This window comes from Ruditapes philippinarum, unplaced genomic scaffold (genome assembly GCF_026571515.1).
Source record: "Ruditapes philippinarum isolate M1 unplaced genomic scaffold, ASM2657151v2 ctg1030_1_1_1_1, whole genome shotgun sequence".
NCBI classification, from domain to species: Eukaryota; Metazoa; Mollusca; class Bivalvia; order Venerida; family Veneridae; genus Ruditapes; species Ruditapes philippinarum.
The window spans coordinates 142,762-280,972 of record NW_026864618.1 but is presented as its reverse complement, the minus strand read 5'-3'; the positions used below and the strand labels follow the sequence as shown (position 1 = coordinate 280,972).

At 32.6% G+C, this 138,211-nt stretch overlaps 6 protein-coding genes across 17 annotated transcripts; 4 read left to right on the top strand and 2 right to left on the bottom strand.

Moving 5' to 3' along the window:
• The first annotated feature begins 14,291 nt into the window (after positions 1-14,291).
• Positions 14,292-25,653, top strand: LOC132726279 (organic cation transporter protein-like). The gene is made up of 8 exons (XM_060711586.1): positions 14,292-14,650; positions 15,488-15,909; positions 19,005-19,238; positions 21,430-21,564; positions 22,117-22,202; positions 22,378-22,495; positions 23,762-23,834; positions 24,994-25,653. The coding sequence occupies exons 1-8, from the start codon at positions 14,360-14,362 to the stop codon at positions 25,192-25,194; spliced, it is 1,560 nt and encodes a 519-aa protein (XP_060567569.1). The 5' UTR covers positions 14,292-14,359; the 3' UTR covers positions 25,195-25,653.
• A 573-nt stretch (positions 25,654-26,226) lies between these two features.
• LOC132726274 (dual oxidase maturation factor 1-like) lies at positions 26,227-54,795 on the bottom strand. 4 transcript variants are annotated; one of them, XM_060711571.1, is made up of 13 exons: positions 54,636-54,795; positions 52,301-52,497; positions 45,293-45,350; positions 44,222-44,356; positions 42,396-42,488; positions 41,987-42,140; positions 41,436-41,647; positions 39,410-39,529; positions 37,242-37,253; positions 35,663-35,850; positions 34,102-34,238; positions 33,286-33,336; positions 26,227-27,164 (listed from the first exon to the last, which is right to left on the bottom strand). In XM_060711571.1, the coding sequence occupies exons 2-13, from the start codon at positions 52,457-52,459 to the stop codon at positions 27,119-27,121; spliced, it is 1,365 nt and encodes a 454-aa protein (XP_060567554.1). In that variant the 5' UTR covers positions 52,460-52,497; positions 54,636-54,795; the 3' UTR covers positions 26,227-27,118. The 4 variants fall into 4 exon arrangements, with proteins under 4 accessions (XP_060567554.1, XP_060567556.1, XP_060567555.1 ...); XM_060711573.1 differs by lacking the exon at positions 33,286-33,336; XM_060711572.1 differs by lacking the exon at positions 37,242-37,253.
• A 1,662-nt stretch (positions 54,796-56,457) lies between these two features.
• On the top strand, positions 56,458-65,684 carry LOC132726278 (UPF0193 protein EVG1 homolog). The gene is made up of 7 exons (XM_060711585.1): positions 56,458-56,604; positions 58,124-58,186; positions 58,586-58,682; positions 59,268-59,356; positions 59,925-60,071; positions 61,079-61,179; positions 61,549-65,684. The coding sequence occupies exons 1-7, from the start codon at positions 56,499-56,501 to the stop codon at positions 61,639-61,641; spliced, it is 696 nt and encodes a 231-aa protein (XP_060567568.1). The 5' UTR covers positions 56,458-56,498; the 3' UTR covers positions 61,642-65,684.
• Positions 65,685-72,266: 6,582 nt separating this feature from the next.
• LOC132726276 (MICAL-like protein 2) lies at positions 72,267-109,786 on the bottom strand. Of its 9 annotated transcripts, none has more exons than XM_060711577.1 (14): positions 109,651-109,786; positions 101,662-101,960; positions 93,551-93,599; positions 92,730-92,871; positions 92,228-92,328; positions 89,295-91,580; positions 88,146-88,263; positions 83,597-83,635; positions 80,069-80,165; positions 79,277-79,350; positions 78,831-78,939; positions 77,423-77,469; positions 76,653-76,697; positions 72,267-73,530 (listed from the first exon to the last, which is right to left on the bottom strand). In XM_060711577.1, the coding sequence occupies exons 2-14, from the start codon at positions 101,808-101,810 to the stop codon at positions 73,466-73,468; spliced, it is 3,321 nt and encodes a 1,106-aa protein (XP_060567560.1). In that variant the 5' UTR covers positions 101,811-101,960; positions 109,651-109,786; the 3' UTR covers positions 72,267-73,465. The 9 variants fall into 9 exon arrangements, 8 of the variants coding, with proteins under 8 accessions (XP_060567560.1, XP_060567564.1, XP_060567563.1 ...); XM_060711581.1 differs by lacking the exon at positions 109,651-109,786 and adding an exon at positions 103,589-103,874 and having other exon boundaries at positions 76,616-76,697; XM_060711580.1 differs by lacking the exons at positions 83,597-83,635; positions 109,651-109,786 and adding exons at positions 86,104-86,136; positions 103,589-103,873.
• Positions 109,787-114,764: 4,978 nt separating this feature from the next.
• LOC132726275 (transmembrane 9 superfamily member 3-like) lies at positions 114,765-137,436 on the top strand. Its single transcript, XM_060711575.1, has 15 exons — positions 114,765-114,979; positions 118,472-118,667; positions 119,445-119,567; positions 120,484-120,644; positions 121,200-121,277; positions 122,443-122,574; positions 125,945-126,111; positions 127,532-127,626; positions 127,939-128,069; positions 130,383-130,522; positions 130,944-131,012; positions 131,596-131,742; positions 133,305-133,388; positions 134,036-134,112; positions 134,653-137,436. Exons 1-15 carry the CDS (start codon positions 114,905-114,907, stop codon positions 134,718-134,720), a joined length of 1,743 nt encoding a protein of 580 aa, XP_060567558.1. The 5' UTR covers positions 114,765-114,904; the 3' UTR covers positions 134,721-137,436.
• On the top strand, positions 122,824-125,572 carry LOC132726271 (BTB/POZ domain-containing protein 2-like). The gene is made up of 2 exons (XM_060711562.1): positions 122,824-123,339; positions 125,540-125,572. The coding sequence occupies exons 1-2, from the start codon at positions 122,824-122,826 to the stop codon at positions 125,570-125,572; spliced, it is 549 nt and encodes a 182-aa protein (XP_060567545.1).
• Positions 137,437-138,211: the final 775 nt, after the last annotated feature.

Here is a 138,211-nt window from a genome sequence, read left to right as displayed (position 1 = left end):
TTTTAATACCTAAAGATATATCCACCTTTATAAATTTAGATAAACGTAATGCAAATTACTTCCTATTTTGCTACATATGATACCATTTACATATGTTTTGTTTCGGCAGACCAATAGCATAGTTACATAATGTTTTCTAAAACTGCCAGGAATAATATATTAATGAAGAATTCATGATTGAGTATTAAATTCAAAGCGTATTTTTATCCTGCAAGTCAATGCTCTACATCAAGTATACAGCCCAATACAAAAACCAATAAAAAACCCAAACAAACAAACACAAGAAACGGAGGTAAGAAAAGTATGAAATGAAATGAAATACACTCTAAATCAACATTAAATAACCAAATGTTTGTACCAATGATAAGGTACTATGCTTCATAATATAATGATTTACACACTCATTGACTAATAACATACGCTTAAACGTGTCGTAATTAAGCCAAGAAACCCACTTGCAGTAAAAGAGTTATCAAAAGAAATCCGGAACATATTTTGAGTATCACTCCGTGACATTTGAAAAATCGGGTATAAATTTATTAACCTGGGCTTTATGTTTGCAACTCTTCATTATAATTAGATAATTAGGTCTAGTGACGAAGAAGATCACAAATGAAAAGGTCAATATGTACAAATGAGCAAATAACTTGGAAATTTTACTCAAAACTACCAGACTATTTTTAAAAAGGCGTTGAAAAATAGACTAAAATGTTTTTCTGAAACATAATCCAATATGTAGGGACAGCTGAATTATAAAAGTTTAATTTCGCACTTCAAATTCCCAAAATAAAGGTAAAACTTACCATTTTTCATGTGTTTCCAAGTCTATAGAAAAGTTTTCCACAGAAATCCGTAACGTTTTCGTCCAGGAACTCCGAGACAGTAATCATAAGAACTCCAAACAAGTTATCACAAGAACTCCATCCTTCGTGTAACACTTCCTCCCATGTGAATTTAAAAACAGTGCGATTTTGTTAAGACACAAAATCAAGTCTAAAATTTTCCTCATTGCTATATGGACAAATGCATATCTACCAGACGCCGCGTGCTGGCGGCATCTAATTAAGGCTTTAAAGTCTAAAACCCAGAGAGCAATTCCTCTTTGTTAATGATAGCCCGTTCCTTGCCTTACTAAAATGTACTTCGCACCGTCAACTCATGGTGATGATTAAAATAGCTTCGAATCCACTGCCTTCAAATAGAGAAAATAAGAATCCCTAATGAAAGCCCAACACGGCAAAATTGAAAATGTTGCAGGCTCGCTTTGATTGAGCCTCATGGACGATACTGTCAAGTGCAAACTACCGTCCACGTTCCCTCCAAAGCTTTTTTTCAACACAGCATATTTGCCTACCATCGGCGTAAAGGATTCTTTTTGAAAGTTCTGTAAGATATTAATTCGTTCTATCGTATCCCATACGACTGCTTGACCCATTCTGCAAACATTGATTATGGTTTAAAGCAAATAAATTATTTATAATTACTTGATTATATTGGCCTGTCACTTATATCACTTAATACACCATAGCACTCATTTAAATATTCTATCCCACTTTGTTTCTGTCCGTGTCATTTACAAAAGTTAATGTGGAATATGTAAGTTATGTTTTGAAAAGTCACGATTGCTTTTACTAAAAGGCGTTGTCACATCCGGTGTAGCATAGTACATAGGACATTTTCCTACTTTGACAGAGGTCTGTAGTTCGGGCCATATTGTTAGTAGTCTGTTTTCTTTTTTTGTGGCATACATGTATTATGTCGTAAAATCGAAATAGAATTTGGAAGGAACAGAAAATTAGAAGACTATTGAAAACTCCACAATTGTCTAAGAGAAGAGATTATAAACCTCTATGTGACTTTGACATAACTTCAATCAGGAACAAGGTCTATGGGTTTTATACCGTGCGTCGACAGCTGCCAAAAAATTGAAATCTCCACATAGTACTGAAAACCGACATTTCCGACGTTTCCTGGAAGAATATCAACTCAACTTTGAGGAAGGAAGTAAGACGGATGTTCTTCCGCTGGAAGAGAACATCAAACAACAGGAAAATACTTGCAGTGGAACTGAGGTTTACAGTAAACTCCGCTTATAACGATATTCAAGGGACATACAAAACTATATCGATATATCCGAATATCGTTACAACCGAATTTCTGTACGGTGTGTAGCTTACTGACGATGCACTGCATCGTTCAACATGTATAAGCGGCAGCATTATATACTAGACATGTGACAATCATGTACTTACGACAAAACTTTATTCTTTTTATGCATATCAATGTTGAATGCATAAAAAATCAGTTGCACATCAAAATAAACACAAAACTGACATAAACCGAAAGTAATATGCACACAGGTACTGGTAACCTTACATTGGCTTAAATTTATACACTGGAAAAAAAAAGACGAATCGGAAACATGCCCCTGCGGGGTCGCATTAATTTCATGCTGTGCTTGATTCATAAATCCAGCCTTTCTAAAACAATTCTGGATACACGTCGGTGTTACATCTTTCCATGCCGCATAAAACCATTGTATGGCTTTTAGAATGTTAATCTGTTTATCGATATGTTTGTCTAGACATGAAATAATATGGTCAAGGACACGTGACCTGTAATGCCTTTTGAATGAAAAGATAATCCCTTGATCACAGGGCTGTAACTTAGATGTAGTGTTAGGTGGGAAAAACAACAGTTTTACAGCTTTTAATCCCTCGATTTTCGGACGGGCAATTATCAACAAACAATAGAATAGATCTTTTCTCACGTGTCATACGTTTGTCAAGTTTTTTCACCCAACTGATAAATATTTCTGAGTTTATCCAAGCACGACGATTAGCTTCGTAATCTACCGGCAAACTTTTAATATTTTTAAAACATCTAGGATTTTTGAATTTTCCGATTATCAAAAGTTTAAGTTTATCAGAACCGTCCATATTTTCGCCGATAAGCACTGTGATTCTGTCCTTGCTTTGTCCTGTTTTTTACGTTTACCAAGATTAATCTCTTGAATTAATTTATATTTAGTTTCAATATCCAAAATTTTTCTTTTTCGTTTTTCTGACATGTTCACTGTTTTAGCTACATGTACATGTATAACTTATTTACAACGAAAATTGTTATTGAAAGGAATCAATAAAAGGACAAAACCATGCTTTTATTTTTTGAGATGAATTCACCTGTATTGAGAACAAAACGGTAGTTACGTACGCACAGAACATGTTCCGCGTCATTGTATTTAATCGAGCAGATATTTATGCATTAAAACAAGCGGACCGAGACCGCTCTTCCACAACAAACTTGTGCAGCAAATTATCGTTTTAAGAGGTAATATATGTGCGTTGGGGTTGAAAATCCACATCGATATATCCGAAATATCGATACATGCGATATCGATATATGCGAGGATGCTTCCGTTAGGTTATAATGGAAGTTGGCAGGGACCAAGACAAACGTATCGATATAACCGATGTATCATTACAAGCGATATCGATACAGTTGGAGTTTACTGTACATACTATATGAAGAAGAAAGAACTAGAAGATCTGGGCTTTAAACTAATGTATGTGGATAACACGTGAGTTGACTGCATATTGTGCAAAAGTACACATACAGGGGCAAAACGAAGAAGAAGTATATATGTCGTGTAATAAATTACAGAGATTGATAGTTGTGCATGCAGGATCGACAGATGGATTTGTTCCATGGGCTCAGCTTATTAATAAAGCGCCGTGTAGCACAGGCGCTTACCATCGAGAAATGAACAGTGAAAAATTTAAACAAAAATGGATGGAACCCCAGTTAATACCAAACCTTGTTGCCTGTGTGCCATAGGGATAGATAATGCCAGTTAACACTCCGTCCAGACAGAGAAAAGCCCCACATCGAACACTCGGACAGAGGATATAAAGGTTGTCCCATATACGTTGGTGAAAATTGGTTGAAAGTGAACAAAGATCTGGGACTTCAAATAAAGCCGGGTTATAGGTCCGCCGGTGAACCTTTCTATATTGTCTTTATTTATAGTATTATATGAATGAAATTATAAGAACAACTTTTTTCTCGGGCGAGCATATAGTGGCCGGGTTGTCTGTCCGTACTTTACGTCCCGAATTCGTGTCCGGCCCACACTTTGTTATTTGAAATTGGATTTTACAACTATTTCACATAAATGATCACCATATTAAGACGACGTGTCGCTTGCAAATTTGGGTCGCTACCATGAAGGTCAAGGTCACAGCATGACCTTGCAGCAAAATCGTGTGCGGCCCATAACTTCGTTATTTGAAGTTGGATTTTACAACTATTTCACAGAAATGATCACCATATTGAGAAATGTCGCGCGCAACATTTGGGTTGCTTCCTTGAAGATCAAGGTAACAGCATGACATCTCTCTCATGTACAGACTCAGTCAAACCGAGTCTGCAATTCTTCTGTTTTTTGTGATTAATGCTTCCGAGGGATCACTTTGTTTCCAGAATTTTGTACTTCACAACAGCAATTTCAAGTACCGTGTCACGGGGGGGAATCACGTGACTTTGCATAGTAATACCCACGAGAAAATGGCGACTGCTGAGCCCCGGTAAGTACCTTATTATGTTAAATTAAGGTGACAAACGTTTCTTAAATCAAAACAAAACCTAGGGTATCATATGCGCGTTCATTTTCTTCAAATGACAATACAAAGTGCATTATCCTACGTTTTGTGGTTTTTGAGAACATTGTTTGAATTGTGTGAAAATTGCACATTCAGCGATAGTAATTCGCACGAAGCGATATAATTTGGTACCAAAATAAATGAAAATAAACTTACTTTCTGCACTTAAGACACAAAATCAATCATTTTATTGACATCTGTTATCGTAGAAGTTCATATAAAATATATTTTCGAAGGTCTGTATCCTACAAATGTTCTTTGCAAATGTATAGTAAGTAAAACGAACAATTTCTGGATAGTAAGTTACACGAAAACAAAATAGTAAGTTTCACGCACAGTTTCCATTAGCATACATATACATTAAAAGAAAGTTAAAGTTCATATGTTAAGAGATAGAAAATACTTATTTCAATTATTCAAGATCAAATATTTCACTTTTTTTCAAGTTTTTTTGTCTACAGGACGAATGCTGAATTGGTTGTTATTATAATATATCAAATGAACTTTTGATGGGATTTGATATTACACGGCTCAGTGTTATTTTTCTGTGGCGATAGTAGTTCTTTGACCTCTGCAGTTTCAGGTGTGTCTTAGTCCTCATTTTACTGTAATGAACAAATATAATTGCTTGTTAATTGGTATGGTGATATTTATTAACTGAATACTGATCGATCTTTTTATATGGCGCTATTTGTCACTATGTTACTTAATTTATGAAAATATATTGAAGAATTCGCAAGAACAAAATAACTTCTTACAAAAAAAACAACAACAAAAAACAACAACAACAAACAACAATGATACGGTGATACAAGTTATGATTAAAGGCACATTGTTCCTCATAAATCCATTGTTTTAATTCTTTAGAAATGTCAAACATGTGTTTGATAATGTTTAAATAATGGATAAAACGTATGATAGTATTTTCTTACAACTGAAAAAGGTAGCACTGAACATTATATTAAGTGATGTGTCGCTAAGGTAGCAAAATGTAAACAAAGTAGTATTTTGACTTCCATATATACGAAATACTTATTCACTAAAGGTATACCATTTTCCAACAGAACCAAAGATGTAAAAGATAGTTTGAGTATCTAGCAAATGAGTATGTTTTCGGAAACTGTAACAAGATATACCAAAAATAAACAGTATTTTTTCAAATAAAAATGATAGCATTTAAGAGGCATAATGGACCTTCAAAGAAAAACGAATATTTGAAATCAAACGGTCAAAGATATGAAGGCAAGTGGTGAAAAAAAATATTTACATAAAACAATCTTAGATGCTGGGTTTCAAATCACACCGTCAATGTCGGGACACCTGAGTTAAAGCACCGACGTTTTGTTAGCTAGTTTGATGAAAGAATTCAAGGACTCTGGTCGGACTAGAATTCCATAGCGGTGAGAAGCATGTGTATAAAAATCAGGGACTTTAAACACTCGGCCATGGACGCACTGAATATCTTATTTACTTACTCTATCACAAACAAAAAGTAAGAGTTTACGACGCAACACATTTGCACATGGTAAGAAAATAAACGTATAGTAATACATAACATTTTAACAAAACTTTTTGGTTTTATTTATAAAATCTGCCAGTGTATAAAAGAATAAATTTAATAAAAACTTTGTATACCAGTTCTATGATGGCATTAAATATTAATGTGAAATGGCGAATGTCTTCTCCTTTGCGTTTTTGGTCCAAATTGCAGATACTGAAAAATAAATGATGGTGTTGTAATATTTCCTTCTGCACAGTTATTTCTTTATAAATCTAGTTCTAAAGATAACGGATGTGGGTCCAGTCTAACGTGAAAAAGGGTCAAGTGTAACGTACATTGTTGAGTATCAATATCAATGTCTCATTTAGTTATTTTAAGTTAAGTAATCTTTTATGAAATTATATGAATATGAATACATGTATTATGAAATAATATGAATTATTATTAAAATACTCTCTCGATATTTGTTTCTCTGTCACCGTAGACGGAACACACTTGCAAATTTGAAACCAAAAGAATTATAAAATAGTTTCGTCACATTTAAGTAAGCTATTGGAAACTGTGCGTGAAACTTACTATTTTGTTTTCGTGTAACTTACTATCCAGATATTGTTCGTTTTACTTACTAAACACTTACAAAGAACATTTGTAGGCTACAGACCTTCGAACAAAATTTTATATGGAATTCTACAAGAACAGATGTCAATAAAATGATTGATTTGGTGTCTTAAGTGCAAAAAGAAGGCTTATTTTCATTTATTTTGGTACCAAGTTATATCGCTTCGTGCAAATTACTATGGCTGAATGTGCAATTTTCACACAATTCAAACAATGTTCTCAAAAACCACAAAACGTAGGATAATGCACTTTGTATTGTCATTTAAAGAAAATTAACGCGCATATGATACGCTAGGTTTTGTTTTGATTTAAGAAACGTTTGTCACCTTAATTTAACATAATAAGGTACTTACCGGGGCTCAGTAGTCGCCATTTTCTCGTGGGTATTACTATACAAAGTCACGTGATTCCCCCCCGTGCGTGTGGCAGCTGTAAAAAGTTGCCCCGTACTTCACTTCAGTGTTGTTATATTTTCTGGTCCTTCGGGATCATTGATGCCAGCACTATTAAGTATTGAGAATTGAATACTATATAATCATTCTTAGGATATGTTGCCTGCTTTTTAAATGTGTCTTTTGACGTCTAATCTGTAATATGCAGGCTTCATAACTTCAGATCCCCTCTCAAAATTCCATTTTATTTACTTCCGCCCATTGTTTTCTCGTTAAGGGCACACACATTCTTTTACTTTGGGACCATACGCCGCTTATCATGGAATGGCACTACTGTGTCACATTGAAGATTCCATGATAACCGCCGTATGAACACATCTGCGGATGTTTCTAAATTTTTGTTCAAAATTTCACCATTTTCGTGTTTAAATGTTGAATTCTGCTTAAGCCGGTCGGCTAGGGGCTTGGGCAGTAACTTGCACTTTACAGTACCGTCTATGAAGCATCTCAACAAACCGAGCCTGCAACATTTTCATTTTTGTTGTTTTGAGCTTTCTTTAGGGATTCTGCATCTCTCTTTTCCATCTCTCTATTCCATTGTAAAAGTGAATGTTATTTCAGAAACTTGCGTATAAAACAATACATGATTAACAGAGTCATATGAATTAAACTTAGATATGGTGATGTTAAGAAAATTTTGAAGGGATTGGTGTGGACTGATGGCGGACTGAAGTGCTCTTCATTTTTAGTGTATACAGACACTTAATATACACATTCCTGGTAAATGGTTGAGCTACCTCTTTCGGGGGTAGACGGTAAATTGCTCTATCTTTACATCCGAGCTAGTGCATGTCGATAAAATTTGGTGACATCAAAGGTAAAGGGTTGTCATCTTTTATATGTTTTGTAAACTCTACACAAAATATCAAAATTCAGAGATTGCCACGTAGATTTGATTAACATTTTAAGAAAACTTTAAAGTTGTTATGATTGTGTTTGAAATGTATTTGTGGCGGCGTTTCCCAGTTACCGAATTGAGCAATGAAATGGTCCGTTTCATCATGAAACAGATTATTTTCCTCTAATTTTAATCTATACAGCGAGTGTATCTGTAAGCTGCAAGAAACGTATAAGAAGCATCTGCGCGTACTGTTCGGCACATTTTATAAATATTCGGGAGGCGGATTAGTTCATCCATATTCTCCTGGCTCGAGAAAACTCCTCAAAATTTAATGATATGAGCCGCGTCACGACACAACCAACATAATGGGTTTGCGACCAGCATTGATCCAGACCAGCCTGCGCATCCGCGCAGTCTGATCAGGATTCATGCTGTTCGCTTACAAACCCTATAGCAAGTAGAGAAACTGATAGCGAACAGCATAAACCCTGATCAGACTTCGCGGATGCGCAAGCTGGTCTGGTTCCATGCAAGTCGCAAACCCATTATGTTGGTTTTGTCGTGACACGGCTCAATTATGGAAACAGCTCATATTGAAATGTCTTCTATACATGTTTAAATGCAGTTATTTCTTAACATTACAGCTGGGAGTTAGTCTGAAGATCATGAGACCTTGTTTTGTTTTTCAAAGACATTTATGAAATGATTTCAGCATACTGTAATATATGCATTGCTTCAACATTTTTTCAGCTTAAACGACACATGAAGCGTAGCAGGGTTAAACAGTTTGATGTATGGAAAGAGTGTAGAATCCTGGTAGAGATAACTTGTAAACAAGGTTGCACTGGCGGATTTCATTTTTCAATGATCTTATTGATTTCAATGTTTGGATTTAACAAATCGTGTATACATGGAATGTTTAAGATATTGTTTATGGATTTGATCCAAGAAGAACTGATATAATTTATTTTGTACCTGAATATATGGTGGGCATAACTGTGGTCATCGTGTTGATCAAGATGACATACAGATATGCCAGAACTTTATGGATCACTTAAAGGGCATCATTGAAACCGAGAAACTTGTTCGAGTGTTGTCGTCGAATAACGGAAAGTTTTTGATAGCCATTAAACGAACCTTGATTTTTTACAGATGATTGTGGAACATTTTGACAATGACTTACAATGAACATGCTATTGGGTTTTGTGTTGGCATTCATAATTATATATATAAATTATGATATTTATTAATTATTTTATAGAGGATATGTGTTTGTTTGTGTGTAAGATGAAATTTTATTTCATCAAGTGGGCTTTAAAAACAGTATTCTCACAAGTGTTGACAGATGTGAAAACATTAAAAAAGCAGCTAGGAAAATGGAAAACTTGGAAGCTGGCTCAGGAACGCTGGGTAATTTACTTGTTCTATGAGCTGATGGCTGTCATTGCTTTTCAATTTTTCATAAAGCATACGGCAGTTATGGCTCGTAGGATACTTTAATATGCCCAATGTCAACAAGAGCAGTTTTGCATGTGAAAGGAATGTATTTTTCAGACTGTAAAAATGAAACAAAAAAATTAGAGACGAAATTTATTGATTGGAATGAATAGAAGCAAGTTTTCTTCTTTTTATTATTTTTGACATTTAAGTTATTTATCATTTTCAGCTTTGCCTTTTCTTTAAACAGCCTGACATTGTCAGAATTGTTAGCAAAAATAAAATTGAGGTACCACATGGGGAAAATCTTAAAAGAAGTTTCGTTATTGAAAAGTGTGAAATAATATTTTGATAATTTTTACTGTGAAATTATCAAATATAATTGTCACAGATAAATCAGTAATCCACTGAAAAAGCACAAAATAAATTAATTATAATGTTAGTTATATATTGCAATTTTAACATATGATTTATGTGATTTCAGACCTTTCAACCTGTGTGTCCTAATAATATCCTTTGTGCTAAATGGTGCCAGGAATGTTGTTGAGAAACCTATTGAACTGTTTCAACTGTTTATGGGGAACGTCTGGTGTAGTCAAAGCTTCTATAAATTGTTTACTTTCTACTAGGTCAAGATAACTTTTGACTTAATTTTAACGAAGTGCACTTCTGTATTAATATTTGATGAAATTATCAGCGGTTGATACTGATTTGGGTTATCATGATATATAAGTATATCAAATGACAAGGATTTGTCTTATTTAAAATTCAAAAAAAAAAATTCCGTTTGCTACAATTCCCTAAGGTGACAAAGGGGCATAATTCTATCTTAGAACTTAGATATTAGAACTTAGACATTAGAACTTAGTTCTTAATACTAAGGCATTAAAACTAAGACATTAGAACTTCAGAATTAGAACTTAGTTATTAGAACTTAGACATTTGAACTAAGTTACGTGTATTAGAACTTCGGTTTTGAAATGCCTAAAAGAAGGAAAGATAACTCCGTTCTCAAACACAAAACTTTATTCAAGTTACAGTTAATTGTAAAACATGATACAAGACACTTATCTAACTCAAAATGGCCTGAATGGGCTTCCGTACAAATGCAATTTTGTTTTTATTTTCAATTTCATAGTTTATTAAGTATGGATATCGAACATATATTAAGTCTTCACAAACAATTATACAGTCATAATGAAAATAATTTTATTCAGTAAAACTGTCTTTCAAAGAAAATTATTACTATAAATGTTTAAAGCGTAGTATTATATATTAATTAATATAAAATGTATTGAATCAACAGATATCTGTATAATTATAAAATGTCTTAAATCATCAGTATTAATTAACTTAATTAAATTTGATACCTTAATTTTTTCCTTTATAAAAATAGCTACACACATTAGAACTCCCATACCTCAATCATAATTCATTCTTTTCAGAATATTTTTTTCTTTTCAATTTCTTACATAAATTGTGTTTCTTGTAGACAGAGTATATCTTTCCTTGTTGAATTCATCAAGGACCTATAAAAAGCTGACCGGTTTATTCTAGTTTGAACAGATTGCAATTAAGATTGTCACTATAAGCTATTTTAGGTCATCATCCAAACTCTTGCAGGTCAATGATCTTTTCTATTTTTTATAACTCGTGCATTTTTGTAAATAAGCAATTAAAAAAGTTCAATTCGAACATACATAGATGCATGTAGGTAAAATAAAAATAAGATATAGAAAGAATAAAAGTACCTGCACACTTTCCATTGAAAATCATAAAAAAAATTTAAATGCTTAGAAAATTCATTTTATCGCACCGGAATTTTTAAAGAATGACGTTTGTATGTTGCCATAATTTGTATTTATTGATTATTAATAAAATCTATGAAATGATAAGATCCATAGAATCTATGCATACATCATTTTGTTTAAAGACAATCACAAACTATTGCGATTTATAAATGGAGTAAGTGTAGGTACAGTAAATTTATACTATTTTGGAAGTTTAAATTATAGTTTTTCACACAAAATAACATATTATACGACAACGTTTATAAGATAAAAATGCTTCATTTGAAATTTAGATTCGTTTATTTTGGACATTTAATAGAATATTTGTCATATGTTTACAATGTAAATTTTGGATAGTGAGCCATTAAAAGATATGCAACATTGCTTCGGCAGTTAATGGATACTTTATCATTAATTATTAGTACGGCTGGGTGCTTGGGTTTGTATCATGTATGCTGCACTGAGAGAAATAAAGAATTTGAGTTTGAATTTGGCTTACTAGTGATTTCTATAGTTTACCAATAGAAAAAAAGGAAGTGAAGGATTAAAGTTGACATCTCGACACGTATGTTTAATTTACCACATTACTTGGTTTATTAAGTTATTTTAACCAAAGTTAACAAAATTGATTAGAAATATGTATATCCGAAGAATATAATATCAAACTATAAAGCCGAGTAATTGATAAAGAATGCCTAAAGAAGACCAGCTAATGTCGGTTTTAAAAGTTCGTTTCTAAATGAAACTATTTTATACAAATATCTTTATACGTATAAATTGATGTAGAAAATGTAATACCAAACAGTACCATCATTTCGTCTCTGTTTCTTATAACAATATAAGCTTAGATTTCTTACACATTTTTATATGCAGAATTACTTAAATGTTTAGAGTTATCGGTTCATTTATTTTGTTTAAAAATAAACAAACAAACGCCACGAAATAATATGAAAGAGATATATATTTTAAAAACACTAATCATATTTAAGGCCCGTTATGCCTCAGAAATGTTTCAATTTAAATTTCTCTAATTAAAAAGCATTTTTAATTTTCAATGCCCTATTATAGTTCGAAACAGATGATCATCGGTCGACAATAAGTACGAATAAAAAGATTTGATACTCTGTAGTGAAGTCAATTAAAATTTTCTAACTTTGATGACTATAAATTTATATTTAGTTCTACTTTCTACAGGTGAAAACATGAAACATGTACTACAACTACTACTTAAAGCTTTAAAAACTCGTGTTTTGTGCGGAAGCGTCCTGGTGCCAATTTAACATGTTCTATAAAAAAGATAACTCCTACGTAGGACTTTGTAACTCCTACGTAGGACTTTGTTACTCCTACGTAGGAGATAAAAAGCCTAATAAGGAGTTTATAACTCCTACGTAGGACTTTGTCAGTCCTACATATGACTTTATTAGTCCTACATAGGACTTTATAACTCCTACGTAGGAGATTAAAAACCTAATAAGGAGTTTTAAAGTCATACGTAGGTCTTACAAACTCCTACGTAGGACTTTATAACTCCTACGTAGGAGTAAAAAAGGCTAATTAGGAGTTAATAACTCCTACTTAGGACTTGATAAGTCCTACGTAGGACTTTATAACTCCCACTTAGGACTTTATAAATCCTACGTAGGACTGTATAACTCCTACGTAGGAAATAAATAAAACCTAATTAGGAGTTTTAAGTCGTACGTACGAGTTAAAAGTCCTACGTAGGAGTTATAAAGTCCTACGTAGGAGTTACTAAGTCCTACATAGGAGTTACAAAGTCCTACGTAGGACTTAAAAAGTCCTACGTAGGAGTTATAAACTCCTAATTAAGCTTTTTTATCTCCTACGTATGAGTTACTAGTATCTTTTTTAAAGAACATGTTTAATTGGCACCAGGACGCTTCCGTAGTTTTGCCTTCTTTCTAAAGATAAGAAAATGTTTCTGGGGCATAATTACGGAAGCGTCCTGGTGCCAATTTTACATGTTCTATAAAAAAAAAGGATAAATCCTACGTAGGACTTTGCATCTCCTACGTAGTACTTTATAATTCCTACGTAGGAGATAAAAAGCCTTATTAGAAGTTTATAACTCCTATTAGGAGTTTATAACTCCTACGTAGGAGTTAATAAGGAGATATAAAAGCCTAATTACGATTTTATATGTCCTATGTAGATGTTATAAAGTCCTACGTAGGAGTTATAAAGTCCTACGTAGGAGTTACTAAGTCCTACATAGGAGTTACAAAGTCCTACGTAGAAGTTTAAAAGTCCTACGTAGGACTTAAAAAGTCCTACGTAGGACTTATAAACTCCTAATGAGGCTTTTTTACCTCCTACGTAGCAGTTACTAGTATCTTTTTTATAGAACATGTTAAATTGGCACCAGGACGCATCCGTAGTTTTGCCTTCTTTCTAAAGATAAAAAAAAATGTTTCTGGGGCATAATTACGGAAGCGTCCTGGTGCCAATTTTACATGTTCTATAAAAAAAAAGGATAAATCCTACGTAGGACTTTGCATCTCCTACGTAGTACTTTATAATTCCTACGTAGGAGATAAAAGCCTTATTAGAAGTTTATAACTCCTTTTAGGAGTTTATAACTCCTACGTAGGAGTTAATAAGGAGATATAAAAGCCTAATTACGATTTTATATGTCCTATGTAGGACTTTATAAGTCCTACGTAGGACTTTATAATTCCTACGTAGAGGAACACTTATAAAGTCCTACGTAGGAGTTATAAACTCCTACGTAGGACTTTTAAACTCCCACGCAGGACTTTAAAACTACTAATTAGGGTTTTTTTGTCTCCTATGTAGGATCTATAAAGTCCTACATAGGAGTTATAAAATTTTCAGATTTTTTTTCTTTAATATTTATTTTATATTCGTCATACATTACTTACTCAGATGCCCGTTTTGGGCTTTAAATAATGCATGTAAGGGCACCTGAGGTATTCCGCCACAACGTCGCCATATGACCTATACTGTGTTGGTGTGATGTAAACCCCAATCAAACTAATCAAATACTATTTTCTTTTCTTCAGTTGCTGCTAACTATGAAAGTGCTACAACTGGAGGATCTAATTGAGCAGACAGGTGGTTGCGGTCGGTACCAAATTCTGCTTTGTTTGACGGTGCATTCGATGAAATGTATCGTCTGTTTCAGTTTACTGTTTATGGCTTTCGGTGCTGCTAGACCAAACTGGTGGTGTGTCGATGACCTTGACATTTCAAATGTGACCTTGACGACAGACATGCCACAGTACAAATCTTGTACTGCATTCAATAGTACATCTAAATGTTCGAAATTTGTTTTTGACAAGTCAATGGAAACTGTTGCTACACAGGTGATTATTCAATAATATTTTATACATACATTTCTTTTTTCTTCTGAATGATATGCTGAGAAATATAATAAAACATTGACACAACTTATCGTCGTAATAACACTTTGTGGTGAAAAAGATTGCTACAGGCGCAGTTTTGTCCCATAATTAAAATTTAAAATGACACAGATCAATGTAATTTTATCATAAATTTAAAACCAATTACAAAATATATTCTTAAAAAAAATTACTATGTTATAGACTAGACATTTACAAGATAATTGTAAGATTAAATAATAAAACAAGTCCTAAATAGGCATATCTGATCCTGGTGAATTAATAAATGTCCATGTCTTTTTATATTACCTCACAAATATCCAAGTAAACATTGCATAATGACTATATTCTTTACAAAGTATAAGAAAATATAATTCCAAGATTTCTGATAATAATATTTCAAATTAAATTCGATAGAATTGCGTACAAAATACATTCACTCGAAAATTTTAACTAAAATTACACTTTCAAGAAATGCTAAAATGTGTATATATGGAGTAGTTTCTAGAACATTTTATAAAAGGCTAGTAGTTAGAATGGACTTGAATCATTTTGTTTCTTCTCAACTATAAAAAACTGTTCATAAAGTTCCATGATATAAACAATGAATCATAAACATACAGATGAATCTTGGTTATAATTAAAATAAATTGATTAATTCCTTAAAAGTATTGAATGGTTAACATATTAATTCACAAACATTATATAATGATTACACATGTACATAACAATATGCATCCACTTTTTACTTATATGATAATTATATACATTACAGTCATATTGAAATGTCCCTTCTTTCAGTGGGATCTTATATGTGACAAAGAGTGGGTTACAACGACTATTACATCGATTCAAATGGCAGGAACCTTTATTGGTAACTTGGCTTGTGGTCAGATTGCTGACTTAATTGGCCGGAAAGCACCTTTATTCTCGTCTGTTTTTGTTCTTGTTATCTTGAACGTAGCTACGGCGTTCTCGACATCTTGGCAAATGTTCGCCGTTTTTCGATTTTTTATTGGACTTGCTATCGGATTTGAACTAACAGTTCAGTACAACATAATGGCAGAGTTTACAACGGCTAGATGGAGGACCTGGGTTGTAGCAGTTCCATCTTGGGCTATAGAAACAATTATATTTTCGTTTGCTGCTTGGTTGTTAAAAGACTGGAGATACATTCATTTCACCGGGGCCGCTACCGGCCTACCTCTTCTTGCTACATACTGGTAAGTAAAATAATTAGTATGACATTAACTGCGACTTCCTTCAACTATTTAATTGAAGCATATATATGGAAACCTGAACCAAACGCATTATCAATCATAATTGTGGTTCATTTTGCTGTATACAACCATTAATTCACAATGATTGAAGAAATAACAAAAAATCTAAATGTTAGTTAATATATGATAAACAAGGATATGCCAATGTTCTGACAATTATGTCAGGCACACTTCGCCTTAAACTGTTTAATTAATTATTCTCTTATTCTTAGTTGTTTATCAAAGAGCTTACCGCAACATGATTTTTACTGGAGAGGAATTAATATAAGTTTTGTTTTACTTGTTTTCCAATCCAGTCTGAATTACATTTTTGTGAAATTATTTTATGTATACTTTATTGAATAAAAGAAGTTTAAACCAAATTGGTTGTTTATATGACAACCATCAGCGGCCACACAAATGTTTTTCTTTGTTGATATAAAGCACGGGAATTTTCAGCAAAGATACAAATGAGCCGTGTCATGACAAATCCAACATAATGGGTTTGCGACCAGCATGGGTCCAGACCAGCCTGCGCATCCGCGCAGTCTGATCAGGAACCATGCTGTTCGCTTACAAACCCTATAACAAGTAGAGAAACTGATAGCGAACAGCATGGATCCTGATCAGACTGCGCAGATGTGCAGGCTGGTCTAGATCCATGCTGGTTGTAAACGCATTATGTTGGTTTTGTCATGACGTGGCTCAAATGATGATATCATGACAGTAACCTGTATTTGACTGAATTAGTCCTAAAGCTATGGCCTCTACCGGTCTATACCCACATGATTCTCACTTGTTCATGAAAATCAAAGTTTTTGTATGCCAATGGCATGTTTTAACATTACACTAAAAAAAACACAACCCTATGCGTTTGCTAAAAAAAATCTCAGCATTGCTATTAGATGCCCCAAAGTTAGTTTCGATTTCAGTAAATCTAAGACTAATTACACAAGTAAAATACAGTAAACTCCAACTGTATCGATATCGCTTGTAATGATATATCGGTTATATCGATACGTTTGTCTTGGTCCCTGCCAACTTCCATTATAACCTAACGGAAGCATCCTCGCATATATCGATATCGCATGTATCGATATTTCGGATATATCGATGTGGATTTTCAACCCCAACGCACATATATTACCTCTTAAAACGATAATTTGCTGCACAAGTTTGTTGTGTAAGAGCGGTCTCGGTCCGCTTGTTTTAATGCATAAATATCTGCTCGATTAAATACAATGAGGCGGAACATGTTCTGTGCGTACGTAACTACCGTTTCGTTCTCAATACAGGTGAATTCATCTCAAAAAATAAAAGCATGGTTTTGTCCTTTTATTGTTTCCTTTCAATAACAATTTTCGTTGTAAATAAGTTATACATGTACATGTAGCTAAAACAGTGAACATGTCAGAAAAACGAAAAAAGAAAAATGTTGGATATTGAAACTAAATATAAATTAATTCAAGAGATTAATCTTGGTAAACGTAAAAAACAGGACATTGCAAACGATTTTGGAATTAAACAAAACACATTAAGTTCAATCTGGAAAAATAAAGATTCTGTCATCAATGCATACGAGACTACGTCGTTCAGCCCAGCCCGTAAACGAATGCGTCATGCCAGTAATAGAGACATTGAAATGGCGCTGTTTGAGTGTTTAAGACTGTTCGATCCCAAAATGTGCCTATTGATGGACCTATGCTTACACGAAAGGCTAATTCTCTGGCATGTGAGCTGGGCATGGAAAATTTTCAGGCAACAAACGGATTTATTGAAAGATTCAAAAATCGTCATGGCATAGCGAGCAAAACATTATCCGGTGAAGCTGCTTCCGTCGATAATTCACAAACTAAAAATTGGATGCAGGCAAAACTTCCAAGTTTGATCAAGGACTATGAACCAAAAAATGTCTATAATATCGATGAAACTGGCGTTTTTTATAAAATGACCCCAAATAAAACACTAGAGGTAAAAGGAACAAAATGTTTTGGAGGCAAACAAAGCAAGGACAGAATCACAGTGCTTATCGGCGCAAATATGGACGGTTCTGATAAACTTAAACTTTTGATAATCGGAAAATTCAAAAGTCCTAGATGTTTTAAAAATGTTAAAAGTTTGCCGGTAGATTACGAAGCTAATCGTCGTGCTTGGATGAACCCAGAAATATTTATCAGTTGGGTGAAAAAACTTGACAAACGTATGACACGTGAGAAAAGATCTATTCTATTGTTTGTTGATAATTGCCCGGCCCATCCGAAAATCGAGGGATTAAAAGCTGTAAAACTGTTGTTTTTTCCACCTAGCACTACATCTAAGTTACAGCCCTGTGATCAAGGGATTATCTTTTCATTCAAAAGGCATTACAGGTCACGTGTCCTTGACCATATTATTTCATGTCTAGACAAACATATCGATAAACAGATTAACATTCTAAAAGCCATACAATGGACATGAACTTGAGACAATTTCAGTTGAAATAGGGAAAGCCAAAAAGCAGACAAAATTAACTGATTTTTTCCGACAGTGAATATCTTTGTACATGAACAAAACTTAAACAAGATTTACCCATGAGTGTAAATAGTTAAAAAAGCAATTTAATTTTGACGTTTTTTTTCCAGTGTATAAATTTAAGCCAATGTAAGGTTACCAGTACCTGTGTACATATTACTTTCGGTTTATGTCAGTTTTGTGTTTATTTTGATGTGCAACTGATTTTTTATGCATTCAACATTGATATGCATGAAAAGAATAAAGTTTTGTCGTAAGTACATGATTGTCACATGTCTAGTATATAATGATACTGCTTATACATGTTGAACGATGCAGTGCATCGTCAGTAAGCTACACACCGTACAGAAATTCGGTTGTAACGATATTCGGATATATCGATATAGTTTTGTATGTCCCCTGAATATCGTTATAAGCGGAGTTTACTGTATTACTAGAGACTAAATTGTTAACTAGTTATAAGGTATTTGAACTCAATTGCATTATTCTGTTTTTGTTTCAATATTTTAGAAAAACAATCTGTATTAATATACACAGTATCATTGCAGGTTTGTACCCGAAAGCTTCAGGTTTTATGTCGGACATGACCGTTTTGGAGATGCTGAGAATATTATCAAAACAATAGCAAGGTTTAATAAGAGACCGGTACCGGACATGTCTGGGCTGCATGCACTGAAAACATCAAAAGAGGAACAAAAACTTCTAGACAAGAAATATTCCTTTATTGATATCATAAGAAACAAAGAGCTTTTAAAGTGTACCTTACTTTTAGCAGTAGTATGGTGAGATTGTTTATTTATTTATTTATTTATTTATTTTTTCCGTGTGTTAGAGTGTCCATCGTCAACTTTTTTCAAACGACATCACCTCTGATTATTTATGTATTTATTCTGAAAATATTGGAATAATATAATTATTTATAAAAGATATATTAGTAAGTTAAGACATTATTTATTTAAGCTCAATTTTGCAACTAATGAATAACTTTTGAGTCCGCTTCCCCGAACTTACCAGAACTTGCTCAAAGGTTTTAAAACCTTTTCCTTGAGATTAAGCTCAAATCTCTGGATTTCATTGGTCCATTCACATTCTGTACCTGTTTATGACCAATCAAGTACCTGAGATCTGAGTTTTAGATTTGAATATTTCTTTATAACCTCGACCCCAGGTGTCATATGAGAAATATTTTCATTGTTAAATAAGTATTTTAGAATTGACCATAATTTCGGTGATAGTTACTCCATAGTGTGTCTCCTTGCTAAACTGAACCGACGCCTCAGAGATTAACAAAACGGATCACAGAACTTAATTATTTCTTACCATTCGGTATTTGATCAAGAAGCTGTTTCTGTAAACTTATGTCTCAAATATCAGACTAAGTTTTTATAAATCCTTGTATTTGTTTTCTTTCTATGTAAAAAATAATATGTTATTTTGTATTAAAACGACCATCTCAATAAATGCTTCGGTATGACACGATGAAAATAAATGATAACAAAAATTCAATGTTTTATTATATATGAATAAAGGTGAAACTGTATTTTTTCAAGCTATCGAAATATTTCATTGGCAGAGATATCTTAAAATACATCAAAACTTATTAATAACCCGATAATATCATTTTAAGTTATACTTGGTGATTTTAATGTCTACTTTCAGTATTTTTATGACCAAATAGTTTGATACCAATGATAATAGTGGAAAGATAAGATATATATTAAAACACAGTAATTCAAAATTATAAAATCACGGCCCGTTTATGCTTTTATAGAATAATTATTATGAAGAAATGGTCATATGAATTTATTATATATTGTATTACCAGTATTTATAGCGGGTGCCGGTAGGAAACAAGGGAATGTATAAAATATGCATGTGGCCTGAGGTATTCATATACCAGGAGGCTATATAATTAAAGTAATACATCGTACTAGCTATTAAAAATATGAAAAACAAGATCATCAAGGAAGGGCGGCGTTCAATGAACGCAATCCCCAACACGACCCGGCAACACAGGATCACCGGCAAGGAGCCCAGCAGGACACCAAACAATAGTAAAACTGCTGATAGCTATAGGTTTAATGTACGCTGGGCCAGAATGGCCAAAATATGTTAAACAGTCATATATGCCCGCCATGCTTTCAATCATATTTTGAATGAAACTATTTAAGTGAAATTTCAGTGAATGAAAATATCTTTCTTGTAAATTAATTGAATCATGTACATGTTTATGATAAAATAAAATATAATATAATGATATACGTCGAAATATTGATAAAAACTATAAGAATTTTATTCTATGACGTAGGACATGAATTGACAAATGGTTTTTAGGGATAAATTATTTAATGATATATGCCGATGAAAATCCGAGAACATTATTAAGTACAGGGTTATGATTAAAACATTTCTATTCAAGGTACTACTAGATTGTATAAGTTAGTGAAAAAAATTGTACATTTAATAAAACATGTTATATTTTCGATCCATTGAGATCGTTCAGCACGACATTAATACTATGTGTGCATGTTTGTGGTGTTTTTGGTTTCTTCTATTTTATTCTGTTTCTGGATTAGTGCGTCCATTATCCCTACAATCACTCTTAGGATATGGTGCCTGCATTTTAAATTTCTCTTTTGACGTCTTATATGTCATATGCAGGCTTTATAACCTCTGGTCTTCTTTCAAAATTCCCTTTTTTTCTATTAGGGCACATGCATTCTTTTACTTGGGGACAATAGGCTTTTCATGGAATGGCACAAAAAGTGCCACATTGAAGATTCCTTGCTAAGCGCCGTATGAACATATATTTGGGTGTTTCTTAAGTAAAAATTCCACCATGTACATAGTTAAATGTTGAATTCTGCTCATGTTTGCCGTTTTGTTTTAGACGTTCTTTAGGGATTCTGTATTACTCTGTTTTATAAACATAACACTTTTGTTCCACTAATTCAAATAATTTTTGGTTCGCAGGATCACGATTGGATTCAACACATACGGTATACAGTTTGGCGTACCAAAGCTCTCCGGAAACCTTTTCGTTAACCTCTTTATACCAAGTTTGATTGGAAGCCCAATTCAGTTTATTATCATATACTTAGAAAACAGGTAAGGAAAAGATATATTTATGTTATGGCAAATGTCGTATAACGCTTATAAGATTTTCATAAATCATTTTGTCACAAACTATTTATATTTTATATCTATATTAAAGTCTGGACAAGAAATGTCTATGACTCACAGCTGTTTGAGGGAGCTCTGTGATACTTTTCATTTCGATTCGCTCCAAACAAATATAATGATAAAAACTGATATTATTGAGTTTTCTTATTCATAATATTCTAGATCTCTAGAAAAATTTATATCTTTAGAATGTGTTTCTGTATTTTAAATGTAGCACCCACATACGTAGACTGGAAAATCATCTTCGATTTCTAAACAAACTTCAATTTGAATGCCACGTTGGTTAAATACCAACCTTATGCGGAGTTGAAACCTAGAACATAAAACATTTTCAGATGGCAAGCCTTACCAGATTTAAACATAAAAAATAACACGTGATGCAGAAATTGTCAGTCCAAAACATATTTTGCAACAAGAAAAACTTATCATTCACTCGGTTGTTTTTGTTGAATCGAAAACTTGTCTTTATATTTGTAGATTTGGCCGAAAATCAACAAGCATCTTAATGTACTTAATATGTGCTGTTTCAGCGCTCATGGTTGCTATTGCAAACCGTTTCGAAGGTTGTGGTTTATTTATTATTTTATATATCATTGTTTAAATATTCTTTCTGTATGTCACTCCGAAATATATAGATCATGAATGCAATGTATTTATTGAAAAGAATCATAATTTGTTCAGGAAGATAATTTTAAAAAATGCTAGTTTATTAATTTAGGATCCTATTTGTATTTGTAGAAACATCCAGTAGGAACACATTAATTAACGTCACTGCACTTCTTGCGCTGACTGCAATAAACTGCTCGTGGTCTCCTGTTCAAACACTTACCATTGAAAATTATCCTACTGTAGTAAGGTAAATTCCTAATTTTTACAATGATACTTCAATTAAAATACATATTCTAATTTAAATTGTTAATTTGTTCATGATTCATTATTATGCCCCCACTTCAAAGAAGAGGGGGTATATTGCTCTGCACTTGTCGGTCCGTCGGTCCGTCGGTCCGTAGACCAAATGGTTTCCGAGTGATAAATAAAGAACCCTTAGGCCTAGGAACTTCAAACTTGGTATGGTGATTGGTCATGACCAGTAGATGACCCCTATTGATTTTGGGGTCAAGGGGTCAAAGGTCAAGGTCACATTTACTTGAAGTTAAAAATGGTGTCCACTCTATACCTAAAGGACGCTTAGGCCTAGGAACTTCAAACTTGGTATGATGATTGCTCATGACCAATAGATGACCCCTATTGATTTTGGGATCAAGGGGTCAAATGTCAAGGTCACATTGACCTTGTAGGTAAAAACGGTTTCCGATCAATAACTAAAGAACGCTTAAGCCTAGGATCTTCCAACTTAGTATGGTGATTGGTCATGACCAGTAGATGACCCCTATTGATTTTGGGGTCAAAGGTCAAGGTCACATTGACCTGATAGGTAAAAACAGTATCCGATCAAAAACTTAAGAATGCTTAGGCCTAGGAACTTCAAACTTTATATGATGATTTGTCATGACCAGTAGATGACCCCTATTGATTTTGGGGTCAAGGGGTCAGTGTCAAATTGACCTTGTACCTTAAGATGGTTTCTGACCAATAACTCAACAAGTCAAGTTGCCTTGGTTGATATTTTTATATTAAACTAAAATACTTTTGGTATACACATTTGAAGGTCTTATGTAATATAACAACTTGGCTGTCATTAATGAGGCCTACATGATTCATAAATTTTATGCATATTTTTTTTTTTGATAAGATTTGTAATAAATTAAATTGCTGCACACAACCTATGGGGTCACAATAATTATTACCTTGTGACTAGTCATGACCAGTAGATAACCCTTATTAATTTTTTGTTCTCTGGGTCAAAAGTCATGCATAATAACTTGATCACATTACTAATTTGCTGCTCATAGGGGGCATACATGTTTTACAAACATATCTTGTTTTTTTTTAAATTCAGGTGCTAAAACGTTTTCCAAATTGGCTTAAAGATTTTAGTAATTAATATAAGTCTCTGACAATTTTCAATAAAAGTATTGAACATTTGCAAATATTTTGATACACCTTGTCAAAATGTTTTGTCAATCTTGGGAGTCTAATTTATTTGTCATTTGTTTTGTAGAAATCTTGGATTTGGTTTGCATAACACAATATCAAGGATAGGCGCTATCATTGGGCCGCAACTTGTGTTTCTGGTAAACAAATGTTTTGAATTTTGTTGTTCATACAGTCTAGCATTTAAACAAAAATTGTTTTTTGCATTACGTAATCATATTGTCTTTCCTTAAATTTTATATCGTACTTTGAAAGATAAGAAGAAAGATAAAGAAATTCTGTAATTGGAATTAATGCGGATGCCTTTCTTTGTTTATACAATAATTTGTCCCGATGCTATTGAAGAAGATGATAAGAGTAACTTCGCGAATTGCTTCAACGCTCATGACTGGCTGCCCCTGTAGTATTATATGTACATAGTCACCTGATGCCTCCTAATGCTGTCCTGTGCGACAGAATATTGTTTTTCACTCCCATGTTTTACGCCAAAAACATTAATATATGACAAGCAGAATTATCATTAAAATCGGACAGAACTGAAAAAAATTACTTCAGAATTAAATACAATTGACTTTGTTTCCGTCAAACTTATGTCATAAAAAAGTCCATTTAAATCAACAATACAAAAAAAGAACTGAAAATGTCTCAGGATCGAATTTTCTCTTTTGGTAACGTCATGTTAAACATTTTCATGTACGCCTGTGAAGTCATCTCGTTGTCGTACAATATATCTGTTGTTCACCAGTGTCCAGGTAATAATATATATATATCACATCCCACTAAGGGAGACAGAGCTAAATGTTTACCCTTGATAAGTAATGTAACACTAGACAACAGCTGTGGTATACATTGTCTTGTCAATGGTAAACATTTTGTTTTATCACCTGCAGTGGGATATGATATATCGTTTATTATACAAAACACATCAATATTCAGAATAGAGATCTCAACCTCAATGTCTAATAACTAAAACATTGAGCTGGTAGAGGCTTGGAGGTTTTTAAAGTAATGTCAGCAGGTCGAAATTAGATCTCACGACGTGGCATTCTGCATTTTTACCGTCTGGCGTCCCATAAGACCTTTAAAGAAAAAGACGAACAGCTGTATGTAGGATAATGATGCAAGTGTTCGAAAACTCTGCTACAATGAAATACCTCAATAAGTAATGTGAATTAAAATAATACAATTATAATACGATTATTATCATCATGCTATTTTGTCTCTTCAAAGTACAATTGCTCGTTTGTTTGTTTTTTAGGGTTTTTTTAACATAATTTATATTGTGTCTACAATTTGCAGGATACAAAGGTGTCAGGGATAATGTATTGGATTTGTAGCGCGGCTGCCTTGATCTCCATCGTATGTATTCTTCCAATGCGAGAAACTAATGGTATTGATCTCGAGGACAAAATACATGAACGGAGTAACGGTGTCGACTCTAATGAGGAATCGGTGAAGAAGATCTTTGAAGAAGAGGAAGAAATGCTGAATGCAATGTAGGATAGCGATACAAGTGTTCGGAAAAAAATCTGCTGCAAAGAAGTGTATGGTTATCTATGACTACAAAATTTTAATGTTTCTTGTGAATCATTTTCTGTGTATGGATTATAACTGTTTTGATGTTGACAGAAGGCTGATAAATATGTGAATAGAAATCAGAATAGACTAACCCCAGAATTGAGAATATTCGGGGTTTTCATAGCTAAACCGTAGGTACAAACATATTTTTACGGTTACCCCTTCGAAAACAGGTTGACTAATCTATTGTGACGGGAAGTGCATTGTCTGTACATTATCTGGGGAAAAAACACTCCTACAGCCGTGAAATAATTGGAAACGATCGAATGAAATGCATTGAATATATTCAGTCTGTGCTGTTATATAATGGTATTAATGGGCAGATATGACAGAACAGTTTAAACAGTTGTTTTATTGTTTGTTTAATTGCGGTTTTACGTCACACCGTACGTCACACCGACATATTATAGGACATATGGCGACGTCATAATTTCAGGCACGAACGGGCACCTGAGTAGAACCACCGACGTTCCATAAGCTAGCTGGATAACTTCCTTACATGAAAGATTCCAAAGTCCCTGTCGGTTAAACGGTTTAAAGCTAGCATAATGCAACTTACCGTGTTGTAACTATACACACTGTAAAACACGTTATATTAAGTTCTTTATAACTTATTTATAATGTTGCAAAAATGCTTTTGTAATTATGATAAAAAAAATACTCACACATGTACATTTGCTATAATCGTATATAAATAAATGAATTCAGAAAATATAAGCGTCACTATTGACCAGTGAAAATGTATGTTACAAAAAAAATTGTTTTTACTATGTGTTCTATATATAGCTTTAACAATAGAAATGGACAAAGTGTTATATAATATATGCTCAAATGTGTAACCACAAGTTGTTTTGTGAGTTTCATGTAGCCTTGTATATGGACAGCTAGGTCCTCGCGTTATATTTCTTGTACGAATAGAGAACATATCGAATAAGATAAAAGAAACATTGAATATGTATTTAATTTTTTATCTTTATGGTCTATTCATATTACATCCAATATAAATATATAATACAGCAAGTTGTGAAGATGAAAAATTTACAACTTTAATAACATTTTAATATACTCTTGTACATTGAATTTGTTCACAATTTTCATATATTGATAACACATGTATTTATACTAGTATGTAAGATGTAGGAGAAACATATACTTTATAGTGTTATAAAATATACATATGCTTATATATTGATATATATGCAACAATGGCTTTCCGGTTTTCTAGCATATATTTAAGTGTCTTATGTTATAGTCTTATTGAAATTTTCAACATGATATAAATATATTGTGTAATTAAACTGTTGTATTCTTCTCAAAATGTTAATCTAACTAGTTTTTTTTAAAACCATGTTCTAAAAATAAATGTTTAATTATTTTGATTAAAACCATTAATATAGAAAGCTTTATATGTATATCATGATTACTAAATAACTAATGTATCTATAAACTGACTTTATTTTACAATCCAACCTGAATTTAAAACAAAATAAACACATTTTTCATGAAATTAAATTAAAATAGTTTTTAAATATCAAGTACAATAAAAGTGTGGTAATGTCGCGTTTTTTCCCAATCATTTTCACCCTTATCACTTTGTCTGCTTCGTTTTCAGTACAAATAATTCATATATCATTGTGTCTTAAGCTGTAATAATACATAGCATTAAATGCACGACTCGTCCCTCTTTTAAACTAAAAACATCATAATTATCTCCCTTAAATTTTGGTATAAATATTTTTGCTGCAAAAGTATTGCCCTTTAATAAATGACGTAAATGTTAATCATTTAAACACATTCATGTCTATATTTCATATCTTTCATGCAATGGTCGAATTTTCACACTTATTTAGTTCATCCGGATAGAAACGTCATCTGGAGTGGCACCATTGAAACTGAAATGACATAAAATAAATATTTAATACCGTCAATGTATCTTTTAATTGTTTGCATTTTTCACAATGTAATATTATCTAACAAGAAATAAGAATACAGCAAGTATGAAGGTTATGGTCATCTGTTGTTTTTCTTCAGCTGTGTTTTTTTCTTGCCATCGAAAAGGTTATTTCTTTTGCTAATTTAATTGCAACATTTCCATTTGCATCGAAACAAGTATTTCCATTGCTGTGAAGTTTAGTCGCATTAACAGGGAAAGTGTAATTACATGTTGCTTTAAACGCAGCAAATTTGTTTTGTACAGGTAACAACTTACTTGCTCTTAATGTTTATTGGGGCTCTTTTTCGTTTCATCTGTTTAACCAGTTGCTTTTGTTTTGCTCTAATGTTTTTTCGCTTTTCATTAACTTTATTTTCCTTTACATAGAATATTCTTACTAAATAATTTTCAAATGGCTCGTATTTAACTATTTGTTACTCTCCTGCGGTCGAATGTTCCGCGATCGCTCACTTTCTTAGTAACGTGAGTGTATTCAGTGAGCTGCGAAGGGAGCGTAACTATTTGTGTGCTTGAACCTTTTTTTAACGTCAATTGGTACTTTCTTTTTCCATATAAATGATATGTTCTTTTATCTATAACTTGTATGTGCCTTACAAGTTACAAGTTTTGTTGCATTTTGATTTATCTGAATTTATATTTATACAGCTTTACTCGTAACAATCCCGTGCCTGACACACAATCCTTTTGCTTTACCTGTTTTTTTTGTTTTGTTTTTTTTGTTGTTGTTTTTTTTTTTTGGGGGGGGGGGTGAATGGGGGGCGGTGGGTTGGGGGGGGCGGTGGGTTGAGGGATGTGTACGTCACACCAACACAGTATAGCTCATGGCGACTTTTAAGCTTAACTGGTGGAGGAAGACTTCAGGTGCCCTTCCATGCATTATTTCAGGCATGAACAGCACCTGAATAGATTCCCCGGCGTTCCGTACACCTGGACATTTTCTTGATTATACTAATTAAGGAAAACGAAATATGTTCAGGTAATCACAATTACTTAAGTATAAGAAAAAACGGTACTGTAAAGGAAGACTTAACAAGTAATGTTGGCAACTGTTTTGGGGAAAACTATTGAAAACAGGAAACAATCCTCTGGACTATGTACTGGGAAAAGTTAAATATACAGGTTTTTCCGATATAGTATACATAATTTCACCATAAGCATTGTATCAAAATATTCTTATAATCTTATATTTTAAATGTTTATTTATAATATGATAAAGTGACAAATAAAACAATTTCGACATTCCAAATCTAGCCTTCATTTTACAGACACAAAGATTTCATTAGAATGTCGTTATTGCTATATTACATCTGTCAAAAATACTATATGGTCTTAATAGTATAGAGAACTGTAATAATACATTTAATTGAACTGTAATAAAAAGATATAATTTTAATAGATAAATACTTTATACGATATACAAGATATACATTCTGTATCAGAAACATAAATGTCAATTCTAAAAAAAAAAATTATTTCAAATTATTAGTCCCCTACCGGTTTACCGGAGGGGACTTTAGGTTTACCCTCCGTCCGTCTGTCTGTCCGTCCGTCAGTCCGTCCGTCCGTCCGTCTGTCCGTCCGTCCGTCAGTCCGTCCGTCCACAAAACTGGATCCCGCGATAACGCAAAAAGTACTGAAAATATTTTAATGAAACTAGATATATGGATAGATGGCAGTATGGAGATTATGCACGTCTTTTTCTTTTCTTCCTATGTTGAAAATTCTGGTTGCTATGGCAACAAATAGACTGAAAATATGGCAAATTTTACACATAACCTGGATCCCGCGATAACGCAAAAAGTACTAAAAATATTTTTATGAAACTTGATATATGGATAGATGGCAGTATGGAGATTATGCACATCTTTTTCTTTTCTTCCTATGTTGAAAATTCTGGTTGCTATGGCAACAAATAGACTGAAAATATGGCAAATTTTACACATAACCTGGATCCCGCGATAACGCAAAAAGTACTGAAATTATTTTTATGAAACTTGATATATGGATAGATGGCAGTATGGAGATTATGCACGTCTTTTTCTTTTCTTCCTATGTTGAAAATTCTGGTTGCTATGGCAACAAATAGACTGAAAATATGGCAAATTTTACACATAACCTGGATCCAGTGATAACACAAAAAGTACTGAAAATATGTTTATGAAACTTGACATATGGGTAGATGGCAGTATGGAAATTATGCACATCCTTTTTTATCTTCCTATGTTGAAAATTCTGGTTGCTATGGCAACAAATAGACTGAATTTCAAGATTTCTGATTCTAGTTTTTAAGTTTTTTCACTATAAGTTCTTTATTTCATAAGGTATTTTCTTCAAACTTTAAATATAAGCTGCTTGTCATCAACCACATCATATGTGACAAGGTTTACAACTCTAGCACAAAATTTATCAGAATTACCTCCCTTGAACTTAAAATTTTCATGAAAAAAACATTGTTTTTTTTAGTAACTTCTTTTTCTGAATGTATCTACTTCAAACTTCATATAAATGTTTCTTATTGTCACTCAACATTTGTGAGTGTTCAATACTCTAGCAAGACTATTTCCAGAATTATGCCCCTTTTGAACTTAGACTTTTTTTTAAGAAATTGGTAATTTTTACTCCAACTTCTTCAATCATGATAGGATTTTAAAAATGTTATATTTTGATAACAGGGATGTTTAAAAAATAACTTTAGAGTGTCCTTCAGTCCGTCTGTCTGTACATAAAAACTTTTTCCTGTGATCACTTTTAAAGAACTTTTTCAACAAATTTACTTAAAATAGGAACCTAAGTGAATGGCCAATGGCCCTTCAGAATGTTGCTTGGGCTTTTACCGGTAGGGGACTTATGGATTGCTTGCAATACTATGATAATTGCTTGTTCTTTCTAATTTTCCGTTTTAAATGCTTATTTCAACATTTCTCAACATTTACTGCAGGTACATGTATATGTACATGTCATTAAGACAAAATTTGGTGTAAAATAACCTTTGATATCGAATAATATAATGTGCGTTTCAATGTGTTTCATAGTATAATTAGTTAAAAATTATATTTTTGATGTTTCGAAATGTCACCACATTTTTATAATCATGTCCCTTCGAATAATGATGTTAATTTGCGCATTTCTAACTTTACAACAAGAGTTTGGCGATATACTGTGCTCCTCTTAGTTCACGGTACTTAACACTTTAAAACAGTAAAGAACACAAACAATAAACTTACATAACAAAAACTGTTATAAACTGTATCATTTAGTCATTTTTCTGTTATATGACACAATGAAACAACAATATATTCAATCAAAATTAGTTTTAATTTGTCAGATGTAAAACGTGTGTCGGCCATTTTGAAAACAGTATGTCATCATTTACCTCGCGGTAATGGTGTTTTATTTCAGTTTTTCTTGTTTCAGTTAAAATTTCTTAAAGTTATTTTGCATAATTTTAAATATTAAAAGTATCTTTACATTGTAACTCAAAATTTATTTTTTCAACAAACAAGAACATTTAGAAAATGATGATTGTTTCAGACATATGCACAAATTTAATGGACTATTGTTGTTTTTTGCAGAAGTTTGTAAAATGTTGTTCAGTTTTACGTAAAAATCTATAGATTTAAATTATTTTGCACAAAAACTTTGTTGTTAAGGTGGTTGAATAAAAAATGTCAATTCTGACCAATTATAACAATGGTCACATGAAAATATGCCATTACCGTGAGATAAGTGATGACGCGGAATTAGTGATGTTGAGTATACTAAATAAGGCACAATGATAAAGACACTACATATACAACTACATATACATGATATATACAACGTATTAAAATAATGGTACAAGCGTCAACGAATTTGTAATATTCTTTACCCTTAAAGGGACTCCACTGAGGGTTTTTTTTATACAAGACGGGACTGGAAATTATTATTTTTCGAGGTAATTGTTCTATTTGATTTAGATCTAGACCAATAACTTGGATGCAAACATTCAAATCCTTCGCTCACTCCGTTGTTTGTTTGTTTATTTGTTGTTGTTGTTTTATTTTTTTTTGTTTTTTTTTTTTTGTTCATTTCTGAGTATATTTCTTAATCAACTTTTGAATATCTTTTTGTTCTTAGTGCCCTATCATATCTATGTAAGAAATTCAAATGGTATGATTTAGGCTTTTGTACCGCAGTGGTTCATTTAACCTGCCGAAACTATTATATAGCCTTGTCCAGCTTCAATATAAAGATTAAAATTAAAAGTTGTTCAGCCAACAGTATTTAGATAGGTCAGACTGCAATGGTGTCTATGCTGATCTGGCTTTAAAATGATGATAAATGCTAATCACTTCCGGTCCCAGCAGACTAAGGGTTAATGAAATTTTAGTAGATTTACACAATATTTAGTAAATTTGAGCAAAGAAGCCATGTAAAGCTGTTTTAGTAAAAACATCGTTGTTCATGAAAGTTTTTAGTAAAATCTTGATATAGCAAGAACAACTATCAATGCAAAGAAAGTTATATCGCCTACTCATGAGCTTATGTAAATCGAGATGCATTATTTCGAACCAAAGGAAAATATTCCAAGTGAAATAGTTTGACTTGAATGAACGCTCACTTTAGGAAAGCATTCGAACAAATATGATGAAATGTATTATATGGAAACTGTATTTAAAAAATACTTAAAGAAGATTAAATGTGTATAGACATACAGTTCTTTAACAATGTTCTGTACTGTAGAGAATAAATTTAGACTCACCGGCTCATCCAATATGATTTTATTAGATACTCGTTTTATTTCCATATTGTACAGAGAACGGCTTTATTTGCCTTTTATTAAACGGCACACATAATTTTCAAAATGTATAATTCGTTTGCTTGCTTTGATTAAGCGAACTATGCACTTGATATAACGAAAATAAGAAATTAAGATCATCACTATGTACAATATATACCAGATCATCGCAAATGGTCTGTTTTAAATACTGAACGAGTTTTTCCACGGCGTGTTTTGTAATTATCTACGTAATATATACATAACAATAAGAAATAAAAAAAAGATATAGATATCTAAATAGTTGCTATAAAAAGTATAATTTACTGAAAAGGAATTTTATTATTAAATATATCCATGACCTCATGAAAAAAATATACGTAGCATTTCAACAATGTTCTTAATAAAAGTCAGGTGTTATTGTTGAGATATCTACGACATTTAGAGAAAGGCTTTGGTATTAGTTGCATTTTACAGAAAGGAATCAGTCGAAATTGGAAACGATAGAAATATATTTTGCAATCATTGATATACTGGGCATATAACAACAAACGTATTGGCAACGGATTCTGACTGAAAACGTGAAAGACCATATAATATATAGTATACATGTTGTGTCTAACAAGAGATAAACTTTTATGAAATGAGCCGTGTCACGACAAAACCAACATAATGGGTTTGCGATCAGCATGGATCCAGACCAGCCTGCGCATTCGCGCAGTCTGATCAGGATCCATGCTGTTCGCTTACCAACTCTATTACAAGTAGAGAAACTGATAGCGAACAGCATGGATCCTGATCAGACTGCGCGGATGCGCAGGCTGGTCTGGATCCATGCTGGTCGCAAACCCATTATGTTGGTTTTGTCGTGACGCGGCTCAAATGTGTTCAGGAAAATGTTATTGAATGAGCAACCTTTATAACCTTTTACCTGAACGAATTTTTTTTCACATCACACCTTATAAAATTTAACCAATGAACTTCTAGTATTTGCATCATGTGATCTCCCAAAAAAAATATAATTGGATCCAATCTAATTTAATTAGCCTCGTTTTCGTTTTGAAATTAGAAACAGTCGATATCAAATTACTATTGTACTCCGTCTAGCCTCGTTTTCATTTCCCCATTTATTATAAGGTGTGAAATGAAAAACAAAATGCATACTGTTCACATTACATAGAAAACAAGGTAAGTCACGTGATTTAGATATGCAAGAATATGGATGGCTGACACATTGCTTCACAAGGAAAACAGACAGATAAAAGGTAGCAATAGCATAAAGCTCTTCCACAAATTCCGTTACCTGGAAACTGCGGTATAATCACAGTTTTTGTCTCCCCTGTAGGATTTTCTCCTATAAAATATTTAGGCCCTACATGGTTTATATATGTATGTTTGCTCTGTCAAAAATGGGTGTTTCACTTAACTAAAATGAAATTATTTAACCCACGTGTTTCGGTTTCTTTGTTTGACCTGTTCTCGAAATATTCATTCATATGTATAATTATGTAAGTGGAAAATGTCACACATGCCCTGTTCTCATATATGTAACTACGATAGAATCCCTTCTTAAGTATGTAAGCAATGATAAGAATATCCACAATTAAGAAAACCCAGCAATTAAAACCACTTTGGTCCAGTACCGATGGTGGTCTTAACTGAAGAGTTTTACTGTACATTTTAAAACTTGATGGCGGATATTAACAATCGTGAGAATCAATTTAGGTCAAACCATCAGTGTGTCCGTATTTGAACAGAAGCAAACACTAAAAGTTATCTTGTCACAACACATATTTCCATAAACCATAATCCAATAACCAGAACATATTATATTTGTAAGTGTTTATGAGAACTCTTTTTCAATTTTACATGTTTATAGCAACTCTAGTTTTAGGAAACGACAAACTAACCTCTTACGCTTACATATATAACATTGAAAAACAAACAGTTAGGGTTTAACATACATGCATATAAGTATTTATGTATATATCTAATAGTTATGTCCAAAGCCATTGGCGCATTTTCATTGAAAGCTGCGGGAAATTTATATGCCATTTATTCATTTTCGTAAAAAACGACAAAAGAATATGTTTAGTCAACTAAATGATCGTATACGTACCCGGTATTGACGTACATTTCGTCAGGTTCGTCTTGCGGTGTGGGAGGTGGTGCCCGGCGACGGCGAGATTTCTGGAAGATTGTGAGTCCACGAGACTTCCGTTTCACGTACTTGTTCTGGATCGGTGGTGATGGGGCCTGTAATATGTATTTCTATAGATATAAATTTACATCAGTGCTAATATTTGTGTTGTTTTTGCTGTTAGTTCTTAGTTCCTTCAATTTTGCCGAATTCAAAAAAAAACGAATGTGTAACTTAAGGCTGAATATCACTCAACACAAAGTATTGAAATGATGTACATGTATAGCCAGTTATCTACTTTAACCTATAACCTTTTTGATATTTTTTTCTTGCCATTTATTAACAAAAAAAAACTTAACCCGTCACTGAATAACGTCAATGTGGAGTATGTGCTAAAGAATAAAAATGAAGCGTTGGTATTTTTTCATAGTGAAAAAGTACATGTATAATCTTAATGACTGTGTAGCTTAGTAATTTTAAGATGTATTACTATGTAAAAAAATTTCGAGGTGTTAAACCATAACAAGAGGTCATTAATGGCCCTACACCGGTCATCTTAAATCCATTGCAAACTAAATAGAAGTTAACAATGCTACTTTTCAAATACATAAACTTCTTTGGGAAAAGAAAACTTTTGAAGGTATCTCTTTTTAAAGTCTATGTAAGACCTAGTGAACTCTATGGCAAGGTCACTTTTGAGCACAATGTCATCATTTAAAAATGATCAGTGTAGTCCACTGTACACTTTAACACAAGAAAATGTCTAAGCTCTAGGGCTTGCAGTTTTGGAATTGACGGACTTAAAATGTTTTTTTTCTTTATAATACTACTTAAAACCAAGTGACGCCAGTGCTGAGTTCAATGTTGAACCAAAGGTTATGCTCTGAAGACAATTGGTAAAAGTCTATTGGAAATAATACATACGAAATATTTTAGGTCCATGAATTGGCTTTAAGGTAGGACAAATGTTGACTACATGACTCTAAATAAAATAAAGGGGTCACCAGTTTTGACCCCAGGGTGTTGATTTGAAAATGCTTATATTAGTAATGGTCAAAAGTCTTAAAAAAACAATGCTACACATGAAATATTTGAACAGTATACATCAGCGTGATTTGAAAGTTCTCTTAAATAAGATTTATGTATAATCAAATGGCAAGATTTTACCCCAGGATCACTAATTGAAAACATTTAGTTGTGGTCCACTACACAATGCTTCACACTAAATGTCTAACCTCTAAGCATTGACGTTACAGAGTAGATTTTAAAGGCTTTTCCTCTAACGCTCTATATAGAAAACAGTGACTCCAGGGCAAGGTGATTTTTCCCCAGGTTCATAATTTAAATAAACTTAATAGTGATCCACTATAAAATATCAAATTTATCAGATCTAGAATAACAGTTATAGAAGAGACTCCTATTAAAACAGGCGGACGGCGAACAGTAACGATACTCAAAGATTATCATGAACTGTGTTTACGTGAGCTCATAAAAATATATTATCTTAATATGCGCATGCGTATAAATAAGTGTCGCCTACCGGTGCCATGTACAATTCTTCATCGTCTCCTTCCTCCTCCTCCTCTATTGATGTCTCAAGAGCTTGTGCATGTGCCGGTGGTCTCATTGGTTCCCCTGGCTTTGGTCTACCAGCGTTTGAGGTGCTGGGCTCCCCGTCCATTTCGTGCATTTCTCTCCCCTTATTAGACGTAGCTGCGTCATCAGTGTCTTAAATGGTGACATAATTATTCATTTAAAATTCTATTATGAAACAGATTGCCTTTAATATTATAACAATGAAAATTCTACAACAATTCAATTTCACTACTGAACATTCAAAAATTATTCTAAATAAATATTTATCATAACAATTTATTTAATATCGTATTTTATATTTAATATTTTTAGGCTATTTTATATCCCCAGGAGGCAAAACAAAACTTTTTATGTGGCAATGTGGTAATTAATGTTTCCTAATCTTTCACGCAAATCAAGCGCATGCCTGCCAAACAAACTTCTTGTAGCCTTGAATAATACTAAAAACTTCTAGCTTTGTAAAAAAAACTCAAAAAACGCTAGCGTTGTTCAAAATAAAACCAGTAAAAAGCTAAAAATGCGAACATCAAAAATAAATGGGGGATACAAATTTCAATAAATTCATATAAGGTTGTATCTTTGGATTGTTTTGAAGCAATAGCGGGGAACAGATAGCATTAGACACGTATTGTCGTCATCCACATCATCACAATAAACAAACGTGTCGTGGTTAAAAATCAAACGTACAAAAATGAGGAACATTGTTTCCCATTTAATTTCAAGGCATATAAAAGGAGACATAATAAACACAATCTTTCTCCAAATATTTGTTTATTTTTAGTTTATTTTTTTCTGATATGAACACGATTTACATGGTACATGCAATGGAAACTTGTCAATGCCACAATAATTACACATTAACGACTGTTAAATTGATTAGACAAACATATGCATGTACTATTTTTGCTTATGAACATTTAAAAATGATTTACAATGACTATTACAATAGATTTAGTGGGGGATCGGCATGCGCCCTAATCCCCACACCAACCCCCAGTTTCTTTGCCTCTCCTTGGCACCCTGGCAGAAATATTAATTACCCCCCCCCCTGCCCCAACAAGAATTTCTGCGTCCGTCTCTGTATAAAGACAACGTAAAAAGTGCTATAAAAGTAAAGTATATAATACCTTGTTGTATACTCATAGGTTAAGAAAGACTTTTTTCAAGCAATGTTGGGAAATTTATGTCAAAAAATGAAATAACTCTTCATGAAAATCGTAATAATATTTCGTCAATACAAAAATGTATTTCTTAATTAAATTACGTATTTTCAAAAAAAAAGTAATATATTTCGTAAATGCGTAACGTTTTTCGTAATACTTATGTTACTTCGTAAAAACGAAAAGAAAATAAAACAACGTAATAAAATTCTTAAAAATTATGTGTCTACATATAACTCTGTATCATTAAAACACAACAAGATCACGGTTGCACGGTTGCTTTTGAGCACGGGTATGTTAAAAAAAGCACATCACACATCATAAAATTATATAACCAATAGCTCAATAACATGATATACATACCAGATGGACCTGCTGTAAATGTTAAATATGATTATATTGATTTTTTAAATAGATTGTGCCATTATTTCACACTTCTTTGAGTGTCATGTATTCTTTCCCCAGCTGAGATTGTTAACTATATTTCCCCTGCTTTGAAGTTAGAACTGTCTGATTTTAGTTGGGATAAAATCCAAACTAGACTAGTGTACTAGTGTTCAAACCCGAAATTTCCAACCATAAAGGGTAAAGCCCACAACAGTGACGTTTCATCACCACTACAGATGGAGTTTAGGTGGCAACAGAATATAACTTGGCTTGTGTGCAGGAAACTTCAGTTAAATCTAGATCTATATCAGCGGTATAAGTCTAATATAATTTCCATCTTCACAACAATGGTAAAATTTGAATTACAAATTCGTCTATTAGATTAATAACTTATGTCAAAAAATATCTTGCCATTTTACAGAACGACAGTTGTTCATATCAAAGACTTAAACCTTTTACTTACAAAAAGTACAATGGAAAACATTGCGTATTTCACGTATTATTCAAAATATGTCTAACCCATTACAGACTTGAGAGGATATAAGAGAAATTGGAAAACTTTTCTTTAAACAAATAGACGTTTTTCTTTATGTATATGTATATATAATGTAAGCTTAGAAGGAAATGTTTTTAAATCAATTATGTTTGAGTTAAAAAGGTGTGAATGAATCTCTGAAGTTATACCATTACGTTAAAGTCTTACATTGGTCAAATGAAACACTTAAAATAAAATAATCTACAAAGGATAATGAAGAAATATGCTCAGAATTATAAAAGTAAAATTCGATTTATGTGCCATCCTTAGCTGGGTTGAAGTGAAAATCGTTGCAACGCTTTTAATATTTTAACTATTTTGCACAATAATAATTATGATTCTGGAAAAACGGAGTGGGGGAATGATCTAAAAAAATGCACACAAGTTATTTGTCCAGACTTGCTTCCAATGGTATATAAATCTCGGGAAAATATTTCTAGTCCGATCATGTCAAAAATCCTCAGTTGAGTGCCTTTAATTGTAGTACGATGGCGAGGTTCGGTGAATAATTACTGTGTAATTGTTTTTGGCAGTACTTGAGTTTGAATGTATTAACTTAATATTTATATCAACCTTCATTAATATACGCCAAGTATTCATGAATAATATTCCATTTTGTAGCTTAAATCTTCGAACTTAACAGCCATCCCACGTACAAGCAAATCGAAGACTTTTTGACATTTCATCACGTTTCAGAGTTGTGACAATTTTTAAAAGTTCTTGGGTACATTTAATTCATTTAATCGGCACTAAAAGGACATTATTCCGTTAAAAGTAGTGTAACATACTCGCATAGATTCAAAGGATTCAAAATTTAGTGTTTGAAAATGAGCCGCGTCACGACAAAACCAACATAGTGGGTTTGCGACCAGCATGGATCCAGACCAGCCTGCGCATCCGCGCAGTCTGATCAGGATCCATGCTGTTCGCTATCAGTTTCTTTACATGTAATAGGGTGGGCAAGCGAACAGCATGGATCCTGATCAGACTGCGCGGATGCGCAGGCTGGTCTTGATCCATGCTGGTCGCAAACCCATTATGTTGGTTTTGTCATGGCGCGGCTCAAATATTGTTTGTCCAATAGGATTGCAGTATTGCAGATGAATCGTAACACATTTACTTTGGTAAATCGGCAAACTGTAAATCGACAGTTTATAAAAATAATTTCTAAACTAAATTGTTTATAAAAAATATTTTCAAAACTAAATTGTTTATAAAAAAAATCAAAACTAAATTGGTGCGCATTCACCAAATTAAATCGGTCCAATTTAATTTTGTAAATGTTTACTGATAAACACTAACTGATATATAATTTCAACCAGTAGTCTGCATTTATTCCTTCTTGACAGATTTAATTTTCATTAATACTGCCTAATAACAAAACTTATACATTGGGAGTGTGTGATGTTTCCATATAGAAAGAAAATTACACATACAAAATAAAACTATAACACAGAAAAATAAATATATTACTTTTTGAAATATTCACACAAGTATCTTTAGTGTATTTTAAAAGTATGTCGTTTTTCATAACATTTGTAATGAGAAATTTAACAACAACACACACATTAGGTTTTTTCCAAAATGATGACATTTATTTATTCTTTACCTGCATCAAGTACTTCATTAGCATCTTGAAGAACATCTACACCAAAGAACGTGGTCAGTGCGTTGGGAAATCTGAGGTCAAGCAATCTTATAACGATTCCGGAAACAACACAGAAAATACCTATACATGAACGAAAAAAACAGTGAAAAAATTATTATCCAATGTTGAAATTGACGTAATGACGATTTATGCTGAGAAATAAGTTGCATGTTTGTATACTCCTTTGTCAAACATGAGATCCGTAAAATACCTATCAACCATTGTTACATCAATTAGCTTTACTACATTCAAATATCAGTCAAACTAGGTTTATGATTGCAGGCCACGTGGGTTCAGGCGAAACCGTTGTTTCCTTTAACAAGAAACTTTTCACTCATTGCTAAGTACTGATTAGTTCCAGGAACGGATTCAATAGTGTTTCAATAAGCCTATAGTTTCGAACTAAAATAAATTCATATAAACTAATCGAGCTTTAGCCAAGCATGCAATAAGTTACAATTACGATGTTCTTATGAAGCCTTGAAAGCGGCCTATCTTATGTAAGCAAAGTGTCGTTATTTTGGTTCATATGTTAGTGTATCTTGCTGATACTGATTGTTTTTACCAAGCGTTTGAATATATGCCATAATTTCTTGATTAAAGGCCCATTATGTCTGAGAAATGCTATCATTTTCATTTCTCAGAAACTTTTTTTAATTTTGGTATCTTGTTATAGTTTTCAAAAAAATAATACTCATTTACCACAAAGATGAACCATCTTTACATCTTTTGCTCTATTGGTAATTGTTATACCTGTAATTATATTGAACTAGTACTTTGCACGGAAGTCAAATTCTACTTTGTTTACATTTTGCTATCTTTACAGTGCAACTTTCTTCATTTGAGTTGTTAAACATCTCATGTGCTATAAATTCATTATTAAAACATTATTAACCATTTTTCACATTTTTTAATTAAAAATGATATGGATTTCTGAGGCATAATGAGCCTTTAATTGTTTGGGTCCGGCAGCGCCGAACATTATAATTATTACGACTAATAAATGGTCTTTGGCTATGTTTTATAGTGGATAGGTCTACGATGAGCAAATTTTCCAACATATTTAGAAAGAAAAATTATCTGAATAATAATAATAATATTTTGTTCTTTAGCACTTTATTATATGCTATATAATTATGTAATATCGGATCATGTATATCACACTAATTCTTGTCAATAAATTCCATGCATAATTCTTTCGTGATCAGATCTAAAACTAAATAATATCAATGTTATTATTCATTGTATTACAGACCTTCCATTATAGATCAATTCCGAGTCACCAAACCAAGAATAAATAGCCTTTGAATTTCAAAATCCTATATGACTCGTTGTTTTTTGCGAATTGTTAATTGTCAATTTGGGGATATCAAGATGAAAATTTAAACACATCCGGCGCTCTATGATGCTGACAAAGGCTTATCAATTTCGGTTCCAGGAAAGAAAGGGTTAAGTATTAAAGATAAAACACTTATAAATGGTGTATAAATCTGGTTTTTCGCTTGTTTTGATTGTCTCCCTTTGTACACTTCGGTTGGGCTATTGCTATAATACGAAGCATGTGTAATCTACAGCAACAAGGAGCTATTTTTACCTTACATTTTGGCTTAAAATTGTTAAAATAACCAAAATATTGGGTGTCCTATTTGGGCATGTTTTAAACCATTGCGAGAAAACTCGTTTTTCCCCGTACAACTTAAAGGGACTTTAAGCTGTACGGGGGACGAGTTTTCTCAGTCTTTACTGTTTAGTTTAATCCTTCTGGTCTCAAACATATTTTGCGAATAATGGATTCAATGAACAATGTTTAAATTATCATGTATCTTACTTTTCTGTAGTTTGTATTATACCGCCAAAATGGTTCTTGGCGATGAACATGTATAATTATGTTTTTGCCAATTAATTATTTGACGTGACTTGACTTGATCATTTTTCTTAATAGTAATAAAAAATCAAGCCGAACAGATGTACGAAGTATTTCACAAACCTGTTATAAGAGTTATATAAAACGATCCACCATAAGAGAATTCCATTATCCCATCTTCCCATGGTATTTTAAGTTCGAGGGGATTTCTCAGTGTAGCCCAGATGATGTTAGCAACAATCATACACGTGCCGGTGAGCATGAGAAAGTTAGCGCCGTATGACAACAAAACGAAGAAGAGAATGTTCGTGAGCACCCATAGCGGGAAACATAGCCTGAAATGTATGGAACGCCGTATTAGTTTCTTGTGGGTTTTTTTGTGGGTTTTTTGTTGTTTTTTTTTTTTTTTTTTTTTTTTTTTTTTTTTTTTGATACAATGTACTATGTCGTGGCAACGAGTTACTAATTCGTGGCCACGAGATAGTTAAGTCGCAGGAACGAGATACTATGTCGTGGTCACGTGTTACTAAGTCGTGACCACGAGATAATTAGGTCGTGGCCACGAGATACTATGTCGTCTTTGTCCTTTTTCGAGAATTTGTTAGTGATTTCTGTTTGTTGTTACTGATGGACCCCTTTGATTAAAACTGAAGATAATTTGCAGGTCAACTTACCACATCAAAATATGAGAATACCAGCCAGCTTGTCTGTAATGCCGACCCCATCGTATCCCTTCACCATCAAATGTGAAATATTCCGCTATCCAAAGAATTGGTAACGGTAGACCACGGAACTGAGCTTCGCGATATTCCCTGTTAAATCGCCCGGCTGAAATGTAGATTTGCTGCAAAAATTCTCAGAGAAATGCTTTTTCAATGGTTGATATGTATGTATTGTTGTTGCTTTTTTCATTATTTTTATTACATCACAAAAAAATCATCTTCGACGATATATTTGCTTATACAAATCCTTTCATAAAACATAAAAAGTCTATCACAGTAAAGCTATGAAGATGACAACAATATCAGAACATGAAGACGGTCGACCTGTCTATTGAGCAGAATACGATGTTAATATACATACCGAAAGGACCAAATCCGAGTCGACCTTGTTCCCATTCCCAGCTAAAATGTTCATTGTAGTTGATTGTCTCGTTCAGTTGTTTTTCCGGTGTACCTGTAATTTGTTGCATGAACACTTATGACATATAAAAGTACATTATTATAAAAATCAGGCAAGAAAACATTGCTGTTGTCTCTTTTTTCTGTTTTCAGGTAATAATGACCGCCGCGGTACTTAGCCCTTCTTCGCCATGGCTGGAATTATCATTTCAACAGTCAATATTGATTTATTCGACATCCGGAAGTTTACCAACGTCGACTGTCAGACCCTTATCATTTGAATCCGACGTCGGTTCAAAACATACATTTAACTGGCCTGTGCATAAGCATAAACTCTTTAATTACGAACACCTGTGGGATGCAACTGACTTTCGGATATTTGAAACCGATGACGGTACAAAACAAAACACTTTTTCAGATGCCATAATTAACTTAACCCATGTGTAAATATAACACATATTGTTTTTTAAAAAAGTATTGATATAATGGTTGTTATCATTACATTGTTAAACATGGTTTCAAGCAAACTTACATTAAATATCTGACTACCTTCTACTATTTATTAAAATAATATTTTTCTGATAAAGAACGTTTCTCTTTATATAGCTGTATGTTTTTTGTTTTTTATATATTTATTGGCATAATTTATCTGAGCAGGTCCGTTGTTCTATATTCCGAGGAATAGTCTGAGGAGGTTTCCTCCGTGCATGCCAACGGATGCTACGGTTCCTCTTAAAAAAGGGGTTTTACGTAGGCGGCCAGTATTCCTAAGACGAATATACATGTACGATCAAACCTGTTGAGTAATTGTTCTGGTTTGAATTGCCCTAGACATTCTATGGCAGTTTTGATCGTGATATGCTTGAAAAATGTATATATAAACACATGGCTGTATCACTCTTTTCAAAATTTAACTAATTTTATTGATAATATTTATAAAACATAATTTATAAGCTTCCGATATCAAGTGTTTATCATATCTGGCATTTGTGAGCACGTTGTCTCTTTTCCGAAACATAATTTTAATTGACTTTATCTGGATAAACATATTAAGCTTCCGATATCCGGAGCAATTTATAAAATTTCACTTCCGACTGTTCCGGATATGAGCTTTAGTCATATAATACTATAAATGATATACATGTAATTGTTAATATTACAAATTATTATTACAAATTGTCTGGAATATTTAATGCTCTTATTCAGCCATGGATAAGGCGAAAATTCAACATAAAATTACAGGTTTTTGCAATCGATGACGAAGCAAACCCTATTTTATAATATTCTATTTTATATAAAAAGTTTCAAACTCTATTAACTTTGTAACTTAATGACCAGTCATGACGGAAATTTTATGCCAACCATAAATAAAATAAGTTAAACATATATGTTGCATTTATTATCATTTGTTCCTTTAAAGTGACTATGTTGGAAAAATAATACATTACGGTATATACAGACATACGTTTTACAGGAATTTTCAAGTCCTCTCTTGTAAATAGTATAGTTTTAAAGATGTACAGTCCGTCTCAAAGCTTATTTTTGTATGAGGTTTATTATGTATGAATATTGTTTGCCATTGATGTCATGTGACCCATGTACATTTTTGTAATTGTATATACATGCATTGTAAATATGTTGCTTCATGGACCAGTCTCGTGTACCGGCTTTGTGAAAACAAGATACATGTATATTTATTATAAAATTTACCTATTACGTTTTATTACAAAATCGACATTTTGCCTCTTATTATAAAATCTACTTTGTATGTATTTTGATACAATCTACCTTTTAGTGTAATGTTTATTCCTCTGAGGCCCATATGCACACCAATCTCAGCCTCGATTTCATGTCCTGTTCCCGCCTTATACTTGGTCCTCGTATGAATTTGTGCTGTCTCCCAAGTGTATGTCCAGTTAGTTACTGTTAAAAAAACAACAAATGAAATGAAAATGTTTAAGACTATGGATATTAGAATCTGTGGGGCTTGTGGTGGTTGAAAATTTCTGCTAATATGTACTGTAAAATGTACTCGTATTGTTAGTGTTCTATATATATTAATACTGTAAGTATATGGTAAGTTGTAGCGTTAATACGAAAACTATAATTCTGACTATGCCCCGGATAAATGAACAAATAGGAGCAAATAGGACCTGCATCAATTGGTGGCCCTAACAAGATATGATCACGACGACGACGTCGGTGATGATGATTATAATGTTGTTGTTGTTATTATTATTATTGTTGTTGTTGCTGCTGCTGCTGATGATGATGATGATGATGATGGTGATGATGATGATGATGATGATGATGATAGAAGTGGTAACCATCAAGCAACAAAATCAGTCTGATTTAATCTTCTGATTTCGTAACCTCAAATATACTTTAGGCAGTCAATGGTGACTAAAGATACATATCCGGGTGTATATATTTGATAAATATACATCATGTTTGAGTAAAAGGTGAAATATCTGTCAATTATTCACCTAATTTAACAAAGGATTGCCTCGCATTTTTATTGAGAAAAAAACTATGTGGTTTAGTAATGTTTAATTTACTTCCTCATTCATAACTTAAAACGTCACACCGATTTCACATTATTTGTAAGAAAGACCGGTTGAGACATTTCAACTTCTCTAATTTACGATATCAATTACATGAATTCACGATTTCAACTTCATGAATTCACCATTTCAGCTTCATGAAATTAAATTGACATCGTAAATTCATGAATACCGTTTGTTGAAGGTGTGAATTCTAGAAGTTAAAATTGTGAATTTACGAAGATGTAATCGAGAATTCATGAAGTTGAAATGTCCCCACCGGTCTTTCCTATATTTGAAACAGTTTGCTACTTACATATAATTACAGCTCCTATATATAAACTTAGAGTTACTCGGATGAAGGTAAATATTTTCTGAAATGAGACACATACAAATATAAATATACTGTGACGTTAATAAATGGTCTTAATATTGTTTATCAACGCCTTATCAACTAAAATATTAACATTATGAAATGGAGAAAAATAGAATCCCCCAAAGAAAGTCTGACTCGACAAAATTGAAAATGTTGCAGTCTCGGTTTGATTAAGCCTGTTCAGGGACGGAAGTTTAATTGCAAGGTACCGTCCACGCCCCCTAGCATTTTATGAATTATAATGTCCGAGTCTTATGTTTAAATATCCATTTTGAAAAGTTATATTTCTATATGAAGAAGTGTCAGACTAGAATAAGTGCAGGGATTGATCTGAATCTATAAAATATAGGGGTATTGGAGTCTGTTGCAATGACTGGAAACAAATATAGTAACATTTTACATGTAAGTGTACACATGCATACAAAAAGACCAGTATGGGCAGAACGAAACTAGTATTCATATTTAGAAGCTCTTAAGTTCAGTATGATAGTTAAACCTGAGTGACCGGAAGTAAAAAAAAACAACATTATTTGCAACTGATCATGCATGCAGTTCTTAATAGAATTCATCTTTAATATTTATACCATTCTTTAAAGTTACATTATTGTTTTTAATTCACAGACAGGAAGTTTGATCTCTGATGGGTGTGATCAAACATATCATGATTTAACCTAGTGATGTCACATGATTTCCGCGTTAGAACACATAACTTCCGTTATATACCGTTGTTGGTTATACACAGTGACATGAAATAAGTCGTCCGAATCATGGCGCAGCTTGTTATATAAAGTCATCATTTTACTGACTCTGATTAAAAATTTGAACATTATATCAAGATAAATAAGCAAATGTTTTTATGTTTGCGGAAAAAAATTGTGCGTAAAGAAATTTCCCTACTTTAGTTTTTACTTCCGCTTAAACGATATTTTCAGCATTTTTATCTCGGGTATTTTGTTCATGGTGATGTTATCTCGACATCTGACGATATTGGTGACTTAAAACCTTGCCTTTATCATGTTTTAAAGATACACAAAATAAAAATAGCGCACAACACGGGTAAATTTGGTCATGTAAATCTAGATAGAGCGGGCTTGTTAAAGACACACTACGACCTCCAACCTCTAGCTTCGGTTAAATAAAGTTATAAAAATCAGCGTATTTGCATTATGATTTATATTGTTGGTGGTAATGTTGGTGGTTTACCCTCCAGAGCACGACAATTAGCCACTTTAAATTCACTAGAGCATAGTTCAGCCACCGCATCGTTCATGGGCGGGCTGTCAAACAATTTACCAGTACTAGTTGCCTTAAAACTGATGAATCTGAACATGCAGAGGTACAGTTCGAATGACCGTAGAAAAGATTCTATGATCAATCACAACGAAAGTGATCTGCACAGCCGGTATATCGATTCACAGTCCAACGCTCTAACTTTTGAGCTATCTGTACGGTTCTTTGTTTATAATGATCAGGTCAGGTAGTATGACCTTGCAATGACAGGTACATATTATATATTAATCCCTACTTTGCTTCTGAAACCGAATATGCGTTTACTGATAAGCCTTTGCCACCAGTATCTGTGCAGTCTGACCATACTCTATACTATTGGCTGGCCAATTTCATAATTTCATCTTTATATCACCAAAATTAATAGTGAAAGGTTCAGGAATGGAAACTGGAAACGTCAATTCAAGAAGTTCTTCAGGTAAATAGTTTTTGAACTTTGCTTTTAAAGACATAGTATGCCTCTGAAACGAATAAATAGTCCCTTTTATAGAAATGGTAAACGTGAGTTAAAAACGTTTAAATAATGATGAAACAGCAAGTTACATGCTTATCACTTGAATAAAGTGACGTTTTATGTGAACTTATTTGTCAAAAACGTAGCAAAATGCAAACAAAGTATCATTTTGACTTTGATACAAAGTACTAAATTATTATAAGCAAAAGATGGTTCAGGCTGGTATATTTAATAGGGAATTGTCCTACGAGTAACTGTTTGGAAATTAAAACAGGACATCAAATTAAACGCTTTTGAGAAATGAAAATAGAAGCATTTCAATTCTTCTGGAATAAAGGGCCACGTGCAACGAGATAAGCGCATGTACAATGATTTGCAAACATGTATATGTAGATGATTATCATATAGTCATTTATTGTCTTATAGGAAGATAAAACTCTTAACCAAAATATTTTTCTCTGTCTGAGATTCAGATGTTTTCAATTTTAAAGAAAATCAAAAGATTTTAACCTATAGCCCACATTTCTTACAATAAAAATAAAACCGTATGTGAGAAGTTAGCAGTGAACAGTGAGCTAAGCAAAAAGGCATTTCAATTTATATAGGGAAGGTAATGATCTGCTGTAATGCTCAGCTGTTTTGGGCATCTAGCAGGGCATTCCTAAATATAGTGTAAAAATGCTCTGCTGGAACGCTCAGCTGGCTAGGCAATCTAGCAGTGCATTACTAAATATAGTGTTAAAATGCTCTGCTGGAATGCTCAGCTGGCTAGCTAAGCTGGCTAGGCAATCTAGCAGAACATTACTAAATATAGTGTACAAATGTTATTCTGGAATGCTAAACTGGCTAGGCAATCTAGCAGGACATTACTAAATATAGTGTAAAAATGTTCTGCTGGAATGCTAAGCTGGCTAGGCAATCTAGCAGGACATTACTAAATAAAGTGTAAAAATGTTCTGCTGGAATGCTAAGCTGGCTAGGCAATCTAGCAGGGCATTACTAAATATAGTGAGAAAATGCTCTGCTGGAATGCTAAGCTGGCTAGGCAATCTAGCAGGGCATTCCTAAATATAGTGAAAAAATGCTCTGCTGGAATGCTAAGCTGGCTAGGCAATCTAGCAGAGCATTACTAAATATAGTGTAAAAATGCTCTGCTGGAATGCTAAGCTGGGTAGGCAATCTAGCAGGACATTACTAAATACAGTGTAAAAATGCTCTGCTGGAATGCTAAGCTGGCTAGGCAATCTAGCAGGGCATTACTAAATATAGTGTAAAAATGCTCTGCTGGAATGCTAAGCTGGCTAGGCAATCTAGCAGGGCATTCCTAAATATAGTGTAAAAATGCTCTGGTGGAATGCTAAGCTGCTAGGCAATCTAGCAGAGCATTACGAAATATAGTGTAAAAATGCTCTGCTGGAATGCTAAGCTTGCTAGGCAATGTAGCAGGGCATTACTAAATAAAGTGTTAAAATGCTCTGCAGGAATGCTCAGCTGGCTAGGCACTATAGCAGAGCATTCCTTAATATAGTGAAAAAATGCTCTGGTGGAATGCTCAGCTGGCTAGGCAATCTAGCAGAGCATTACTAGATATAGTGTAAAAATGCTCTGCTGGAATGCTCAGCTGGCTAGGCACTATAGCAGAGCATTCCGTAATATAGTGAAAAAAATGCTCTGGTGGAATGCACAGCTGGCTAGGCAATCTAGCAGGGCATTACTAAATATGGTGCAAAAATGCTCTGGTGGAATGCTAAGCTGGCTAGGCAATCTAGCAGGGCATTCTGAAATATAGTTAAAAAATGCTCTGGTGGAATGCTCAGTTGGCAGACTGATTCTGAGTTCCAGGATTTATTGTTGCCAAAGTTTTATTGACATTTTCAACTTATAGGCAATTCTGAGGCACTCGCAGACTTTCAGGAATTTTCGGTGCCAATAGAAATAATGATATTTTTGACTTCTAAGGACCTTTAAGAGACTATTTCATTGTCCTGCGACTTTTTGAAGGACACTCGCAGACTTTAAGGAATTTTGGTGCCAATGCTGACATTGACAATTAAGACTTCTAGGAACCCTCAAGAGTCCATTTTGGTCGTCTGCGACTGATTCTTGGACACTCGCAGACTTTCAGGAATGTTTGGTGCCAATGGAAATAATCATATTTTTTACTTCTAGGGATCTTTAAGAGTCCATTTCATTGGCCTGCAGCGTATTGTTGGACACTCGCAGACTTTCAGGAAAGTTTGGTGCCAATAAAGATGATGGCAATTTTTATTTCTAGGGACCCGCCAGAGTCTATTTTTATGGTCTGCGACTGATTCTTGGACATTCGCTGACTTTCAGGAATCTCTGGTGCCAATGGAGATAATGACATTTTTGACTTCTAGCGACCCACCAGAGTTCATTTCGTTGGTCTGCGACTGATTTTGGGACACTTGCAGACTTTCAGGAATCTCTGGTGCCAATGGAGATAATGACATTTTTGACTTCTAGCGACCCACCAGAGTTCATTTTGCTGGTCTGCGACTGATTTTGGGACACTTGCAGACTTTCAGGAATTTTGATGCCAATGGAGATAATGACATTTCAGACTTTTAGGGAACCGCCAGAGTACATTTCTTGGGTCTGCGACTGATTCCTTGAGACTCGCAGACTTTCAGGATGTTTAGTGCCATTGCAGATCATGACTTTTTTACTTTTAAGGACCCCTTAGTCATAAGCAGAGCATTTTTACCCTAAAATGTCATTATCTGCATAAGCACCAAAAATTCCTGAAAGTCTGCAAGTGCCCAATAATCAGTCGCAGACCAACGAAATAGGCTCTGGATGGTCAAAAATGTCATAAATTGTAATTATCTCTTTTGGCGCCAACAATTCCTGAAAGTCTGTGACTGTACAAGATTAAGTCGCAGACCAAAAAAATGGACCCTGGATGGTCTCTAGAAGTAAAAAATGTCATTATCTGCCTTGATATAAAAAATCCTGAAAGTCTGTGAGTGTCTCAGAAACAGTCGCAGACCATTAAAATGGATTCAGAAAGGTCCCAATAAGTCAGAAATATCATTCTCTGCATTGTCACCAAAATTCCTGAAAGTCTGCGAGTGACTCAGAATCAGTCGCAGACCAACGAAATAGACTCAGGAGGGTTCTTTTGATGTAAAAATGTCATTATCTCCATTGGCACCGAAAATTTCTGAAAGTCTGCGAGTGTTCCAAAAACATTCGCAGACCAACGAAATGGACTCTGGATGGTCCTAAAAATTCACAAATGTCATTATCTTCATTAACACCAAAAATTCCTGAAAGTCTGCGATCGTCCCAGAATCAGTCGGAGACCAAAGAAATAGACACTTGATGGTCCCGTAGAAGTCAAAAATGTCATTATCTGCATTGGCACTAAATATTTCAGAAAGTCTACGAGTGCCAAATAATCAGTTGCAGACCAACGAAATTTATACTTTATTTAAGAATGCCCTGCTAGTTTGCCTAGACAGCTCAGCATTCCGGCAGAACATTTTTACACTAATTTTCTGAGTGCTTTGCTGGATTGCCTAGCCAGCTGAGCATTTTTAATACTATATTTAGGAATGCCCTGCTAGATTGCTTAGCTAGCTGAGCATACCAGCAGAGCATTTTTCGCACTATATTTTGGAACGCTCTGCTAGATTGCTTAGCCAGCTGAGCTTGCCAACAGAGCATTTTTACACTATATTTAGAAATGCTCTGCTGGATTGCCTAGCCAGCTGAGCATTTTTAACACTATATTTAGGAATGCCCTGCTAGATTGCCTAGCCAGCTGAGCAATTCAGCAGAGCATTTTTACACTATATTTTGGAATGTCCCGCTAGATTGCTTAGCCAGCTGAGCATAACAGCTAAGCATTTTTACACTATATTTAGGAATGCCCTGCTAGATTGCCTAGCCAGCTGAGCATACCAGCAGATCATGTTTACACTATATTTTGGAATGCCCCGCTAGATTGCCTAGCCAGCTGAGCATAACAGCAGAGCATTTTTACACTATATTTTGGAATGCCCCGCTAGATTGCTTAGCCAGCTGAGCATAACAGCAGAGCATTTTTACACTATATTTTGGAATGCCCCGCTAGATTGCTTAGCCAGCTGAGCATAACAGCAGAGCTTTTTTACACTATATTTTGGAATGCCCCGCTAGATTGCTTAGCCAGCTGAGTATAACAGCAGAGTATTTTTAACACTATATTTAGGAATGCCCTGCTAGATTGCCTAGCCAGCTGAGCATACCAGCAGAGCATTTTTACACTTTATTTAGTAATGGCCTGCTAGATTGCTTACCCAGCTGAGCATACGAGCAAAGCATTTCTACACTTTATTTTGGAATGCTCTGCTAGATTGCTTACCCAGCTGAGCATAACAGCAGATCATTGATTTCCCTATATAAATCGTAATGCCTTTTTGCTTAGCTCACTGTTAACTGCTAACTTCTCACATACAATAAAACCTATCGATATATAAAGTACATTTGGAATATCACTTGGCTTTACTGGTTATGGTGTTCGTTAATGGCAAGGGTACGTTTTAATGTCTGCTGTGTCCTGCAGGTTCTGTGTTCTAAAAGAAACTTACAAAAATACAGTTTGCCTAAAATGTGCATTTTCATACTAAAATACTTCAATAAATTTGTTCAGAAAATATTAAAAATCTTCATTCGACCACCATTTAAACGTTCAAAGATTTTCCTACATGTCGGTGTACATTCTAGAGTGGCACACTTATAAATGTTCCCAAAGTGTACTTGCTACTATTTGCTACAATATACACGATGTAAATAAATTTATAATAGTAGTATTACATTGTTTTATCAACTCAATTATGAAAAGTATTATTAAATCGTTTTATCAAATCAATTATGTTTTAATTCACCTATAGCCCACATTTCTTACAATAAAAATAAAACCTATCGATATATAAAGTACATTTGGAATATCACTTAACCGATGACCCGGAAAACAAGATATATCTTTAACATAAAAAACCAAAGCAGATGGGCTTAACCACAATAAAAAAAGAAACGAACATCGTATTTTTCCCTATACATTTATTTTGTAAACTTTGCACTTAAAAAACGAGAATCTGACACTTGAATCTTAACACAAGAGGAAAGAAAGTCAGTTATCTACATGACTCAAGTCATATCTAAAGATGTGCTGTTAAGGAAATACAGTAGTTTCTTACCTCCTTCCCCCTAATTCCTGGTAAGATGACAAAAAACGAAACAGCCAAAATAACAAATGCAAATATAAGCCCGGATTCGAGAATATCCGCTTGCCACGCAGTCGGGTTGGCATCATACCAGGTTGGAGCCCCGTTTTCACGGAATGCCTGGTACGCCATCTCTACAAGCTGGTTGAAAAATGTAACCTAGCTTTTATCTGAAGGTGGAAAGAGAAAATATGATAATATCAGTTATTGCTGTTATTGCTGATTCTTTATCATTGCGTTTCAATAACATAGTTAAAATGTTTTAACTTCAAACAAATACTGGTATTTGAGGTACTTCGCGATATTGTAGGTATATTATTCGTGCAATGCTGTGCCTTAACATTAACTGGTCTATCCTTTTATGTAAATAAAGTAATTATATATTGTCAGTAATTATAAAATGGCAAAAAAGAGATTCGTCGGTAGAACTCAGGATGGTAAATGTGTACTGAAAATCAATTTTAAATATTAACATAGAAAGTGAACAGCCTTTGTCACGGGTATACAGCAAGGTCCTCCTGTAAATCCTGGCCACCTAGCTCTATACCTTTGAGAGCTTAGTTTTGTATTTTGATACTAAAATCTATGTAACTTTAAAGACAGGGTTAAAAGTAAGGCGGCTATAAAGCGCCTTAAAAAGTCGATTGAAACACTATCTAATAATGTGCATATCGCATCGTTATTCTATAAAGAAACCAGAAAATTTAAACATAGAAACAATATAGAATTCTACAAAATTATGTCACGCTGAAAATTTTAATTTTAAATTTTTAAATGAAACGTAAAATTTCTCCTAAACATTTAGGGGGAGAATTTAGGTATTTTAATTTGAGAATGGGGTATGTAATTTTGGGGAAAAAAAAAAGGGTTTCAAAATTTTTTCAGCAAACCCCAAAAACCCCTTGGTCCCAAATTTGGGGCCCCCGTACTTAAAATAAAATATGAAGTCATTTTTTAATGTGGGGGCATTATTTTTTAAATTTTTATTTAAAAATTTACTTTTTAAAATTTTTTAAAAATTTTCAAAATTGATGTAATAAGACTGAAAAATTTGGGGAAAATTTAAAATTCATAAAATGAGTATTTAATTTTTTAGATCCCGATTTTAGGACATCGGATTGGGGATAGATAAAAATTTTCCTTTGTGCTTCAAGGGGATAATTTTAGTATATGTGGTGCCCAAAATTTGGTTTTTTTTCCCTACCCAAAATATAAGGGGTTTCCAAATTTTTAATAAAACTTTTTGGGGAAAGGGGAGTTTCCCCTTTTTAAAAATCTTTATTTTTTTCCCTTTTTTTAACAAACAAGGGGTGGAGAAAGGGCGTATACAAATAAAAAAAATTAAAATTTTTTCAAAATAAAATTTTTTGTACATTGTATTAAGAGGGAACCCCCCTTTTTTTTTTTTCCCGCGACCCCGTTTTTGCTTTTTTTCCTTTTTTTTATTCTTTTTTTTTTTAAAAAAAAGAAAAAAATTGGGGCTTAAATTTTGTTTTGGGGTTTTTTTGTTTATGTATTTGAATTTAAAAGATTTGGAGAATTATTTTTTTAAAATTTTGTTAAAAATCGTTTAAAAAATCAGTTTCGATTTACCCTTTAAATTTTTGATCCTCTTATTAAGATGAATCAAAATTCCATTCCTAGAAAAGGGAACTGTCCTTACTCGTTTTTAAAATAATCATTCCCTTGAATATTGGGAACTTATCCCAAAATATCCATTTCTATACCCAACCCGGGTTTGTTAAGTTTCATTAATTCAAAAGTTCATAATGGTTTAAAAGTACGTTTTAATTTTAAAACATAAACGTAAAGGCATAGGTTTTTTGTTTTGAAATTTTTTGTTTAAAGCGACACTTTTTAAATAACCCTTTTAAATATGTGGGAAATTAAACGAAAATTTCGATAAAAAAATTGATTTAAAAACCCCAATGCATACCCACTTTTATCATTTATTTATAATATAAGAAATGCATTATACAAATATGTTTTCTATATGATTTGTTTCGTTTTGCAAAGAAGGAAAAAGAAAAGAGCAATGACTTGAAGGTCATTGATCAAATGTTAAGAATTGATTTATATTAAACCTTTATATTAAAACCATCTTATAAAGCGAATACAATGAAAATATGCAATGGACGAGTCGTAAATTTTATTCAGATAGTGACTGACTTTAACAAAATAATTGATTGAATAAAGTTCAAAGCATTTAAGGAAGTTTCAACACCTAAATAAAAGAAAAGCATATACGAAACGCATAAAAGTTATCCTCAGTTTAAACAAAATTAATGTTAACAAAATGCATACATACTTTACTTTAAGTCAAATATATCCTTTCTGTTTCACTAAATTGTAATACAATTGAAGTCAAGCCCAGCTGTATCGCAGTTTAAGATAGTGTTTACATGGTTTATAATAAATTTTTCAACTTCCTGAATCCCTCAATCGTGACACAGAGTGTTTAGTCGTCCAGATAATTTGTTAAGTGGATATCTCATTCTTTACTACATTGTTCACTGTATAGTCAAATATGAATTGATTAAATGCTTTACGAAAAACAATATGCGGAAAAAATATACAAGTAAATTTACTTTTTTGAAATCAAATTTTTTTGTTTCTAAAGTATTTTAATTGGATGAGAAAAGGAAAAAACTCATTTCAAACTTGTCTTTATTAAAAAATTTTCCCCAAAGACTGCCTGGTTTTTTAGTATATCATGGCAAGTTCTTTACTGTTATAAACTGTAATTCAAATTTTTTTTACTTCAATTTATTGTGTTTTTTGGATGTTTCCTGGAAAAACTAATGGTCTAAACATTTCCCACTTTTAAAAAGCCCAGTGCATATGGCCGTTTCTTTACTGTCATTGCTTTTTATTACTTTTTTTTCTGCCTAATGCATTAAAGTTTTACAGTCAGGGGCCCTTAAAATGTCAAATGTTGATGTCTAAAGTTTTTTTATCTTTCGTTTGCCCGACTAAAAGCATATTGTTTGCCTAATGCTTATTTTACTGTTTTCTGTCTTGTGTCGTGTTAAACACAATACTCCTAAAAACTTCCGTTAAGGTTAAAGAATAATTTCGTTTTTAGCAGCTGTATGCGCTAATTCATTTCTCTAAAGAATGTATTGGTTCGTTTTGGTGTCGGTCACTGACATATTTGCGTAATTTTGGTAGACTATTACACAAGTCTTGCGTTATTTTCATATTCCTGTGTTACCATGGTTACCGGATTTATAGTATAACCTACTGAGACAAGAATTTAAAAAAAAGAATTAGACTTAATTCACACAAAAATCACATTGACCTACCTTTATGGTAAAATATCGGTGGAGGCTTTCAGGACATCGCCAGAGGCATTGCCCGTCTTTGACGTTTGCACAATGTTTTGCGCAACCAAAGCAATCGCAATCTTTCGGCCCTTTCTGTCAGTTTTCGGACACTTAGTATGAATACATAGAACGGACACTGTATCTAATATAGGCTACAAAACCTACACACGTTAACAAAATGAAACAGTTAGTAAATGCTGAAAGATTAGGACTAAGTTTATTACATTTTATCGAGTGGAAGTCCACCTAATTTAATTAGAATTCAATACTGTAGATTCTACATAAGTTATATTTGGTTGTTTTAGTTGGTTAATTATCTCTTAGTAACTCGTGGCCAGGTCCACGAATGGTATCCCGTGCACAACACTTAATAAATTCATGCGAACGACTAAGTGACTTGTGACCACGACATAGAATCTCGTATACACGCACGACTTAGTAACTCGTAACACAACCTAGTATCTCGTGCACACTTAGATTTACTTATCTCGCGTGCACGACTTAGTAACTTATGACCACGACTTATATAGTATCTCGTGCGCACCACTTAGTAACTCTTGGCCACGACATGTTCAGTATCTCGTGCGCACGACTTAATTATCTTGTGCCATAAAAACGCACAAATGTCACCTCTGTGCCTACTTATGTGGGTCAAGACATAGAATCAGTTAATTTACAATATTTCATAAGTCAGGTTAGGTTTGGTTGAATATGTTCAAAGGAAATTTCATTCAATAAATCTAATATTTGTGAAAAGCTTTGTTTGTTCGCGACTCGTCAAATATTTTCGCGCTGACTGAAACTTTCACAGTTTGTCCGAAGTGATCTCCCTTAAATGACGTCACATGGTTTCAGCAAATTGTTTCAAGATGGCGAACTATGCGGAGTCCGGTGGATTTTGGAGTGCACCAAAAGTGCAATACAGTCAACAGACTCATAGTTTGTTGAAAGGTAATGTAACAAATAACGATATATAGTAATTATATATCTTGATATATTTTTTTAAATATTGGATTTACGATTTTGAGAGAGATATATGCTTTGTTTACATGGAATCGTGTATTCGTACTCAAACATTTTCGATACAAAATATTATTTTATCAGTAGATTCTATCTTATGTTGCTTTGAGGTTTGTTTCATATGCATAAGCATTTTATGTAAAACACTTATTTATCGATCAAAGATTAGACATAAGACACATTTTTATTTGTCTTTTTTTATCTTTCTAATTTCTTGCATTTCTTCCATTTATAATCTTATCCATAAACCCTTACCCTAGAAATAATCTAATTTTGTAGGGAATCATAAATATTTGAGAAATAATATCAGGTAAAGTCATAATTTTACAAATAGCTTTGGACACGTCACAGATTCTTAAGTCTAGCTAATGAAAGTTTAAAATAGATAAATCATAAAAAAAGCGGGGGGATGGGGGGTGGTTTGATATGGGTGACTCTCGTTCTATCTGACCTACACTCTGATCAAAGAGCCAGATAAAGATAGAGAGGAAACTATGATGTTATTCACTTAAAATCTGTTTCAGGCAAGTTCACAATTTGCAAGAATTTCTGTGACCATGTTTGTCACTGTCATGTTGTCTGAAATTTGTAATGGTAGAATCAAAAAAGCAGTTGCAAAAATGTGAAAAAGAAACAAAGATTAAGAAGATATGAATTATTCTAAGTAATAGATGAAATAAAATGTAAAGACATTTGGTTACGTAAAACAAGATAGTGGAAATTGATCACTTCACGAGGCAATGAATCTTGGGATTGTGGATCAGGATTAAAAAAAAAATCTATTTTTAGAGCTTTTTATTCCTATATAATGTAAGACCTGATTGAACATGGGCGGAGACAAGATGACATAAGTGGGCCCAGCATAAGTAGTCCTGGGAAAAGAACGAGTATTTGTAGTAGTTGATAATTGTTTCAAAGCCTGGGAATGGCAAGCTTGACTGTTTAAAGTGGAATGGCAACCTTACTTTGCAAGATATTTTGATACATAATAAGGGGTTGATATATGTGGCTTTGCTCTTGGCTCCTATAATCTAGAAAATCAAGCTTGTCCTTTTGTGACACCAAGATACATTGCTAATGAACCTGATTCTAGTATGGTATTTTGCAAGGTATTTTGTGTTGGTACTTGAGTCTTTCATTTTATAATTAGGATGATTTGACATTTTGAAGGATTGAATTTTTTGTCCCATTTTGAATATGACCTTTCATATATACTGGTGCTACATATACCATTTGTTCATAAATCTTGCAATGCAATTTTTTATTAATTTGCAGTGACTTTTAGAATATGAATATATATATAGGATGTGCATATAGTTAAAAATGGGGAATATTGGTCTATTGACTGTATCAAAACAACCAGTCTTATAAGGTTTGGTCTAAAGTCTTACTGGGATTAAGATTATTCTCGGAGATGATCATGTTTTAATCAAGTTATATTTTATTTCAGAGATGATGCAGGAATCCAAACTTACAAATTTTCAACAGAGACATCTAGAAAAACAGTTAAGAGGTAAGAATTTATTACCATCAGTTTCTAATTTATACATTTTAAATGGCAATAATGCCTGCACTACTACTAGTTCAGACTCTTTCATCATATGAAATTAGATGGCTGCATAATTATGAGAATGAAAAAAAATAATCTTTAAATTAATTACATTTAGTGAACCTGTATTATATTGTGCAAGATTACTACATATTAAAGTTATTTTATATTAATTGTATGTAATGCTGTAAGTTTCAGTGATCTGTTACATTAATTACATATGAATGGGACTTTGTCAAAATATTCCATTCCATATACATGTAATAAGATAATTCATGCCTTTAAGAGGAACTACTCTAAGAGCTGACAAAGGAAAACAAATTAATGATATTGAAAATTTAAGCACATGTGTTATTATTTTAGGTGGGGGAACTTTACCAACCCAGTGCAATCCAACATCTAGTGCCAAGAAAAAGCAAGCCCCAGCACCTAAGAAACCTCCAAAATACCTTACACCAAAGTAAGTTAACAGTTCTACTCTTTGCTTTCCATTGACTTAATATTTATGTTCAGGTTGCGGTTAACCATTTCTAGTAATTTCTAGATGAAATTTATAGGAGTAGTAGATAGTGGCCATGATAAGTGGATATAACACTAAGTATTATGTGTGTCCACTGTGATTGATAACAAATAACTTTGTAAACTGAAACAATGAAGAATTATTGGAGTCAATATGAACTCTTAAGTCTGCACAGCATTTAGTCTTAAGGTAATCTTACCTTATAATTACTTACTTCATTTGCACGTTTGCCAGGCCCAATATTTTAATCACTGCAAGTACTCATGTACTTGAATGTTATTATTTTTCTAAAAGAACTTGTTGAAATAACAAAACACTTATTTCTTACCTTTGTTTCTTCATATAATTCTTTCCATTATAGTGCACATTATTACATTGAAAACTGCTTCATTTTGCATTCCAACTAGAACAAAACTTTCTAGTTTCAGTATGGTATTTTTTGAAAACATGTTACTAGGCATTGCCATGTTTTCTTGTTAAATTTGAAATAGATGAAGATTGTTTTCTATATTCTATTTTAAACAGGAATTATCAAAGTAAGATGAGATCAAAGGAAACCATTGAAGCATCAGGAGCTTATGAGAGGCCAGAATATGAACCAACTCCTTCACATTGTAAATATCTCTTTTATTAAGTTTTCAATTAAAAATCATAAAAAGGGTCATCTTCAGCCAAGTTGTTAACATTGCTTACTTCAAATCACTATTCACTTGCCTACTGCTGTAGGTTCAGACCCCAGACATATATTTTTTAATATTAGAAAGCAATATATTTAATAGAAGTATGTATATGTATCATGGTACTTAACAAAATTTGTCCTAATCTAAGAGCTTAATTTAATTAAGTTCAATATCGAAAAACTTTCTAGTCCAACCAATTAGACTTGTTAGAAGACAAATGAAGTCATTTTAGACGAAGGGTGTCATTTTCCAAGTTAACAGTTTGACTGTAGGAAAAACGCAGCCTGTAAAAAGCATCAAACCATTCACACCAAATAAATAAGGCTAAAAACTTTCATAACGAATTGTGATAAAGAACAATTCTAATGGTTTCTTGAATGTTTTTCAGAACTTTTTGATATTTCAAACCATATAAAACAAAACAGTGTTTAAAAACCTGTGACTGTGAAGTCCTGTAACTTTATAGAATGAAATACATGTAGATAATAACTTCCATTTTCAGGGTTTAAAAATTCTGCAAAGGAGAAAGAGAAACTTGCAAATATGATGGCGTTTGGTAAGGATATTGACCCGGCAGCTGAAAGGTTAAAACGTAGGTCACAACCTGTAGAATACGAGGAGGAGCCTGTCCCAGACAGATTTGATGAGTGTAAGAATTTAGTTTTTATAAAGCTAGGAAGAGGCATTTTATTATTATGTTACTGAATTGTCTCCCTTCTTTATTATCATATTTAATGCTTGTTCTTTTCACAGATGAGAAAGTGAAGACTTACAATTACAAAGTCGAGGCTCAAAGAAAAAAAAATATAACAGGAACTCTTAAAAACTGTGTGGACATTTATCACATCAAAGTATCTTTAAAATGATGTATTGCAGGTGTTTTTCTCACAAAATTAACTGGAAAATATGATTAGTTTATACCAATTCATTTAAGTTCAATTATGTTGGAAGCTATAAGCTTATTGTAATACTCTGGAATCTGTTTTTGGAACCAACCAGTATTAAGCAATGAGTGTATCATAACAACTGCTTGTCCCTGACGGGATTTGAACCTACATGGTCAGCAACCTTTACATTACTAGAAAATATGATTTCAAACACAGGTTTTCTATTACAAATATATTCTTAGACAATTGCTCAAATTATAACTGTTTATATTCCTAATTAAGTTAACCCTTACATTGCTAAATATCTTAAATTGGCTTGTCCATCTTTTAATCTGGAGACAACTGAGTTTGGTTTATAATGTTTGCATGGGTAGATTCTGTAATTGCCAGTAAGCTAGTGTTAAGGATAAGTAAGGCAGCAAGTTTAGTTGATTTTAAAGATGTGATTTAAATATCTGAATTTTTGCTTTTGTCTTGAATAGTATTTTAGTAAAATTATAAAATATTGTTTAAAAAGTATCAAACTGACCCTAACCTCCTGATTTTGTGTAATCGACTTGCCCTGCTTTGAATTAGGAACAATCCATTTACCTGGTAAGAAACTTCACTATCAAGATACAAAAATTTAGCTGCTAACAATAAAGAGTCGTGTCAGGTGGCATGGATTTGCCTGCTGGCCTGGCTTTACACTGGTGGCAAAGGCTTATCATTTTTGTTTCCAGCAGGTTAAGGAGGATACTGTTTCTTATATGTGACTTGTCTATTTCAGTGCAACAAGAGATAGATGAACGAAGAGAATTTTTAAGTCAAATGGAAGCTGTCGGACAGGGAGAAAAACACAGACCACTCATTGAAACTCAAATATCTCAGGTACAAACAAAAATAATTCATCAAGATTTGTTTATCATTGGCAGTATATTTCTTATCACAGGGCAATGCTCATATGTACATGTACAAAGTCAAATATATAAACTAAAATACATGTCTTTATATGACCTAATATTGCAGCATTAATGTGATCACATTTTATATTGGTCTAGCCAATTTATTGCTGATTTTCAAGAAATATCCAGATAATTTGATACAGAATTACTATGCCAGAGGTACAATTATCTAATAAATTATAAATAAAAACCAATATCCTGAATTATAAATAACAACTATATTGTAAACAATTACAAACGTTCATTCCATTTATTTGAGAAATTTTAAGATTTTTTTTACAAACATTTTTTGCAGCTCATAAGAGAAATGGAATTAATAGACAAGAAAAGATCAAAAGAATTGGAAGAACTTATAGCAAGAGAGGATGCCAAGAAAAAGAACAAATAACTGACAATCTCCAGACAGCTTAGATCATTATTAGATGAAACATATCCATATGGTTCACATAGTGACAATATCCATCTATATTCTTGTTTTGAAAATGAGAAATTTAAATGTAAAAAAGGATGAAAAAAATATAGATATTTTTTTTGAACTTTTGATAAGGAAGCTGTGCTTTTTATGCATAGTATTGTTAATGTACAACATCTGTACTGTTTAGATTTGCAGTCTCAGAACTAAAGTTTAAAATTGTTTTAGAAAGTTTTACTCAGCATTGTAAACTTGACATTGTTTCTACAAAATAATTTCATGGATGAAATAGAACTCTTCCGTACTTCAGTAAATCAAAAAGAAAGGTGTTATGTTATTGCAGTGAAATTCTGATACTTTATTATTTAGTCCCTGTTGATAAAGGAAATGTTTTTTGGAAATGTTTTATGTATTGTGTTTTTAAACACTTGTTAATCACATTATGACACTTGTTTAACACTTTTCATTGTAATATAATCATTATGTAGATCTTTATTTCACACATGTTTTCCTCGGCCAGGAAAGCTGGAACATCGCGATATGACCTATACTGTGTCGATGTGACGTTAAACCCAAAACAAACAAACAAAAACATGTTTTATATATTATTAGGAATTACTCTTTGATAGTTAGCCTGCTAGAGAAATCAGTATCTGCCCATTGAAGACTAAGATCACCCAGCACATCTGTGCCACCTGATTATGGTCTACAGCTTTTACTTTTTAGTCAGTACATATTTTGAAAATTTCCTTAAAAGTGACGGATGATTTTGTCTAGATTGAAAGAGAGAAAAGTCCATTTATGATATTTATCATGGTAAGGGTTAAACATTGATGTTGGACTGTTTTGGAGTTTCAATACATGTCTTATTATATATCATGTGATAAAAAGGTTCTTACACATATACACTAACATACACATATACACTAACATACACATATACACTAACATACACATATACACTAACATACACATATACACTAACATACACATATACACTAGCATACACATATACACTAACATACACATATACACTAACATACACATATACACTAACATACACATATACACTAACATACACATATACACTAACATACACATATACACTAACATACACATATACACTAGCATACACATATACACTAACATACACATATACACTAACATACACATATACACTAACATACACATATACACTAACATACACATATACACTAACATACACATATACACTAACATACACATATACACTAACATACACATATACACTAACATTTAACTTGTCCTTGAAAAGCTATAATGCCCATATAAAACTCAAAGACTTCTTAAATATACACCTACATATATCAAATGGCAATTCATGTTAGGATCCCATATTATATACAATATTTGTATTATTTCTGCTTGCCAATCTTTCTTTCTATGTTTAAACATGTTGCAATGTTAAGAAACCTTTTTCTCAGAAGTCTTTCATCGTAATATATTTCCTTGGTTTTAACTAACATTATTTTCAACTTGTCATACTTAACCACTGCTTCTAAAGGAACTGAACTTGTAAAGGAAAGTTTTTGACAAAAATCAATAAAAAGATATGTTCAGACCACAGCACATGTAGTTTATAAATATATTTTATGACAAGGAAATCATATCTGGAAATACCTTTCAGATTATAGAAAATACATGTATTCAGGTTGTAAAGTTCAGGTTTTGGAATTTCTTTCAAATGTTACTATTTTATTACTTAAACTTAAATAGTTAAGAATTCTAGTTGTTTTAAGTCGTATATTGTTTAAGGAAAAAAAACAACTGTCTACTAGTTTGCCAAGGTGTTTTTAATTCATGTTTTTAATTAAACCACATGTGTATTTTGTGTTCATACATATATATTACATAAGCATTCCATACAGAGGTGGTAGTCACAGTCATTTTGTAAACATGAGTTTATTTCATCCTATATGTTGTTGTAGTGTTATCATGGACTCTGCAAATTAAGTTGTAACTTACCCTTTAATCCTTTTAAATTGTTATAGGTAATACTGACTTATTTATGTCACCAGTCTATAAACATGCTAGTCTGTTTATATGTAAACATGCTAGTCTGTTTATATGTGTATTCTGACCAGATTCTCTTCTGTCGACTGCTTTATTTTTAGCTCGACTATTCGATAAGAATAAGTAGAGCTATTGTAGTCACCCGAGCGTCGGCGTAACCACTTATGTTAAAGTTTTTGTAATAGTTTAAATATTTTCAAAGTCCATTGACATATGGCTTTGAAACTTTGCACACTTGTTCACCATCATGACCCCAACCTGTAGACAGGAGGAGGTAACTGTATCAAGCATTTTGACAGAATTATGCCCCTTTTTCGACTTAGAATTTACGTTAAAGTTTTTGTAATAGTTCAAATATTTTCAAAGTCCATTGACATATGGCTTTGAAACTTTGCACACTTGTTCACCATCATGACCCCAACCTGTAGACAGGAGGAGGTAACTGTATCAAGCATTTTGACAGAATTATGCCCCTTTTTCGACTTAGAATTTACGTTAAAGTTTTTGTAATAGTTCAAATATTTTCAAAGTCCATTGACATATGGCTTTGAAACTTTGCACACTTGTTCACCATCATGACCCCAACCTGTAGACAGGAGGAGGTAACTGTATCAAGCATTTTGACAGAATTATGCCCCTTTTTCGACTTAGAATTTACGTTAAAGTTTTTGTAATAGTTCAAATATTTTCAAAGTCCATTGACATATGGCTTTGAAACTTTGCACACTTGTTCAACATCATGACCCCAACCTGTAAACAGGAGGAGGTAACTCTATCAAGCATTTTGACAGAATTATGCCCCTTTTTCGACTTAGAATTTACGTTAAAGTTTTTGTAATAGTTCAAATATTTTCAAAGTCCATAGACATATGGCTTTGAAACTTTGCACACTTGTTCACCATCATGACCCCAACCTGTAGACAGGAGGAGGTAACTCTATCAAGCATTTTGACAGAATTATGCCCCTTTTTCGACTTAGAATTTACGTTAAAGTTTTTGTAATAGTTCAAATATTTTCAAAGTCCATTGACATATGGCTTTGAAACTTTGCACACTTGTTCACCATCATGACCCCAACCTGGAAACAGGTGGAGGTAACTCTATCAAGCATTTTGACAGAATTATGCCCCTTTTTCGACTTAGAATTTACGTTAAAGTTTTTGTAATAGTTCAAATATTTTCAAAGTCCATTGACATATGGCTTTGAAACTTTGCACACTTGTTCACCATCATGACCCCAACCTGTAAACAGGAGGAGGTAACTCTATCAAGCATTTTGACAGTATTATGCCCCTTTTTCGACTTAAAATTATGTTAAAGTTTTTGTAATAGTTCAAATATTTTCAAAGTCCATTGACATATGGCTTTGAAACTTTGCACACTTGTTCACCATCATGACCCCAACCTGTAAACAGGAGGAGGTAACTCTATCAAGCATTTTTTTTACTATCAAGCAGTAAGAATAGCCGAGCGTTGCTGTCCTACAGACAGCTCTTGTTATCATTTTTTGTCCCCCTTGTGGCCGAGTGGTAGCCTTTCAGAATTGCAGCCACTGTTTATCCCTGAGGTGACTAAATGGAGTCAGTGCATCTATAAGCTCCAGCAGGTGAGGTGGTTTTGACCCTTGGTGTTACTTTAAGTTTGTAACACCCAATTTTAGCAAAAATCATCTTTCCAGTTTCAGCACCATATGACCTTAATTGTGTTACATCATTTAAATGTATACCGTGTATACTTAAAAACTTCAATGTCCGTCCTGGTTGTTTTTTTTATGTTTATTATCATTTTATCTTGTATTTTGTTCTTTCTCTTTGTTTATACATTTTGTATTTCAAAGGAAGTAAAATTATAGATTTCCATGTATGTCTATATGTTTTTAAAATAATTTATATACATACTGTATGTGTTACATATTTTTTCTATATATTAAATGTGATATTTTATTTGAAATAAATGACCAAAATTCATTTTGTTGTTAAAAAATTTCACCTCGTATCATCATTCAGCCAGCATTTTGTTGAAAGTTAGGATTCTTTTGAATTTAAGAAAGGCAGGAATACATTTTTCTACAAGATACATACATATATCATTATTTTTTTCAATTGATTACCATTTCGAGGGCCAGTACTACCTGAGAAAAGGCTGACTAAATACTTTTAAAAGTTTGATATGAAGAATTATAAGTAGGACTGATTCATTATAATAATTTGAGACTATAGAGGCATCTAATATTCTTTCTGATCAAATTAACCTGAATATAATTATTCAATATTGACGCACCATCCTTGTTTCTATTGATCCTTTTTCTTCCTAAACCTATTTGAAAGATTTTGCCTCCAGTTGTCATGGCAACTATGATTATTAAAGAAACTGTGATTGTGCTGCATGCAAAGAACATCCCAGACAATTTTCATCAATTTAGGCCAAAGGGTTTCACATGATGTATCATTTGAATCAAATGACCAATTATCCAAAAAGCTCAGGTGAGCTAAAAAGTTGCAACATTTGTCAGAATACCACGTATTGGCTAGAACATTTCTTTTCTTGTATCACATGGTAGCAAAACTATTTGTAACAGCTCTATTAAGGAATATGTTTCTGATATGACAGATATTTCAATGTAACGTGGCTCAATCTTCACCTCCAAAACAGAATTGTATCAGAGAAAAATACAAACACATGGAATGATAATAAAAACTTTTAATAACAATGAGATTGTGCACATTTCTAAAAATAACAAAATTAAAAATATTACTACAAGGATGATTTGTATTTAAATATTCTGCTATCACAGTAAAATTACTACATTACTACATCTATTTCGAGGGGTGTATGCAGAATAGTTGTAACTCATATAATCTAAAAGGGTTACAACCATTTTGCACAAAGCCCTTAATTTGTTCTCGTATTAAAATTTGATTGACAATTGCCAGCATTATTTATTTATTATCCAACATGTTTTTTATACTAGAATTTCCAAATACAGCCACAAGCTTAAAAACATCTGATATGGAATGTACAATTTTAAACAATCAGTTGGCTTAAAGTTGCATATGTACTGGCTAAAGATGGTTCTTAAATACATATAATTAAAAACTACATAATCAAGATATGTTTGTAAAACATGTATGCCCCCTATCAGCAGCCAATTAGTCATGACTTTTGACCTAGTGACCAAAAAATCAATAAGGGTTAATTAATAGTCACTAGGTAATTGCGACCGCAAAGGTTGTGTGCAGCAATTTTATGACAAAGTTATTTCAAATCTTACCAAATAATATATGCATAAATTTTATGAATCATGTAGGCCTCTTTAATGACAGCCAAGTTGCTATAATTTTATTACATGACCTTCAAATGTGTATACCAAAAGGATTTTTAGTTTAATAAAAAAATATCAACCAAGGCAACTTGAGTTGTTGAGTTATTGGTCAGAAATGGTCTTTACAAATGTACATACAAGGTAAATATGACAGTGACCCTAGAATCAATAGGGGTTATCTACTGGCCAAAACCAATGCACCTGTGAAGTTTGATGGTTAAGGGCCCATGAGTTGGGATAATGATCAGAAAGCAATGTTACTTATAAGGTCAATGTGATCTTGACATCTGACGCCTTAACGCCAAAAAATCCATCGAGATCCTCTTCTGACCAAAAGCAATGAATCTGTAAAGCTTGAAGGTCAAGGGTTCATGGGTTGTCCAGTTATTGATAGAAGACCATTTTGAAATACAAGGTCAATGCAACCTTGACATTTGTTCCCCTGACCCAAAAATCATTAGGGGTCATCTACAGGCCAAGACCAATGCACTCTCAAAATTTAAGGGCCAATAGCCCATAGCTTGTCAAGTTATTGATAGAAAACCAGTTCTACCTACAAGATAAATGCAACCTTGATATTTGAACCCAAAATCAATAGGGGCCATCTACTGGTCTTGAACAATCATCATACCAAGTTTGAAGTTCCTAGGCCTATGCATTCTTTAGTTAATGATCGGAAACCGTTTTTACCTACAATGTCAATGTGACCTTGACCCCAAAATCAATAGGGGTCATCTGCTGGTCATGAAAAATCATCAAACCAAGTTTGAAGTTCCTAGGCCTAAGCATTCTTTAGTTATTGATCGGAAGCCGTTTTTACCTACAAGGTAAATGTTACCTTGACCTTTGACCCCAAAATCGATAGGGGTCATCTGCTGGTCATGAACAATCATCATACTAAGTTTGAAGTTCCTAGGCCTAAGTGTTCTTTAGTTATCACCCGGAAACCATTTTAACCTACAAGATCAATGTGACCTTGACCCCAAAATCAATAGGGGTCATCTACTGGTCATGAAAAATCATCATACTAAGTTTGAAGTTCCTAGACCTAAGCGTTCTTTAGTTATCACTCGGAAACCATTTGGTCTACAGACTAACAGACCCACTGACAGACAAATGCAAAGCAATATACCCCCACTTCTTTGAAGGGGTGGGGGGCATAATAAAATTAGAAAATGCTGATAATTTTACTATTGTTATTGAAAATACAAAATGAAACAAATCCTCATGAATTGTATCAGTATTTCTCATTTTCTGCCTATTTGTTATAACAAAACATGGATAAAAATTAAAACAACTGTTCATATCATGAACAAAAAGAGGATATGTTGATAAAATATTTAATTTTGATTCTCATACCATTTTGCTATAACTGCCCCACACATACTACAATTTTTTTAATCCAATATTTCCTCTTAAATGTATTTAAATATGAAACAACACTAATGACAAGAAGGTACTAACAAAATGCTCTCAACTTGACAGTAAAGTGGAATTTCTAGCTTGTCATAAAAGCTATGATACATTGCAAATTTTAGTTCTGTGAACGCCAAAGTACATGTATCATCACATATGGTAATGTACATTCAAGGCAAAACATTTTTATCTGTGACTTTCACAAAAAAGATGTATAAACACTGTATTAAACAGAAACAAAAAGCAAGCCTGAAACTTTAAAGCTCCCTAAATTCCAAGGGCAAAAACAACTTGACTATGCATGAAGTAAAGAATTTGCCTATGCAAGTAGTAAATATCTTGCCTATGCACAAAGTAAAGAACTTGCCTATGCAAGTAGTAAGTAACTTGCCTATGCAAGTAGTAAATAACTTGCCTATGCCAGTAATAAAGCACTTGCCTATTATTCAAGTACTAAAGAACTTACCTATGCAAGTTGTAAAGAACTTCCCTATGCAAGTAGGAAATAACGTGCCTATGCAAGTAGTAAATAACCAAGCTCATATTGACAACCACACAGTTGAAACAGACTATTAACTATTCAATTTTAGGATTTCTTCACATTATTAATAATGCTTGTATATATAATGACCAAATATATGACTACATTGTGTTCTGTTTTAGGTTTTTTATATCAAAATTCTGTATGCAACTTTACAACAACAAACTGGCAAGTTCATTATACAAATTTAGTAGGGCAAATATACTTAAAGTACAAAATATGATATGCATTTATATAAAAAAGATCATTTAGACTTTAAAGCAATACTAGTTCTCATATAAAAACAGAAATATATAAATTAATCATTACCTCCCTTTGTTCATATAACTCACTTGCTTTCCCCTTAAACTCCTGAATTTTTTAAATGGCCTAGTCAAGCTCCCATTTTTAGAAGTGTCCATTATAAATTTTGGGGGTATTTTGGTCAGCCAAAAGTACAGAACTTGGTCAGACTGCAAAGAAGTACGAGCTAGTTTAGCCCTATAGTGGTGACAAAGGCTTACCAATTTTGGTTCCAGCAAGGTAAAGATTTCTCTATTATAATGGCATATGTAAATCATTGTTGCTGTTTGCATATACATGTACATTGAACCTTTGAAATAAAGAGATTCTTTTCTTTTTAAAGCTTTACTTTAAGATTGTATAATATAAAAAATTCTGCATAATGAATATGGCACATAGATACAAATAGTTAAAGTTTAAAAACCTAATGAGACAGAAACTGTATTATTAAATCTCACTCTTGCTTTGCTGTTACATATGTTATGCTACAAACTTCTTAAGAAACCTTTGATTTTACTGTTATTATTTACAAATCTTGTACAAAAAGAAAAAAAAAACACAAATAAGATGTTTATCTATCTAGGCACAAGTAAAAGTTTATAGACCACATACTATCAAGCAAAAATTCTTAAAGGATTATTCAAATGACAAAAACTAATTCAGATAAATTTTTAAATAATATATAACAAGAATATTTTCTGTATATTATTAGTTATAAAGATTGTTGACAGGTTATATGGCCCTATATAAATGGCTATTTGTAAATATAATCCGAGCCACTGTTATATTGCAAATAGCCGTTTATATACGGTCATATAACCTGTCAACAATCTTTACAACAAATTTATAATACAGCACGCATCATTTTTAGATTTCTTTACAAATCGACAGCAACCGTGCATATAAAGCTATATACACGTCACGATTATCCAATGAAAATCGACGTTACAAACGTGGAGTATTATAAAATAAATTGTTCATACTTGCTGTCCCACAATCCAAAAGTCTCGATCACAAAACTCTATAAAAAAAGAATGTAGGGCTTTCTTTGCATTATTTCAGTACTAATGCCAATATACATCAGTGACTTATCTACATTCTTCACAAATGACAAGGAAAAAAAGGGAAGTTAATTTCAATAAATGGACATTGGAATGCTATTATATCACATCTTAACTGATCAATGTTACATAAATTTGTCACAAAAACATTAGACAAAAACATGAAAGAAAAAAACTATGCAAGATAACCAATGCTAATAAATACAAAAAGTAAAAAAAATAAACAAGCTTAAAGGCCCATTATTCCTCAGAAATCAATATTTTTTTAATTCTTTAAAAATGAATAATGTTTCAGTGATGGATTAGGGCATGTTTGATTTTAAACAACTGAAAAATGATATGCATATCCTGCAGTAATGTGTTGTAACAATAGCAAAATGTAAACAAAGAAGTATTCGGACTTCCATACAAAATACTTAATCACTCTAATTATACCAATCCCCAAAAAGTAACAGACTCAAAAGATAGTTCATATGGACAATGAGTGTTGCAAGATACCAAAATCAAGATTGAAGAATAAAAATCGCAGCATTACGAAGGCTTAATGGGCCTTTAACACAATAAAATTTTAAGAAGCTATGTAAGCTAAATCCACCATAAAATAATTGTATAGCTTTTTAAACAAACAAGCAATTATCATAGTATTGCAAGCAATCCATAAGTCCCCTACCGGTTAGAACCTCATCAACATTCTGAAGGGCCATTCATGGCCATTCACTAATGTTTCAATTTTTCTCCATTTTAAGTAAACTTGTTGGAAAAGTTCTTTAAAAGTGATCACAGGAAACAGTTTTTATGAACAGAAAGACAGACGGACTGAAGGACACTCTAAAGTTAATATTTAAAACATCCCTGTTACCAAAATATAACATTTTAAAAGCAAAATTCTTAAAGCGGAGATAACTCTTGAATTAAAGATGCAATTTCATAAAAATTTTCAGCTCTTTTTGACTAATCACAAATATTGTTATATTTGCCATGTTTTAAGCCTATTTGTTGCCAAGGCAACTGATATTTTTTCAAAATAGGAAGAACAGATAAGACATGCATAATCTCAAGATTGCTATCTACCCAGATGTCAAGTTTCATTAAAATATTTCCAGTATTTTTTGAGTTATCACTGGATTCAGTTTATGTGTAAAATTTGCCATATTTTCAGTCTATGTGTTGCCATAGCAACCAGAATTCTCAACATAGGAAGAAAAGAAAAAGACTTGCATAATCTCAAGACTGCCATCTACCCATAATTATGTCAAGTTTCATAAAAATATTTCCAGTACTTTTTGCTTTATCACTGGATCCAGTTTATGTGTAAAATTTGTCATAATTTCAGCCTATTTGTTGCCATAGCGACCAGAATTCTCAACATAGGAAGAAAAGAAAAAGACGTGCATAATCTCAAGACTGCCATCTACCCATATGTCAAGTTTCATAAAAATATTTCCAGTACTTTTTGCTTTATCACTGGATCAAGTTTATGTGTAAAATTTGCAATATTTTCAGCCTATTTTTTGCCATAGCAACCAGAATTTTCAACATAGGAAGAAAAGAAAAAGACGTGCATAATCCCAAGACTGCCATCTACCCATATGTCAAGTTTCATAAATATATTTAAAGTACTTTTTGCGTTATCACTGGATCCAGTTTATGTGTAAAATTTGCCATATTTTCAGCCTATTTGTTGCCATAGCAACCAGAATTTTCAACATAGGAAGAAAAGGAAAAGACGTGCATAATCTCCATACTGCCATCTATCCATATACCAAGTTTCATAAAAATATTTTCAGTACTTTTCAAGTTATCGCGGGATCCAGTTTTGTGGACGGACGGACTGACGGACTGACAGACAGACAGACGGACGGACAGACAGACGGACGGACGGAGGGTAAACCTAAAGTCCCCTCCGGTAAACCGGTAGGGGACTAATAAAAAAATATTATTAAATATGTAGATTAACCCATGCTCAAGGCCAAAAATATATAGAGATATGTAAGTAAATATGGCATTTTTACTGCATTTAATCATTGACAACAAATGTATAACAGGAATGTTGAGTTATTAATGGTCCCATAAATAATCTGGCTAGTTATAAGGCTACTAAAGACTAGCTGAATTCAGCAACATGTTACCAAAAAAAAAAAAAATTTAAAAAAATAGTTAACTTTACCCCAACAACTTCTAACCCAACAAATCAAATACATTTTTCTAACTTTAGCTTTATCATTTAGCTGGACAAACATCGCATCAATACTATCCATCCCACAAGTGCCTGATGTCTTAACACACATACCCCTATCACTATATATGAGCTGCGCCATGACAAAACCAACATAATGTGTTTGCGACCAGCATGGATCCAGACCAGCCTGCGCATCCGCGCAGTCTGATCAGAATCCATGCTGTTCGCTTACAAACCCTATTACAAGTAGAGAAACTGATAGCGAACTGCATGGATCCTGATCAGACTGCGCAGGCTGGTCTGGATCCATGCTGGTCGCAAACGCATTACCTTGGTTTTGTCATGGCGCTGCTCATATAATAATAATAAACATATTATAGATATAAGAAGGTATGAAGGGGATATTAAGACTTCAGGCATATGTGACACATCCTATTCTAATATTAACATATTTATACTTTGCCCCTTACTTAACAATAACTTAAACTCAGAATGTTCATTCTCAGATCTGCACTCAATCTTGCTAATAAACTAAATACTAAATATTGCACACTTGATTCCAACTTGTAATATCACATCATTTAATATGAATACATATTTCCTTCAACACATAACTGTCTCCCTGTTACAACAATGATATCTGAGACATTACACACATATAGCACATAAAATTTACATAAATGTTTTTTCTGTCTAAATGTTCAACAAACTGATATATTCCAAGTTTATAACAAGACTATTCTCAACTATTCTCAGTGCTTGACACTAAGAAAAGGGGCATAACTCTGAAAAAAGGTAACTGAGTTATTTTCTTGTGGGTCAGAATCTGGCTTCTAGAGGAGAGATATTGCCCATACACAAATCAGTACAATATCTCAACGTGTAGTATAATTAGTTGGACCTTTTTTTATTGAAGTTCTGTTTTAGTAAAATGATGATCTATCATATTAAAACTGCTTGGCTTTCTTCTTCTCTTTCTTTATAGCACCGTCTTTGTTATCCTTCAAAAACCCTGAAAATATAACATACCAAAATGAGTATTGTTCAATTTTTACTATAGATAATTTAAACTTTTCCGTATTATATCAGAATACTGACCCCCAAAAATGGCTGCCACTTTTCCAAGGGAGGTAAATATTGGCCTGTTGGGTGGAAACAAGACTTGGCGATCCGAACTGCAAACATGACAGATATTTGTTCTTGCATATTCTACCATATTCCATTATATTTTAATTTTTTTGCCTTAATAAAACAATTTTTCCATGGAAATTTAGGTTATTACACTCGTAACTATTTTACAACTTTATTCATAATGGTAAAATTACTATTGAGCATGCCATTGTATATATACATGTAGCATGTGACTATTCGGGCATGGGTAAAACTAACAGAAATGCCATACACAATTTCATTTACTAAATGATAGTGGTTGTTCATTTTTTTTACCATGGGTATGGGAACGAACCAAATGGGCGGGCAAACTTAATTGGTATAAACAAATAAAAGATTTACTTCTTTCCAAATTCTAAATTCAGTAGGTAATGTGCATTGAAATTGTACAAATCAAACAAATACATGTGAAACCCTACCAGCAAATACCAGGCACTGTGCACAATAACTGTGTAATTGTGACATACAAAAATATGTCATATCAATTTTATATCATTCAACATAATTGTTCATCTTCATTCTTTCGTTAACCATTATCATTTATGAAACAATACTTCTTGTATGACTTATACTGAATTTTGGGAGTATAAAAGAATCAAAAGTCTGTAGGTTCAAATTTTCAACCAAGACTACTCATCTAAAATTGTACAAAACTTTTTTGACAAATTCATTACCTGATTTGTCCTTAAACAAAATACATAAAATTAAAATGATGTATTTATTATGATATTTGTCAAATTATCAAAATGGGAATGAATCATGTATAAGCAATACTTAGAATATAACACGTTGAACAAGCATGCAAACATTGAACTATGATAAATAAGATAAGAAATATAATGTGATGCAAGGTGAAATATAAACAGCATGCTGTTTCAATAACATTTATTGTCAAGCCCATTTGCGGTGAGTTCGACTTAGTTGTCACTTTTGGCGTATACACACATTGTAGTTCAGTGTATGTGTCCATCAGTCCGTCCATCAGGATTTTTCTTCTTTGAAGGATTAAAAAATAACTTAATATAAATGTTCACCATGATGGGGTTATGTGTTACACAAAGGTCAAGGTCACACTTGGTTAGTCCATGCAAAACCCATGTCCAGTACGTAACATCTACATGAATGGTGGGATCTTAATATAACTTGGGATAAATGTTCTCCATAGCATATGTGAGTGTTGCACCAAAAATTCAGGTGTCTGTGGCAAAGGTAAAGGTCTTACTTCAGGGTCAAAGGTCAAATAACAAATGAAAAAATTCATATGTGAGTAAAACTTCTACATACATTGATGGATTTTAATATAACTCAGAACAAATGTTCTCCATGGTGAGTTGAGTTGTCTTGCACAAATTGAAGGTCAAGGTTACAAGAGGAAAAATATCCAAATTTGTTTCTCCGCACTGTTTTTGGCTTATGTTTTAAAGTATTATACTTAGTGGTCAGAGGATTTTTGTCAAGCCCGCTTGAGCTGAGCTCATCATAGTTGTCAAAATGGCTGTTCAGTGTTTGTGTGTGAGTGCGTGCATCCAGACTTGTCCATGCCATAACTTCATCATCTGTGGAGGAATTTTCAAATAACATGAATTGAGTTTTTTAGGACAAATGTTCATCATGAGACTTCTTGTCATTTACATGAACCAGGTCACTGGGTCAGAGGTCAAAGTCACCCAAGATAATGCAATGTCAAATTTTGCCTTGGGTATAAAGAGTATGTGTTAGGCACATCTCACCTATGCATACATCTTTCTCCTTGATCTGAAGCTTGTAGGTTTTATAACTACATGTATATATTACATTTAGTCACAAAGAGGAAGTATGATCTCTATCAGTGAGGAATCGTGTAAAATTTAGGAGTCACAGGGCCCGAAGTTTAATTCAGGTCAGGACTTTTAATGTCTTCCTCCATAGCATTGAACATTCGAGTAGTTTAAGACTGTTTTTTACAATTTAAAGGTGAAGCAGCACAGAATGCGTATGCCACAGAGAAAGCCTTCGAGAAAGATGTACAGTGTATGATATGGGTATAACATTGTTTTTTACATCTGACTTGTGCAGCAACTCACATTATAAATTGCCATGGTTTTTATGAAATCATTTTGTTATTAGCTTATATTTTCTAGGAACTTTTGAAATATCATTTCAACAATGGGTGTTTATAATACATTAAACCTTATTAATTTAGTTTTTAAACAGTCTGGTCAGAAAAAACTTGGACAGCACTTATATGTACAAAGCACAATAATGGCAATACCAAGATTTTAACTTTTCATATTATACAAAACAAGCCATGACAAACCAAGTTAAAAGGTGTAAAAAGTAATTAAAATAAAGTAAATAAATATAATGCATGCAATGGAAAATTCAACTACTTTAAACTACCTGTTTATTAATTGTATCAGACTATCTACAATATATACAAGTGTATTTTTTCATGACATTAATGACATTAATGATTATGTTCACACCATTCTGGGTTAGGATATTTATTTTGACCATTAAATTTCTAAAAGTCAAGTGCCAAAATTGGCATTTTCGGCTTTTTATTTAGGGCTTTTCACTAATCTAAACATCTTCAAAACATGTATATTTTTTCCACCTACTATAATCATTGATGCAGATAAGAAATTCAATGCATATGTAATACTATCTATTCATAAATGTAGAAGTGCCAAATGTTCAATACTTTAACCATGCACAGAAAATAGATAGATAAAATGCTGACTCAACAAATTTCAACACAAAAATTACTCTTTATCCATTTAAGTACCTATACACATTGACCACAAGGCAATGATATATGCATTACAAAAACGACATAACAAATGGTCATTCAGTAGTTATAACTCATGCAAAATGGGTGCAATATTATCTTAACAAGAAACAGTGATAAACGGGGTGTAAAGTTGGAAGGAAAATCTAAAATATACCTGAGTAAGCTACATAGAAGCAATACAATATCCTCACCTAATTTTTTCTTTTTCTTAGGCTTTTTGTACTGTTTACTAAAAGCTTTAATACATAAAATAAAACACATGTTTTATATATAGCTTGTAGGTAAGATTGAAGAAATAACCTGGTTAAATATTCTAAATTCTTATACAAGTTATACAGCTTACCATCAATCCTGGTTTTATCATAATTTTCTATTTAGCATTGATGTGGTTTGAAGGATTTTATGCAAATCTAATTTTGATTTTTTTTTGTATAAAAACAATGTCTTTGATAAAAAAAATTATCTACACAGACAACTTATTGATTCTTGACAAGAAATTTCTATAATTAGCGAGTAAGCCTAATGCCATGTTTGGAACAACTGAGAGCAAATTTGGCTAAACTGAGCATTTGGCTAAACTGAGCAAATTTGGCTGAACTGGGCAACTTAAGCTGAACTAAGTTACTAACAAAAACATATTTAAAATGAGTAATCAAGCCTTCAGGGCAATATGCTCTAGTTTAAACTTCATTTCATAGTGTAAATATTGCATTTATTGTCAACATGAATATTCTTACTCTCTCTATGACGAAAGTAAAAGAAGCAATATATACTTTATTAATATGAAATATGATATTTCATTGACAACAACATGTGGTATGCTATAAACATAATCAAACCAAATCGTAACTTAAACTGAAACACAACACAATAAAGCTCTAGTTTCTAATACAGCAAACATAAAATATTTGATACACTGCAACCAGTAGTCATATTACTATATTTATAATGTTAACTGTACCTTTCAGTTGCAGCATAGCTTCAATTTCATTGTCTTCCTCCATGTATCTAAATAATAGAACAAACATATTTCAACTAGTTTTTCACTACTGTCTGTTTCATTTATTGTAAGTAATTTGCAAAGTCCATAAATGTAACTATGCAATTTAATTAGTTTTGTATCACAGATTATAATATTATTAAATATGTCACTGGATAACAATGAAAACAGTCTGTGCTGAAAAAGAAGATACAATGATTGTACTCTTTCAATCAGATATAACATCTAGGTAACACATTCACCTGCATTAGCTTTCTTGGTAGCAACCACTCTGCATTGGTTGTTTCTTTAGCCAAAGATATAGTAGTGTTTTACCAATGTCACATGTAGTTTGGATGACAAAATATTTAACATTAAAGCAGCATGCCTCCAGATTTATGCTTATTTTTATGAAAATTTTAGAAATATATTTACAAGTAAACTACAGTTGAGACTCTTAAAACAGTCTCAAAGAAAATTAAAATTCAAATACCATCTATATACCATTGTGACTTATATATATAACTGTGTGAAGGAACAATAATTAACCACTGGCAAATAAAGATAGGGGTACTTAAACAGTTTATATATTTGTTGTATATAAAATTAGAATCCCTGTAAAACAAATATCATCACATGAATATCATGTAAAATTTAATTTTATTTTTTGTATTAGATTTATATTGAATCATTATGGTACAAAATAAACTTGAATTTGATGCATTTAAATAAACATCATACTTTAAAAACATATCCACATCCAAAGTTTTTTCTCTTATTAAAAGGTGTGAAAGTCGTTTAAATCAGACAAAGCAATGCATTTGGACCAGACAATTATGGTCGCTTGTCACATATGACAGGGAGTTGTATAATTCAGACCATTTATATAGGGAAATACGTTGGGAAGCCTGAAACAGTCGGATAAGACAGGGAGTCGTTTAAATCAGTAGGTCGCTAAGACAGTCTTGACTGTATTGTCAAATGAACATACAAAGTAATTACACACTGCAAACACACTAAATATCTATGAGCATATCCCAAAACAGGGCAGAATATGCAAAAAAATCGCCCTTCAATAACGTCAGTCATGCAGTAGAAATATGATTAATACTGCAAAACCAGTCATTCAGTGCATATAACATGTAAATTATTTGTTGTATTTTGAATATTTTTCTTTTCTTTAAATCTTAGTACATTTTTCTCAAATTTGAATGTCTTGAAATATTTTTGCTCACCTGGAGGCATGTACCATTAATACTGATATGGGCCTTTGGTACTATAATTAAGATACTCAATATGGTTCTATAATTCAGATACTTCATAACTGGTTCTATAATTAAGATACTTAATGTGGCTCTATAATTAAGGTGTACCTTTGTTATAAACAAACCTGATTCTATCTTCATCTATACTGTCTACAATTTTACTTCTCTGGTTAACTACATCTACCAACTTCTCCATCAACAATTCCTCTTCTTCTTCATCAGCTTTTGTCTTTTCTGCAAACATACAATATTACTTCTTATTTAACTATCAACTGGCCAGGGAGGATAAAGAATTGCATGTGTATATCACAGCTTGGCCAGTCTCTAGCCTCTGAATTTACATATCAAAGTTTCTTAAACTAACAAAAGGCCATATATTGCTTACCAGAATTAATAAATATAAAAGAAGCACCACACCATCCCATACATTTGGTACTCAGTCACCTATATATGTATTATTTTCATTTATCAATACTAAATTCTGACCAAATTAAGATTCAATATACATAGGAAAGTGACCATTAAATACATGTAGGGAAAACAGGTAAACAATAAATCAACATAGATATACCTTTCTTATCAACAAGTTCTCTCAATTTCTGATCTATCTGCTGCTGTTCAATCTCCAGCTCTTGTTCACGAGATCTAAAATAGTGAAAGGAAAAACTTACACTAACAACCTTGTATAGCTAAAATGAAAATGGATTTTTAACTAGGAAAGAGTACAGAGAACATGTATGACCAATCTTACAAATATATTTTCATCTAACATTAGGCTAAGTAACTTTCTGTTATTTACTTCTAGAAAAATGTATAGAATGTCTTTCTTTTGACCAAATCAAGAGAGGTAAGTCTGGTTAAATTTTAGCTACACCAAGAGCCACAACTCTGATGTGATTGATCAAATATAGTTATTAAAACCAAAGTGTACTGGCAGTAGGTGTAAGATCTGTACCAGCATCCAGTGTAAGATCCTTATAATATTGATCACTTATCAAATCAAAATGATTATAATCAAAATGATTTTTTTCTACCAAGTAAAATATGAGCCGCGTCACGACAAAACCAACATAGTGCGCTTGCGACCAGCATGGATCCAGACCAGCCTGCTCATCTGCGCAGTCTGATCAGAATCCATGCTGTTCGCTTACAAGCCCTATTCCAAGTTGAGAAACTGATAGCGAACAGAATGGATCCTGATCAGACTGAGCAGAAGCGCAGGCTGGTCTGGATCCATGCTGGTCGCAAAAGCACTGTATCTCAAAAGCTCTTGTGTGCATCATTTCAACACAAGGAAGCTGCATCACACAGACATTCTTGTAACAAATATAATAAATTTAAAACTTAATAATTTGAAACTTACACATAGATATAATCACACTCTTTCCTAACAAGCTCGTTTTTCTCATTAACAAGCTGGAACCAGGCCATCATCAGGTCATCTTCTTCTTCATCTTTAGCTGTAATATACGCATAGTATTTGTGTTTATAACCAATATTTAGGTAAAACATTGTATACAAAAAAATTCTGTGTTTATTACATCATATCATACAAAAATATGTATAAAAAATTTACATATGTGTGATATATATTGCAAACATAATATAGTATGCTAAAAAGGCTGAACAAATCTCAATTTCAATGGAATGCTATATACTGCTTTATACTATCAACTAACAAGACAAGACAAGCAAATTTAGCATGCATTTTGTTGGGATAATGTTAATGAATGATAGAACTGATGATATACATGTATAATGTATAAATATTGCATAATGTTAAAATATGGTAAAAAACAAACCTGAAATAATCAATTAAAATTCAAATAATGACTATGTTACTGTCTAAGAAGTCCCAAGAAATTTGTAACAACAAATGAAGACAAACAAGAGGGCCATGATGGCCCTAGATCGCTCACCTGAATTATCAAACTCATCCAAACAATTACCTAGACAAGCATTCTGACCAAGTCTCATGACAGGTGAGTCAAAAATGTGACCACTACAGTGTTAACAAGGATTATCCATATTTGAGCAGTGCGACCTAGTTTTTTACCCAGGTGACACATATTCAAACTTGACCTAGAAATCATCAAAACAAACTTTCAGACCAATTTCCAGGATACTTGGATCAAAATAGTAGCAACTAGAGTGTTAACAAGATTTTTCTATTTTTAGCTCCGGTGACCTAGTTTCACATGCGATTTCGAACTCATCCAAGCAATTACCTAGACAAACATCCTGACCAAGTTTGATGATAATTGAGTCGAAAATGTGACCACTAGAATGTTAACAAGGTTTTTCCATATTTGGGCGGTGTGACCTAGTTTTTCATCCAAGATGACCCATGTTCGATCTTGACTTAGAAATCATCAAAACAAACTTTCAGACCAATTAACAGAATATTTGGATCACAACAGTAGCCACTAGAGTGTTAACAAGATTTTTTCTATTTTTAGCTCCTGTGACCTAGTTTTTCATCCGAAATGTCCCATGTTCGATTTATTCCAGCAATGACCTAGACAAGTTTCCTGACCAAGTTTGATGACAATTGAGTCAAAATTGTGACCACTAGACTGTTAACAAGGTTTTTCTATTTTTAGCTCCTGTGTCCTAGTTTTTCATCCAAGATGACCCATGTTCGAACTCATCCGAGCTATCACCTAGACAAGCATCTTGATCAAGTTTGATGATGATTGATGCAAAAATGTGACCGCTAAAGTGTTAACAAGGTTTTTCTATTTTTAGCTCTGGTGACCTATTTTTTTCATCCGAGATGACCCATGTTCGAACTCATCCAAGCTATCAACTAGATAAGCATCCTGACCAAGTTTGATGATGATTGATGCAAAAATGTGACCACTAGAGTGTTCACAAGGTTTTTCTATTTATAGCTCCGGTGACCTAGTTTTTCATCCGAGATGACCCATATTCGAACTCATCCGAGCTATTATCTAAACAAGCATCCTGACAAAGTTTGATGATGATTGGGTCAAAAATGTGACCACTAGAGTGTTCACAAGGTTTTTCTATTTTTTAGCTCCTGTGACCTAGTTTTTCATCAGAGATGACCCATGTTCGAACTCATCCAAGCAATTGACTAGACAAGCATTCTGACCAAGTTTGATGATGATTGGTTCAAAAATGTGACCACTAGAGTGTTCACAAGGTTTTTCTATTTATAGCTCCTGTGACCTACTTTTTCATCCGAGATGACCCATGTTCGAACTCATCCAAGCTATCACCTAGACAAACATCCTGACCAAGTTTGATGATGATTGGGTCAAAAATGTGACCTCTAGAGTGTTCACAAGGTTTTTCTATTTTTAGCTCTTGTGACCTAGTTTTTCATCCGAGATGACCCATGTTCGAACTCATCCGAGCTTTCAACTAGATAAGCATCCTGACCAAGTTTGATGATGATTGAGGCAAAAATGCGACCGCTAGAGTGTTCACAAGTAATTGTGGACGGCCGGACGGACGACGGACGACGGACGACGGACGACGGACATTCACCGATCCTAAAAGCTCACCCTGAGCAAGCTCAGGTGAGCTAAAAATCATGACTATTGATGGTCAGTTTGTGATGTCACATTATACAATTTAAGAATGCAATGAAATTAAGTATCTTTTTTCTTTATAATTTTGTATCTCTTTATTTACAATGAAAATGAATAAGCATTCTGTTTTTAAGATTCTTAGGGAAATGAAAATAGAAATCAAAGGATGAATGCTAGCTGTCAACCAAGTTGTATGTTGATTGGGGTGCAGACATAAAACAGGCAAATATCTGGCAAAAAGATTGAAGCAAACAGACATAATATACCTGACATAAACATACATAAAAATTATTAATTTGAAACACATTCACAATAAGCTCTTAGCTCTGGACACAATAAGTTGTTATACTAAAGCAATGAGATGCGATTGTACATGTAAGTTAAGCTTGAAGCATAACTACATGTAGCAGTGTGATTGCAAGTTGCATTACATAAAATATTTCTTTAAAAAAAAACACGCACAAATTTGAAAAGGATATAAATATGATGGATAGTGTGCTACTAGTATTTAAATGCAATGTTGGAGAAGATTAAACTACGGTTTTACTACTCTTATTATGCATCAGTCATTCGTAACCCTGGCCACCATACCCCACCCAGTCCAAATTTGCATATAATAGAAGGGGAAATATTAGCCATGGTTTACTCTACCTGTAATTTCGAATCAATACACTGAAGCACTTTTTAGAAATAAGAATATATAAAGTTAGGTTAGCACTATTTACCCCATACTGCATATACAGTGGTTTTATATATGCATCAAGATGAGCTTGGGTCCCAAAGTAAAATTATTTCTCCATGTGTTGAGGTGGGTCGTTTTTTTTTTGTTTTTTTTTTTTTTCTGGTTAGGTTTAACGTCACACCAGCACAGTATAGGTCAGCACGTTTCAACTTTACCGATGGAGAAAGACCTTAGGTGCCCTTCCATGCATTATTTAAAGCACAAATGGGCACATGAGTAGAACCACCGACATTACATAAGAGAGATGGATTATAGCTTCCTCACATGGAAAAATTCAAAGTCCCTGTCCGGTGGGGAGGGTTACAAATGACTTTTGCATTAGATAATGAAGCTAGCATTTCTTCTCAAAGGTATTGCAAGGGACTAGCTGTTGTTACCATCAGTCTGTCTATCTAGCAATATAGGCCTAAAGTAAAATGAACAGATATATTCACATACTTGGAAGACTGATTTCGAAATAATTCAAATGAATTTATAACTACTGGGAATAAAACATTTATGAGGTTTTATCACTGTTCTACTACGAGACAGTACAGCAAATAATGGTAAAGGATGGAAAATTTTGCTGGTTATAACATAAAAGACCTACTTTCATCATCTAAACCTTCATCAGTCTCCTCCGCTAGAACTTCAATTATATTATATTAAATGAAAGCTATTTGTATTTAATAACTAAGAAATATTCAACACAGAAAAGATTGTAGTTGCAATCTAACTTGGCATGGATTATAAGCAGTTTTTACACTATTCATGTATATGAAGTCTTTATCATGTACTAAAAATAATATTTTTTATCCAATCTAAAAAAAAATCAAATATTTTAATAAAACTTCATACATGTTTAAATCAATACAGACAACACATTTTGATCTGTTTTACTCCAAAAACTGACATTTTAACATTCCTTAATCTATAACCTGTTAGGATCAAAAGTGATAAGACTTTGCCACCAGTATAGAGCTGGGCTGCACATCAGTTCAGTCTGACCCGAGACTCTATTACACTATATACTGTAATGGTAGCTCAATTTCTGTATCCCCCTTCCATTTTTAAATATACTCTTCCATGTTCAATGCAGGGCCAATCAATTAAAAAAATTTAGGATGTTAAGGATTTAAAGATTAAGTAATTTTGTTAATAGAGTGACTCACATTGCCCCTGCATTTTATAAGATTATAATAATATGACAAAGTTTCATGAAAATTAGATGAAAAATATAATAAATTTACTTGTTAATGATTAAATTGTCTACTTAAAACTCTGTGCTCAGGTATTAAAGTAATTAAAAGGACAAAACATTTAGAGTATCTGCCACTTAGAAATGCATATATATATATACAAGTACAAGAAACATGGACATATTGTTTCTAAAATCATAAAATTTTATGGAAATAAAACATCTATAACCTACATAAGCCAAATAATACAGTAAAGTTCCGCTAATACAGCCACACAATATGGTGGTCTTCATTAATAATATCTGTCATATGTTATGGTTCAGATAGGAATATCTCTCCTGACGGTACCCCTCTCATTCAAAGCGATAGCGAGGCTTGCCAAGTTGACACCCATGAGTAGGTACCCAAGGGATGAATATTTCGATCTGAACTGCAAGCAAGAGTCAGCTATTTTTTTTCTTCATTATTATGCCATATTCTACCACATTTAAAATGGTTTACCTCAATGAGATAGTTTTCATGTATTTTGTTACAATAGCGTATGAGTTTACAACTTTATTCATAATGGCAAAATGATGTCATCCTCTAAGACAAATTATAAGTTTCAATCTAAATTGCGCCAAAATGAAATCATTTTCACACAGTCTATTCATAAGATGTATGCCATTGTATAGCATGGGACTCATCTGGCATCCCCCATGCCAGATGAAATTTCTGGCATGGGTAAAACTAAACACCATGCAAGAATGTGATATATGGTCTTAACAGCGGACCATTTTTGTCCTACATTTTCCACAGGTTCTTTTAAAATGTGAAAATACACATGATTTTAAAATATTTTAAGTGGTCTTATTATCGGAACGTTACTATATTTATCATACAATTAGCTGGATAATTCTAATGTAAAGCTGTACTATTTCTAAATAAAATCCCTTGTTTATCATATCTTTCTATGTTATATTGGCAAGATTACCAATTCATTTACTAAGTTTGTATTTTCTTTTTTTCTTTTCTTTGGTCAAATTCTTTTTGCATATTACCAATCATATTTCTGATTCATACTTTCAATAAATTTCATCATTCTTCATAACATTCTAAGTCAATGGTACTGAGTAAAACATAATGCCAAACTAAATAATCAAGTTTAAAGTCTTGTTTTAATTATTATAAGTAAGACAGAGTTGTCTCTCTTGGCACATTATAAAGAAAGAGTACAGCTTAAAAAATTAACGAAAACTGCTACCAAATGAAAATCCTTTACCATTTTTTTCTACCTTTATTATCAAAATTTCATTTAACACAGTCTATTGAGGTTTGAATAATAATGAAAAGAATGACATTTTATTCATCAACTAAACATTGAAAATCTGTTGCCTGTGACTGTTGAGCTTTAACCAGTCAAGTGTTGAACTTTAGAATATTATTATAACCAGTCAAATAAATATTTTTAGATTTATAATTACAAACCATTAATCTGCTGCATCTTTGCAGACTAACTGGTAACATATATTTTGTTATTGAAATCCCTAGAACATTCTTTTGGACTGTTCCAAAATTCAAAACAGGACAAATCCATTATAAATTCAGTACTGGTTAACCTTTAACCTGCTGTATTTCTTGAATGGACTTGTCCAGCTTCCATATTTGGAACTGTCCATTACCCATGATGGGTATGTCAAAATGAAATTTTTCAGACAACAGCATAGAAGCTGGTCAGACAGCACAGAAGTGTGCAAGCTGGTCTGGCTCTATACTGGTGGCAATAGTTAATTACTTTCAGTTCAAGCAGAATTATAGTTAATGAAAAATTTCAATGCAAACGTCAATAGACTGTGTTGACATGACCTGAGTTTGTTATAGAGTCACAATTTCTAGGCACATTTATAAAAACAGAATACCATTTCATGTATATCAGTACCAGATTGTCTTATATTTGTTCTTTCCTTGTGCCCTGGTGTAATAGTCAACAAAATAAACAGCTAAATGTAATGACAACATATCTTTTACAGGTGTATTGTGTAAAAATAAATGTTCCTTATATTTCTTGTGAAGTATCATTTTTGCTATTTATGTTTCTGGTATTTTGAAGGCCCATTTGTACTAGTCTCTTAATGAAAATACTACCAGCATTCTTACCAGTAGTCCAGTACTAACCAGTACCCCTAAGATTCAATCTTTGTACAATTGTATTCTTATTAAGTTTCTGACCCTCCTGAATTGTAGTCTGTGCATGTCACAGACACAGTACAGACAATTTTACCTAGGGTTAACTTTTGTAAGGTATTACTACCACAGGCACGAGTATCGGACCTAGGAAGAAAAAATATGACCAGATTGATAAAAAAAACCTGTGTTCATCTTAAAAGTGTCAAAAAACCAAAACAAAATGTAAATAATGACCCCCTTTAAAAATATACTATGTAAGTTTAACTTATAGTATATTTTTAAAGGGGGTCATTATTTACATTTTTTTTGTTTTTTTGACACTTTTAAGATGAACACAGGTTCAATCTGGTCATATTTTTTCTTCCCAGGTCCGATACTCGTGCCTGTGATTACTACTGATTTGAAAGTTTTTGCGTAAAAACAGAGATTTCATTATTAAAACATTTTGCCTACAACTATGACCATGACCTTAAAAATAAGGCACCAGAAATGTGCGTTATGTACATTTTTCAATAAACATTTGGCCTACATACAAATATCCTGCTTTTAGTTTAACTAAAATCTTTGACCTTGAACTGTGACATTGACCTAAACGAGTGGCTCTTGGAATGAAATTTCTGCACTTTATCTTCAAACAATATTTGAACTAAAAAAATCAATAAGTCCCTCAAGATTTAAAAGATATAGAGCAGACACAAAATGCTTGCTTCAACCTTTGACCTTTATCTGTTACCTTGACCTTAAAGATTGGCTCCTGAAATTTGGGGTTAACACATCATCTATGAGTAATTTATAAGAAATTTAACCAAAGAAGCATGAATATCCCTATTAGCTATAAAGTAGACCTAATAACAGAGGGCACAAAATAATACATCCCTTAGGGCACAAATAAATGAAGAAAGGTGATCAGAAAATTATCTACTATACTCAATGTGACAATATGTGAACTTAAAGGGTTGATAGTGTGATCTGATCTCCTCCATGCAATTTGGAGAACATTTGAATGAATATACCCGCCACAATCACCTTAATTAATCCTCCTTTATATTGCAGTCTTTAAATACAAATATTACAAGCCATATAATATATACAGAGAGATAACTGGAAATATATGCAAATATATCTCACGTTCATACACAAAAGGTAGACTATATTATATTATACATGCAAATGTAAACATTGATTTTGCATGAAAATGAAAAGCAGCTAAATATTACAATATATTTTTCCTTATATAAATCAGAAAATATAAAATGTCAAAACTTTTGAAAGTTCAGAATTTCATAGTATATGCAACTTGTAAATGTAAAAAAAAATCAGATGTATTATAATTTACTATAAATTTTTGTACCCTTAAAAAACTGATGCAAAATGAATTATTTTTGTTTCAACTTTGTTTCAATTTAGAACTGATTTCATCATGTCTTAATTAAGTATCATAATAAATCTTTACACTGTTGACACTACAATTCAAGATATAAATCCAAACAATGATACACACATAGGATGTAAAATGTTTTGAAACTTTACTTGGAGCTACCCTCTAGCAAAAATTTCAAATGTAAATGGCAGATATTTTTGGCCACAAAAAAAAGAAGCTCAAACTATCTGATTCTCTATTCTGTAAACCAATCTGAAGCTCTGGACAGTTTTCAGACTTGTTCCCATTCTTCAGATTAATATTCTTAACAATATCTTACTTAGCATATAAACTACAACAGAACATTATGGAATGATAAAATGATAATCAAGTTTCCAATTAGCAAAGTAGAGAAGGCAAAATAGAATACCCACCATTTCTTATAGAGTCCTCTAGTGAACGTCCCTTCAACTCTAGCTGTGTAAGTTTTGTGTCAATAACCTGTAACTGTTTCTGTATCTGGTAGGCAGTGATATGTTTGCTTCCTTTAAACTGGTAAAATTATACAAAACACAAATATAACACAACAATATAATGATACTGAGTCGTATACACCAGCAAGTTGAGGATACATGATAAGCTTTGCTGATGCTATCGGCTCTGATCAAGATTTCATGCTTTATATACCAAACTGTCATATTAAATAATAGAAACTTTAGCAAAGAATGAGATTTCTTCAGAATGCAGCAGGTGTTATAACGAGGTGTCTGGATTTAAACGCACTATGTTGGTTTTGTCATGACGCGGCTCAAATATAACGCAACAATAAAATGTTTCAGAGCTTCATCAGGATAACAAGAAAAGATATACAATAAGTTATAAAGATTTGTGATGGGTTATATGGCTCTGTATAAATGATTGTTACATTGCAAACAACCATTTATATACTGCCATATAACCTGTCAGGAATATTTATAATACTGCAAACTTTCTTTTTTAGACAAAGAAGTGAGATTTCTTCATGAATTGACAGCAGTCGTGTTTATAAAACTTTATAAGAGGTGCTGGATTATCTAAACAAAAGTAACATTATTAATGTGTAGTATTATATCGCCTGTAATATACAATAATCTGAAATTAAAACACTACATAAGATACTAAAATACAAAAGTATATAATTCAAGATTTCGGTAAACTAAAACAACTCATTGATATTAAGGAAATGTTTTAAATTGCTACATAGAAAATAATATAGCTGTATCTAATGCCTGCATTTCAAAGATTAAAGTCCAGTGTGTGAACCAATAATGAGGTACATTATTATGCAAGGTTTTGGCAATCTGAAACCATTCTTGCGTCATGACTTATGTCTGAATCTGCTTTATCACATTTCCTTTGCGAAGGAACATTGGGTTATTCCATCTAAATATACAAAATAATAAGCCTTCAACTAGGCAAACTTTATTTTACAAACAAGCCTTAACCTTTGAAGTTTCTTTGGAAAAAAAAAATTAATCAACTTCATTCATTCACTATTGAAAATATTGAACATTACACATATTGAAAACTAAAGAAAGCCTTACCCCTTCAGTTTTGGGAGGTGGAGGTCTTGCAGGCCCTGGACTAGTTGGAACTTTTGGACTATGTGGTTGAGTAGCTGGTCTTGGTGGCTTCTTTGGTGCTGGTGTTACTTCAATTTCATCAAACTTGAACTTATGATCAACAGTTATCCTCTTTTTTGAAACTTCACTAGGTTTTTGATTTTCATTAACATTTTCACCTTTATATTCTATCTTGTGTCTTTGAGGTAATTCTATTTTATAATCAGCACTAGGTGCAACATATTTATCTGATATGTCTTTATTTTTCATCCCTACAGGGGATAATGCACGAGATGCATTGTTTCTATTTGTATTTTTATCATCAATTTTTACTTTTTCTGGATCTATATAACCACCTTTTCTAGCCTCTTTTCTTTTATCTGCCTCAATTTTCCACAAAGGCACATTTCCAATATCAGACTTTTCACTAAGAATATCAACAGATTTAGGCCTTGCTCTTTCCTTTTTTCTTTGTTCTAATGCCCTTTTCCACTCAGGTACATCATCTTCTTCTTTAGTAACAGTTGTCTTAGTTTCTTCACTTTTTGATTTATCGTCTTTATGGTAAGTCACCACTGTAGTCTTAGTTGTGGTTTTCTTGGTAATATCAACTTTAACATTGGATTCTTTTTTCCCATCTGAATCAAATAAATTTGAACTCTGAGAAACAAAAGAAGACTTTGGTCTAGGAGGTATCTTACTTTTACTGAAGTCCTTTTTCTCAGACTCTTTGACTTTATCTACCTTATGTCTTAAACCAACTTCCTCTTCATGTTTAGCACCATTTATTTTCACGTTACTTTTGTTTTCTTTATCAGAAATAGCACCATTTGGTTTACCTTTATTGTCCTCATCGTGATCATACTTGTGCCTTACACCTGCCAAACTTTTTAGTAGACCGCCAAACACTTCTCTGTTCTTTTCCTCATTTTGAGGCCTATTAGGAATAACAACAGCAGCTGTAAACTCAGTCTTGGGGCCTTTAATATGAGCTTTTGGAGCTTCATGCATTTCACTTGTATCCATTGAACTTACACTTCTTTCATTATCAGTCAATTTTGAAGATTTATCTTTACGGGCAGGACTGGGACTTCTGGTAGTTTCTTCAACCATAATCCTAGGTGGTTTAGAAGGAGGTATATTTGACCTTAACACTGGTTTCTTGTCAATGTCTTTATCTGTAGTCATTTTGTTGTGTTTATTGACTAATCTTGGCGATGTAACAGGAGAATCCGAAGATTTGTTTGAAGATGGCAGTTTAGGTGGTTGAGAAGTTGGCATTCTTGGTGGAGAAGACCCAGGCAAAGGTGGAGGTGAAGCTGGGGAATTATCTTTATGAGTACTACTTAAGTTACCTTTAACTTTAGTAAGATTTAAACTAAATTCAGACTTATGTACATTTGGAGGAGTTTTAGGTCTTGTTAATTCATTCTTTCTAGGTGTTGTTGGAGATTTGATCTTATGTTCAATTTTTCTTGGCGCTGCCTTGGGAGAAACAGTTTCATCTTTTTTCTGAAATCTGGGAACTGGCTTAGGTACTTGAGATTCATTTGTATCTGTTTCCATTTGCTCATATCTACTTAACACATTTTGTCTTGGCTTAGCAACTGGAGTAACTACTTTGTTTTCTGTATTTTTGTTGTCTACAGTTTTCTCAAATTTTTTCTTAGTATCACCAATGTCCTTTTTATCTCTTTCTTTAACTATTTCAACATTTTTTTTAGTTTCTGTACTATTTAAACCTTTTAAATTTCTTTGATCTAATTCTTTAAACCTATCTGCTAAACCTGTTTTAATCTTTGGCTCATCTTTTGATTTTTCATCACCACTAGCAAACATTTGATCTTTCTTCTCCAAGCCCCGTTTCCATATAGGATCATCATTGTTTACTGTTTGTGTATTTACTTTAGCTTCTGATTTAGATTCTAATTTGACTACAGGAGTATCAGCACCTTTCTTCCTTTCATTCTCTTTAGCTTTTTGCTGAGCTCGTCTTTGCCAAAAATCTAAACCGTCATCCTTACACTCTTTTTTTACAGTATCTGAATCAATTTTTCTATGCTTTGTACTTATCAAGTCATTTTTATCTTCACCAAACAGAGTGTTTGGCTGTCTTTTGAACACTTTGCTGGTGGGCGAAAGTTCGCTCTTTCTAAAACAAGATCTATGGTACAGTTTTGAGTTTTCTATATGTCGTTCTAGAAGATAAACTCTTTCATGACAAATTGTACACTTGTCTCCAATAGACTCCTGTTTCTCAATCTTTTGCTGTAAACAAATAAATAACAAATGTTAAGAAATTAAAGAAAAATAGAATTATCTTTATTTGCCAAAAAACTTACTTACATATTAAAAACATAATTATTCATTAAGCTTTTAAATTTAATAAGAAGGTATAATCTCCCATAAACAGATTAACAGACTCAATTGAACTGCAGTTTGTTGTTATCACATATCTACTTGTGTTTTAATTGATCATAAGGGATCTTTTCTCTTCAGAATTTCGTATACTTCATATACTAGTCTCTTAAGTACAAATGAAATGGCAAGGGGACATAATGGAGACAGACACTGTCGGACATTTCAATATACTACATGTAAACAAATTATCCCAGATCTCACATTTACTTTCAATAACCCATAAAATGTTATCACACAATCATGAAAATTCACTTCTCATTACATACAATTATGCTCTTTAACATTTAGTTCACCATAAATCATTTTAGTATTTCAACCAATCCTGAAAATTCTTTCTGACAGAACACAGAATTTTTTCTGACAGAATATAGAAATCTTTTTTAAATTTTACCTGTATCATTGAACATATATAAAGTTAGAAATTTTGCATATGGTAAAAGGGAAAAACTTTTAAAAAATATACAAGTTTTACAACAAAAAACACTTGTATTTACCTGGTTAGTTTTTGCAGGAGTAAGAGATTTGTTCACTGGTTGAGTTACATTGTCTTTTGTCTTGGCAGATTTGTTGAATTTATTCACTCCAGGTCCACCCACTATAATGTTCATGGTGAAAAAAATAAGAATTATACAAACAGGACAAAAATCACACTAATGCTATAAAGGTCAATACAAAGACTTTCCAACCTTACTTATGGAAGTCAGAAATCAACAGTGTTATTGTGTCAACAGAATTTCACTAATATAAACTTGTAAGATGAGCAGGCAACAATCGTATAGGATTGTCTCCCTTATCCATACTTTTTGCAGAGAACTCACTTATCCCTAAAATTTCCCGCTTGGATGAGACCTGTTAAAGTCTTGCCAAAATTTTCATAACAGAAATCCACTACCGTAAGTAGGCTTAAATTCTACACAAGCTAATGCTGTATAAAACACATTGACAAACAATTAAAGAAGCAAATTCAAAATGTAAAAGTTGGGAAGTTATACATACACTGTGGTTTGTCATGGAAGTAGTTATAGTACTGGGACACATATGTAACAACACTCAGTCTGTCTGGAACTCTTATAGCTACCATATCTGCTGCCTCCAGGAATGCTGGGATACTCAGTTGCTTTTCTGCTACTTCAAAAGCCTTAAATGATAAGAAAAAATTAAATGTTCTTACAATTAAAACTCTGAAGATTATTCAAGTGACTATAATCTATATAAAATATAATATTCAAAACTTGAAGTTGTAAGTAATTAGTGAAGTCATGACTGTAATTAAAAAGCCACTTGAAATTTATCATGTGTCTAATAATGGAGTGAAAACATGTGGTTCATTGTTGCAGCGTTGTAATTTTCCTTTTTGAGCCGCGTCATGACAAAACCAACATAGTGTGCTTGCTACCAGCATGGATCCAGACCTGAGCCTGCACATCCCCGCAGTCTGATCAGGATCCATGCTGTTCGCTATTATTTTCTCTACTTGTAAAAGGGTCACAAACGCACTATGTTGGTTTTGTCGTGACGCGGCTCATTTATATTTTTTGGTATGTAAGGGATATCTGATCACACAGACTTTGTTCAAGGTCAAATATAGGAACTTGCAAGCTATATCTGCTGAGGCAACATGGCAAATTGGTAAACAAGTTGGACCAGTAATCTAAGGATTGCCCTGTCTTGTGCAAGCTGTTGTTTCACTGAGCAAGAGACTGTACACTCATTGCTTAGTACTGGTTGGTTCCAGGAATGGATTTTGAGTTTGAAACAAGATGCATTAAACCCCTTCATTTTACTAGAACAAATATATAAGTAATTTTCATACTTACAAGATCATTATTTTCAAACACATTCTCTTTAGACAGCGAGTCGTAGTCACTGAAAAGGTAAAATGAGAAAAATTAATACTAGAATGTTTAGTTACTCAGATGTTCATTTGACTTTAAGCCCATGTTTGTGACATAAATTCTCTGCCATTTATCAGCCAGCATATTCCTAACATTATTATTAATGTATTACAAGAGTACTGTGTTAAAGCACAAGTATAGATTTCTGCAAATTTTCATCCTACTTTTCCATACAATGACTATCAAGAAGAATGACAGATTGAAACAATGTATTAAGACAATGTATTTGACTCATGACAGATTTAAGGAAACAAACTTGAAAACCTGACATAATTTTTAATATGTTGCTTTAATAATTTCTTAAGTATTATTGAATTTTAATCAGAAAACTGCAAACACAGCCATTAACATTTTCAAATCTCATCAGCCTGTTACAGTCATGTAACATGATCAAGATGCTAGAAAGGCTCAAGCCCACCTGGAACCCTTGATTAAGAGAGGCAGACACTTTTTTACAAAGCCGATTTCATATCAGCCTCACAGTCTCCCTCACAAGATAAATTTTGTAAAATTTACATATGTATTTTCAAAATCTAGAAATTCTAGCTCTGACAGGAAATCTAATATTTTTTATGTTTCAATTGACTTATGAAACAGGATGCCTTTAGGAAGCTACATATTTATACACTATGTATGTAAATGGAAATAATTAAACAGGATACAGGTAATGATATTAGAGGAATTGATTTTATACATTTAGTTTGAACAGCTGTTATTGTAAAACATGTAAATGAAACTATATTACTAACATTGTACAACCACACTACTAGAATTTAATACATGTATATATTACTATCATTCAGTGCTGAATTTCATATAAATTATATATGTATCATGAATAAATAAACTTAATTATTTTTTAGACTTAATTTGAAATGCTCTGATAGATATATCTGTTTGACAACCACTTCTTTTCTTATTTCCTTTTCAACAAATTATATAGGGCTCTTTTCTTTGCAACTTCATGTCCCTTTCCATGCAATACATCAAGGACAATGATAAGCAGAACAAACTGGCATGTCAGTGCCATCTGATCATGGTGTCTTTACTTTTAACTATGTAGTCAGTACATATTCTAAAATTTTCCTTAAAATGATAAATGGTTTTGTTCAGATTCAAATATGGACAAGTCCATTTTAGATATTGACTATTGAGCATGGCAGGGTTTAAAACCCAAACCAGTGAAAGCAAGAAATCAACCTTTATGCAAGTCAAAGGACAGTTCAAATTAAAAGGAAACTAAAGTCTACTAGACTTACATGTGCTTTAGTCCACCTCTAAAAGTATTACCCTGTATATAATGACTACTCTTCAACAACCCTTCCTTGATTAAATAAAACATTGTAACCTCCAAATAAAGACCACTTGTCTGTAAAGGCCATGCTCAGTCCCTCCATCAGATGGAATTTATTTACAGGTTTAACTGTATATGTGTTACAAGTCAGAAAACTAAAATACCCAATCAATATAACCAAAGAGTTGGTTAAAAACTAGGTTAAACTTAATTAAATATTTTAATTGTTTTCATTAGATAAGGCTATCTAAACTTTTAAAAGTGTATTACATCTGATACGAAATGAAACAAACAGGAAATAAACATCTTGTATCCTTTAAGTTCATCAATTTTATCATGTTTTTGCTAGCGGATAAGAAACTATGCCAAATATTTCTTACAAGTAACAAAATGCAAACATTTTTCCTTTTTATTTGAGATTTAACAAAAGTCATGTCACCACTCTGTTTGAACAAACTTGAAAATTTTTTAACTCTCAGCATATTGCAAAATTTATCTGATTATTCTAACATGGGGTTTTCCCCTAGAAATTTTTTAGATACTTCAAGCATCATTTTTCAACATAACTTTTTTTGCTACATGTGATGAATTTCTTCACTTGTCGGGTTTGAAGTCATGTGCCAAGGAGCTAGCAAACAGGATGTTTGGTGGTTAAACTCTGCTGTCCCCTTTTGTCTTAAATAATGCAAAGAGGGGCACCTGAGGTCTTTATTCACCAGTAAAACTGGAATGCTGCCGTTATAACCTTTATAGTCTCTGTGTGATTAAAACTCCCTATCCCTAACATGCAAAATTTTGTAACTGCACTATGCGAAGGGGGAGAGTTTGGGGTTGGTGGGTTGTTTAAGGGAAAGGAATAATTGGATTCTAAAGTACCATGGCTACCTGATCACTAGGCCAGAGACCCCAAGTAAAAAATATTGTTTTATTACACTAAAAACGTACTAGGTATAACATAATATATTTTAAACATATCTGACAATCTTATCAAATTAAATCAAGCCTTAAAAACTTAAAAAGTTGTTCTGATATGAACAATAAGATAGAAAGATTTAAATAAGGAAAGACTAGGTTTCCATATGTGAAACATAAGTTATTTATGTACCAATATAGACCAATTACAAACTCGACAGTTTTCTATATTTATAGTAAATACATTTTAGCAATGTTTTGTTAAATTTCACATCCTAGACTACACACAAATGTTTCAAAACCACAACAAAAATCAGTAACTTTATCTTGTGTCGAAATATTTCTAAATCATTCATGACCGTCAATAAATTGACAAAGACCTAAAAACATGATGAGTAATTCTTTAATTGTTTATTCATCCACCATTCTTTGTAGTTCAATGGAATGATAAGTGGGTATCCCGTAAACAAAGGTCAAAACAATGTGCAAATTGAGCGTAGATAATCTTACGAGGGTCACTGTTGACAAACAATTGTCTTGCTAAAGATGTTTGTCTATATGTGCATCGAAACAGAGATAAAATTAGATTATAGCCATTGTTCATATTGACAATTTTGTTAAAATTTCAGCTTATTTAGGTACCCCTTTGTCCACTTGAACAATTTAATGATTTTACGAGCATTGAATTTAGGGGTACTTGAGTAACACAACACCTTAATAAACCTATATTGGTGCTATAAATCCTTTAAATTACATGAATTCATGCATTTCTTCCTGCATGAAAGCTTTTCTCAATGTCAAATCTATGAATGAAAACTAACTCTTTGAGAACATGATTGTATATTATCATATTAATTTTTCAACCATTCATTCACATAATAATAACATTGAAAGCTAAAAGTTTAATAGAAAAATGACACCTACTGAAATTCTTTAAATATTTCATACGATCTTCTTTAAAGTGAATTTAAATTTAAATGACATAATTATTTTCCAACCTTATTATATTAATAGTAATTGCAATATCAAATAAGGTTGATAATAAACCTACTGAGCTGTACAGGTTTTTTTTATATTTTGAATTTAAATAAGGTCAATATCATTTTAAATTGAAATTTTACATAAAGGAATAACTTTAATGGCACTGCAACTTTTTATATAATAATACCAGTGAAATAAGACCTTGAAATACGTCTTGATATAAAATTCCCATGAAAAACTCAGCCTTCACATGACTTTACAGTTCATACTCATCTTTTTTATTCTCACTTTTCATTCCTAACTCAATAATCTATCATGGCCATGTACATGTTTATCTAACTTCCATGTCAAAGCCAACATAATGTTATTAATGACATGCGTTACTAACTTACTCTTAAGTTTCCATGATATCAATAATAATAAATCCCCAATCCAACTAAAGCCCTGATCCATCCAAATTATGTGATCTGCTAAAAATCCTGATGCATTCCAGTTTCCTGCTTAATACAAAACTGTGATCATCTTAAAACTGGAGACTGATTAAACCAACAACCATGATACATTAACAAACCATAATCCACAAAAAATATAATACAATAGACAATTCATGGCTATTTCCCCTCCCCTGATTCCCATCCCATCCCAACCCCCCCCCCCCCCCCCACAACCTGAGTATACCCACCAAAAAAATGCTAAACCCCTATAGATGTGGGATGGGTGAACAATTACCAAGTTAAAATTGTGCCAGTCTTACTTACAAAATAAATGAAGAATTTTATCTTTTTATCTTTATTTTTGTTTCCTTGTAACTTTGTAAACAGATAGTCGCACCTACATAGCCCCATAACTGCCATACATGTTCTTCAACATTCCCTTGGACATGAGTGGACTCCTTTTGTAGAACCATGGTTCTGACTTCCATGAAGTTAAGAAAAAAATTAATGATAAAACCAACAATATGTATGTGTATATGATAACAATGGATGGTGACTTAGCAAAACCACACCTAAATTTTTTCCTAAAATTAATGAAAACTAAACTTTGCAAACCACCTACATTGTACATGGAAACTGGGGTAGGCCTTAAAAATAAAATAATAAAACAAAGAAACAAGTAACAAAACATAGAACATGACATACATTAAGTTCATATAGACAATGAATTAAGTAAGCAGTCCTGCCTCTGTTACAAACAATAAGGTTTTTATTCATGATCAGTCACTGTTACAACATCCTTCCTATGGTAAATATATCATAATATATGATCTCACAGTAACATATTTACATCAAAATATACAAGCATTTCATTATTGTTTTTAAACTTTCAGTACAATATGGTTTTTTTCACACCTTTGTAAAAATATGTAACTTGTAGATAATAGTTGTATTTGAGTAAAGTACATTGTAACAAGTTGATATGCCCAGCTAAAACCAATCAAAACAAACTGAAAATATGAGACAATCAATAAAGACGGGAAAATTGGAAAGATGGTGGTGACAGTGTTTTGATGACAGGTTCGGTACTTTATTGTACTCATCATACCAATGACCTGCATTTCTGCAGCTTTTGTTTACATCTTAGGTTTAACCGCACCAGTTGCTACCATTATTTTGCTGCCATTTGTTGTATTATAATGTACACTAAAATATGCTTTACATTGGAGGGTAATTCACTACACAAATATCATTTCCAGTACCACTTCCTAAATAAATCAATTTTATCTTTGAAATTAAGCAAATAAAATAAACTTTGAATCATAAATCATTTCACTAATTTCCTTATGACAATAAAACTAAACAATAGCATTCATGAACTTTGCAAGGCAAATATCTTCCCTTTCCAACAAGTACTTCACAAAATAAAAGGGGCATGTGACTTTTCTGGTTATAGTTTCAGAACAATATACCCCCATTCAAAAGTCCAAGGTAGGGGCAAATGAGCTTTGTTGGAAGTTATGTCCAAACAATCTCCAGCACATACAGTTATCTTAAGCAGTCTGTTTCAAGGTCAAATTTTAATTACATATCAGAGTGACATTACAATGTACCATGTAGCATAAACTGCCAACTGATGTTGGCAAACCTGATAAGACTAAATTAAAGTGTGTTAACCAATCAAACTCCTTGATTAAAAGTGGCATGTGCTATGGATTTAATTTAATTAAACTGTCTATCAAATAATCTAAAAGGTAAGATTTCCTTGTAAAGCGGAAAAAGTTGAGGGTGTGTGTATTTTGGGGAGGAGCATTTAAATGGGTGTATACAGTACAAGTAAATAAGGAAAGCCCCCTGTTATATAACTAGCAACAAACATTGCTTAAAACAAAATGTCAATACAATCTTCAACTGAGCTAACACAAATTTTGAACTGATACCAAAGTAAATATTGTGATAATACAGGTATATTTATTGTAAACAAAATTACCATGTTGAGTAGTTTAGCCTGTATACCTTAACAGACTGTTGCACCTAAGTCTGTAATAAAAGTCCTAATCAATGCATCATATATGTGTCTTCATAATTAATGACATAAGGCCATGAAAAATAAATCAATTTGCTTGTACAACAAGCTTTTCATTAACCTAGATTTTCTTGATGACATTTGCTGGGGTTTTCAACTAGGCATAATAGGCAGAATGCAACCAAGATAGATGTCACTGCTAATTTTTTATCACTTAAATGTTTCTTTTATCATATTATAGAAACATTTATCATATTCTAAGGTTATTCAAAGTATAAATTGAGCCGTGTCATGACAAAACCAACATAGTGTTTGCGACCAGCATGGATCCAGACCAGCCTGCGCATCCGTGCAGTCTGATCAGGATCCATGCTCTTCGCTATCAGTTTCCCTACTTGTAATAGAGTTGGTAAGCGAACACAAGTTGGTAAGTGAACACTACAGCATGGATCCTGATCAGACTGCGCGGATGCGCAGGCTGGTCTGGATCCATACTGGTCGCAAACGCACTATGTTGGTTTTGTCCTGACGCGACTCAATTAATTCGATATTTATATGAATAGTTTTCCTTTTGTCTTTATGAAAACAATAGCAAACTTCCTAATCAAATTTGTAAAACTTGCTTTGAATTTTGAAAGTGTCCATTATCACTGACATATTCTAATTACCGTATTCAAAGTTTATATAAGTTCTATTGAGTTTTCTTTCTGTCTATATGAAAACTATAACAATTGTAAAACTTGCTTCAAATTTCATACTTGTCCATTATAAAGGGATTTTTCATATCATAATGATAGCCAGCAGTATAGGGCTTGGTCGGAACTGGTGGCAAGGACGGAAGTTATTGCTGACTAAGCACTTTTACTTTTAACATAATAAATGTCTTATAAATCTTTCAACAGGAACAAAACAATTCATTATTTTTGGGGAAAATTCTTAAATATGTACTGACTCAATAGTACAGACCATGATTTGATGGCATGGGTTACTTAAATATTCAGTTTTTGCCGGTAGGCTAAAGGTTAAAGCTATGGAATATATTGTGGTATCCATTAAAATGTGTTATAACTGTTTCTCTGTAGTAATTAAGTTATGAATGTGTTGTGTGTTAAAGACATAATTTTAAGTAGAGTTCCATAATGCCCTAATTGGTTGTCTTCAATAGTCATTCTCTTTGTAGACTGAATTACTGATTAATTCATCAGAGGAATAATTATTACCTGCTATTACATTGCAGACAGCTATTAAATGTACAAGAAAAACAATAAATCCCAAGAATTAAGAGCTATTGTTTTCACTCATTTTTTTTCTTGTTTTTGTTATAATGTTCCTTAAATTTTACATAGACTGAGTCTGTATTTTAAATGACATATTATTCTTTTAATCTGTTACTGTTGATAAAATATTGATACAAATGCTAAGGTTTAAAACTGGACAGCAGGCACAGTCAGGTTCAGTGGCACTACTGTCAGTCTACAAAACCAGGGCCATCCTTAAAAAAATGTTTGTTTGCAGTAATGCGACCGACTCACAAAATTTGCCCCTACTCAAAATTTTTTTTCATGGTCTGGATAAAGAAAAAAAAATTTTGAATCAGAAAATTATGCCTTGTGCTTTGTTTTCTTTCTTTTAAAGGTTAATGTAAGAAATAAAATGTAGGTCTTATTAAATTAGAATTCAGTTATCAATTTATTAATTGTTACCAGATTAACAAAGCATATATTGTCCAGCATTTTGAAATTCCATGTTTATTTGGGAGTACAGTTCAATAAAAAAAAAAAAAAATCGACCTACCTACCCACCTTGAAAATTCTGGGTCGGGTTACTGCAAACAAACATTTTCTTAAGGATGGCCCAGGGATCAAGATTTTGATCCCTCTAAAATTATCCCAACTAAAATTAGGTTTAAATTACTAACAGTTTTTCAGACAGCACTGGTCATGTGTGATGGTGCTAAATTACACTTTACACATTAAAGAACCAGTTTTCCTTCTGAAATAGGGTATTTTCTTTATCAGTTGTAACTACCCTCTAAACAAAATAAATTACTAGCCATCTTACACAGTGGGTCACCTATAAAAGTTTCTGGTTGTGACTATAAATAAATGTATATCAATTAATTTTGCTGAGATTGCATAAATGAATACAATTACATTCCTCGAGTGTTTCTCACTGTTGAAGTCATAAAATTAAAAAAACCAAAAAACACTTGTTTTGAATCCCCCATACCCACGTTCATTTCATAAATAATGAGACTAATATAGCACAAAATAAGCTATGACAATTTTTGCTTTACATGTAGATTACAACAAAATAAATCCTACTGCAGCCACAGCTGTCAGCCTAAATATACACTGTCACAGGTTATAAACCCTGTTGTACTTACATCAGATCTGGTCGAAACCGATGAATGATAGCGCAAAACGCCAGTCCACTCTTCCACGATGCTGCCATGTCTCGAACCTCCACATCCCTGTACCCATCAGCCATCTTCTTACACCATAACTGCAGGTTTTTCACTTTCGTCATCGCCATTGTTAATTATTATTTCAATAATCCCAAAGTCCTGTGCTTTATTATAAATGTTAATTCCAGTTTATTTACATCAATGCATATTTGGTGATAATCCTCTATACACTATTTTCCCCATCATTGATCACAAATGTTTCAGCCAGCTTTACAGATCTGTAATGTAAATAATAGAACAATTGTTGTAAATCAATATATATATAAAACAGACTATGACATATTATATACATGTGTACGGTAAGTGTTTCTTCATGTCTCACATTTTTAAAGATGATTAACGCTAATTTCTCCAATAATTGCATAAATAACACTTATAAATAAACATAGAGAGACTTTTTTGTGCAAAAAACATGGTCGTCAGTCACTTAAATCCCTATCGCTGGACACAAGCTGACGGTCAAGACGAGATATTTAAAATTATCCTATTGAGATAAAATGCCATTATTAAAAGAAAGGGGTGTATGATGGATGCATGTAATTACTAAGAAGAATCAAATAAAAATATTTGATAAAAGAAACAAAAGTAAACTAGAAAACTCAAATAAAAAATATAACAACATTAAAATACAAAACAACAAAATGATAATCAATGTTCTCATTTAACAGCTAGTATAATCTTTACTACATTAATATTAATAGACACAATTTTTTTACTCCTGGCAAACAAGTTTCAATATCCTGACCTTGACCATAAATATAATTATGACAGTGAAAAAAAATCAGTATATTCAATTTGCTCAATATCCGTGAAACTTTATTTGTTTACAAGTTGAATTACTGGTACAACAATTCTCATGTGTCATTAAAACATCATGTGACACAATTCAATAAATCGTGCTGAAATCTTGACCCTACGTGACCGAACATACCAATGTTTATCTCCGTATCTATATCATATTTTATCTTTATAACAAAGGCGATCTTCACAAGTCAGATATATCTTAAAACAAATATCAACAATATGTGAAACTTGTGTCAAAGGCCACCTCTAGATTAAGACCACAAACAGACAATCTTTCACCAAATGTTGTTAATTAATCTCGACCTTTTGATCTTTTTGTTAAATATTTGATAATTGGTCAAACAAGTAACTTGTCTTAAGAGATAACATGTCTACAAAGGCCTTTCTACAGCATCCCAAGACTGCCCCTTATTGACAGGTTTCTGTGTTTATCAAAATTATACTATTGACAGGTTTCTGTGTTTATCAAAATTATACTTCAATGTAAAATAAATAAAGTAATCATGATATTATGGACACTAGTATTCAGTAAGTAAAAAATTTGTGTAAACTGTAATTTGAAATTTTAGTGAACTTCGTACTTTTTCAAAAATGTCTAACATCTTTAATATATATTTACTTTAAAATTTAATTACTAAACAACTGTATAATTTCTTGAGTGAGAAAACCTTCTAAAATAATTTTGTAAAAATATTCACTTTTCACCACATATAGGAAACCACAAATATGTACAGTATGTATTATAGATAATTTATCAACTGTGTGTTTCTACAAGATTTCAGATGTTAAATAAAAACATGTTTTAGATAAATTTCAAATATTTTCCCATCAGAAATTTAAATATCATATTTCAATTATAAAAATATCTTATCAAGAACTTTTTATAGAGAAATTTCCTAATTATCTACTTTTTCAACTAGACCAAAAGTACTTGTAGATTTATACATCAATTCAAAATAATAAAACAAAATAATTAATTTCTCAACCTACCACATTTAACTTTCCAAATTAATAAATCTTTAATGTTCAAGTTTAAACTTACTAGTATTAATCCTAAAGGTTCCTAGGCATATGATAGTGATTCACTTATATTCCACTTACTACAGGTATACTACAGGTATTACCTTTTCTTTCTAAAATTTCTATATTTAACCACAAAACCTCTTCCTGGTTTTTCACACTGTGTTTATAAACAGCGTGGTGTTCATAATCCACAACCGGTAAACCAACATTGCCAAATACTATACTTAGTCTGTATTGAGCTAACGCATGACTAAGTAAGATGTGACAATATGTATTTCGCGCCAAGTTTTATCCTATCGTGACGTGACAAAGTTATTATACAGTATCAGTCTATTTAAAGTTTATTCTATTTATGCCAGGTATTGACGCAATGCATTACGGCCAAATACAGGATAACCACGATCTATGTTATCACTTAAGTCAATATATAAACAAATTTAAACATTTTCATTACTGGACCATGTTTTTAAACAGTTATTCTAACATCAGTCATTTCAATTTATCAATGGGTATTTACAATGAAGTTTATAAATTCAAGAAAAATTAATTGAATTTCTGCAAGGTTTTCCTTCATACCTTCTTTTGCTTTTTTTAATTTAATACTTTTCTAACTTTTTCATATAACAGCATACAGATTAATGAAATGAAAACAATAATGCATAAACTTTTGTTCAAAGAACCTTGTTTAAACTTTTAACCCTTAAAACATGCTCTTTCTCTACTTGTTATGGAGTTTGTAAGCGAACAGCATGGATCCTGATCAGACTGCGCGGATGCGCAGGCTGGTCTGGATCCATGCTGGTCACAAACCCATTATGTTGGTTTTGTCATGGCACGGCTCATATCAGATTTAACTGAGCAGTCTATCCTGGTTCTTTTCTGTTATTCAATTTTTGTATTAACACATTATTATTGGAAACCCTTTAACTTTCAAACTCATGCAAATCCATTACAAAAAATCATCAGGTAAAAGGGTTAAAGAACTTGTCATGCTCACTGAACAAATAATACTCAATTTAATAATAGGTTCAGTATTTGTTCTAACACAATTCAGAATGTTTTTCAATTAGGCACCCTATATAATATCCTATCTTAACTTTACCACAAAACATATCTCCTATAATTTACTCAAAAGTACATTTACAATAGAAATTTCTATATGCCTGACTTAACTTAAAATTCATGATGTTAAATTGATAAACAGTGATACGTCAGTTTAGATGGCATAGTGATTATTAAAAGTAGAATTCTAACACTATCGAAAATTTTTCTATATAAACAAAGAAGGCCCGAAGCGTGCATTATTCTACAACAATGCACTCGCCGTTCTTATTATCTTCCTGTGTATTTTCACATTGAGGGCGCCATTTTGTTTGAAAATCTGATAAATAAAAAAAAAATTTTTGTCGAATTTTGTTGTGAAAACTATCTAGAATGAAAGAAAATGGTCTAACTAAGAAAATGAATCCGGACACCAATACCTTTAATTCAGTCGTTAACGCTGTACAGACGTTTAAAGTGTTGTTTACGTGACGTCACAATGTAGCGCCAAACAGCACATGCAAAAAAATCAAGTCAAGTATGCTATTTTAATGTCGCAAACGAGTTAAGTTTTACACTTATTTCACTTTTAATAATTTGTATTTCGTTTGAAAAATTATAAAGTGAAATAAAAGAAATAAACAAAGTTTTAACAACGTTTTCAAAATTCGTTTTCCTCAAAATGTTTCTACACAAGGTAGATTTAACGACAGTTTTTTTCCAACCCACGGGAACAGCCTTTAAAATACATGTACATATAATTTTTAAGAAAAAAAGGTTCAAATCTACTATTTATTGCCTGCAAAATAACATGGTCTCAAAAAATATATTTCCAAAAAATCAGTGAAATTCTAGAACAAAATGCTCAAATAATTACATAATATAAATTCAAAAACCCTTATAAAGTAGCTTCTGTCAAATTCAAAATCACTAAATCTGAGGTCTAGAGATGCTTTGATTTGATCCCGATAGTTTTACAATAAATTTCATGCCTCTGACGTGTTCTATGTAACACTATACAACGTATAATGACTTTACACTTGTAGGTATGATGTGGAACATGATGCGACAACAATAACTCCCTTTCAGTCTTTACTAAATTTAAGAACATGTCATTTTGTTACTTAAGTTTCTTATAATTTTTGTTGTACGTAAATTATACAAAAAAGTATATTCAACAGCAAACTTTTTTTTAACAATTTAGTTCATCGTATTTCATGCTATATAATTATAACAAGGCAGAATCAAATACAGCTATATCCCCTGCTATTGCAGATATAAATGTGGATTTATTAATATTTTGGCATACATTGACCTTGGGATTAAGACCTGGCAGTTGTGCTGTGCTCAATCTAAATATATCATGTCATGGTAGTTATTATTTTGTAGGGCTCTATGTGTGACCTTGACCTTTTGGGGGTATGCACTGTGCATATTTTGTCATGATGGCAATAAAAAAGGTACTTTGAAATTTTAAAATAGTCAGCCACTTTTACAGAACATGAAATGTGGACATTTTGCATTTGACCTGTATGTGTGACCTTGGCCTTGGGTGTAGCAATCCAGTTGATGCACAATACACATCTTGTCAAAATGCAGGTTTTTTTTCCAGGAATATGACCCATACCCATGGAATTGGGAATTTCAGTGCTGTTTTGTTAAAAATTGGGAAAAAAACGCATGACTTAATTGGAGTGATTAAAGAATCAATGTCTAGGATGGCATCTTCAAACATTTAAGCACCATAACAGTGAAGTTTAGCCCTTATTTTCAAAGATTTTAGAATTTGTAATTCAATATTTTTATTTTGTAACTTTAAATTTGGAAATTTTCCCTGTGGATTGGGAAAATAATATACTATTTTCAATTGGGTTCTCTGTCTAAAACATCGTCATCCTCATTGTGTGACCTTGACCTTGTGGGTAGCAACATGTTGCACACTGCACATCTTGATAAGGTGGTTGTTAATTCTGCCAAGTAATTTTAAAACCTTCACAATAGTCAATTAGTTATGGAGCTGACATGATATGTGGACTTCCTAACATCTGACTTGTAAGTTGGACTTTGATTAAGCAACCTTGTTATATTCTGCACATCATGTCAAGGTGGTGATCATTTGCACTAAAACATTACAATACTGAATAATTGGTAAGTTATAAAGCAGACACTTAATGTTGACTTTTAAACATTTGACCTTTAAATTTGATCTAGAATTTGAGGGTAGTGGCCTGTTTGTTGCACCAGGGTCTTTCAATTTTCTATTTGAAAGACCCTGGTTGCACTCTCGGCCTCTGCACATAGTGTCATTATGGTCATCATTTATGATGTGTTATTTTAAAATCTTTTCAGCAGTTTAAACATCATGGAGCTGGCATAGAAAATGGACTGTTTTATATTTATACCTTTAAGTGCGACCTTGACCTTTGGATAACAACCTGCCTATTTATCTGATCTTGTTAAATCATATATAACAAGGAAAAAAAATTGATTATAACAGGAATACCTTTCTCTTAAAAAATCTTAACATATATCAGTATACCAAGTTCAAGTTCGAAAAATAACACTTAATAATAAAGTGGAAATAATATTTAATTGCAAAAGCAGAATTTCCTTTAAACTTCCTATAACAATTTTATAATAATTTACATCACTTTAACATTCAATTTATATTTTCCCTTCCCCTTAGCTTCTAAAATCACTTCTGTTATATTTAGTGTCTTCATTTGTATAAACAAGAGAGCTGTAAGGGCCCTAAGTCACTTACCTGGGAAACCAGGCAAGAATTTATTATGGTCAATAACATTATCTAAAAGATGAACTTCTTCAGTGTTGTTTTCCACCTCACTTTTCAGGGGAATAGTGGCAGGGCCCATGGACGAGAAAAATGCATCATGGTGGGAAAAAAAATAATTTAGAAACAGATTAAACGGTACATTTTATGTCAAAACAAACAATTCTGTTATCTTTTTAAAAAACGACCATGTGTCTCTCTGTCCCACTTCGTGATAAATGGATCTCAAAAAAAAGAGAGAGAAAAAAATAGAAAATTATAGGTCTTTTATATATAGAAAATAAAGCATTTTTTTTTAAATTTTTGTAAATATCAGCTTGAAAGTTAAGCTCCAGACAAAAATAGTTTGAAGACTATTATAAAGGGCAGTAACTTCAATCTCATGTAAAGGAGTTATGATACTTAGCCTCAACCAGATCTATCTAACAATGAAGTTTCAAGTTGGTACTTCCAATACCCCAAACAAGCAAAGCCTATCAACTGGATCAATGGACAAACTGTTTCCAGTAATATTATTATTCAAGGGAGGGATATAAAGAGAGTACATCATAACATGCAAGTAGAAAACTGGAAACTCCCAAGTTTCATCTAAAACTATAAAGGGGTAACTTAAAGCTTTCATTCTAATTTTAACTCAGCAATCTAATTTGTTTCGTGAACTAAAATGATTTAAGCAAATTTTATACAGTTTTACACTGAAGAAGTGTTAATCTCATTAAATTTTATTATATTCTAATGAGCACATGCAATCCTTGTTGTCCAATATCATAAGAATGCTTGTTTCAAACCAAGTTTGTTCAATCAAAGGGTAGTGTTGCAACAGTTAGGAAGGATATTATTTTAGTAAGAAGAAGCATGGGATGGGAGTAGAGTATCTAATTCAGATATCCTGGGATTTAATGCCAACACAGCTGAAATTCTCTTTTAACTTACAAAAACATAACCTAGTGTGATTACTCAGTTAAGGCACCAGTGTTTGGTATTTTGGTTGTGTTTTTTTTTCTTTTCCAAAACAACCTGTGGATTTTTGAAGGGTTTAAATATGGCATGATAAGTCAGAAAACGGTAAAAACTGAAAACAATTGAGACTGCAACAAAGCCCCATATTATATTTAACATTTAAAACACTCAAATATTTTGGGGAAAGAAAAATTCAACAAAGTAATACTCGTCTAATTTCATATGGTTAGAAGCTCTAGTCAATGAAGAAGAATTTACTGACATGCAAAATTTGTATTGTACATCAGCAAACAAAAACTTTAACTTTGACTAATGTGTGGGATTTCTATTTATTAGGAAGACTTGTACTAACAAATGAAATAAAAATAAAAAACTGTCTACGGACGAATATAAAACTTTGATAGAACAAAGTTAATAGGTACCTGTCCAGCATAACCAAGTTTTCAATGTTGCTCTTTTACTTTACTTTTTAATTGGAATATAGGCTTGAATATAATTATAACACCTTTTCTCACTTTTATTCAAAATTTCCTAGTAGTTTTCCAGACCTTTTTTGATCTTTAATATAATTCAGTACCAGTAAGAACTGTTAAGATGATTTTATCAAAGAAATAGACCTTTGTCGTCTGCAAATATATTGTAACGTGGAATAGGGCATCAGTTATTGCGCTTGGGCATTAAAACTAGAATTCCCCAGGTGTTGCATATTATTAAATGTCGCAAGTTCTCTAGGGTTACTTTAACAGTTTAACAACAGGAAAAAATTAAAAACATATAAATCTATTTTAACTGCTGTGTTACATAGAAAACAACTTTCTGTCTCTCTGATTGCTGAAGTAACATAGATCTGTAATAGATGACCTCCTGGTAAAAATCACCTGTTCTGGATGAAAATGATAAAGGCCCGGAAAACTGCTAGAGGCCGGAAACAGCTAGGAAACCAGTAGAGCTGTCATCAATAGAGATGATATCGATAGAGACAATATTGATGTATTGTTGATATTTTTCTGTCAATTAATAATCTACAAACATTTGAAAAATTCCATACTTTTGAATAATTATTTAACAGTCTGTATCGACTACGAAAATTCAACAACAAAAAGCATGTGGTCATGTCTAACACTAAGCTGTTTTTACACAAACGCAAGATATGTGCAACGTATCCAAACAAATTGTGCAGACGAATTTTTTGAATATCCGAATTGATATTAGTTGCATGTGACACTGCCTAAATAAAAGCACATTGGAATGAGTCAAAATTAACAAAAGTGGTAAATAAATATACTTACTTATAAAAATTTCCGTTGTTTAAATCTAAAACCAGTAGAAAAAATACAACAGAATAAACCTCCAAGTTTAATACCCTGTCTCGCTCAACTCCTGTCTATTGACACGGTTGAGAATTTGACATGAGCTATAGACACGTGCGTAGAATGGGTATTACTTAAGGTATAAACACACCAAATTTTTATGAGTATTTATCAAGTATTATTCAAAAATGCTTTGAATCGTCGTTCAGCCATGAATATAGAAATGATATTTAATTTCTTGCCTAATACCTATATTGTATTGGTCAACAAATAAAGCCAACACAAGGAGAAAGATATTAAGTTTTTTTTCTTAAAGAGCAAGTTTTGGAAAGAAAACAAAATATATTCTTATTTAGATTAAATCAATATTCGGAATTGACATGCAGCAAAAATAATGAAATTTACTGTGGTCATCCTGCAAGAGCATAAAGACTGGTACTGAGTTCGTAAATTGACAATGGTATTTTTCAGTTATATGAATATGTTAAGGGTACTTCATATTTCATTAGAAAACTATAAAACATTACAAATATTTCAAATTCTACAGAATCATTTTTGGTAACAATGGATTTGTCATTTTTGTATAGTAATATATCCCATACTGATGGAATCAAAGCATGTGAATACTACCTTAATCCACGGATTTATATTATAATTAAGATTCGTGCTTAATAACCACATTCAGTTGCAGACATTTTACATCTTATTGAAATAGTGCTCACAAATAACAAATTCCAGTTTGGTGATAATACTTATAAACAAAACTTAGGAACAGCTATCGGCACTAAAATGACACCATCTTATGCTTCTTTATTCATGGGAAAATTTGAAATGGACTTTTTAATTGCATGTGAAAAAAACCTTCAAATGGCTGCAATTTCTTCTCATTTTGGACCACAGTGAAGAGCTTTTATTATTTTTTAATGAAATTAACAACTATCACAATACTTTTAAATTTACTTATAACTATTCCAAAACAAATGTAACCTTATGTAAATTTTCTTCATGCCATCCTTTGAATAAATACATGTACATACTGCATGGTTACCTCTGAAGTCCACCGGTGTCGTGCTTATACATGACTTATTCTTGTACGTTGATATATCAAATCATTTTTCAAGGAACGAAAACATAAACAGGTCAACCAAAAAAGCAAGCTAAGCCCTCAGTTCATCACGTCATGATATAAACTCAGAATCACTTAAGGCCATGGCATATAAGACCCCTTGTTCGACCAAAACTAGAATATGCAGGAAGCTCAGCAGGGGTCCAGACTCCAATTTACAAGGATTGGGTAACCTTTATTTATCTTAAGCTAAATTTTGCCGATATTTTACGTTGTACATGTATTTCCCTTTATGGCATAAGGGCGTCTGGAAGTTGGGGGTTCCGTGTTCAAGAACAATAATCAAAGCCAATGGAATTCAATACCAGCCATCATTAGCACAATAAGAAGACAAAGTAGAAAAATAAGCTTTTAATGTATCGGAAAAAAGATATATATACGTGTAAGATCATTTTTATGTTAAAATATGGAATTCTGCTTAAGAGGGTGCTAGGGGGCGTAGACGCTAACTTACACTTTCCATTAACAGGCGCAATCAAACTGAGCTTGCAAAATTTCCAATTTTGTCGTTTTTTAGCGTTTTTCTTAAGGATTCCGTTTTCTCTATTTTATTTGAGAAAGTCTGTTGTATGACATTACAATTATGCATATAATGATACTTTATGTTTTTCGGGATAAAGGTGTTCGCTTTTATTCTACGTTTCATGTTAAAATTGAGGTATCTTTACATTACATGCTTATCGGTGGACAGTGAAATAATATTTTGATAATTTCGCAGCGAAATTATCAAATGTATATGTCAATGTATTTGAATGTGAAGACAAAGAATAAATCGTAAATGAAAGTAAACTTCGTCTCAAAAACATTCCAAGATGAAAAACAATATATTTTTCAATATTATGGGACGCACATACATTAAATATTTCTATACAAAGCAATTTGCGAATATCTACAAAATTATTTTTCCACATCAACAATGCAATGTCATACACTGTATATGTTTAATCATTTCTTTAGTGATATTTCAGCCATTTAAAAAAAATTTCAAGACAATCCTAAATCCTTTTATTATCATCATATTTTCTAAAAAAAAAGTGATCATGTGCATGTTTATTGAAAATAAAATTGAAATAATTGAATTGTTCAAGTGTCGGGATTATCTATGGGCCGGAATTATCTCTCGAATCAGTACTTTTGTCAGGTGCGTATTTATCTATATGATTCTATAAATTTGTCAAAATTAACGTAAAAAGATAATTGTTAGGTTGTTATATATAATTTCTTTGTCATATTTCTTTATTCAAATATCGTAAAATGTGATAAACAAGGTCATCAAGGAAAGGTGGCGTTCAATGAACGCAACCCCAAAACGACCCAAGTTTAAAAGTTAGAAGACACATGATTGTTGAATCTAAAAAGGTAAAAATTAGTATTATCATCCTTGTCAGAGTACTGCACAGAAACCCAATCAGGCTTAGCCCTAAGTCTCTATTCTTGTGCATTTGATCTTTAACATTTTTATGAATGGTATTTTACTTTATAGATAAGTCCACCCTTTTCAATCACGTAGATGACTTCGAAAATACTTTAGCCTTCTCCAATTCAAACCAAGATGACAGTACTGAAATATATTTTATAAATGAAAGAAAAATACTTATTAACTGGTTCAACATAAATAGAATGCAAGCTAAGTCTGACAAGTTCCATGCCAAAGCTCACAAGAAAATTACAAATGGACACTTAAAACAATTTTAAATTGATAATGTAATAATATATTGTGAAGATTGTGTGAAACTAATTTTACTTAATACAATTAACATGTCACCAGATTGTGTAAAAAAGCTGCAAATCAATTACTAAGTAAATGTGCTATTGAGAATAAGGATTATTTTTTTTTAATTCAGAGTCTTTATTTGTTATTTATAAATATTTTATTTAGTTATCCCTTGGTCAGGCATTTTTGCCCTGAAACATACACCGACAAGCTTGAAAAACTTCAGCATAGAGCTCTAACAATACATGTACTTTTCAATTATTCTAATTTTATACATGGCACACATTTTAAAAAGAAAATATTCCTTCTCTAATACTATCCGCAAGGTTGAAAATAAGAAAGAGTTTTGGAGAATGATCCAGATGGCACAAGCTGTTAAGCAAAATGTGCTACATGTATGCGTATGTGATCGAGTTTTCTGTTTAATGTTGCTTTTCATCCTCTTTTAGCTTTTTTAAAAACTTCTTCTTATTTTTTCGTCAATAAGACTGTGCATGCAATATCTTTTTAATTATTTTTTGTATGTTAAGCTTGTTATCCTCTTTGTCTTTTATCTAACATTCTAACACTATCTGAGATTGCTCTTTTATAAACAAAGAAGGCCGTAAGCGTGATATATTTCACATTCTAACACTATCTGAGATTTCTCTTATATAAACAAAGAAGGCCGGAAGCGTGATAAATTTCACAACAATACACTCGCGGATTTCGTTTCCTCCCTCTATATTTTTTTTTTGGATAAATTATAAACAAACAACTTTTTGTTTAATTTTGTTCTGAAAACTATCTAGAATGATAGAAAATTGTCAAAGTAAGAAAATCAATTCCGAACACCATATCTATAATATAGTCATTGACGCTGTAAAGACGTTTAAATTGTTACGTCACGTTACAATGTAGCGCCAAACAGTCAGCGCGTGCAAAAACAGTCAAAACTAGAACGCTATATTAATTTCGCAAACCTATTATATTTCACATTTATTTCACTATAAATACCCTGTATTTCGCTTGAAAAATACAAAATGAAATAAAATAGACACACACAAATTTTATCAACTTTTTCAAAATTCATTATTTTCAAAATGTTTCTTCAAACGGTAGACGACATTTTTTTCAACCCACTGGAATAACCTTTAAAGAGCGTTTCTTTTGGAAACCCTGGGGGACAAATTTAACCACCAAATATATTGTCCAACTATATTTTTTCTTGTCGTGTTAGAATGGAAATAGATTTTAATTCTTCGTGCATTATAATATAATAATGCACGGTTTTTCGTTAAAATGCTTTGTAATAAATCACTCAGGCCTATCGGCCTTCGTGTTTATATTCCTACGCATTTGAACTCAAAACCGTGCATTATTCTATAAGAATGCTCTCAGAATTGATATCTATTTCCTTTTTTTCATGAAGTTTTTACTTAAGTTAATTAACATAACATTATATTCACCTTAATTATTACAGAAATTGATGAAATGTAAGAGATATTTTTACAAAATACTTAAAATTCTTTGGTAACCATGTACTTGCCCAATATATGTTTGTATAATATACGATTTGATATGGCTATGAATATTATAACAATAAATGCTTAATAAGTATTATGTTAATATTATGTAATTTAAAATCATTTAGTACTGTAAATATACTTTAGCTGTTACCTAACTCATATTAAATTTTTCCCTTTTGCTTCATGTATTTTACCACAATCAAATTGTCACTTCCATTTATGTTATAGTAGTTTTATTACCTTTAAGATCTTAGTTCCCTATGATATATGGCAGTACATGTCATTAACTGTCATCTTATTGCATACAGTATTATTTTTTCTTAAAATTTACTGATTCATGCCTAAGCTACTAGATCTATGTACATAGCATTATTATTTAATGTATTTTACTTTTCAGATTTGTTATAAGTTATGTTAGTTATTATGTTTTATGGTATTTCTTAATTATTATCGGTAAATAGCTTATTAGCTAATTCTTTTATATACTGTATACCAGTATAATTTGAAAACTGACTTAAAATAAAGCTTCTTGTACATCGTTTGGACAAAACGAAATAGATCGACGGTTTCTCAAGATAATTTTATAATTAATAATTTTTAAAGGGTTTTCACGTATTATTTTTATTGAGATTCTTTTTGTAACAAATAACTTTTACTACAGTAGATCTTTGCGAACGCGGGGCCAGGTTTCACGTAGATCGCTGTACCATGCAAAACACGTACGTGTCAATAGCTAAGTTATTTTTGTTGTTATCGCCCCTGCATTCTGACGTGGCTAATGGAGGGCTACCATTTTCTTGCTATCAACGAAGCATAGTGATAATATATCCAGCTCCATCGGCGTTAAATATCTATAATTTTTGTTCAGACATTTTATATTTAAAGATGAAAGTCTTAGCTTTATGTATCATAGTTCTGTTTTCGGCAGAAGTGGCACGAACGGACGAACACAATCATATTGTAAGTAGTTTTATGGTATTTTGACAACGTCAACAAACCTGTCAATTCTTTGTATTTCTATCTATAAAATCAATTATTTGTTATATACACCTATACATTACAGTTTAATCATACATTCGTTAGATATATTTTGCATTTGCCATGATTTGAATGCTTTAATTTTTTTGTAGTTTGTTAATGAATTGATTTTTGCACTTTTGACAATTGTGAATTGACACTTCTCACTTCGGATAGGTCTTGTTTATTTTCAGTTGTACAGTATATTTCACAGGGGGCCCACACAGTGTTTGGATGGTATATACTGCTTGATAGTGACCTTAAAATGAGATTTTAGTCATAACCTTATTATATGTATATAAATATAGACAAGGGGCATTACTCGCTAAATAGAGAATTTTCGATCACCCTCAAATTCATGCGAGATTTTCCACTAATTAAATAAAAAAAATCCAAAAACTATACTGCTTTGCATAGCTTATATAATCCACAATTGATAAACACTAACTCTATTTTGATTCCCTTAGCCCATTTTAAGAAATTTATTCAAAACCGTTCACTTCTGTCACAAAATTGCTTAGTCGTACGAGATGTCGCAACACCAAATTCCACGGGTAAAATATCAATTTTAAAAGGGGTAGATACAAATAAACGCATGCAAACAATAACACAACATAGTTTCTATTATCTACCTGCGCAAATAGTCGTGAAGCGCTCTATATTAGTCTGTTTCGAACGAAATCTTCAAATCAGTGCAGAAATCTTCTTCGGCGAATACATGTTGGAAATTCTGGTCATGGTGTATGGAGACCTTTCATTGGTTGTCGTTATAAACAAAGTTCCTACCGAACCAATGAAAGGTCTCGATACACCTGCTAGTCACGTGACCGGGGTTTCCCCAAGATGTCTACGTCGAAGCAGATTTCTGCTCTGATTTGAAGATTTCGTTCGAAACAGACTAATATAGAGCGCTTCACGACTATTTGCGCAGGTAGGTAATAGAAACTATGTTGTGTTATTGTTTGCATGCGTTTATTTGTACCTACCCCTTTTAAAATTGATATTTTACCCGTGGAATTTGGTGTTGCGACATCTCGTACGACTAAGCAATTTTGTGACAGAAGTTAACGGTTTTGAATAAATTTCTTAAAATGGGCTAAGGGAATCAAAATAGAGTTAGTGTTTATCAATTGTGGATTATATAAGCTATGCAAAGCAGTATAGTTTTTGGATTTTTTTTATTTAATTAGTGGAAAATCTCGCATGAATTTGAGGGTGATCGAAAATTCTCTATTTAGCGAGTAATGCCCCTTGTCTATATTTATATACATATAATAAGGTTATGACTAAAATCTCATTTTAAGGTCACTATCAAGCAGTATATACCATCCAAACACTGTGTGGGCCCCCTGTGGTATATTTAATTTTCAGTATAATTTGTGAACACCAAACTCATTGCATTTCAATTTGAATTGCTTTGTTTAACAGCTAATAATTGTACCAGGCAGATTTATTTCACAACAAATTGCACAAGTTTACTTTTTGCCTTCAGGCACTCTATTATTATTTGTTGAGATTTTGTTCTATTAAACTGTGTTTCAGTAGTCATTAATTCTGTGACTTGAAGAACAGATTGTTGACAACAACTTGTGTGATAAATGTATTTTAACAGTGACCTTGTCAATAAGCAACCACCCAATTTGCTGGGCTTAAGCAATGGAATCGAGCATCTTTTTTCACAATAGCAAAAACTGATTGACCGCCCCACACATAATTGCAGGCCGTTTGTTCAAGGTGGATCAATTACGAAAGTAACATGACTAACAACAAAGGTTTAAAATGCACATGTCAGATTAATAAACATATTTTGCCATATAATTGAAATCCATGGATGATGCTTCAAGCAGCTTCGCATTACAAAATATAAGAATCTTTACACCGGCTGCCGGTACAGACCGGAATATCTAGCTCGAGGGTAACTGTTTACAGCGGTAACGAGGCTCTGCCGAGTTTCCGCTAAACAGTTACCCGAGAGCTAGATATTCCTGTCCGTACCAATTGCCGGTGTTCGATTCTTTTTCTTGCATATTACATGTCAATTATTTTCGGAACAGAAATTATGGAAACTGATATTCTCATTACGCACTTTTTCTTATAGTAGCGTATGAACATACAACTTCATTCATAACGGAAAAATGACGTCATCCTAAGAACGCGATTCATTCATAAAAAGGCGCACATCAATGACGTCATTTAAAGCATGCGACTTGTCTTACATGGGGGATGTAAGACAGAGAATTCTAGCACCATGTAAATGGTAGATAATCCTGTCTGAGATGCAAGAATAATACATACAGTACCCCAACTGCAGTAACTTGTGTAAGAATCTTGCCAGGGACTTTGGATTTTAAATGTAATGAAGCTACACAGCTTGCTTACAGAATGTTGTTGGTTACTTAAGACCTTAATTCAACACCATCATTTAATTTCGTTCTAAATTCTATGGGAAATTTCAAAAGTCTGCCCAGGGAATTTTGAGGACAAAACTAGGGGGGGAAAGAGGCTAGTTTGGTTGGGGAAGCAGTCTATATTCGGCCTCTACAAAGAAAGGTTTTTTGGCTGCCATATGAACTCTACTCTGTTGGTGCGATATAAAATCCAGCTAAAATAAAAAAGAAAGAAAAAAACTCAAGAGTTGTCAACCATTGCCTTCAATTGCGATTTCAGTACGTTTCAGAAACATATATCAGTTATAGTTCAATATGATATAAAAGGATTTTTCCTCAATGAAAAGCTATGTTTATAAAGCAAATTTAACTTGATAAATGTTGAATGATGCCTCGGGTTAAAATGTTTTTCCTGTATTTATTTTAATATTTTAGACTTGTAACATATTAAACAAAAATTTTATTAGAGCAAGTGAAATTCCCAAGTTATTTGGCCAATTTTCTTGTAAATTTTTAATCTGTATGTATAGGTTATATACAGAGTTTTAAGAAATTAACTTTCGAGCAAACAAAGTGAAGCAAGAAAATTAGTTTCTTAAAACTGTGTAATACCTATAACAGACTTACAGTTAGCCCCACCCATTCAAATCAAGTGCATTATGTTATTAGGCAGAGTCCATTAAATCGGCTCATTTAACATATAAATTTGATACATACAGTTGAGTTAAGCACTGTATGGTAAATATTTCGGGAAAATTTAAACAAAACAGATATTTCATTGGCAGACAAACATTTGTGCCATTTGTAAGTACCTAATGTAATAGTGAGAAATATTGGTCAGTGCTTCATATGACTTGTATTGTGTATTGATGTGATGTCAGTTTCATTGTATTCAGGTGATGCAAATAGACTAGTAGTTAATAATATTTTGGGGCAATAGAATCTTAATCATAATGCATATCTTGTTGAATATGTAATGAAATTGGAAACAATCATTGTTGAAAACTTTTGTTCAGTTTAGATTATTCACAACTTTTGTTTGTTACAGTATGAAAAGGCTGAAGAGGTGGTGCTGTGGATGAACACTGTGGGACCTTACCACAACAGGCAGGAGACCTACTCTTATTTTTCACTGCCATTTTGCCCTGGACCCAAGGAGAGCATTAGTCATTACCACGAGACTTTGGGAGAAGCAATACAGGGTACAGAACTGGAATTCAGTGGCTTGGATATTGACTACAGCAGTAAGTTATATATTTCCTGCCTTTTAATTTGCAGAAAACAAGTTTTTTTTTAGTGAGATTGCCCAATACAAATGAGCATAAACAGGTTGTGTACTTTAAATGGATAATTTCAAGTCTGCTGAAAGTGAAATTATATAATCAATTCTTGAACTTCTTTTTAATATAACTGGCATTAAATTATGCATTTTTTAAGGTAAATTTATTGATGTAAGAAACATTTTGTGAATAGTAATTTATGTACAATTGATGTTATTGTTGTCAAAACAACATTCTACTGGATTTAAAAACATGCAGGTAGCACATGTATCTGATTTTGATTGATTTATTCATGAAAGCAAGTTATGTCTAAAGAACTTATGACAACAGCTGTTAGTGTAACAATCTGCTTCACAATTTTATCTTGAGAACTTAATTATGATGTCTTCATGGTTGCCTTGACCGAGATAAAAGACAGTTATCAGGAGTGGTATATGTTTTGCTAAAATGAATATGCATATGCTTTCTGTTAAAACTACCATCAAGTTTGAAATTTATAAACTCAAGACAGCCCTAAATGCTAATTTTTGATTCATTATCATTACTAAATCTCAAATTAAATATAACTAGTACCTTTTGAATGATTAGGAAAGGCTGTTTATTTGTGTTTTGACCTAGACTTGGACGGACTTAAAGCATAACCAAGACTGTATGATATATTACTGTCTTAAATAATGATGACAAAACCAAAGTTTTGTTGGACATTCATGGACATTAATATTAACTTTGCAACATTTTCAGGTGATGTAAAGCAAACCAAGTATTGTTCGGTGAAGTTAGATGAAGAGAAATACAAAAACTTTGTATACGCAGTGAAAAATCATTACTGGTACCAGATGTACATTGATGATTTACCTATTTGGGGTAAGTTGCCTATGCCTTTGTACTTGAGTTTAATCTCTATCGGGAATTTTTGTTTGTATTTCATTATACTGCCATCTATGCCAACTGCTTGCAAAATTTTCAATAAGTACTTTAAATTTATAGATGGCACTGAAAGGACTTGCAATATTTAACAATACCATCTGTTACTGTAATCGTGTAATATTTTATGTTATACTCTTATGTGCATCCTGACAATGAGTGAACTGATTAACCCTATCATGTTAAGACTGTTAGTTTGTGTATAATTGCTGCGGTTGTTGCAACATGTTTTTGCAACAAATGCCTTTATGATTGATTAATTTAATAAGTTATTGAAAAGTTGGAACTCCTTTTAACAATCCCCAATTTTTCCAGTTTTCCAAACACGTTTAAAGATTGGTTGTAAAAGCAGAACATGGTGTTTTTATTAGTTTGCTTGAATTTTCTAGGAGGGTCGTGTCCTGAAATGATACTTGCTTGTTGAGCTGAAATATAATACATTTATATGACCTTTAATATATTAGGCTCCAAGTTTAAGCCAAAATGTAAGAAATTATAAGGGGGGGGGGGGGGGGGGCTGATTTGGCATTGACTTTTTTGCCAGCATAGTGTAGGCCATATGTGCAGGAGTTTTATACTTGTAATCAATATCTCTAGTATTTGCATATCTTAAATCTTGTACCAATTTGCAGGTTACAGTCTAAATTATACTGTTCATTAAAGATTTATCACTATATTGTTCTTACCAAAGTAACTTTGTATGCACTAGCATGCACAAGTGAGCCCCTAGAATGAGTGGATGGTACTTTAACCTGTCCTCAAAACTGTAAGCTGCCCTATTGTTTGCTAGGCATGTCACTTTTAATTCAATGTAGTTGATATATGTTGTAAGAAATGTGTTTGATTTATTTTTCAGGTATTGTTGGAGAGATCAGTGAAGATGGCAACGACTTCTTTATCTGGACACATAAAAAGTTTGACATTGGTTTTAATGGTAAACAGATTGTAGATGTTAACTTGACCAGTGACAATAAAGTGAAGCTGGAAATTGGAGCAGAAATTGGTTTCTCTTACGAGGTAAGATATAAGAATTTAAATGTTAAAGGAAATTTGACAGACAGTATAAAGTCTGGATAGACTGCATGTAGGTGTAGTTGTCAGAATCAGATATTAAGTTTGCTTCCCAATTTTATATTTGTGTTGTGAAGAACCCTTAGGAACCCGCAAGCTTATGATGTACAGTTCTATATTTAATGCAGGGCAAAACTTAAGCTGTGAAAGGTTTTGATGTTTGTCCTCAAAAGTAATTTAAGAGATGATGTGAGGAATTAAATATAAAATAATTTTGTATTTTGTGATGTTTGAAAGAATAAAAATGTTTGTATGGATAATGGCAGATCTATTTGAAGTAAATTGACATTTTCGAGGTAGTTTGGACCAAATTATAACCTGCATAATACTTATAGATTGGTATTACATGACATTAAATTTTATGGTTGGCAAAAGAAAGAAGTCTTATAGTTCATAAACAGTGAAAGATTCGCCATAATAAATGTTGCTGTAAATATTTAAAAGCAAAAAAAAAATGTTTTAGCTGTGTCTATGTTAATATTAAAGATGTGTTAATTTCAGGTGAAATGGCATCCATCCAAAGTGAAGTTTGAAGACAGATTTGACAAATATCTTGACCCAAATTTCTTCCAACACAGGGTTAGTATATTATATAATTTCCGTCATCTGTAAGTTGTTTACCAGCTTAGGTCAATTGGAAGAGGATTGGGTTTGTAATTCAGGATTTGCAGGTTCAATCTTTGGGCAGGGCTAATTTTCTTAATGACAATTGATCTTGGACATTAAATCTAACGATCATTTGTCTTTTACTGCTGATAATTGTCCATCACTTGCGATGAAATCCAGGAAAGCCAGTTAGGTGAACCAACCACAAAGATGTGACTAAATATGTGATAAAATTAGGATTAAAACCAACCAAACAAACAAAAATGTTAAATAAGTTTTCAATTTATTTGAAAATAGGTTTCAAATTTTTTCAGCTGTGAAATATATGCTCCTTTAGAATTGAGTCTGTATTAAATAACATTTCTAAAAAGAAAGGAAATAATCTCCTTTAAATAAATTGAACAGAATAATTATTCGTTATTTTGTCACAAAATATTTACATCCCTTCTATTTACACAGAATTGTGAAGTTAAAGCTATGGCTTACGCTATATTTAACAGTTTTCAAGCTTGACAGCACATCAAGTTAAATTTTAACTGTACTTTATAATATTTTCCCTGTTTAAATAGATAATGTTTTCTTCACTGCATCCTTTATTGATACATAATAAAAATGTAATTTAAAATGCTGTAAAAATATTTTGTTGCACAATTTTATTTATCTATAAGACTCGTGGACACATAATTATGATTTTATAATGGGTATTAAAGTTGCAGGCAGCAACAGTGAAATAAACAAGTAACATTAATATAAACATGGTTCTGAAATACAATCCTTGTGGTTTCTTATATATTAAGAGATACTGTTTAAAAAAATTCCAACTAGGTATGTAAAGATGCTATATCCAGTCAACTAAACACAGGTTTAATAAGGTTTTCAAAGCTTTTGGTTTAAATACCAATACTAGTGTTTAATCCTCTCAATCTATAAAGTTATCCAAATATCTTTGAAATTAATTAAAATGTTTTACACATGCTCTTTTCTTCAGCCAGTAAAGCTGTCAAGTTGCCATATAAATGCTTACTGCATCTTCTGAAAATTATGTCTCTCAAATGAAAATTGAAGTCGGCAGTTTTCATAATGAAACATTGACCTGTATGTTATATATCAACTGTTATGAACATTTTATCTATTTTAGATCCATTGGTTCAGTATTTTCAATTCATTTATGATGGTTATATTCCTGGTTGGTTTGGTCTCGATGATTTTGATGAGGACATTGAGGAAAGATTATGCCAGATATAGCAAGGAAGATGACATGGATGATATGGTAAGTTGATAAAGAAAAAATATTCTTGTCTTTATAGAGTTTGGACTCCAGTCTCAGTTTATAGCAAAGATGGGCAAGTAGTTATGGTTGCGGAGTTGAATTATTTGCTCACTTGTACCTCAAAAATTCTCTGAATCCTCTTTAGTTTCATGTTTGGAAGTTTGTAGAACGTTGATAGTTCTTTCATGTGCTGGCTCGTGTGAGTAAAGAAAAATTATATGGATGTATTGGTTTTAGGTGATCATTATTATGCCCCCATTTCGAATACAGTTTCGAGTTGGCAAACCACCCAACGATCAACTTATACCTGCTCATAAATTTGTGCTTTCGGTCGGGTCGGCTGTGTTTGATGCCCAGTTTAATGGGCAAATGGCTACTAAAGACGATATTGTAGAAATACCAGATGTTGAGCCTGCTGCTTTTTTGGCGTTACTTAAATTTCTATACGCTGACGAGGTCAATATAGGACCGGAGACTGTGATGACCACGTTGTATACAGCGAAGAAATACGCCGTGCCTGCGCTGGAAAAGGCTTGTGTTGACTTTCTTAAGAGAAATTTAAATAGTGATAATGCTTTTATGCTCCTCACACAGGCACGGTTATTTGATGAGCCGCAGCTTGCGGCACTGTGTTTAGAGACTATAGATAAAAGCACGTCTGAGGCATTGAATGCCGAGGGCTTCACGGACATTGATCATGATACTCTATGCGTTGTTCTTGAAAGAGATACTCTTGGTATAAGAGAGAGTAAACTCTTTGCACTTGTCGGTCCGTCGGTCCGTAGACCAAATGGTTTCCGAGTGATAACTAAAGAACCCTTAGGCCTAGGAACTTCAAACTTGGTATGGTGATTGGTCATGACTAGTAGATGACCCCTATTGATTTTGGGGTCAAGGGGTCAAAGGTCAAGGTCACATTGACCTTGTAAGCAAAAACGGTTTCCGATCAATAACTAAAGAACCTTAAGGCCTAGGAACTTCAAACTTGGTATGGTGATTGGTCATGATCAGTAGACGACCCCTATTGATTTTGGGGTCAAGGGGTCAAAGGTCAAGGTCACATTGACCTTGTAAGCAAAAACGGTTTCCGATCAATAACTAAAGAACCTTAAGGCCTAGGAACTTCAAACTTGGTATGGTGATTGTTCATGATCAGTAGATGACCCCTATTGATTTTGGGGTCAAGGGGTCAAAGGTCAAGGTCACATTGACCTTGTAAGCAAAAACGGTTTCTGATCAATAACTAAAGAACCTTAAGGCTTAGGAACTTCAAACTTGGTATGGTGATTGGTCATGATCAGTAGATGACCCCTATTGATTTTGGGGTCAAGGGGTCAAAGGTCAAGGTCACATTGACCTTGTAAGCAAAAACGGTTTTTTGATCAATAACTAAAGAACCTTAAGGCCTAGGATCTTCAAACTTGGTATGGTGATTGGTCATGATCAGTAGATGACCCCTATTGATTTTGGGGTCAAGGGGTCAAAGGTCAAGGTCACATTGACCTTGTAAGCAAAAACGGTTTCCGATCAATAACTAAAGAACCTTAAGGCCTAGGAACTTCAAACTTGGTATGGTGATTGGTCATGACCAGTAGATGACCCCTATTGATTTTGGGGTCAAGGGGTTAAAGGTCAAGGTCACATTGACCTTGTAGGTAAAAACGGTATCCAATCAATAACTAAAGAACCCTTAGACCTAGGAACTTCAAACTTGGTATGGTGATTGGTCATGACCAGCAGATGACCTATTGATTTTGGGGTCAAGGGGTCAAAGGTCAAGGTCACATTGACCTTGTAGGTAAAAACGGTTTCTGATCATTAACAATAGAACCCTTAGGCCTAGGAACTTCAAACTTTGTATGGTGATTGGTTATATCCAGCAGATGACCTCTATTGATTTTTGGGTTAAGGGGTCAAAGGTCAAGGTCACATTGACCTTTTAGGTAAAAACGGTTTCCGATTAATAACGAAAAAACCCTTAGGCCTAGGGACTTTTAACTTGATATGGTGATTGGTCATGATCAGTAGATGACCCCTATTGATTTTGGAGTCAAGGGGTCAAAGGTCAAGGTCACATTGACTTCTTAGGTAAAAACGGTTTCCGATCAATAACTAAAGAACCCTTAGGCCTAGGAACTTCAAACTTGGTATGGTGAATGATCATGACCAGCAGATGACCCCTATAGATATGATATTGGGGTTAAGGGGGCAAAGGGCACGGTCACATTGACCTTGTAGGTAAAAATGCTTTCCAATCAATAACTTAAGAACCCTTAGGCCTAGGAACTTCAAACTTGGTATGGTGATTGGTCATGACCAGCAGATGACCTATTGATTTTGGGGTCAAGGGGTCAAAGGTCAAGGTCACATTGACCTTGTACGTAAAAACGGTTTCCGATCAATTAACTAAAAGCGCTTAGGCCTAGGAACTTCAAACTTTGTATGGTGATTGGTCGTGACCAGCAGATGACCCCTATTGAGTTTTGGGTCAAGGGGTCAAAGGTTAAGGTCATGAATAGTAGATACTTGATAACCCTTATTAATTGTTTGATCACTGGGTCAGAAGTCATGCATAATAACCTTTAACATGACTAATTGGCTGCTGATAGGGGGCATACATGTTTTACAAACATATCTTGTTTATTTTGCTTTGAGTTTGATTGGTTAACATTAAATTATGAATCTTGATATTGATGAAAGTGTCTTGTTTGATTGAGATAGTGGTGTATTTGTAAGAATGATGTTGTTTATCGGGGAAAGAACAATTTTCCTCGAAGATTGATTTTTATGCCATTGACTAGTTTTTCCTCATTAAGAATTTGTTCAAAACATTGCCACACTCTAGCTGAACAGATGGTAGTTAATTCAATACATAGCTTAGGAATAACTGAATGTGTTTCCTGGTGTGGAAAAATTTGAATTGACATTTTCCTTTCCCATGAATATAATAGCATATGTATTAAAGGAGTTGTTGTGTGAAACATTAGTGATGAGATGAGATGCTGGACATTTTTATGAGTTATTTCTCAACTTAACAGCCCTATATTAAATAATCTGTCTTTAAAAATTATAACAAATAACAAAAATCATAATTAAGAAAAAATCATAATTGTTTAAGACTTATTTTTAAAGTTTCGTCCGTTTAAAGTTAAAAGAATCTTTAACATTTAGTTTAAGGGGTAATGTAAACACTTAACTACATCAAAATTCAGAACAGCCTGTTGGACAACATTTGAGATAGAAATCTTCTTTGAATTTTTAATAACAAAATAACAATGAGATGTTCTGTAATAGAACCCCTTTTCATTGGACTGGTATTCAAATGTTTTTGATGTGTTGATTATAATAGTGAAATACTTTTATCTTGCAGGAGAAAGATCTAGGTGATGAGTATGGCTGGAAACAAGTTCATGGAGATGTGTTCAGGCCTGCAACTCAACCTATGTTGTTCTCTGCTCTGATTGGAACCGGGTACCATATAACATTTGTCTCCCTTTGTGTGATATTGTTTGCTATTATGGGAGAACTTTACACAGAGTAAGTAAATTAGGAAAATACCATTAAATTAATATTTTATTTAAGACTCTTAATTTAATTTAAACTTGGATGAAAATATGAAGTATTATGCTTCATCTTAAATGTTCACTTTTATCTAAGATTCTTAAATGTATATGACATACCTGAGTGGACTATAGAATTTTAGTTCCATATTTTTTGTGCCCCCACGTTAGTGGCGGGCATTTAGATTTACCCTTGTCCGTCCGTCCGTCCGTCCTTCCGTCCGTTCACTTTTGTGTCGCATGTAACTCAAAAAGTATTTGACCTAGAGTCATGAAACTTTACAGGAATGTTGATCAGCATGTGTAGTTGTGCACCTGGGTATTTTGGTCGGGATATTTTTAGTATTTTCAGAGTTATTGCCCTTGACTTAGTAAAATTTTGCAATTTTCAACTTGTGTCGCATGTAACTCCAAAAGTATTTGACCTACAGTCATGAAACTTTACAGGAATGTTGATCAGCATGTGTAGTTGTGCACCTGGGTATTTTCGTCTGGATATTTTTAGTATTTTCAGAGTTATTGCCCTTGACTTAGTAAAATTTTGCAATTTTCAACTTGTGTCGCATGTAACTCATAAAGTATTTGACCTAGAGTCATGAAACTTTACAGGAATGTTGATCAGCATGTGTAGTTGTGCACCTGGGTATTTTCGTGTGCATATTTTTAGTATTTTTAGAGTTATTGCCCTTGACTTAGTAAAATTTTGCAATTTTTAACTTGTGTCGCACATAACTCAAAAAGTATTTGACCTAGAGTCATGAAACTTTACAGGAATGTTGATCAGCATGTGTAGTTGTGCACCTGGGTATTTTCATCTGGATATTTTTAGTATTTTCAGAGTTATTGCCCTTGACTTAGTAAAATTTGGCAATTTTCAACATGTGTCACACATAACTCAAACAGTATTTGACCTACAGTCATGTAACTTTACAGGAATATTGATCAGCATGTGCAGTTGTGCACCAGGTATTTTCGTCTGGATTTATTTAGTATTTTTAGAGTTATTGCCCTTCACGTAGAAAATTTTTGCAATTTTCAACTTGTGTCGCAAGTTTCTCAAAAAGGATTTGACATAGTCAATAAACCTTATGGGCAGGTTGCTCAGCATATTTTAGATTTGCACCTGGGGTTTGGCTTGTGCATTTATCCAGTATTTGTAGAGTTATTTCCCTGGACTTAGTAAAAAGATTGACAGAACAGTGTCGCGGTTGGGGCACCCGTGTCCTATGGACACATTTCTAGTTTCATTAAAAGCTAGTTTTGTTTGTCTGATTAGTTTTAATGCAAAAATATATAGTTTGTGTAACACTATTGAAAATAAATGAAAATAAAAGTTGGTGCCCAGCCAAAAAGACATTACCATAACTACTATAATGGTGTTTATTGTATCATTTTAGACGTGGGTCATTATTAAGTACAGCTATATTTGTATATGCTGCAACATCACCTGTAAATGGTTATTTCGGTGGAAGTCTGTATGCTAGAATGGGAGGTGAGTACATTTTAAAAGTATATAGCTGTGGTTTAATTTGTGATGCGCTTGTAAATGATAAAGTTGAAAATTTTCATAATTCTAATTGCAAGGTGAAAGCTGCATGTGTCATCAATGTAATTAAAATAGCAAAGTTGGCTTTACAGTTAATTGTTTATAAAAGTATACTTTTTGTACAATTTGGAGAGTATCTTAAGCTGGAACAAGTGACTAAAAAGCCCTCGCATATTATACTTTAACTTTGTTTTCACTAACAAATTTATCAGGTTATTGATAGCAGTCAATTGTTAAGATAAATGTTTTGTTTTACAGGTAAAGTTTGGATTAAACAAATGTTAATGAGTGCCTTTTTATTGCCATCATTGGTTTGTGGTACAGCATTCTTTATCAACTTTATAGCCATCTACTATCATGCTTCCAGAGCTATACCTTTTGGAACTATGGTAATTATACTTAAAGCTTTATAATTGGGAGGACAGAGGGGAAGGCTCTAAGTTTATAATTGGGTGGACAGAGACTGGGGCTTAATATTTTATAATTGGGTTGACAGCAGGGAGGACTTAAAGTTTTGCAATTGGTTTGTAATTGGGTGAACAGAAGGGAGGAATGTTTTATAATTTGGTTGACAGAGGGTAGGGATTAATGGTGTAAATTATCCTTGCTAGATGACTTATGTAATATCCTCCCCACTCCAATCCCAGTGTGCAAGCTTATATTTCAAATATTAACAGAACATGAAAATGAAGTCTAAAATCATGCATTATGTTTAGATTAAATTATGTAAACATTATGAAAGATTGTGTCATTATGAAAATAGGTCAATTTGCTTGTTACATTGAATTAAGATAGTTTTCCTGATTAGAAAAGCCCTGGCCTAATTTTGAAATTGATTGTATTTAACAATTTTGTAGAAATTTCTCTATACAAACTTACTTGCATAGCCAGTTTAAAGATCCTGTATGTTTTGTGATTGATATTCCTACTGTGTGTATACCACACTTGCAAAAATTATATATGTATATAATTATGCAAATAAAACAATTTTCAAATTTCAAAGAATATGTAAAATTTGTACTGCAGATATTTGTGCACATTATATTTAATCAATAAATTACATGCATTCAATTCTTATTGGAAAATTTGACTTAGAATTTATAGAAAATAAAGTCCTTTATTTACATGAAATGTTAAATTGGGTAATATCTTTATAAGTAATGCTTATTTGAACTTACAATATTGTCAAATCTTAATTTGAGCATCATATTTATGAAATAAAACCATGAAAAAATTGTGTTACAGGATCTTATCATTAATAATTTAATACCTAGTCAAATAGTGACTCTCCTCAAGTATGTGCGAATTATGGGGCAAGTAATGTATTATTAGTCCCCTACCGGTTTACCGGAGGGGACTTTAGGTTTACCCTCCGTCCGTCTGTCTGTCCGTCTGTCCGTCCGTCAGTCCGTCCGTCCACAAAACTGGATCCCGCGATAACGCAAAAAGTACTGAAAATATTTTAATGAAACTTGATATATGGATAGATGGCAGTATGGAGATTATGCACGTCTTTTTCTTTTGTTCCTATGTTGAAAATTCTGGTTGCTATGGCAACAAATAGACTGAAAATATGGCAAATTTTACACATAACCTGGATCCCGCGATAACGCAAAAAGTACTGAAAATATTTTTATGAAACTTGATATATGGATAGATGGCAGTATGGAGATTATGCACATCTTTTTCTTTTCTTCCTATGTTGAAAATTCTGGTTGCTATGGCAACAAATAGACTGAAAATATGGCAAATTTTACACATAACCTGGATCCAGTGATAACACAAAAAGTACTGAAAATATGTTTATGAAACTTGACATATGGGTAGATGGCAGTATGGAAATTATGCACATCCTTTTCTTATCTTCCTATGTTGAAAATTCTGGTTGCTATGGCAACAAATAGACTGAATTTCAAGATTTCTGATTCTAGTTTTTTTTAAAGTTTTTTCACTATAAGTTCTTTATTTCTTAAGGTATTTTCTTCAAACTTTAAATATAAGTTGCTTGTCATCAACCACATTATATGTGACAAGGTTTACATTTCTAGCACAAAATTTATCAGAATTACCTCCCTTGAACTTAAAATTTTCATGAAAAAAAAAACATTTTTTTTTTTTTTTTTTTTTTTTAATAACTTCTTTTTTTGAATGTATCTTCTTCAAACTTCATATAAAGGTTTCTTATCATCACTCAACATTTGTGAGTGTTCAATACTCTAGCAAGACTATTACCAGAATTATGCCCCTTTTGAACTTAGACTTTTTTTTGAGAAATTGGTTATTTTTACTCCAACTTCTTCAATCATGATAGGATTTTAAAAATGTTATATTTTGATAACAGGGATGTTTAAAAAATAACTTTAGAGTGTCCTTCAGTCTGTCTGTCTGTACATAAAAACTGTTTCCTGTGATTACTTTTAAATAACTTTTTTAACAAATTTACTTAAAATAGGAACTTAAGTGAATGGACAATGGCCCTTCAGAATGTTGCTTGGGCTCTTACCGGTAGGGGACTTATGGATTGCTTGCAATACTATGATAATTGCTTGTTTTATCTTAAAATCTCATGAATGTAAGATGTCACACATGGATGATTATAGATTACAGATAACATTTACTACATGAGTTTAATATATATATCTTGTTTTGCTTATTTAAAAGTTATAAAGAACTAATGGTTTATGTTGTAATTATTTTTTCAGGTAGCAGTAACGTGTATATGTATATTTGTGATATTGCCGTTGAATCTTGTTGGTACGGTGCTGGGGCGTAACTTGTCCGGTCAACCAGATTATCCATGTAGAATAAATGCTGTCCCACGTCCTATACCGGAGAAAAAATGGTGAGTTTATTCGGTTGGCATTGTAATGCATACATCACTGGTTTAACTGGGTCTGTTTAACTGTTTGTGTGGAAATTTTATTGTTCTGCAGCCTGGGTTCTGTTATTTTTCAATTTTCCCACATGTATCTTATTATGAATAAATTGAAAATATATATAAATAAATATATTAAATATCTGGGGGGAAAAAAGTGATCCCTCGGAAGCATAAAGAAACAGCAAACTTATATGAAAATTGCAGACTCGGTTTGATTGAGTCTTTACATGCAAACTTCACTGTTTAATAATGCATCATGGCTATAATGGAAACAATGTAAGTATTTATGAATAAATGTCATTTATTTGATAAAAGTTGAAATTAATTTTGTTAACTTTAGGTTTTTTGTCAACAATAGTCATATTTGTTATTTTATATTTTACAGGTTTATGGAACCAAGTGTTATCATTGTGCTAGGCGGTGTTTTACCCTTTGGCTCTATCTTCATTGAAATGTAAGTTAATAAATACCTACTACTTCTACAATATCCTGATGATCTCAAAGCAATTAATGCATCATAAATTTGAAAAAAATGTGCAGTATTTAGTCACTTCACATGTATGATATTAATATCGTTATAAATAAGTGTTCATATGACCATGCAACAACATAAAATATTTACCAAAATTGTTTGAGGCACAAATTTGGTTAAATGAATACAAAATGTTTATGGATTGCTATGTTTTTGATTCAAGATCCATATGATATTAAGAAGTTGTGTTAAATCAGATTCCAGGGGCTCTAAATGCTGAATTTAAAGGTTGCTGACTTGAGATAATTTGCCCTTTGGGTTTGAACCCTGCCAGGGACTTTGATTATTTCATGTGTAGAAACTATTCAGCTTGCTTACAGATTTCTACTCCAAACACCTGAAATAATGCACGGAGGGGCAACCGAGGTTGTCCTCAACTTATTAAAGGTGGAAAGTCACACTAGGACTTCATCTACCAGTATTGCTACAATAAATTCAATTGTAACAATATTAGTATAGCTTTGAGGGAATTAATCTTGTTTCATGTTATGTATTATACTTGTAGGTATTTCATCTTCACATCATTCTGGGCATACAAGATCTACTATGTGTATGGTTTTATGCTCCTTGTATTCCTTATCTTAGCCGTTGTTACAGTATGTGTCACAATTGTCTGTACATACTTTCTGCTCAATGCAGAAGACTATCGCTGGTAAGTCTTATCTTGTCTTAAAGCAACACACCTCAAGATATGTGTTAATCTTTATGAAAATTGAAAAAATATTCCAATGAGAAAATTTGTTGTCAAGTGTACAAAGTGGTAAATCTAGTCTTAGGCTCTTACTTCCCACAGAAATGAACTTTGATATGTGAAAATATGCAGAAATTACCATTACTTAGTAAGTAACAAGAGTAGGATTTGGTGATAAAAAGGAGTGAATTTGATAGTATTTGTGCAATATTTAAAATTTTACCTTGATTTTGAATATTTTTACATTTCCTGAACGTATTTCTGAATTAGTTATAGGCTATTGAATACATACATGCCCTTAATGATACACACTAACCTAAGAATGTGTGTCAAAAATTTGTTTATTGATGGTGCATGGACTTTACATAGGTTCTGGTGTATTGGTCATGTATTAAAGGTGTAACGGTTTACCCGTATACCAATATATTGCAATATGAAAAAATAAATTTGGTACCATGGTACGATTTTTGGAAAACCGGTATTTTATAAAAATCATAATTTTCAATTAATCGCCTTCTAATTTTGTACAAATTTCGCATAAAATCTTTTATTGGTGAATTTTATTGGCGTAAACTTAAGATAAAAATATCCGACAACTAGTACACTTAAAAGTAATTAAATGGCTACATAATTTACATAAGCGGCCCAGGTGTGAAAGGTCACGCGCGACTAGTTTTGTTTATCAAATTGTGTGACACTTTACTTTCCATTTATTAGCTCGACTATTCGATAAGAATAAGTAGAGCTATTGCAGTCACCCGAGCGTCGGCGTCGGCGTAACCACTTATGTTAAAGTTTTTGTAATAGTTCAAATATTTTCAAAGTCCATTGACATATGGCTTTGAAACTTTGCACACTTGTTCACCATCATGACCCCAACCTGTAGACAGGAGAGGGTAACTCTATCAAGCATTTTGACAGAATTATGCCCCTTTTTCGACTTAGAATGTATGTTCAAGTTTTTGTAATACTTCAAATATTTTCAAAGTCCATTGACATATGACTTTGAAACTTTGCACACTTGTTCACCATCATGACCCCAACCTGTAGACAGGAGGAGGTAACTCTATCAAGCATTTTGACAGAATTATGCCCCTTTTTCGACTTAGAATTTACGTTAAAGTTTTTGTAATTGTTCAAATATTTTCAAAGTCCATAGACATATGGCTTTGAAACTTTGCACACTTGTTCACCATCATGACCCCAACCTGTAAACAGGAGGAGGTTACTGTATCAGGCATTTTTTTTACTATCATGCACGAAGAATAGTCGAGCGTTGCTGTCCTACCGACAGCTCTTGTTCCTTACATTTTTATTAAGTTTCTACTAATAATATATACATATGATAATAATAATAATAATAATAATAATATATAATGTTACTCCATCTTAACATCAAAACATATACCCGACATTACGTATTGCAATATATTGCAATACGCTTTGGCAAAATGGCAATATATTGCAATACCGTTTTTGCCCTATTGTTACACCCCTATCATGTATTACTGTGTATATTTCAGGCAGTGGACGAGTTTCTTGTCGGCAGCATCCACAGCTGGTTATGTGTATCTCTACTCATTTTACTACTTCTTCTTTAAAACTAAGTAAGTATTATCATCTGTCAGATATTAAGCTGTTTAGCTGTTTACTTTAGGGGTGGGGAAGGGCGGTATATAGCTGTACCCTTGCCCATTACAATGTCTGTTCTAACATACTGACAAAACAGTAGAATATGGGGGCATCGTGGACACTTTTCTAGTTTTATGGTTAGTTATACATGAGTACTATATAGCCTCTGTGGCTGAATGTTTTTAGGTTGTTTTCTTCATCACTTGCCTCCCACAACTGTTGTATCTTAACAATTTCTATGGATTGTTTAGCTAGTTTACAAAAGGCGCTTGCCAATTTGTGCCTGAGGGTGTCTGTAGCTGAGTGGTTAAGGTTGTTGACTTTGAACCTTGCTCCTCAATCCTGCCAGGAACTTCCGATTTCTTTCATGTGTTGAAGCAATCCAGCAAGCTTATAGAATGTCAGTGGTTCTAATCTTGCCATAAATGACCTTGACAATGTTGTTCTGACTTAAAACTAAACAAAAACTATGTATACTAAGATTTTATCTGAAGTTCATTTTCTGATGATTATTCATCCATACAGCTGCCAGAAATATTAATTTACAACTTATTTTTGAGAAACAGAGGAACTTTCTATTTCTGTTATTATATCATAAACATGATTTATTTTGTTCTTGTAGAATGTATGGCTTGTTCCAGACGATGTTTTACTTTGGATACATGGCCTTATTCAGTTTAGCCTTGGGTATCATGTGTGGTAAGTTTATACATTTTACAGTTTGACAAGTATCACAAATATTTTGATTTTTAGGGAACATCTGGGACTTAGTAGTTACTTTGATTTCCTTGACTTTTGATAGCCTTCACAACAGTATGTTCAAATCCTATTAACTTCTTTTCTATGAGAAAACTGCCCAGCTGGCTTGAATGCTGGGTGTTCCTGTTCAGCTGCCCACTGGTGTCTAATATCATCATGTTTAGGATTGGGGACAGGTGGTGGGGGAGGGGCATAAGTTGTTGTCCTGCATCAGTAAAGCTGGTTGCAATATAATTTGTACAAAGTTTTTGTGGCCAGTTTTTCAGATCCTTTTGTTAGGTGTGAAATTGAATGAGTAACTGATGATTGGTTGTGTTTTGATGTTTCAAGCATTTATTGAGAAATTTATTATCCTTTAACAACATATAGGTCTAAATATTTGTACTAAGGAAAATTGGAATATTTTTATTTCTTGAAAACATATTTGGTTTAAAATTATATTTTAAAGATATCCTTTCAATATATCTTCTTTCTTTACAGGAACTCTTGGCTACCAGGGTACAAGTGCATTTGTGAGGAAGATCTATTCTACAGTGAAAATAGATTAATTCAATGTGCATATCTTATTGTGATAAAAGACAACTGTTACAAGACTTAAAACATGCCGTAAAGGGTGATAGGTAGATTAAAAAACAAACTGTGGGAGAAAGACCTAGCATACCCAGACATTGTAAAACAATGACAACAAATGGACGCTAGGCTGGTGTTTATTACTTAAAAAAAACTGCACATGTTAGCAGTTCTTCATTTTATCAATTCATGTATCTCAGTAGCATCACCTTCGTTTAATTATGGTTCCCAGTTGTTTTGTTTTTGTTTTGTTTTTTAGTTTCGACCAGTCATAGATTTGTTCTGTTAATGTTAAGTAGTTGGTGAATAGCTAAGGGAACCAGTTAAAGGATTTATATCATAGTTTTGCTTGTGTAAGAGTAATAAATATGAAAAGCTTGTAGTAGTTTTGTGGACACACATTGAAAAAAAAAAAGTATTAAGAAAATTTTATCATTTTGAACTAAATTGATTTGTTCCGAAAAGGTAGGATAATCTCTGTCTCTTGTCTTTTAACATTATAAGGTGATATTTAAAAAAAAATATTTCAAGTAAGTTGTGCAAGAAAATAATTATTGCTCATTATTTTTAAAGACATGGGAAATCAGATAGCATTTAGTGTACACCAGTGTTATCTTATACACAGAATTACTTATTGCAGTTAGAATTTTATCTATTTTCATTAAGCTTTGGTTGCACTGAATTAAGTATTAGGAATAGCTACGTAATTACAATAACTATGGGTCTATAGATTCCATAGTTAATCACACCAAAATAGTTTTCATGTTTATGATAAATACCTTGTGTATTTGGCTTTATTATGGGACAAGATTTCACTTAATAAAACATTATTTGTAATTAAATCTGGTGGCACATTCTGTATAATTAATTTAAAATTGAAGAGCATTTTGCTCTGGGAATATTCATATCTGTCATATCCACTCAGTGTATTGCTTTTAACAACATTGAATTATTAATTGTATATATCTATTGTCACCTGAATATACAGAGTGATGTCACGTTGAAGGTCCTGATGGGGAATTTGAGCAATGCAATCGAGCCTATACAATTATATATGATATGTAGAAGAGAGGGGATTGAATCACTGTTAAAATCTTGTGAGAATTGCAGTATTTTACTTGTTTGAAATCCTGCAACTGTGTATATTAGTTTGATAATATACTTAAGTAAATCTATCACCAATCTTTATTATTGAACTCTTTCTGTAAGAATGACAGATTCACATGGTTTAGTACACTGTGTTCTACAGTATTTTATGAATGTTTGACAGTATATGTAACTGATAGTATTCTGAGCGTGTTTGGAGTGTTTACATATTCTAAATGTGTATGAAATGCAAATGATTGTGAACATGTATTTATGTAAATTTGCTGTTGAAGTTATTTATTAAGAATTTTATTTCTGTATTAGTGTACATATGTATATATTGTATATAACGAGGATCTGTAAAAAATCAGTACACAGTGTTGACGACTGAATGCAAAGGAGAATAAAACAGTTTTTAAAAAAAGGCTTATTTCAGATAAATAGAAGAGATTTACTTGTTTTAAAGAAAAAAATGTCATCTACGTAGGAAAGATAAGAGGAAAATGCATGTATGGGAACATTATTGTTGAAAGTTTTTGTGGACATGTTCAAGATTTATGAATATATATAGATTTATCATCTTGTCGAAATTGGTGTTTAATATTTTTTTCAAAATTATCTGCCTGTATTCAAAAAGCATTTTTTGTCATCACAAAATTGGTGCACTCATTAAAGAGCCATCTGCGGCCAACTTGTCTGTGTCACATGTTTATGTTTTGTTTTGTTCATAACATTCAAGTTTGTGTAGCAAATATTCAGAATTAGCTAATTTAGACAAAACTTGAGTATGTTTATCAATGAGGGCGTAAGAATGAGCTTGTGAAATGTATTTGATAATTAAGTCATCGTCTTTTTGTTTAGGTCTAAAATACTTTGATATACAGTTGGCAGCTAATGACCAAACATGTAGTAAACACTTAATTTTCATAGAATTTTGAATAATAATATCAGAAGCTTGATATATATTTTGACAAGTTTTTTTAATGGTGTGTCCATAAAGATAAGCTGAAACTTTTAAGTATTTGCAAAACAAAACTGTGGTTTCTAATTCCTAAATTTATACTACTAAAAAAACAACAACTACTGTTCAGTATCGAAAGGTTAATTTTTAATATGAATGATTGTGCAATTTTCCCATGAGAAACTGTCCTTCATTGTATTCACTTATCAATCAAGTTAGAATAATACATCATATGTATAGTAGTTTAAGACATTCCAGTCATCTTTGTGTTATACACGTTTCATTATCGAATTGGGTGCATATTTGTTCGTAGAAGTTTTCGAATTAGATAATAGAAATTATATTATAAACAAATTACTCTCTTTCCTCCCGTAATGTTGTATATAGGTACCTGAATCATAGAGCCCTTTTGATTGTAAATGATTTTCATTTTAATATATATATAAATGTTTCGCTCACTACGGTGGCGAAATTTGGGGTCCTGCTTTATTGGATTAGACTTTAGCTTATGTGATGATGTTTTAAATGATAACACATAAACATAAAGGCATCATTTGCAAATTATGACATTTGATGTACATTGTAATTCTCTCATATTTGAAGAGGAGATCTTATTATTATGAAAGTAATAAAAATATAAAACACCAGTGAAATTGTTCGGTTTTTTTTTAGCTCACCAGAACCGAAGGTTCAGGGTGAGCTATTAGTATCAAAGGGGGATGCTCTGGTGTCATGCGTCAACAATCGTCATCTTCTCTGAAACTGCTGGGCAGATTTACTTCAAATTTGGTCTGTAGCATCCTTGTGACAGTCAAACTTGAATTTTCTCATGCCGTTTCAGTTGGCCCCTTTTAGGGGTCTCTAGGGCTAAAAATAGAAAACTCTTTAGACACCTACTACAGAACTAATTGATGGATGATCATCAAACTTTGTCTGGAGCATTCTTAGGTACTCTTTTATCAAGTTTGCTCAGATTTATTTCATTGGCCCCTTCTAGGGGCCACTATAGCTAAAAATGGAAAAACCTTTGAACATCATTCCCTACTGCAATGATTGATAGATGATCACCAAACTTTGTAGTATTCTTAGTTAGTCTTTTATTAAGTTTGCTCATATTAATTTAATTGGCCACGTTTAAGCTAAACTTAAATGCCCCAGGTCATGGCATTTCTTCAAATTATTGTTTGTACATATTATATGCTCAAATTTAATATTAGAAAATATTGACAATGGATAATTTTCAACACTGAAAATCAGTTGTTTCTGGTGAGCGCTTGTTATAAATTATATTTTAAACTGCTTTTACTCTAAAGATTATTTTTTGTAAAATCGTTGGTTGAGATGTTTTATTTAATGCGGCTGTCCAGTGTATGTAGCTACCCATTTCTGTGCTGCAAAATTAAGTTCAATTCCCATCATCTT

Excerpts from the sequence above, each read along its gene's own strand:
- LOC132726278 (XM_060711585.1), top strand. The coding sequence starts at position 56,499 with ATGGTTTCAGCAAATTGTTTCAAGATGGCGAACTATGCGGAGTCCGGT. Across the intron at positions 58,683-59,267 it reads CCAAAATACCTTACACCAAA|GAATTATCAAAGTAAGATGA; the intron begins GTAAGTTAACAG and ends TATTTTAAACAG. Across the intron at positions 61,180-61,548 it reads TTGAAACTCAAATATCTCAG|CTCATAAGAGAAATGGAATT; the intron begins GTACAAACAAAA and ends CATTTTTTGCAG.
- LOC132726275 (XM_060711575.1), top strand. The coding sequence starts at position 114,905 with ATGAAAGTCTTAGCTTTATGTATCATAGTTCTGTTTTCGGCAGAAGTG. Across the intron at positions 130,523-130,943 it reads CCTATACCGGAGAAAAAATG|GTTTATGGAACCAAGTGTTA; the intron begins GTGAGTTTATTC and ends TATATTTTACAG. Across the intron at positions 131,013-131,595 it reads GGCTCTATCTTCATTGAAAT|GTATTTCATCTTCACATCAT; the intron begins GTAAGTTAATAA and ends TTATACTTGTAG.
- LOC132726276 (XM_060711577.1), bottom strand. The coding sequence starts at position 101,810 with ATGGCGATGACGAAAGTGAAAAACCTGCAGTTATGGTGTAAGAAGATG. Across the intron at positions 92,329-92,729 it reads CTTCCATGACAAACCACAGT|TGGGTGGACCTGGAGTGAAT; the intron begins GTATGTATAACT and ends TGAACATTATAG. Across the intron at positions 77,470-78,830 it reads ATAGATGAAGATAGAATCAG|ATACATGGAGGAAGACAATG; the intron begins GTTTGTTTATAA and ends TCTATTATTTAG.
- LOC132726279 (XM_060711586.1), top strand. The coding sequence starts at position 14,360 with ATGAAAGTGCTACAACTGGAGGATCTAATTGAGCAGACAGGTGGTTGC. Across the intron at positions 14,651-15,487 it reads TGGAAACTGTTGCTACACAG|TGGGATCTTATATGTGACAA; the intron begins GTGATTATTCAA and ends CCCTTCTTTCAG. Across the intron at positions 21,565-22,116 it reads ATCATATACTTAGAAAACAG|ATTTGGCCGAAAATCAACAA; the intron begins GTAAGGAAAAGA and ends TTATATTTGTAG.
- LOC132726271 (XM_060711562.1), top strand. The coding sequence starts at position 122,824 with ATGCCCCCATTTCGAATACAGTTTCGAGTTGGCAAACCACCCAACGAT. Across the intron at positions 123,340-125,539 it reads AGAGTAAACTCTTTGCACTT|GAGTTGTTGTGTGAAACATT; the intron begins GTCGGTCCGTCG and ends TATGTATTAAAG.
- LOC132726274 (XM_060711571.1), bottom strand. The coding sequence starts at position 52,459 with ATGGCGTACCAGGCATTCCGTGAAAACGGGGCTCCAACCTGGTATGAT. Across the intron at positions 42,489-44,221 it reads AATAAACATTACACTAAAAG|GTACACCGGAAAAACAACTG; the intron begins GTAGATTGTATC and ends AACAAATTACAG. Across the intron at positions 41,648-41,986 it reads TATTCTCATATTTTGATGTG|GCTATGTTTCCCGCTATGGG; the intron begins GTAAGTTGACCT and ends CATACATTTCAG.